Source organism: Aptenodytes patagonicus, chromosome Z (genome assembly GCF_965638725.1).
Source record: "Aptenodytes patagonicus chromosome Z, bAptPat1.pri.cur, whole genome shotgun sequence".
Lineage (NCBI taxonomy): Eukaryota > Metazoa > Chordata > Aves > Sphenisciformes > Spheniscidae > Aptenodytes > Aptenodytes patagonicus.
Window position 1 is genome coordinate 58,501,421 of NC_134982.1, and position 144,179 is coordinate 58,645,599.

Consider the following 144,179-nt stretch of genomic DNA (forward strand, 5'->3'; position numbering starts at 1 on the left):
GCCAAACTTACCTACTCACATAAGACAAGCAAGTGGAATTATCAATACATCTACAGAAAAATCAATTGGTTGTGCACTGACAGCTCCATTAGTGCCTTGTAGAATGAATCTTTCAAGGGGAGAAATGGAAATCTCCCCCCCCCCCCCCCCCGGAAAGCATAATCAATTTCATGGCTTTGCAAACATGAGTAGCTGAAGCTATTTTAGAATCATTATATCTGACCATATTTCTTGCTCCATTTAAAATAAGTGAGTGCAAAATCCAAACGCCATTGGCATCCAATCTACATCTCACAGTAAAAGGAAATTTTAACCATTAGCTTTCCTGGTGCATTTGCCTTTGTTCTTATTTTTTAAGTATTCCTTCCCCAGCAGGAGCGTGGCTTACTCGCTCGGCAGCCTCACCCGCCCGTCGGGGGGCTGGCCCTCGTCCCCCCGAGCGCGGACCCGCCCCGAGGAAGGCCGGTTAGTTACCCCGCCGCAGCCGCCGGCAGCGCCCGCGACTTTCACCGCCTCCTTACCGCCGCACGGTGCCGCGCTGCGCGCGCCGTGTCCCCGCCCGCCCCCGCCCCGCGCGCCAGGGCAGCGGCAACCTGCAGGGAGGGTTTAGCTAGCGGCGGGGCGTGAGGCTGGTGTGACACGGATGGCGGTGGGCACTGGTGAGAACGCTTCTTCCCTGCCGCACAGTCGGCTTTGCTCTCTACCGCGGATCTCTGTTGTTTGGTCATTCGAACCACAAAGCTTTTCTAGCTTCCTCGTTTCCGATTTTTTTTTCTTTTTTTTTTTTCCCTATTGTGAGCTTTCTAAAATATTTTCCTCTTAAACATTAGCAATCAGGGCTCTAGCATTACCATATTTTCACAGTTCTTGCTCATTCTTACTTGCTATGCTGGTGCACAGCCACATCTAACTAGTACAACATTGAGTCCGTCTTTGCTTGATCCCCAGTACAATGATGGTGTCCCGTTCCAAAGTCATCAGAGATGTCCTCAACACACAAGCAGCTGCTGCTGTATTGCAGGCACAGTGCCAATGACACAAACAAAGCCAGTCTTTTTCTCAAAAACACTCCCAGATTTATCCTTTGTTCTCTGCACAAAGAAATGTGTTACATGGGAGCTAAAGAATGGAGTAAGGATCCACATACTGTAAACAAGATTGGATGCCTGATGGTCCCAGAAAGCAACTGCTGTAAGTCCAGGTACACTGCAGCCAAGATGAAGGTGAAAAAAGATGCTCAGTGCTGGAAGTGAGCTATCCAGGTAGAACACACAAGGGACTTTGTTAAATCTGCTTTGCAGGGATGCTGTTCAAGGACCATATGATTATAATTATTACATATCACAACACTTCATTGTTCATATTCCCAGAAAGCAGTGATGCCTGTGGACAGTGGCTCCCTGTTCGGCCTTTCTCTCTCTCTCTCTCCCATTCCTCTTCCTTCTTTCTGCAAGACAAAAAAATGTTGGATGATTTATCCATGCCTCTCCTGCACGTTAGGCCATCTTACTTCAATTTCTGGTGTTTGGAAGGCTTGTTTTGTGGTAATTGCAATTTCTCTTCAGTGCAATTTAACATGTGATTGGATGCATACTCTGTTTCATACTTACAGCTGGACATTTACCTGGAATTGAATTCCTTTCCCAAACATTTAAAACACCAAAGAGAATGATGCCATTTGTGATTGCTAATAAATACAGAGAAGTTCTCAAACCCCCCCCCCCTTTTTTTTTTTTCCCTTTCAGTAGTCAGATTCACTAATGTATTCCTTCTGCTTTACACCACTTCGCAGATGTAGAGAGCAGCTACAATATACGGGCTGGGTGAGGAGTATATAGGCCGACAGAGGATTTTAGACAAGTCCATCCTTCTGCTTTACACCACTTTGCAGATGTAGAGAGCAGCTACAATATACGGGCTGGGTGAGGAGTATACAGGCTGACAGAGGATTTTAGACAAGTCTGCGCAAAGGACTATAAACACATTTCCCTCTCTTCTGTTTTGCCTCTATCTCTGCATGCTGGAAATCCCCAGCATGGGACTTCTTAATCCCTCTGCAGGAGAACACAGAGGACACACAGTATGTTCACACACCCGTACCCTGCAACACATGGAGGCATGCATGTTTACTTTACTCCTTGCCTTCTGCTGTCAGTTTGTGTAATTGCAAAAGAGCAATTCAATATTTTTATTACATAGTGGCTGCAGGAAGAGGCATGTGAAAACTTCAGAGAAGCCCAGAAGTAACTATCCTGTTTAAGAGTAGTCTCAGTTCTTTTGTTTCCGAAATAGCTGTCAACCAGAAATGACCAGTAAACGTAAAAGGAACCAACTAGGCCCTAAACCAGACCAGAAGGATGAGAAATGGTGCAGTGACTATATTTGTCATGCATATATTCAACGCTACTGAAAATGAGAGCTAGCAACTATTTGGGAAAGACGCACAGTTTCCCTAGTGCTGCACTAGAAGACCCTACCCTTTGCCAAGGGAAAAATCTGTGATCTATATGAGTAACTCGAGTGGCCATTTACTGATACTGTACCAGAGTGCACCACTGGGACCAGTGTTGTGCAGAGAGGGGGCCAAACAGGACACTTGGGACACAAATCTACTACTTAAGGCACTATGTTTCAGAATGAAATTGAACTCGGTTTGTATTATTTCCCTACGGCTTATAAAAAATTCTTTACAGAGGAAATATAGGAAGGTTTTTGGGGAAAAGCTGCACTTCATTTTGCAAATTTTGTACACTCTTTTTGTGTTAAAATTTCCTATTCTGGATTTAGTATTTCCTTAATATAATAGAAGGTTATTCAGAAGAAAGAATCATTCAAGGTTCTCCTCTTGTTGTTCCCCACCCCTCCCACACCTTATTTCCTAGTGTTTTTTTTTTATACTACAACAACTTCCTTCTCCCCTCCCCTCCTTTTTTCCCCATCAGGCACATGTATTTTTCAGTGCTGACTGTAAGGCACGAGGAGCTACAGTTCTGTTTAGCTGGAAACTGCATGCTTTGTCTTTCTAAGTATGGGCTGTCCCTTTGTCATGTGTTTTAGTTTTTTGGGGTTTTTTTTATCATGTGAGGTTTTACTGCGGCTTACACTGCTTAATTTTTTTCTTTTCATTGCTAAAGGAGTGGTCGCTTCAGCATTTTAATATTCTTGCATGAGAGCCTGTCCTGAGCCTTTTTAGAACAGATTGCTTTGGAAGAGGGGGTTATACATTCATGCTATCTGCATGTATTCATTTTCTTAGTCCCTCTCTGACAACTTTCATATCTGCTGGCCAGCTTCAGTCATGGTAGATGGAAGGGTGGAAATCCCAATGACTGATGTCTTACAAATTTTGTAAAACTTCGCATCTAGGAAGACAGACCACCGGTACTGTGTGTAAGGGAAGGCAGAGGGAGGTCAGTTATTCTCTCTTCTGGCCAGCTCCCCAAAAGCTCAGAAGCAGGGGTAAGCTGGGCAGTTGGCACCCTGACTCCTGTTCCAAGCCAGCCACAGCACACAGTGCCTCTTGACCCCCTGTCCACTTAACCAAAAAGAGCTCAGGGTCATGAGAGGCACTCTAGGTCTTAGAGGGAGAGCAAAAGAAGAGATAATGTGGTGGAGTGGATCTGGACAGAAACCCATGGAAAATACAGCTTCTGCAGAAAGAGCAATTTGTTTGGATTTTTATTACACCAGACCAGGAAGTAAAAACCAGCTGGTTAAAAAACATGCCTATTTTCTTGGTGGTCTTTTCAGTCTTAATGATTCTTGGTTCACAGGATCACAGAGTTGCTAAGAAAATGTGTGGGATATAGTTTAGGTCTTACTTTAAATCTATTGGACTAGCATCATATTTCACGAAGTACCTTTTTTGTATTCTCATGCTGAGCTTCTCAGTTGCTTCTCACCTTGAGCAAACACCCAGTTCTTGTTTCAATGCATAATTATCAGATCTGAAAGCAGAATTATTTTATAGAGAACCCAATTGTTATAATTTGAAATTCCCTTTATGGCCCTGCAGAATCACTGAAGTTTCTTCTGATGCTGCGGAGCTAAACTCAAATCAGAAATTAACCACCCAGAGGCTGATTCGTTTTCTATTCCATGCTGTCACACATGCTAACGTAGCTGAAAATGCGATTACACCATTCAAACGTTCTTAATAGCACAACTTTTTAAAATCAGAATTGTTACAGATAATTTTTAATACTTTCAGGGAGTAATTAGCATCTGTATAAATGATGGGGTTTTTACATCCTATGGCTTCAGACCAGGAAGCTGGAATAATCATTTGACTTCGAAAACCTGATAGACTGCATAGACTGCAAAACTTCTACATGATAGACCTGAACACAGTTTTTACTCCAGCAGAAATCTCATTCAGATTTAACTGTCATTATGGCCTTTGCATGTGCTCAGGAGATACATTATGGTGTTACACAGAGACAGCATAAGGAGTTGTTCATGCAAAGAGCATGGGATAAACTTCATAGTACAGAGGTCAGTAAAGATAATCCACGTAGTACTGATTGCTTGTAAAACAAATGCAAACTGTGATAGCAAAGCCAATGCAGTCAGCCGTTCAGGCTGACGTTGCAATATGTTATGCTGACTCATTACTAATGCAAAGAAAAAACTACATGAAAGTCATTTACTAAAATTTTACTACATTAATGCTCTAAAATCCAGCTGTGCATTTCCACATGGAGCACACCACCAATTGCATTTTTAGATGGGCTCCCTTGCTGACTGAAAGGTTTCCATTAACATCCTATATTTTTAATGTAAATGGGGAAGTGTGCACACTCATTTCATAAAGGTGAGGTTGCTTACTTTTCACCTACACACTTAGAAAATGAATAACACTGTTGGGAAAAAAGCATGCCCTTATCTTTCTTATGTCAGAAGTACTGTGAATTACAGCAGAAGCTCCTGTTGCCTCCTGAGACACCAGATTCCCACAGTGGAAGAAGCGGCTTCCTGCTGACAATAAATCAAGCTGCTCTCCTCTGCTTTGTCTCCACGTACAGTCAGTATGAGCTCCACAGGAAAACTGTTTAGTCTGCCTAGTTACTGAACAGTCAACAGGGCACAACGAATTTTATTTGTCAAGGTAAGCTTTCAATTTGGCACTGAAATCTAGACAGAAGCCCAACAAATAAATTGAGTGGAGAAGGCTGCATCTTAAAAGTCACTTTCTCCTCCGTGACTTCCTTTATTTCTTGCCCCCCAATTAGGGCAGAGGTGATGTCTGCAATGGGCTGTAAACTATTGTTTTCTGCAAGAGGCTTAGAGACTCCCTGGGACTTGTGCTTTGCCACAGCGTGCTCATATGCTTTCCTTGCAGTCATCTGCTGTACACTCATCCCTTCTGACACTGGTGCAATTTATTTAGATCCCAGGGTGGGGTTAAGACCCTAGCTTCTGATATCTGTTTTTTAAAACATATAGGCCAGGTTTTCTCCCGTGAGCCCTGCTATATCTGTAGCAATCTGCATGTGTTAGTGTAAAAGCAAAGACTGTCCAATAATAAGGCTTCCCTCTATATTGGAATAAATATTTCAAATACCTCTGAGAAGGCAAAAAGCCATCTCTCTGCAACTTAGCTACGCAGCTTTTCTCCCATATTTTCATCTTCCTAAGGGGAGGTATCTTTCATGACTTGTTGATATCGTTCTTAAAACCAAAGGCATTCATATATTCAAACTCAGTTAATTTTCTTGTTTGGCCTCTGACTATTCTATAGCAGAGTTGGCAGCTTGAAAGGTAGATCCATTATGCTAATTCTGTAGTAAAAAGTCCAATTAACTTTCCTACCTTTATTTAGGTTCAACATCAAGGTTCACTTAGATAAAAGACTTCATAGTAAAACAATCACTGAAGATCTCAGGGAGCTTTTCAGGCATGTATTTAGGTCCTGTATTAATAGTTCATGTTCTTTTCTTTAATCTGGTTCTAATTTGGCAGACTAGCACCATTTCAAGTGACAGCATATTAACTAATTAGGGAAATAAAAGACTAGGTAGAATAGTATCACTGAACAGAAAGTGTGCTAGATAATGTACAATTTTTAAACTAGAGTAACTATTTTGAAGTTAATAGTGAACAAACCATGAATGGAGATACCTATTATGATGAAGCCCACTGACAGGGGAAGGTAGATAAAACGTAACAGCATGGACTGCCCCTTGCGGAGAGCGTGCATGTGGCATGAACAACAAGCACCACTCAAACCAAAGCTTCTCATGCTCTGTGATGCTGGCTATGTTTTGCCTTTCTTCTGGACGCTTCCTCCTGCTATGGATTGTTCTGGATCCCAGGCTCAAATGCACTAATGGCTTGCCTTGGAAATATGGTTGAACGGTTGTGGAATAAGAGTCATATTGGCAGTCAATCCCCCTTTGACTTGTAGCTCTAAGGCACATCAGAAATACCACAATTTAATTAATCTCACTAATGACACAGGGAAATATATACCACACACACTGGAGGGCAACTGCTAGGCTAAAACTAATTTTCATGAAATTGTAGGAGTTTTTCCACAGCACCAGTGTTAAAAGAAACACTGTTTTAGCTTGTTTGTCATGTGTTCCTGATGTTAAATGTCTGGAAAAAAATATTTGGTGGAATCTACCCAATTACCAAGATGAAAACATCTGATACAGGTACATTGGTTTTAATTAAGCCATAGAGGGTTCTGATGCAAAATTGCCTCCCTCTTTGCTGAAGTATTTTCCATCTATCCGTGCAGACATTGGGAACTAAGGTCTCCAGCCTGCTGCAGGGTTACTGCTTCAGAAATGGGGAGAAAAACTTCCCAAATCTGCCACTGGATCCCCTCTGCAGAGCATGCTGAAAGGTTTGGCTTGTATTCAAAACCAGAAGCAAAAGCACATTTCAAAATAATGAATCCTTTTGTACAGCAAAGTACCTATCTCCACCAAATCCTCCTTAAAAAAGCTTCTAACAAGACAATTTACAGGCCTGGCAGCCGAGTGAGCAAGAACCATAAGTGGAAAAATGCCTATTATAAAACTTTGCTCTGTCCTGAGCAAATTGGGAAAAGACCAACTTTCAGACAATAGCACATCTGGTATGACAACATGGTTCATAAAATCCTTTTTCAGACAATGCAGCAATAGCAAAACATGAACAGGCTTTTGGCCTAGTGGTCAGCCCTACATTGGCCTGACCTAAACATTCCCTAATCAAGAAAAGCTAATCCCTGCTCTGCCCCATTTTCCCCAGTGCTACCCAGATGGTCAATCACTCATTTAAGAGAAATAAAATATGAACTTTATCATTGCCTCCTGGTCTCCAAACTTTTAGGATTCCCTCATTTGATTTCCACATTCTTTCCAGAAGACTGGAATTTTACTTCTGCATTTTCGAGGGGTCTTTTTAGTGAAAATTTTACATTCGCATACAGTCATTCATTGCCATGAGAACTAGATCACGTTGCAGAGAGACCTGGACTGCAACAGGGTATGGAAACCCCAATTCCCACTCGCAGCAGTCTCCACATTGTCCAATATGTTTTCCCTTGTGGGTCTTTTTACCCAGACTCATGCTTAGCATAAAACTTGACAATGTATTGTTGCCCAACCCACATCTCCAAATCACTCTGTGTTCAGGAATTTTGTCTCTTGCTTCTATTTAATCTGAGTCAGCAGCTGAATTATGTTTGTTCAATTTATGTCCAGCAAGAATGACTTGTTAGGCTAATATTTTTTTAAGCATCCTTTTGAACAGGATTTGCATAGAGGACAGAATGACAAGAACTTTTTGTTGCAAGAACATTGAAGAACATAATAAATTGTATCAGCCATGTTCAGGTCATTTCTGCATATAATCTGTAAAATTGCTCTTTAAAATAACTTCAGAGCAGGAATGTATTTGTTCACATTAACAATGTGAACCTTTAGGTACCCATGAGACTCACGTCAGCTCCTTCTACGCCAAACTGAATGTTCTGCCTCTGATGTGCAGCCTGTTTTTCCTTCTGGTAGTTTGCTGTGGCTGGGTTTGGGAGAATGTTTGGAGCATGGAAATGTTATTACAAAGGCAAGTCAGGGCTCCCAAAGCCAGGGCTCCCAATGCCTGTGGTGTTAGGGAGGGTTTCTCATGTGTATTACACAGGCTGCACTTGTGCCTCCTGTCAATGGTCCTGCCAGGACAGTGCAGCTCTGGGCCTTGCATCATGCTGCCTGTGAGCCTGTGCACTTTTATTTTCCCTGCCTCGCCAACATGTCCCATGTACTGACCATAGATATTTCATTGAGACCAGCTGAAGGCTTAATCTGTACAAAGGGCTTCCTCCCATATGCACTGACAGCAAGCAACGAGTTCCTCAAGCACTGCTTCTTCAGCACCAAGCATAGCTTCTCTTCTTCCATAACAATGTAAAGCTACCCTCATTGCCAGCACAGGCCTCCAGAGAAGCAGCCTGTGTCACCTGAAAGACACTTCTATCCCATCTCAGGTGGGAGCCTGTGTTTTCTGGGCTTCTAAGTTTTGGGGTCTTGTTGATCCCCCAGGTGAGGCCAGGGAACGCATGTGGCTTCAGCTTTGGTGGCACGGTTCTACTCTGCAGCACTGCACCCGGTGCTGAGGTGAGCACCTCAACATTTTTACCCTCTTCAGTTTTCTTCTCAGTGCAAGCTCCTACCAAGTGACTTCAGCCTGGCAGGAAATGCTTCGTCTTCTTCCCCTCAGCCTGCCATTGCAGCTGATAGGGGTCTTGCTGGGCCCTGGTGTAGAGCAGAGGCCCGAGTAAAAAGCTGAGACCTCCTGACCTGAGATTTGGCTGGGGCCCTGCCCTGCCTGGGGAGGAGGGCTGTCTCAGGGTGGCTGTTGACAGCATCTCCTTATCACCATGGTGGGGATCACAGAATCACAGAGCCACAGAAGGGCTGAGATTGGCAGGGACCTCTGGAGGTCATCTGGCCCAACCTCCCTGCTCCAGCAGGGCCATCGAGAGCCAGTTGCCCAGGTGAGATGTGAGAGTGAGCTGGAATTAATTGCTGTGTGTTTATATTAGACAGGGTCTGCAAACTCTCTGCAATTAAAGGCAGCTAGTGGCTCCCAGACCAGCGTTAAACATCTTGCAGACAGTAATTATACACGGTTTCTCACTTTCGCATTTTATGGGAACTGACACTGTAGGTTTGTGAACAATAAGCTCTCGCCACTCAAAGGAAAGGACTGGTCTTGTTTTCTCCTCCTCTAGGATTGTTTGCAAGTACCCCATATCTAATATGATTACAGTACGGCTGAGTTTGAACCATGGGGTTTACTCTGCTAAAATGGTTGATTTTAGTTTTTCAAATTTAGATCTTACTTAAGCTACTTAGAATGCAATTGTAACTGATCATCTTTGAAGTCAAGCTCCAAATCCAATAGCTTATTTAAAGAATCTAAAAAAATTTCTAGACATTTTTATGTCTAAAATTTAATCTCTGGTTTTGAGAGAGAAGTTTTAAAGACAGTTTTAGATAAATTCTTTAGTCCTGAAAATAATTTGTTTGAATGGAAATGGATAGCTTTTAGATCATTGTACAGAGACAAGTCTCTGTGTAGTTTCTGAAAGGTACTTATAAAAATTTGAACTAAAAAACTTTTAGCAACGGTTTAAGAATTAATATGGTGTGTGTAGATGTCCCAAGGTGGCAGTGTTAGGCAGCCTTTCAGTTGTTTTCTGTTGGACAAGAAAACCCTCTGCCCTGAGCAGCCAGGCAGTGGAACAGCATTCATTTTATTATGCAAGGCTCTGGATCACTGTTTCACACAGCAGGATCTGCCAGTAATGAAAAACAAAATTAATAAGTGCAATTATTTAGAGGATCTCATGGCACAAAATAGATGACAAGCTTAATCCTGTCACTTTTTTCCTTTTATGAAGCCAAAGAAAATCAGACTGAACTTTAGATACGATACAGTAGAAAGGAACACATCCACTCCAGCATCCCTTGAGGACAGTTTTAAACGGCATTCCCCTCCAGGGCTGGTGCAGCATTAAGGAACTATTCTATACACCTTATTCTGTGTCATTCACACTTTGATGTCTCCTCCTGGAAAAATCAGTATCTTGTGCACACCAACTTCTGACCCAAGAATTCCCCGTTCAAACCCAGGGGAGAACCAAGGCCACTGCTTTGGATTGCCCCAGTAGAATAGACTCAGCTGCCTAAACTTGCTTCTGTGCCACCTCATCCCGATCCTAGGGATCCTTCCCCTTGCATCAGCACCACTGAGCCTGACTGCATCTGGGGACCTCTGCCCAGTTTGGGCTCCCCAGAGCAGGGCAGCCATTGACTCCATGGAAAAAGTTCAGCAGATGCCACAGAGATGAGGATGGTGATGGAGCACAGCACATCTGGAAAGAGGTGGAAAGAAAGGCCTTTGGAGACAAAACCTGGAGACAAAAAGGGAAAGGAGGACTGTTTTGGCTGTCTTCAAATTCCTTGGGGTGGGGGAACAGAAAGAAAAGAGCCAGACTCTTCTCAGAGGTGCAGAGGGACAGCACCAAAGACACTCGCCAGAGGCCAAAGGAGCCCCTTCTTCCCCAGGAGGATGTGTGACCCAGGAAGAGAGAGCCCGAGAAGCCATGGAATCTCCACTCCTGTGGATCTTCCCAGCTCTACTGGACAAGGCCTGGAGCAGCCTGATTCAGCTGGCACTCCTTTAAGCTCCATGGGTGGTGATGGGGCAAGTGGTGGATCACAGACCTCCAGAGGTCCCTTGTGAAGGAAATTATTCTACAATACTATCTCACAGCTTCCTGAACATTGCTTCAGCTCTGCTCATTTTCCTGAAATATCCTCTGCAACATGTTAGCGTTCCAGTGCTAACAGGGGTAGTACTCAGTGTGGTGGCTGAATCCTCCCCTTGGAGGACAAACATAGGCAAGAGGAGATAATTTTTTGTGAGGCTTTTTTGCCCTGAAGCTGTAGTATTGGTGACAAGTGCCCTGGCCTCAGGTCACAAAATATATTTCTACTGCCTGTTCTTCATCAAACTATGATCCCCAAATTTATCCTGATTTCAGAAGTTAGTTGTGTTTTAAAAAAGATACTTTTAATCTGTCGTGTTACAGCCAGGCAAATAAGGTGGGATTCATCCAGGTATAAAGCTTTAAGAAAGCCTTACAGGAGGAAAGGGAGTCTGGGGCCTCTATGAGTAAATCTAGATAATGCCTTAGCTACTGGAGAGGGGTAAGAAACTGTAGCAGCAGCACCAGGTACAAGCAGGTAGAAAGGGCTAATGGTCTACTCCAGGGAGAAAAGCAGCACAAGAAGATGTTTATGAAGATGTTATTTGAGGAAAAAAAACAGCTTAGCAAGGAAAGGGACAGAGCTGAAATCTAACATGGGTATATGCTTTCAGTTTGTCAAAGAAGGGGAATACTATTAGCTTGGCTTGCTCAGAACATGAAGGTTCTTCAGAGGAAATCAGCACAGAGATAAGGGATAATGTGTTTCCCTTTACAGATAGCTATTCTAAGAAATACTGTGTGGTTTATATCTAGATATGGACTGTGGAATTATTTTCTATTTCCTGGGTCTGAGCCTTAATTGTCTGTCCCATAATTTTCCTTGGCTTCCTTAGTAACAAAACCTCAATGTGCACACTGAAAAAAACAATCTGTGATGTTTTTCCTAATGAGAAGCTGAAAACACAGCCTTTGTATTCCTCTGGTATCCAGCTTCACAAATGTGCCCATTGTTTCTGCTTGTTTTCTGCCTGTTGCACTACAAATACTGAAAAAACAGTGTTGTAGTCACAGAGGTGTACTTGGGAATTCAAGAACGCTCATACCTCAGCTCCAAATTTCTACACGGCTGAGACAGTCTTTCTGTCTGTATTTTTGTTTTGTTATCCATTTGAAACATCTTCTTGCTCCTTTTAAAGTGTACTCATCTTCCCTAAAGATCTGGCTGCTTCAGGAGCCAGGACTCCGCCATTAACATCCCTTATCACTATAGTCTAAATATGATGCTGCACTGGTCACCATAGAAATACCCTGCCACTGTGAGTGTTTCATGCATTTCTCATCATGCAAAAACATTTCTCAATTTTCTTTTTTAAATCTGGACTGCAGTAAGCTAACCCACAAATGTCTTGGCATGATCACGCTATTAATCACTGTCATTGCTTTGTAGGAGCCTGGCATCTCACTTTATCCTGTGTTTGCAGTTTGCTCCTTGATACTGAGGCTAACCTGGGAGGAGGGAAAAGAGAAAGGTGGGACAGCACCTCCCCTGCCCTCAAACTCTTGCCCACTCAGGGCTGCAAAAGCCTGTGGAAGTCTTATACCACTGAAATAATTCTGCAGCCTCCAGATCCTCCCCCATGTGCTTGGAAAAAAGGCACAGATGGAGCTGTGCTATCAGTGGGGATTACATACTGGGGGAGAGTGACTACGTACAAGAACCCTGTCAGTGTTTAAACGCACTCGCTGGAGGCTCATGGGTGAGTGGGAGGAAGAGAACATGGGGAAGAGCTGTGACATTCCAGCTCTGGGCTGGGTCCTGTCCCAGACAGGGAAGCACAGCTTGAGAGGCTGTCTTCTGACCACAGACAGAGTACCACCTCTGGAAACCCACAGTAGAAATTGATTTCTTAGCACTTCTAGGAAGGCCGTAAGAGGGGCTGAAAAGCAGATTTTTAATGAGGGAAAGACAGTCAGGAAAAGAAGTTAAACCATATATGTTTTCTGCCTGCACAGAGTGCGAGTCACAACCCAGGGACCCAAAAGGATCAGATCAGATCAAATGGAAGTAACTTCTGTCTTTCCCTACTGTTCCCTGCAGAGCTGTTTCTTCACAGCTCCTGTTTTCAGGGCACAGTAACTCCTGCATGCTGCACCACTTGAAGGCTACACATGCTACCAAATCAGGATGTGCTGAAAATCTTAGCAAGAGAATTTCTCCTCCTCAAAGGAGAATCATGCACTGTTTTGTATTCAGGAGAGTTTCAGGGTTTTCAGTGTCTGTCTAGTGTTAGATATGGGGCTAATGAGGAGGAATTACTTTTGAGGCCACTTACTCAAGTGTAGGTCTCTTAGCTCTTGCAAAATTTTTTTATTGCTATGCTTTTTTAACTACAGTTCAGCATTATATGTATTCCAGATAATATCATAATTGGTATTATTGGCCAAAACAGGCCAAACAGGCTATTTTAACGAAGTGCTGGATGGCTGCTCAGTATGCAAATGCTATAATGACACTGAACTCTGGAAAGAGAAAAGCACCCATACGGGAACTGTATATTGTAGCATACAACAAATCTTTGAATTACCCAGCGTTATATGAGCCAAGCTGAATCTTTAAATAAATGGGTATAGATTAACCATTAGAGATTTATCTTCAGTAATTGACTCAATTCTAACTTGCAGCACTCAACAGAATTCTCTTTGCCAGAGATTTGGGCTCCACAGTGGGACCTGTTCCCACCCTCACCCATGCCCCAACAAAGTGAAAGGTCCTCCTGTAGGAGTCTGCTGGGGGGCCCATCTCTAAATGAGGAAGCTAGAACAGCTGTAGTCCTGTGCTTGGATGGTCCCAACACTGCCCTCAGTCCATGCAACAGCCCATTGAGCAGACTGCCACTTCAGTAGACTGGAGGTTAATGTGAAAATTTGACTCTCTCTTTACATATAATGGAAATTTCATTTAAAAGTCTTAAGCATAGATTTAAGTACAAAACTTTGTATTCGCAAACCTGTTTAGCTTGACATTGGTGGCTGAACCTGATTTCACAGAGTGCTGGCTAAAGGAGCCATATAATTGCTGTTAGCTCTGTTAACTGCTCACCTTCTCCAAAGTCCTTTACTGACAGCCTGTTTTTCCCCCAGGTTAACAGTGAGGACTAACTCTCCAAAAAGATCAAAATTATGCTAATAAGCTAGCATTTGAGGTACAAAGAAGGCAGAAAAATGTTAGGAAAAAATCCAGGGTTTCAAAGCAGGCTAGTACAACAGTTGGTACTTCAGAACTGCTTGCAGTTTTATTCAAGTGGCCTAAGCAATCTTCTTTGTTCTCAGAAAAACATGGCGCTATTTCATTTGAGCCAAAAACTTTAGGGAACATTAAATGGGATTTAAGAATGGAAGTAGGTTGCTAACTTAATTTTGCTTCTCATAAAAAAATACTAAAGACCAAAATATTTCAAAAGGGACTAAAGGTATCGATTTAAGAAACCAAAACCAGATGCCTGACTTCCAGAGTGAGCATGCAATACTTCCTGTACTGCATCTCTTCAAAACACCCCAAATCATTAGTCACTGGTGAATAACATCATTGTCAGAGTTCACAGAAGGGATAAATATGTTCCTGTTCATGACTGTGGACCTCAGCAGACAAAGATTCATTAATCAGCACTGCCTTTTCCTCAAGGAAAATGACAGCACTTCTAAATTATATCTGTAGTTTTCATAATGTGTGGGTGATTCGGCTGACTCATTAACCCTGGGGGGTGATTGCTAGTCAGTGGATAACTGCTATGTGTGCCACAAAGCCACGATTCACATTTGCTCCTCTATGGGAATGCCTGATTGAAATAAATTGCATGTCTTACATTAAGCTGTAGTCTTCTCATTTTGATCCTTGTTTTCCTAAGAAACGTGGCTTATGTAAACAGTTTTCTCTGCTTTCCCAAAATCTTTGCTTTCCTTTGCCAATCTCAAAAAAATTCATCAATAAAGTAGTGACCTCAGTCTCTAGTTGTCACAAGATTTGTGATAGCAGGTGGCTGGGTCAAGAGACACCACATTACCATAGCCTTCTTAAGAGAAAGAGTTGCAGTCCTTAGTAAACCTGGGTGGAAGAAAGGGTATGGGAGCCAGAGCCTCACTTCCCCTGTTACACCCAGTGAGTGCAGGACAGCAGAAGGCAGGTTCTTCTCCTGCACATCTTCATGGCCACTACAGAAGAGTTTTTAGATATGCAATTACAGATCTCCAGAGGAATTACTTGCATTTTTTCCACTGAGTTGATTTATTGGTTGATTTAGTTGATTTTTGGTCTTGATGTAAATAGTTCTTCTACATCCCAGTGTTCAGTTACAGAACAGGATAAATATTGCATGTGCAAAGGGGACTAAGAGGAGGCAGTTAGTAGACTTCATCCAAGTCTTAGGATTCTCCAGTAAAAACTACTGTTAAAAAGTTGTCTTAGTCATAAGCCTGGAAGTATTGCAGGGCTTTGTACACAGAGCTGGACAAAGGGTAGCTGAGCGTCCCAACTTGGCAATTCCTTAACTAAAGCTGTTTAAAGGAAATCTGGAAAAGCTCAACACAGGAATCCCTGGGCTTTATAGTGGCTGGCTTTTAGAAGAAGGCCCACATGCTGAAATGTCCTTTCAAAATTGGATGTAAATTCACAGCTTCAGCTGTACCTTAATGCAGTGTACCTTGGTTGGAAAGTAAAAGAGAAAGCAATGCTCTAGTGTCAATTTGGAAACACAATCCAAATCCAACAAGCCAGGTGGCTTTAGGTCATGGCACATAACCTTGTGCCACTGCCACATAACCTCCCGGGCTCAGTCACAGGTCACACACCAAACAGAAGGGGGACCACCCATTTCATTTTGCCTTCCAATGCTTTCAATCTGCATGCAAGAAAGGAGGGTGTTTGCGGTATGGATACCTGAAAGTGATAAATGGGGAATTGGCTTTTATGTATAAGTACATTTTCTGTAAAACTTAAGAAAAAACAAATCCAAACGTCATATGCTGTCTCCTCCACTTTCTCTCTTCCTCCCCCTTCCTCCCCTCCTACAGACTTTCACAACAGTTCATATTAACTCTTCCCCTCTTCTCTGCAATATTCTTCTCTCCCTTAGTATTAACTTGTGCTTAATTTTTCCCTGCTTAGCTTGCCTAGTAGATCTCAGGGTGCGTGTCTCCCAGCCTCCCTTCGCTCCTCTTGCGCAGCCCATTGCTTTGCTCACGGCTGTTCCTCCTCACTCCCTGCAGCCATGGGCCCATTAATTTGCCATTCCTCCATGTCTCTGCCTCCTTGCAGTCCTTATCGTTTGCTCCTTCCCCCCTTCCTCCTTAGTCTTCTGTGGTTTTGCCCACTTCTTTCCTTTTGTCTTGTTCCCCATCACTGGCTGAGGCTCCCATGCACTCTTGACCTCTCTCCAGCTTTCCTCCCTTCTTTCTAGTTAGCAAGTGCTCCTTATCTCCCCATCTGGAGAAACCCAGACCCAATCTATAGAGTTTTTCACTTGTATTGGGTTTATGTGACAAGGTTTCAGTAGCGGAGGGGCTGTAGGGGGGCGTTTGTGAGGAGAGCCCAGGGCTGCTCTGTGCCAGACCCACCACAGGGCACAGCTGAGCCCCTCAGCCAAGACGGTGGCACCTCAGGGAGGAAGTACTTAAGAAAGGGCAAAAATGCCACAAAGGCAAAGAAGGAAAGGAAAAAAAAAGTGTGAGAAACAGCCCTGCAGACACCAAGGTCAATGAAGGAGTGAGAGGAGGTGGTCCAGATGCTGGAGCAGAGATTCCCCTGCAGCCTGTGGAGAAGACCATGGTGGAGCAGGTTGTCCCCCAGCAGCCCAAGGAGGACTATGGTGGAGCAGATATCCATCCTGCAGCCTATGGAGGACCCCACATTGCAGCAGGTGGAGAAGCCCTGAAGGAAGCTGCTGCAGCCTGTAGAGAGCCCACGCTGGAGAAGGCTCCTGGCAGGCACTGTGGCCTGTGGAGAGGACCGCACGCAGGAGCAGGTTTTCTGACAGAAGCTGTGGCCCATGGGGGACCCACACTGGAGCAGTCTGTTCCTGAAGGACTGCACCCTGTGGAGAGGACCCACGTTGGAGCAGTTCGTGAAAGACTTTATCCCATGGGAGGAACCCCATGCTGGAGCAAGGGAACAGTGTGCAGAGGAAAGAGCAGCAGAGAGGAACCTTTATGGACCGACCACAACCCCCATTCTCCATTCCCCCGCGTGTCTGGGGTAAGAGGAGGTAGAGGAGTTGGCAGTGAAGGAGTGAAGTTGAGCCCGAGAAAAAGAGGTAGGGTGAGGGGAAAGTGTCTTGTCTTTGTTTCTCACCAACCTACTCTATTTCTAATTGGCAATAAATTTATATAATTTTATTTATATAAATAAATATTTATATAATTTTCACCAAGTTGAGTCTGTTTTGCCTGTGATAGTAACTGGTAAGCAAATTCCCTGCCCTTATCTTGACCCACGAGCTTTTCCATCTTATTTTCTCACCCTGTCCTGTTGCTTAGGGAGAGTAAAAGAGCAGCTGGGTGGAAGCCTGGCAGCCAGCTGAGGTTAAACCCACACATCAGTCTTCATTGGGCATCTTCCCTTGCCCAGTTACTTTAACTGGACTTTCAGCCCTCTGCAATCCTGTTTTTTTCTGTCCTCAGCACAGCACAGCTGTCCTCCACACTTTCCTCAGCACTCTTCTCTCCTTTGTCCCTAGCACTTTCTGGTACTTCACTGTTGACTGCTGATTTGCCTGTTGGCTGTGGGACCCCATCACTGTCCCATTGTGACATGGCACTGCAACACTAACCACGTGGGTATGTCTGTACTCAGCCTCTCTCTCACCGTTAGTTCTCTGCCCTAGCACATCCAGGAAACAGTTGTCTTCTGAAATCTGGTTTGAACTTCACCTTGGCATCCACTCTCCCCTCTTTGATGTAACAAACTTCCCCTACACTATCCCCACTCACTATAATCCCATGCTTACACCTATTACTTAGCTTCCTCCTGCTCCACTGGGTAGTGGCTGCCTTATTGTGCCCTTAGACACTAACAGCCAAGCACAGAGGAAAAGGCATCACAGCAGCTTCTCCTGGCCACAATAGGAGGTGACATCTATGGGCAATCCTGCTTGATACTGACTGCTCTGTCTGCAGAAAGCAATTATGGGCAAGCTGACACTACTCTGTGAAGACAATCTCATTCTGGTCATGACTGGGCTGGATTACCTCATGGAAATGGATGAAAGTGTTAACCACGTTCTGCCTTTCCCATACCACATATATATTCAGGAGTCCTTTAGCATCAGTGAGGCAAAAGACCTAACTTTACCTCAGCCTCCTGGGCAAAGAGTGATCAGAGCACATCCACATTAGAAATAAGGGCAGTAATTCTCCTAGGGAAAGATAAACTTGGTTTGCTCATCCCTGAAAATGAGCTTGCTTGTTTGAACTCCTGTCTAGTGAGTACTACAAACATGTTAGCTTGGCTAGTCCTTTCAGGCCAATGCAGGACATAAATAAGGCAATGCATCAAGACTGATCTACACTGGAATGAAACAGTGCATAAAATAACTTGCCCTGCTGGGAGGAGGGAGGACTCCTCATAGCATCTTTCCAGGCAAAATGGTGTTGACACCAGAAAAAGTGGCAACTGAGACTCTGTTTTGGAGGAGGGAGGGAAGGTTGATGCAGTGGAGGAGAATTGGGAAATTGTGTCTTGTTTGGAAAAGACATCACTTGGAGATCTCTCCTAGCCCATAGGTGATGAAAAGTTTCTGCTACAATCCTCTGTATTTTATTTGGCAGTTGCCAAGCCCTTGATATGTTGTAATAACCTGTGAGCCTTTTCCATATCTCTTGGCCGTATGACTATCTTCCACCTTATTAAGCAGATTGAATGTCTGTTCTTAGGCTGCAGTTTCCACGTAAGCTTCCAGAACTCCAGTTTTCAGATCTGTCATTGGAGACATGGGCTTGTCACGGAGCCTGCCAGTGGCTCAGAACTCATTTTAGGATATGGTTTCTATTCCCTCCCAACCTTCTGCTTGGTTTGGCAGCTGGTTCTGTTGGACTTCAACCTTCCCCCATGGCTTCTAGCTAACTCTGTCCCTTTGTGGTCTTACTGATTTGTTACTTTCCCAGAGAAGTCCTTGCAGCTGTCAATGGAAACACTGATGCTTTTCTCCATAGTCAGTAATAAATTGTCAGGAAGTCTTGTCGTTGTGGCAGCTTGTCCAAGTTGCCTATGGTGTGCAGTGGATGGTTCTGACTAAATTTCTTCAGTAGCTTGAAGGTTTGGGGAGACATGTGTTAGCAGGTACATGTCTTGCTGATCAGCCCTAGGTCTCTGTACCATTTGGGGAAGCACTTTTTGTTTTCCTACATTATCTAAAAACACAGAGTTGAGGCCTTACAAATTATTTTGTCTCCTTGTCCTAAGGGTAATAAACCCTAAGAAACTGAGGAAAACCCACCTACAGCCTCCAAAGATAGACAATCTTTTTCTCCTCAAACCCTTTTCTGTTTGCAGAACTACGAAGCCTGATCTGGGGTCTTGGAGCACATAAACTTACAGAAGCAGACCTGTTCTTTCAACCTGAAATGTATTCATTGAAACAGAGCTGTCCTTAAAAGACAATGAGGCTGAAAAACTCCAGCTTGTATTCTGGCCAAGAATATTTCAAAAGCATTTTATGTTGAAGCAGATAACTTATCTAGCATCTGACCTGTGACCCAACATGTCCACTGACAATTGTGCTCCCATTCAAAAAGACCAGCAAGTGCCTACTCTGCACAACTGCTTTTGAGGCTGAAGCTGAAGCATCCTTGAGGAACTGTTGGATATACTACATGTTGGTGCAGTGGCAAGCAGAACTTAGCAAAGCTCTGGCTGCAACCAAAGTATTAAATAAACCTAAAATTCCCTTGTGTTGTGGTTTAACCTCAATCAGCAACTGAGCACCACGCAGCCGCTCGCTCACTCCCCCCTCCCCTGGTGGGATGGGGGAGAGAATTGGAAGAGCACAAGTGAGAAAAACTCGTGGGTTGAGATAAAAACAGTTTAATAATTGAAATAAAATAATAATAATATTAATGTAATAATAATAATAATAATAACAATAATGATAATACACAAAGCAAGTGATGCACAGTGCAATTCTCACCACCTGCCAACTGATGCCCAGCCAGTCCCCGAGCAGCGGCCCCCCCCAGGCCAGCTTTCCCCAGTTTATGTACTGAGCATCATGTCACATGGTATGGAATGTCCCTTTGGTCAGTTTGGCTGTGCCCCCTTCCCAGCTTCTTGTGCACCTGCAGCCTTCTCAGTCGGTAGAGCATGGGAAACTAAAAAGTCCTTGGCTAGTGTAAGCATTACCTAGCAACAACTAAAACATCCGTGTGTTATCAACTTTGTTCTCATCCTAAATCCAAAACACAGCACTGTACCAGCTACTAGGAAGGAAATTAACTCTATCCCTGCCGAAACCAGGACACCTTGGTTTCAAGTCATTGTACATGTCCTGATGAAAACAGTGGTGTGCAAATCTCCTCCAAAGCAGAATTCAAGCATGAGGAAAATAGGGAAGAGCCAGGAAGAAAGGAGAAGAGAAATGTTTGAAATAAGCTTCTTGAGGAAGACTAAGTGTGGCGTTGGTTTGGAGGTGTGCATTACTTAACAAGGTGCTTGGCCTGGTTTATAATATTGTCTATCTGAGTTCAGGGAGTGGATTGTAGGAAATCTGACCTTGACTTGCGTGTGGGACCTTATTTTTCCAGTGGTGCAGACAGAAAATGTACAACTACTTAATAATGTAAATATAAAACCCACAATGATTTTTGTTACCTTGAGTAATATATCTCCCTGCAGGGCTGATATGAGCAAGCAGACAGCATAGACGGTTCTGTGCAGGGCAAGATTCTGCAAGGGGTGGCAAATATTGAGACATCTTGCTGTGGGTATATGCAGATGAAATGGTAGCCACCCCTGCCTTCCAGCTGTCGACACGGCTTCTGCACCAGAGGTGATTTCTTCCTTACCAGGGATGGCCGATTGACATTTGCTTTTGGTCTCCAGTTACTAACTGTACTGACCTAAACTAGGAAGCTGTTCAGAAAGTGGGCAGTGTACTGTTCCCAGATGTTGTGAGTAGGTACCAAGGTTTACTACAATTAAAGCCCTTTTTTAGGAGAACAACAATTTCTTAAAACTTTTGTATGGTTATGCATAACCTTGTCTCCTAGATACAGACAGAACTGTTACTTTTTGTTAAGTATTTAAATGTCTGAAGTAATACTGTTAAACAAAGAGTTGGGGAGATATAAAAAGGAGGTAAAATGGTACCAGCTTGAAAATCAGACTACTGTAACTAAACTGTGTTTAATGCTTTCAAAAGCAACTTTTATTCTCTTTTCATCCTTCACTTTTGTTTAGTTTTCTTGGTGGATTAGGTGGTAGATGGGATGGTCAATATACAGTATTCCTTGTGGTAGTCAGCTGTTTTCTGTTTTCCCCTCATTCTTCATAGAATGAAGCATTTTCTGACTTACAAGAAAACTGGGAGACACTTTCTTGTCTGTGAAGTTTTAAGCTGGTGTGATTTCTACCTCTTCCCTGAGCTCAGAAAAAAAATAATTTCTGATGCTCTGACCAACCATTCTTCCTCTTAGAAGGGGCAATTATTCATTGCAATGTTTTGAAGGCATCGCTGGAATCCCAACTCCTGCTTACCTGCCCACCAACCCTGCAAAATTCCAAGGATGGTCTGGCTCTGTGGCCCATATTTTTTCAAACTTGATGAGTCCTAAAAATTGAAGTACTTCCAAAATGTCGCCTAGGACAAAAACAGCATGCTAGAGAGTGACGCTGATTTGACTGGTAGGGTTCAAGGTGGAGGCAACATATTTGTCCATTTAATTGTTAGATGTAAGAATCCAGAATCCCCCTATCTCCCACTTTCTGTAGTTCAGGGGTTCCCACATTATGTTGTATGTCCTAGTATTGGTATGCAAACCATTTCACAGTAGTATTCTACCCCAACAGACTGCAGCCTTCTCCCTCAGGCTGACTCAGTAGTACCTCAGAAAAGCTTGGAAACCTTTGATCAGACCATTGTAGTCTCTTCAGACAGGCTGAATGAAAGGTCAATCACTCTTCCTCATCTAGCTGAGAGGTGGAGGCACAGAAGTAGAGGAGATAGAGGAGATCTGTGGAAACACTGAGATTTCGATTTGGGTGTGCCTCAATTGCTGATCTACTGTTTCTTTCCTTGGGAGAAATTGTCCTTTCCCTGTTGGGTATATGGCAGCAGGGCTCTACTTGATGCGGCAACCAGAGAATCTTAAATGCAAGCTCCCAAGCATGACAGCTGTGTCGTCTCTGCAAAAAAACAGTGCAGATTTCTCCCTGCTTGTGCTGGGGGCAAAGATTTCCTCTTGCTCCCTGCCTTCCCTGCCAAGTTGCTGGAGCCCACAAGGATTCAGGGAAGGCTCAAACTCTGGAGGACCTTATGTTGCAAATATGTCCATGGGATGACTGGACCTTGTCCTTAATTACCTCTCACTTGTCCCTGTGTTTTCAGATAATATTTTTCTTAAAGAAAAAGGAGAAATACTACACAGTAGCAGATGATGGGGAGGTGGAGGGACCAGGTAAATATTTATGGCTAGGTTCTGTGGTAATAAAGAGTAGTACAGTCCAAATACTTCCAGTGTTAATATCTACATGAGATTTGCATGACCTGAGATCTCTAAGACTGCCTTTGGACAATTATCCCACAAAAGTATTGGCTTCCAGACATCAATATCCCATCCTAAAGAAATAGTTCCTTTGGGGACTTATACTCACCATTAAACATTTCTCTTTGACTCCAGGCTACATCTCTTCCTCCTTCCCGGGTAAAGTAGTAAGTATGAACTATTCCAAGTAAACACCATAAAAGCAGCGCACTTTGGTTCTGCTGTGAGAGAGGATCACGAAGATCAGCCAGAGAGAAATTGACTTAAAATAAACTGAAGTGCCTTGTCTACACTGGGGGAAGGTGGAGTTGTTTTTCACTGGGCTACATTACTTAACTGGATGTTAAATTATAAAAAGTGCTTTCTAGGTGTGGGTACAGCTCTTGATAAGTCCAGGTCACTATCCAACTGGTTTAAGACATCCTGTTTCCCCTTCACATATAAACATTTGAACCCTTTCCAATGCTGAGAGCCCCTGCCTAAAGTTGAGTGTCTCACATGCTCCTGGGGAGCTTTGCAATAATTAGGTGATGGTATACATAGTTCCTACTTTGAGAAAGGCTGTAAGAATCTCCTATGTGATGCAGACCCAGTTATTGCATGGGATGGCTCAGACTGTATCCTGTGTGTCACTTAGCATGGAAGGTCTCACGTGGAATCCCTGTGCCCCTTTGGACGCAGTCACAGTGGGAAGTCACAGTCCACCCCATCTAGAGCTGCTCCACTTCAGGACACGGTTCCCCATGCCTGCAGGTGCAGCCTATTCTTGCCACGCTCAAGTCCAGCCATCTGATGCAGCTTGTCATAATGTAGCTCTTTTCATAATGGACTATGAGTATTTCTTCAGAGTGAGGTGGCTGTTTGTTCTGCCTGGTGCAGTAGGAATATGCCAGTCTCACAAATAGGTATGATTAGAGTTTGAACATGTGAATTCTTGAGGTCTTGATGGTAGTAAATTAGTCTTCTTGAGCTTTCTTTTCTCCCTCTGTCTCTCTCCTGATTCTTAGATCAACAGCATGCTTTATAAATCTTGTGGTGGTCTTTCCTGACTACATGTCCAACTCCATGTGGATGAGTTACCAAGTGAGTATACTTACCAGGGAGAATGCTTTCCGATAGTATACTGGACATCATCCAGATACTTGCAAGACAATTTATAAATCTCTTTTAATACCATTGTGCAAAATGCTATAGGGGAACCTTGCAGAGAAATGGAAAGCTTAGGGGGAAAAGTCCAAGGAGGCTCAAGAAAAGCCTAAAAAGGAGTTTATCAAAGGCCACAGGAATCCCCAGACATGCTGGAGATCACAGCATGGGCTATATGTGTCTTCCCATGGAAGAAAGGATGTGCCACTTCAGCCCACAAGACAATAGGTGATATAGATCTTTAGTTATTGTACAGAATATTAATTGAAACTTGGGGATAAAGCTCCTGTATTAGTGAGACTATTATAGTAAGTAGCAAAAATGGTTTGTGCTGTAATGTAACAAAAGAAAATTGGTGGGTTTGATTTTAAAGTTGTGTTTTAAAAGACACTATTAAGAAACCTGAAGCAAGTTTGTCTTTAGAAATGGAGAACCACCTAGCAGATCAAAAATGTAGTGAGAAGATATAACTGGAATTATATAATCAGGGGAATTCAGAAAGGGAGAAACAAAAAATGTAGAAGGAAAGTAGAGGGGCACTGTACACGTTAATCCCTCTACAGTGCAGTGATTCACCCTACAGCAAGGGAAATTTCAGTGAGACCTGATCACAGTAAATGTGAAGCTAAAATCAGATGTGTGCAAAAGAAAATCAGGATGCAAGAATCAAACATAGCTGCTGTATATGCGGGAAGAGATGGAAAACTTGACTGGGAGCTGTCAGAGATGATCTCTGTGGGCTAGCAGGTTTGAATTGTTCACTGAAATTACTTTAATCCCAGAAGTGAGGGCTATAGTCACACTACAAAATATAGTTCCACATGATTGCTAAACCGTTCCTGTCTTGGAAATCTGCATAGAAGCAACTGGTGATTATACTAAGTTCACTTAAGGTGAAGTCCTGATGAAGGTCCTTTTGAAACAGGACAGTTTCCTGGAGGATGTGCTGGAAGCTAGGTGCCCAGAAGTAAAAACTAGGCCCCCCATCCCAAGGTAAGATCAACTGGATTTACAGACATGTTTGTTGTCAGCCTGGCAGATGCTTGTTTAGCCTCCTAGGATAGAGACTACACACCTTCCCTGTATCTTCACAGTTGGATGCTGGAAAAATATCCACCTAAATACCTCAAAACTTTCAGCTATCTTTGATGTGTCTCCCTCAAATGCATTTAGACTAAACCCATGCTCCACTAGTCTTTTTTCTTAGGTCATATTTTCTACGCCTGTTTATCCTCATGCACTTTCTCTCATTTCTTTCTTCGAGTATAATACTTGACAAGTAGTACCAACAATATGGAAAAACTGTATCACTTACAGGTCATACCCTTTTTACACACTGTGAAGTTAGTGTTGGGGTTTTTTTGCATCAGCATAACATGGTATCTCCACCCCCAAGATAAAACACTTATCTGTAGCTGTAGTCCTTTGAGTGTCCCTTTCCCGGGCCCCATAAGACCCTGCCGTTGACCCCACTGCATCAGTTCCACTTTCAGGACTATGGCCTGTTCTCACTGACTGAGGTACTTGACTGGTACTTGCTTCCTTCACTGCATGCAGCCAAGACACTCATTCGCTTTACAGACAGCTCCAGAGGCTCATCAAGGCTCCCAAGGGGAGGCCCAGCCTGAAATGTAAACAGGCGTGATCAACACTCCCATATTAGTCATTTGTGTGGACCTGTTCTCCCTCCCTTCTTTCCTCCCTCCCTCTCTTGTTGTCTGATGCAATTGAAAGAACTCTGTGACCAAAAAAAGATACATATTCAGACACTCAGGAGATTCCCAGGTGGCATTACAGCTGATGTTCTGCCTGCTCCTTCATTTATAACTGTTCATTCCAGCTCAAGAGTGCTGTCTGAGGTGTCCTCTCATCTACATGACCCTTGTGAAACATATTACACACTGCATGACTGTTTGCACTCCACACGCTCTCTCAAGGGAGACCTGATCAGGACTCCTGGTGTTCTGTTCCATGAAACAAGTGTTTTAAAGGGGAGAACTAGAATATGCCTTTTATCTCTTAACTCATACCCTTCTTAGATAATGCAACTCTTAAGAACCAACACCTGAAATTTCAGTCAGGATCTCTCTCTCAAGGGAGACCTGATCAGGACTCCTGGTGTTCTGTTCCATGAAACAAGTGTTTTAAAGGGGAGAACTAGAATATGCCTTTTATCTCTTAACTCATACCCTTCTTAGATAATGCAACTCTTAAGAACCAACACCTGAAATTTCAGTCAGGATCCATAGAAATGTTAGTGATCAGTGAACAAGAAGTGTAACTGTACCTGACTGTATAAATATATAGTGTATGTGGCACAGTTTCTGTAGAAGAATATTTGTCTATCACAATATGTATATGGTGGAAAAAAATCCAAATCTTAAATATATATGAAGGTGATATGCTTGAGTTGGAAGACAAACAAACTTCATTCTTTTCCTGGATAATCTTACCAAATAAAATCTGTCTGCTGAAAAACAGATGTTACCCCAGGAAAAAAAAACCAAACAAATACTAGAAATCAGCAAAGCTCTATCGTAGGTTGGTTTTGGCCAGCAGTGGATGGCCAATATCCAAGTCAGAGTGGCTACTTTCTCCCTGTTTGGAGGAAGCAGAGCCAGAACTGATTATATACAGAAAACTACTTGGAGTAGCAGGTGGACCATGAATTATCACTGTCCTATAACCAGTATTGTGACTTGCAAAGCATGTGGAGGGTTGAAGGTATGTATGGGACAACAGAGCAGCAGATAAATGTGAGCAGGGTGAATACATACAGCTGCATCCACTTGGTTAACATGGTTTCTAAGCCTGTCAGGTTTATGCACTGTCTCGCAGCAACCTTGTTGGAAAAAGAAGTCAGGAACCTGAAGAGATGTGAGCCAAGCATGCCTTGTGCAAAGTGTGCCTTGGCTCATCACAATGAATAGGTAGCATTCTGCCAAGTTTCATTGTGGCATCACTGCATCTTGCACCTCGGTTTCATATCAAAGCTGCAACTCAGATTAAAAGAAAAGAATCCTCAAGGGAAAGGACATCATGTACTGCATTCTAATAGCCTGGAGCCTATCTGCTTAAAAAACCCTTACCCCTGCAATTTGGTAGCAGCACATTCAAGAAGAAATTTTCTGAGCCCTTTTTCCAAATGTCTGTCATTTCCCCCTGTAGCCTGCTCCTCTTCCTAGTATTTACTTCTGATTTTCCATCTCTGCTTTTGATTTTGTACAGGTTGTCTGGGAGTGTATCTAAACTGAATTGCTGGAATTTAAGTGGAGATGTTAATGGTTTCTACATGTGTAGGCAATCAAAAATCTCACCAGTGTTCTGTACATACCTAGTCTGGTAAGTTAGCAGCCAAATGATAACTGATGGTCATAAAGAACTGCACCAGTCAGGAAGGTAACTTGCTCCTCAGCTTTAATGCAGTAACTACAGCTGACAGTTGAAGGGACAACACATTGACTTGCACAATGCAGTAGGTTGCTGACAGCTTTCTTCTTACTGGAGCAAGCTACAAGTTCTGAGGATGGAACAACGCAGATGCAGAACTTCCGGGAACTGAGCATGGGTTTTCGTTTTGCTTCTCCCTGCCGCCCCTGCCCCCAGTGTAATTATCATCATTTAACAGTAAGGATATGGCTGAGGCCCTTTATGTTTAAGAAACAAACCCTTGAAGGGATCTGAGCTGTGTTTATAAGTAGTTAGTGGTAACAAAAAGATACTTATTTCGTGAGTCACTAAATCCCTCTCTATTTCCACTTTTCTATCTAATGTTCATCTTTGAAGTACTAAGAGGTCTTCTGGTGAGGAAGAATACATAACCAGAAGTTTCTAATTGCTAATTAACAGTTGCTGACATGCTCTGCCAAAAGTCTTAATCTTTCACTTACTAGTGGGAATATTTGTAAGCCTAGCGTTACATTAAGTGGCTGGTATTTGCTAAAATAGTGTGTTTCATCTTTTCCAAATGATTGCTGAATCAGTTTGTCTTGTACAGTTGAGTGGATTTGGCTAGAGGGCTTAATGAACCTGATTTATTTGAGTTTGACACTAGAGAGGAAACCAGGGATTATTTTGCCATGGGAAATGGAGGCATTTGAAAGCCAAAACAGTGAGGATTGAAGAGCTCAAGTGGTTTGGAATGACTGAGGGTATAGTTAAACACCTGTCTCTTAGGTTTAAATCTCTCTGGGTTTTATGGTATCCTTCAATCATAAAAAAATGCTGCAGATCAGAATAAGGATAAAACTGTTCAGCTGGAGGCTGAGACAGCATGCCTTGTCAATTCTATAGCAGGGACAACAGGGAGAAAGAGATCAACTCCCCAAAACCCAAGGATTAAAGACTATTGAAAGAAACAGAAGTATCTTACTGCTTTACAGATGAAGGAGGTTGCATAACAGTTAGGGAGTTAAAAACTGTTACGGATTACGCTTAAACTAAAGTAAATCTGTAACAAAACGTCAATTAATACTTCAGAATGTGTCTGAGTTTGTGGGGCAGTGAACCTCCAAGTTGCCTCTGATTTACAGCTCCCCAGCATAAGATTTGTATGACAGACTATACTTTCCTGTTTGTCATAGTGTTTCTGGGAGAGTGTGGGTCCCAAGTCAGATTTGTGTCAACAAACTGCATCTCTGGGTTTGTACATATTAGAGCAAAGCATCTGGATGGTGAAAGCAGATCTTGTTAAAGGCGCTTTCCTGAGGGAAGGCAAGGTGTCTGTCTGTCTTGGAAAGAAATGGCTGGTCTTCTGAAGAGGAAGAAAGGTGTGCTGGGGCAGATAACTGGGAAAGTTGTGGCAAAAAAACATAAAAGTCTGCAAGCCCAAAACCTAGGATGCAAAATGAGGAAAAAAGTGGTTACTTAGTCAACAGAAGACTGACTGGAGGTTATGTCAGATATGTCACAAGCATTTGCAAAGACAAAGAGTATGAACTGCTTTGTCTACTAAAATTGTAGCAGGAAGAGCAAGGTTAGAAACTGGGAAATACTTTCTAACAATCAGACCAACAAAGCAAAGCTAGTTGTCAAACCTATTTGAAAGCCTCAGAGGACGGACACTGTATGTCTTCATGACTCACCTGTCAGAAGCTTACAAAGTACAGATACCACTGATCGTATCCCTTGGTAGATCAAATGACCTGTCATGGTCCTATCTCATCCTCCTAGCAAATGGTTGGGGAAAGGGGGAGGAAGTGAGCTTCTAAGGCTAGCGTTACTGGCAAAGCACATGAAGGGGACCTAATGGTGGTACCAAACAGGCAACTTAGCAAACAGTTCTTCATACTGAGCCATCTGGAGCTGCATGACACGGCATGCCCTGGCTACACAAAACATACCTTTCATCTGCTTCAGCTGTTTCATTGCTGAAGCAACAGATGTTCTTTAGTCAGTTTCTCCGGTGGATTGGCCTGTCGCCTATGCAGCTGTGTCCATAGGGGATGCTAAATCGTATCTCCTCCTGTGAAGAACCTCTAGGTCTTTGTTTTTAAATGAGAGGATTAATAGACTACATCTCTGAAGCCAGAATTTACTTGTGACGAAAGTGACATTCAGAAGATTGGTTCCCAGTGGTTCCTGAGCAAGAATGAAGTTGTCATTCAATCATTAGGATGTTCATGCAGAACTTACAATGTAAGAATGGCAGTGTTTGATCTTGTGATAAATAGAGGAAGCAAGACAGCCTGCTCTACATGACCCTCATTTGAGCAGGGAGGCTGTCCTGGGCAATCTCCAACGGTCCCTTCCAACTTCATCCATTCTGCAATACTATCATAAAATGCTGTGCACCATCTTTTTGCTGTTAAGAGAATTCTCCAGTCATTAGCAGGAGAATGGAGGCTTACGCGGCTGGAAACACCACAAAGAAATGCCAGTGGTGTCTCCTCAAGATTGTAAAAATCATTATTCCATTCCCAAAATATCATGATTGACTTAATGCTAGAACAGCACTTGTATGTAATTCTATTGTTATTAAAACACTTGAAGCATAGTCACATTGTCTAAGCATTTCTCTAAACCTACATGATCTACAAGTTTGTAAAATAGATCTGGATGTTCTTGCATGAACAGGAACTTGCATCTTGTATCTCCAGGAACTGAAACTTTAAATTAAATGCATGCTAACTTTGCAAAAGTTGGTGATGAGGAATGTTTTATGCTCTTGATGCAAAGGTTCAGTGCAGGGTATACAATATTATGTATATTATGTAGTATATGTGTATATATTATGTATATGTATATGTATATGTGTATATATATGTATACATATATATGTGTATATATTATGTATATATGTATGTATATTATGGCCCTGTATGTTAGGGAGTGTTTCGATTGTATAGAGCTCAATGATTGTGATGATGGTACGGTTGAGTATTTATGGGTAAGGATGAGGGGGAAGGCCAACGAGGCAGATATCCTGCTGGGAGTCTGTTATAGACCACCCAACCAGGATGAAGGGACGGATGAAGTGTTCTATAAGCGGCTGGCAGAAGTCTCTCAATCGCTAGCCCTTGTTCTCGTGGGGGACTTCAACTTCCCAGATGTCTGCTGGAAATACAACACGGCAAAGAGGAAGCAGTCTAAGAGGTTCCTGGAGTGTGTGGAAGACAACTTCCTGACACAGCTGGTAAGTGAGCCTACCAGGGGAGGTGCCTCGCTTGACCTGCTGTTTACTAACGGAGAAGGACTGGTGGGAGATGTGGTGGTTGGAGGCCGTCTTGGGCTTAGTGACCATGAAATGATAGAATTCTTGATTTTCGGTGAAGGAAGGAGGGGGGGCAGCAAAACCGCAACCATGGACTTCCAGAGGGCGGACTTTGGCCTGTTCAGGACGCTGGCTGAGAGAGTCCCTTGGGAGATGGTCCTGAAGGGCAAAGGGGTCCAGGAAGGCTGGACGATCTTCAAGAAGGAGGTCTCAAAGGCGCAGGAGCAGGCTGTCCCTGTACGCCGTAAGAAGAACGGGTGGGGAAGACGACCGGCCTGGCTGAACGGGGAGCTCTTGCTGGGACTCAGGAAAAAAAGGAGAGTTTACCGCTTGTGGAAGAAGGGGCAGGCGACTCAAGAAGAGTACAGGGATCTCGTTAGGTCGTGCAGAGAAGAAATGAGAAAGGCAAAAGCCCAGCTAGAACGCAATCTGGCTGCTGTCGTTAAAGACAACAAAAAAAGTTTTTACAAATGTATTAATGACAAGAAGAGAGCCAAGGAGAATCTCCATCCTTTATTGGATGCGAGGGGGAACATTGTCACTGAGGATGAGGAAAAGGCTGAGGTACTCAATGCCTTCTTTGCCTCAGTCTTTAACAGGCAGACCAGTTATCCTCAGGGTACTCGGCCCCCCGAGCTGGAAGACAGGGACGGCGAGCAGGATGAACCCCCCGTAATCCAAGAGGAAGCAGTCAATGACCTGCTACACCACCTGGACGCTCACAAGTCTATGGGGCCGGATGGGATCCACCCGAGAGTGCTGAGGGAGCTGGCGGAGGTGCTCGCCAAGCCACTCTCCATCATTTATCAGCAGTCCTGGTTAACGGGGGAGGTCCCGGATGACTGGAGGCTTGCCAATGTGACGCCCATCTACAAGAAGGGCCGGAAGGAGGATCCGGGGAACTACAGGCTTGTCAGCCTGACCTCGGTGCCGGGGAAGATTATGGAGCGGTTCATCTTGAGGGCGCTCACAAGGCATGAGAGGGACAACCAGGGGATCCGGCCCAGCCAGCACGGATTCATGAAAGGCAGGTCCTGCTTGACCAACCTGATCTCCTTCTATGACCAGGTGACCTGCCTAGTGGAGGAGGGAAAGGCTGTGGATGTGGTCTACCTGGACTTCAGCAAGGCCTTTGACACTGTCTCCCACAGCATTCTCCTAGAGAAGCTGGCAGCTCACGGCTTAGACAGGTGTACTCTGCGCTGGGTAAAAAACTGGCTGGATGGCCGGGCCCAGAGAGTTGTGGTGAATGGAGTTACATCCAGTTGGCGGCCAGTCACAAGTGGTGTTCCCCAGGGCTCAGTACTGGGGCCAGTCTTGTTTAATATCTTTATCGATGATCTGGGTGAGGGGATTGAGTGCACCCTCAGTAAGTTTGCAGACGACACCAAGTTGGGCGGGAGTGTTGATCTGCTCGAGGGTAGGAAGGCTCTGCAGAGGGACCTGGACAGGCTGGATCGATGGGCCAAGGCCAACTGTATGAGGTTCAACAAGGCCAAGTGCCGGGTCCTGCACTTCGGCCACAACAAGCCCATGCAGCGCTACAGGCTTGGGGAAGAGTGGCTGGAAAGCTGCCTGTCAGAAAAGGACCTGGGGGTGCTGGTTGACAGCCAGCTGAACATGAGCCGGCAGTGTGCTCAGGCGGCCAAGAAGGCCAGTGGCATCCTGGCCTGTATCAGAAACAGTGTGGCCAGCAGGAGTAGGGAAGTGATCGTCCCCCTGTACTTGGCAGTGATGAGGCCACACCTCAAATACTGTGTTCAGTTTTGGGCCCCTCACTACAAGAAGGATGTTGAGGTGTTAAAGCGCGTCCAGAGAAGGGCAACGAGGCTGGTGAGGGGTCTGGAGAACAAGTCTTATGAGGAGCGGCTGAGGAAACTGGGACTGTTTAGCCTGGAGAAAAGGAGGCTGGGGGGAGACCTCATCGCTCTCTACAACTACCTGGAAGGAGGTTGTAGCGAGGTGGGTGTCGGTCTCTTCTCCCAAGTAACTAGCGATAGGACGAGAGGAAATGGCCTCAAGTTGCACCAGGGGAGGTTTAGATTGGACGTGAGGAAAAATTTCTTTGCTGAAAGAGTGGTTAAACATTGGAACAGGCTGCCCAGGGAAATGGTTGAGTCCCCATCCCTGGAGGTATTTAAAAGACGAGTAGATGAGGCACTTAGGGACATGGTTTAGTGGACATGGTGGTGTTGGGTTGACGGTTGGACTCGATGATCTTAGAGGTCTTTTCCAACTCAATGATTCTATGATTCTATGATTCTAATACAATACAGGCCTGTAACATACATGCATTTGAGGGGAATGTGGTATGTATGTGTGTGCAAATATCGACAAAAGAAACCTGATAGTGTAGAAGGAAAAGGTATAAAAAAGGAGATGTCAAAATATAGGATTTTACATATATATCTATGTATATGTATACGTATATAAATGTGTATATAGTGTCTGTGTTCTGAAGTGATCATTTTGTGCTGCTAATGCCTAAATCTTGTAGATACTTCCCGTAAGAATAGGTTACTCAGATAATTAGTGCATGGTACATTCATCTAGAAGACAAAAGCTGGTGAATGAGTTCTTTGTTTTTAGGCTGCAAGATGTTTGGAGCCCAGCTCTGAGATCTTTGGTTACTACTACAGTGTTTTGCTTGCTGCCTGCCATTTGAACCTGAATGAAGAGATCTAAGTTAATCCAGTGCTGACTGAAGATTTATGACTGGGAAAGACTGAGTGTGAAAGGTCATGATTAGCAATGCTCCGAGTTTTCAGTTGCAACTAACAGGTAAGTATCTGTACTCAGAGTTGCAGTAATTGGTGAGGGCCTGTTGGTAGCTAATAGCAGCCAAGGTGAAAGGTGAAGCATGGAAAAAGCAGCCAACAGTTCACTGACAAAGTTTAGTCACCTAGATCAGTCTATTCACACATCATCTAAAAGACAATGTTGTTCTTGAGCAGTTTGAGAAAGTTGCTGTCTTCCCAGGATGATTTAGCCATTTTAGATACCCTTTCTTCTGTTAATCTAAGTTTTCCTGGACAATTTTCATTTCTCTGCTTGACAATCAATCCCAGAATTACAGAAACATTTGGATGGGAAAGGACATCCAGAGGTCTCTAGTACAACCTCTTCCTTAAAGCAGGGCTTTGTCCAGCCTGGTCTTGAAAACCTCCAAAGACACACAATGCACAGCCTCTCTGGGCAACTTCTTCCAAAGTTTAACTATCCTCACAGTGATCTTTTTTTTTTTCCTTTCTGTCCCATCAGAATCTCCCCTGATTCACTTTATGACCACTGTCTTTCATTCTCCTGCCATTTGCCTCACTAAAGTCTGGCTCCGCTTTTTGTAGGTGACCCCCTTGTAAGTGTTGAAGGCTGCTACAAGGTCCCCCTGAATCCATCTCTTCTCCAGGCTGAACTATTCCTGTTCCCTCAGCTTCTCCTTGCAGGACATGTTCTCCAGACCCTCTACAATCCTCGTGGCCTCTGCTGGACTTGATCAAGTTTATCAGTATTTTTCTCATATTGGTGCACTATGCCAGACTCATTCTAACAAGTACCATGTAAAGAGGAACAATCACATCCTCATATGTACTGGCCTGACATCCCAAGATGCTGTTAATTCTCATCAGTGCCAGGGCATACTGGTGGGTCATGTTTAGCTTATTGTCCCCAAGAATTCACAAAGCATTTTCAACAGACTTGCTTTCCAGCAAGTCACACCCCAGCCTGTACACTGCAGGAAGTTAAGTCTGCTGCAGGTGCAGGACTTTGTATTTGTTGGATTTTATTCCTACAGCCTGTTTAGGTCCCTCCTAATGACAGCCCTATCCTCAGGCATATAGACTGCACTCCCAGTTTGGTGTTGTCCACAGACTTGTTTCTGCGTGTCCAAGTCATTGACAAAGATATTAAACAGGTCCCAGGGAAAACCACTTAAGAACTTCATGCTCTCACCAGCCTTCAGACAGAATACGACCCATTAACCAGTACCTTTTCAGACCGACAATCCAGCCAATATTTCACTCATCCGGTAGTTCACCTATCCAGGCCATAATGTCCTAATGTGGGGCAAGAATATTGTGGGACACTGTATCAAAAGCCTTGCTAAAGTCTAAGTACACAAACATCCACCACATTCCTCACATCCACAAAACCAGTAATTTCATCATAGAAGACAATCAGGTTGGTCCACCCTGATTTACCTTCGGTAAGACATACTCTTCTCCTTCATGTGTTCAGAAATGGCATGGGTGGACTTTCTCCATTATTCTCTCAGGGACAAAGTGAGGCTGTAGTTCCCTCAATTATCTTTCTTGCTGTTTTCAAAGATGGGTGAAATATTTACCATTCTCCAGTACTGGGGGACTCCCCATGTCACTGTGATCTTGTAAAGGTAATAGAGAGGGAGTAGTCTTGCAATGGTATCAACAGGCTCTCTCAGCACCCTAGGATGCAACCAGTCTAGTCCACAGACCTACAGGATGGATATAGCTCTATTGCTCTGGAAACGAACTGAGCAACTACTGGAAATTTTAGTTCCCAACTTTGCTTTTGTAAACACTGTATTCTGGCCAGTCTTAAACTAGAATCATTTTGTCATGTATTTGTCTACTTTGTGCTTTACTACTGTTTATGAAAATATCCTGTTTTGTTGGATTTCTAGCCATTTCCCTGTTTATACCATTACCATTAACGTGCTCTTGCTGACCAATACCTTTTCACTGTTAGAAGTCCTAAAGGAGACAATGAACTTCTTATACCTGAAATGTTTGGGGTTTTTCTCCTGTCAAGAAGTCTCACATAGATTCTCTTCCATGAATTGTTTTAGCTAGGAAATACATGCTTCCAGAAGCTAAAGCTTCAATTTACCTGTGTTCACGTTATGGTTTTGTTTGTGTGAAAACTCTGAGGACTAACACATGTAAAGCTAACAGAAAGAATCCTTTAAATGCTATTTCTAGTTCCCCCCCGAGTCATTCTCTGAACTCCTGTAGTTTGATCACAGCTCACTGACTGCAATGCTAACAAAAAGTTTCACTTCTCTCCTAATACCAAGTGCTGCAGTTCAGACAAGGCACTCCTATCTACTCAGTTATGATCTTAGATACTCTAGTCACTGGCTAAGCTTATACTTCAGAAATATCACTTATAAGCTAACACACTCTTTAATGGCTTTGCCAAAGGCATTAGAACTGATGTTAGGGTAACGAGGTTGAAAAGAGAGCAAACTATTGCCTTGGCTCTCTGTGGGTCACAACAGTCTTGTCACAAGGGGTATATTAAAGTAGATTAATTGTTTGAGTAGGCATGGCCATATCATCTTGCTTCAGGTACCATCTTCTAAAAAATATCTATAGTAAGAGAAAACCAAGCCCATAGACTCTGGCCTTAATGGTTTTCCCAATCTGCAGTGTTTGGCTGTAGGAACACTAGGAACAAAAAAAAAAAAAAAAAAAAAAGCAGGCATCCAGTTTATAATTTCATGCACATTCTTACAGTTTGTTACTTTTACTTTTGGCTACTTGAACCCCAATTCCAGAAGTCAGGCAGGAGGCCCCATTACTTTCTAGAATATATCTCTGTAAGCAAAGGCCTATGCAACGTCATTTGTCGTTAAACTGAAAACAGAATTCAAATTTCTGACAGACAAGATGCATCCATTTAACCACACAACCCTTGAAGTTAAACAGAGCAAATCTACAGTGCTGGCATATTTTCTATTAACACAGGCTTAGCTTCTGGATGACATAGCTCCTAGAGCCAAGCACAGACCCTGAAGTCTTGGTACATAATGAAGGCTCAGTAGTTTGTTGGACAAGAAGAAAAACATCTTCTATAGGGCTGTGCCATGTCAGACAGCCCATTTCCAGTTGCTTTCTTAGACAAGGTGGCAGACTGTCTTGTGGCTCATTCTTGGTTGGCAGGGAGGAAACAAAGAGGGAACTCTGCAGGTATTTTAAAGCATTACATTAAAAATATATGTATAATTGGGAATGTAAATCTTGCTTTGGTGTCTTAGAATTTGGACAGGTGAATTTTTAAGTACTTGTCTTTGCAACCTTGGCATTCAGCCACTTCGCGTGAAGTTGAACTTGGCATGGGCTTCCCAAGCTTTATGCATGCTCCTTGACGTAAGACCTCACACCTTTCAACTTCCAGGATGCCAAAATCTTAATTTCATCAGTTGGAGTGTTTGAGTCACCTGCAGTTTGTCACGAAGTTGTATGCATTGCCACCAGCGCTCCCAGCTCCTATTCAAGTTTCTGCATTTATCGATTAAAAAACACCTGTGCTTTTGAGGAAAACCTTGAGACAGGAGACAGCTTGGAGCAATGAAGGGCCATACCCTGTCGAAAAGTGAATCACCTTCATTAACCTCACCCTGCTCACAAGTTCAACTGATTTGTCAAGGCTGGGCACCCCGGGGACCCGGACATCCCCTCTCTGCCCCTCGGTCCAGGCTCCCGTGACGGCCGGAGGCCGCTGGCGGGCGGCACAGGCAACCCTGCGGCCGCTGCCCCCACCGCAGGACTCCACCCGCCCTCGGCACGCGCGCGCGGCGGGGGGCGGGGCAGCGCGCGTGGGCCAGCCCCGCTCCTCGGGGGAGGGGGAGGCCCGAGCCGTGCCCGGGTGAGAGACCCGCGCGCATGCGCCCTGAGCGCGGCGCCCCCGCTCGGCTCCGCTCGGGCCGCGCTCGGCTATTTCCGCCTCTTTGTTTTAAACTCTGGGCCGAGCCTTTTAATTTTATTCCCCCCTCCCCCCCCCCCTTTTTTTTTTGGCGGGGGAGGGGAAGAGGGGCTGGTGTTTCCCTCTGTGTCGCGTAACCTCGCTCGCGTCCTCTGCTTTCTTTCTGTGGTGGTGCCCGGGGAAGGACGGGCCAGGGAGCGGAGGATCGGTGGCGGGGAGGAAAACTCCCCGCCAGCCCCGAGAGGCGACCGTGCCCCTCCCCCGTCAGGTCAGTCCGTGGCGTGGCGTGGCGTGGCGTGGCGGGGGGGGGGGTCCGCCGGTGGCGGGTTCCGAGGTCCCGGCCTTCCCCCGCCCCGCTGTGCGGGCTGCAGGCCGTGTGAGGCCAGGCGAGGGTCTTGGGGGCGGGGCGGGCCTGCTCGCCTCCCCCCCCCCCCCCCGGAGGTGTTGGCGGTGGGGGGCTGTGGGGAGCCTCCCGGCATGGGTGTGCGTGGGGCGGGGGAGGGTGCGGAGCGAGGGTCTTCTCCGCCCCAAGGGGGTGGGGGTTCTGCGGAGGAGCGGGCCTTCTGTCCCCCAGGTGTCCGGGGTTTGGGGGAACGACGACTGTGCTTGAACTTTCCGTGCTGCAGCAAGCATGCTGTATTCTGGGGGGGAGGGGGGGGGATGTTAATAGGAGAGGTTGGGTTTTGCGTGGGGTTCCCCAAACACCCCTCCTGGAGCAGGGAGTCTTCTGTGGGCCAGGGCAGCGTCTGTCCCTGTCTTTCTGTCTGTCTGGACAGCTCACCGCCCCCCGCCCCAGGGGAAGGTGGCTCTTGTCTTCTGGGGGAAAGGAAGCCCTGACGCCCCCCGACTCCAGCCCTTCCTACCGCCGAGCAGAGTTGCCTGTTGTGTGGAGGGGCCCGCGGGAGCTCAGTTGCGGGCAAGGCGGTGCTGCCTGTGGGGAGCCGGGGTGGATGGAGCTGTCCCGAGTTGTCCCTGAATGCTTCCTCCCCTTCAGGGGTGGGTTTGCAGGGCTCCACAACCCCACGGCTTATGGCAGAAAGGGTCGCTTTGGGGGGTGAGGTGGCGGTTGGTAGTGGTGGAGATACCGTTTCCGGTAAGCTAGAGAATAGAGGGGACATGTCCCTTGGGTGTACGACCTCAGCTGTGCAGGTATGTGGTTTCAGTGCTGTGTATCTAAGTGGCATATGGGATTTTAAGTCCTGTGAGAAATAGGAAATGAAGTGGTGCTCGTAGGTAAAATACAGAATGCTTGTGGTTTGAGTTGTTTTAAGGTCTAAGGATATGTATATATACACACACATATATATTTGATATTACAAAATTCTGATTGTTTTCTCAACAGTTTAGTGAGTTGTGGTGCTGTCAGATTTGGTCTCTTAGGTTGGTCTCTTTTAGTCTGCAAGTGTTGGGTATTACTTCAGAGTGTCCTGTGTGAAAAGTTTAGCATGTCCTGAAGTTAACAAAGCTCACGGGAGGTTTGATTATTATGGTTTATGAAGTACTTGGATGTTCTTTTGTTACTTCACATGTTTTTTTTTTTTAATTGTTACAAAGCTATCACTCTATGCATGCTTTGTGTCAAATCAGTTTAGCTGTTTGCTGCCTTCTGTATGAAATGCATGCGTCTGAGAAACCAGTTCAAGAAATTCTGGTTTATTATCTGTATATGCTCTGGAACATTCTTCTGGAAATATTTTGTTTGGTATTTTTAAAAATAATCCTACATAATTGTCTTTCAGAGTTTCACAGAAGAATTAAGTTTGTGGATGAAAAGGTTTGAATTTAAAAAAAAAAAAGTTGAGATGAACCTTATGTTTAAGGAGCATCCCATGTATGTATCTTCCATTGTAAATTGGTTTCCTTTATACAGTATGAACAATTAGGCATGTGCTAAATACATTGTTACGAGTCTTTTTAGTACTAGGTAGTGTGCTTTTTAAAAATTATAATTGATTATTGTTGGGTAGGATACTTGTGAATTTTGTATTTGTTCTTTTAGTGGCAGGTCAGATGAGAATCTGAACTGTGATACTTATCATGTGTCTCATAAAGGTGCTCTGCAATTCATAAACTTCTTTGGTTGGTGACAAGGTGAATAGAAATAAAAACCTTGTACCCTTCCAGTAGCTTTACTGTTTCAATTTAAGTTATATTTGTAGATATTTTATAATGTGTTTAAGAGAATACAGAACCTGTGCAGAACTGAAGGTACTTGGTGAGATCATGTAGGATGCATTAGAAAAGGGTCAGGCAGTTTTCTAAAGAGATGCATAAGGGTACTGCAACAGAAAGCTTGGAAATAAATAAAGTTTAAAGCATTCTGTAAACCAGTTTTTGAGGAAAATCTGTTTCATTTCTTTATGTGGGCTGATCTAGCCAGCTTGATCTTGTTATTCTGCTGTCACCGTAGAAGATCAATACAACATTTACAAGTGTTCAGTCTTGAAGTTGACTTACAGTTTGTAACTATGCTAGCCTAATGCTAATGTCTAGAATGGCAGAAATTAATTACCATGCTATGAAAGACTTCTGCTACTAAGAGACTATAAAGTACAGCTTCTAGCTGCTGCAGCTGCCCAACCTACTCTTACTTCTCCTGACTACCTACATGCTTTAATCATGACTACCTTACATGATTAAAGAAGGTAATCTCTAAGCTTTATATTTCAGATATAGATAAGCTTTCTTGCCAAGAACTGTTCTACATTTGCTTTAATAGCTTCCATTTCCTTTTTCCCATATGACTGTTTAATCTAGGTGGCCTTTTTAGCTTTTGTAAGGTAATGATCTCCCAGGACTGAAATTATTCCAGATTAAATTCCTGAACTCTCTGGGAAACTGTAAGAAGAAGTAGAAGCATTTCCATTGAAGCTCTAGGCTATATACAACCTGCGAAGTGGTTGTGGACATGATGTTTTGAAAAGTATGCATGTTGATAGCATTTCACTCTTCAGCTACTGTCTTAAGAGATGATATCAGCTTACAAGAAACTGTAATGAGATCTTGTATGTTACAAAATAAACATTTTCTCTATTTCTTGTTTTGGAACTACTGTCCAGTTGGGACGCATGTGGAAGTAGTTACTAAATGGAAGCTTGTATTGATAATGGTGTTTGGAGATGCAATGGATTTCAGACTGCCGGCATTCCTGAGAGTTTAGTAGTTTAAACTGTTCTCCTTTTGTCATTGCTAGTAAAGATGTTTAATGATGGTTGAAACTACTCCGATTTGCTAGGTTAGGTATGCCGTCACGTTTAAAGGAAATGAAGAGAAAACCTGCTCAGGGCACTTTGATTGGAGTAGGTCAAAAGCCAGGAAGAAGCTGTCCATGTCTTTTAGCTTATACAAGACTTATTTTGAAGCTCTGTCTTGAAGTAAACTTAATAGTTTTGTATTCCTTGCACCTCCCTTTTTAAAATGCAAGCTTGCTGTATTAGACTGTAAGTTTAGCTAATATGTGGAAGTGCATAAATGCAATAAATGCAATAAAGTTGCATAAATGCAATAAAAGGGAAGAGGGAAAGGGGTTATTCTGCATTAAAAGCAATCTTTGCTGTTATGATATGTAACACAGTTTCGTTGCTAACTGAAGACACACTGTAAACAGTGGTTTGTGCTGTAATTGCTCTAAAGAGCCGAGAAAGAACTTGCTGCTTTTATTTGGATTAGATTTTCTCAAGTTAATTTTACTGAATAAGTACATCTATATTCAAATCCACACACTATTAAAATGAAATACTCAGTGTGATGAGAACTAGTGAGATTGAAAGCCTTATTTGCTATTGAAAGTTTGATTGAAGTTTGCTACTGCAGAGACCTGAAGTCTTGCAATCATATTGCAGAGCCAGCATTGTAGGAAGCAATAAAACAGCAGTGAGTTGATCAATGATACTATTTTCGCTTTTTTCCTTTCTTTTTTTCTTAATCAGAAACAGTACTTTATACTAGGAACTTCATACTACACATAGGAATTTAGGGTCTTTTTATTCCTTTGTCAAACACAGCATGTATTATTCAAAAGTAGGGGGTAGTACAGATCATTCAAAAGTAGAGGGAATGACAAAGTATGGTGAGCTCAAGTTACTTGTTCTTTGTGCCAAAAGGTGACTGCTCTCACAGTTATGACTGCCTCTTTTTCAGATCACAATTATAAGTTGACATTGCCAGGGGGGGAAACTGTTGAAGTGGTGAGGGGAGAACTGGAGATAATTGAGGTGTGTGTGTGTTGGCATTACTACAATGCAGGGTAAGATTGTAAGGAAGAAATATGCAGGTGTGAAGAAAACCATGTGTTTTTGTAGTTTTGCTGCCAGTGGAAGAACTTACTTAAACTAGCTCTACCATTATTTTCCATCTCTCTGCAAAGTGGCAAGAAGGAGGTTTATTATTATCCTTACCTACGTATACTTAGGTTGACATTAACAGATAACTATTTCTTATTCTGACCTTGTGACTGACAATAATTTAGAACTTTGCCTACATTTAAAGGGCTCGTGTTTTGGCGGCAATAAGGATCCTTCTTGTTTGTAACTGAGGCTATCCTTATAATTGGAAACTGAGGATATCTTTGCTTTGCAAATAGCATAAATTCATTTTGGTTTAAGGTAGGAAGCATTCTATGTCTGTTGTGTGTGGGCAAGAATGTGCTGTGCTGTATTTGCTTAACTAAGAAAGTTATTTTTTTTCAGGCTGCCAGAATGAGTATCATGTTGTTTGCTGACTTGCAAATGACCGTCTTGTCAAGTTTTTCAGTTTTAGTTAAGAACTTCCTTTTCACTCTCTGCATAACCAGACAGTCAGTGTATGTTACTATCTTTAGTTGATTGTTATATGATCATTGTGATGTTACTGGATATAATACAAATCTTGTGTGATGTGAATTATGTGTGATGTTATGCCAGAACAGGTCATCTCTGCTATCTTCTCTTTCAATGTGCATGCAAACATTAATATAATGTTTGTAACCATAAGTGTCATTTATTCATGAAAATATGTAAGCATTGCCAGTGCAGTGTTTGCTGATTTTTCAGGTAATGTGTTGTGCTGTACAGCTTTTTCTAGTTTGTCACCTGAAAGAACAAGCTGAAAGGTACAATACAGCTGGCTAACTTGTATATTCTTTATTTATGAATAATTGTCTCCAACATTTCTTGTTGTATCTGAACTATTAGTTTGAGTACACAGACTGGCACAATGAAAGCCATGGGTCAATTGATTACTTAGTTGAAGGACATTGCCAAATTTATTTTAACTTACTAAACAAAATGTTTATTTTTATTATAACAAATTTATTTGTTGTATTGAGCAGTGACAATCAGTAGAATTTATTTGAGGAGTGGGATTTTTTTTTTTAACATAGTGGAATGCTTTGTTCATTCAGAGTGACTTTTCCCAAAAATCATTTGGACAGAGAGACATTTGGAAGTTAAAAGTTGTGTCTTGGGGCTAAGGTCGAAATGGACTGGGATCTTATCTTAACTCCTGTGTTTCAGATGATTGTACTTCATATGTATTACATTGTGATAATAACTGGGGTTTGTTTTGTTTATTTTTTTCCCTAAAATATAAAGTATATTCTAGACACAAGGACTCCGATCTTGATTTGAGGATTCAAAATAGGCAATTGGTAAGGGAATATTTTATGTGCTTGTTTAAGTACCTAATCACTCAAACTGCTGAAAATATATATGTCCCTGTTTCTAAATCAAATTATTTCTATTTCAAATTTTAACTTCTGTTAAACCTGTATCTGTTAAAGATACTTCTAATACTATTTCCTCATTTTAAGAGAGTGCTAACACTCTGTAACCAAATCAGTCCTCTTAATGCTTGAAATGCTTTTCTTCCTATCTTTGAATTATTCCTTTCTTCCAAGGTGTGGACACCAAACCCGTGTACAGTGTTTGCCTGATCAGTTCTGTCTGCACTTATGTTGTACTGCAACAGCAAGTGATTCCCTTAGTCTTTCTTGCTTTCACATTATGCTAGTTGGTTGTTTACTGACTGTTTTTCAAGCTTTACTGAATCTTTTTCAGGGAAAGGTAAGCATAACGCCACCACTTGTTAAATGCTCACTTAGAACTTCTTATCCACAAGTGCAAGTTGCTCTTGCCCTAGGCGAAAGTCTGCACTTGCAGAAAAGTTCTTTTGTGTTGGTGTGGAAAGAGTGTAGTAAAAAATTATACTCCGTGAGTGAAATCCATCAGATTTAGAGATAAACATTTACCTTTTTTAGGAATAGTTGCATGGATTTATTTAATTTGTTGAGTGAAATAAGTAAATATATTGTCTTTTCCTGTAGCAGTTTCCTAAGACTGATTGCAAAGTAGCCTTGTATCTTAAATCAATTTATGCTTTAAAATCATGCTTTTTGTATTGGGTTGCTGTAAGATGATAACTAATTCACAGGTGTTTAGTTAAAATCTTGGTAAAAGAAACTTCTTTGATCTATGCTTATACTGTTCTCAAACAAATTGCAAAGAGATGCCCAATATTTTTGTATTTTTTTCCTGGAAAATCCATATATGTGTTTTCCTTCCCATCCCTCTTTTCCCAATGTGTTTGGATTTGATAAATTGGCATTACCTTATCTTGAATCTGTACTTTTAAATTCTAAAGTTCATTGCTACAATCTATGTCTGTTTCTGCAGTAAAATATAAAATCTAGTATATTTGAAACACTGTGGTAATACCTTATTTTACCAAAAGTTTCAATCTAACTATTATTGAGCAGAGGCAGTTTAATTGAAACGTGCTTTTCAATAACATTTATCCTTGTTAATAGTAGCATTATGCTTGGTGGCACCAGAGTAAGAAGTTTATTTGCATACCAATTTATTAATCTTGTGTTTCTAATCCTGTACTTCTATTTCTTGACTGGCTAGAATGAGGTACAAATCCCTCCCAAGATCAGGTCATTCTGTAACAATTTCAGAAAAGACTTGTGTTTATATTCATAAAATGCTTCATTCAGACTCCTTATTTCAACCATTGTCCACAAGAAAACTAGGCTAGATTTGTATAGGCTTATATCTGAGGTAGCATAAATAGCACTGGACCAGATAAAGACGCTTCTGGGTAGCTAGTGGAGCTAATTTTCTTCAGTTCACCTTCTTGCATGTCAGATTCTTTCAATATTTGACAGAAGTCACCAGAAGCAGTCTGCATATATTGATCCACATGGTATTAAGTGAATCTTGGCATTTGAAGGTTTCATTTTATGAATATCTTCCAAATATGTAGGTGTAAAAAGTACTGTATTATTTGCAGTCATTTGTAATGCAACTTTGTAGGCATAATCTTAGATGCTACAATCAGAAATTGTTTATCAGGAATATATTTGCTCTAATCTGTAACAGTTATTCAAATTATGTAAGGTTATCATGCTCAGATGATAATAGCTCATGGGTTGTGTGATCATGATTTTATGACTAAAAATGGCTTGAATTTGGACAAAGTGTTACAGATACAGAGAGGATAATGCTTTGTTTTGTTTTCTTTTTTTTTTTTTGACAAAAAGGTATTTTACCCTGGCCTTTTTTCTTTTTTTACTGAAATAAACAATACAGTGGGACACAAATAACTGTAGGACTAACTGTATATAAGCCATTCTGTGATCAAGTATGTAAATGGTTTATCATCTTCAAATAAAGTATTTTTGCTACTTCCCTTTGGGAAGGGAAGGTACATTCTGTCCCCATGTATCAGTTCCTCCCTCCATCACTCCACCAAATGGGTCAAATGACTTGCCTAGTGGAACTTGAGGTAGACTTTCAAAGCCCCTGCTCTGTCAGGGCATTTATTCTCCATTCACAAGCATGAGTCAACATTGAATTGAATTTCTGGAGGTGATTGGAAAGTGTCATGGAGATTTGCTTTATCTTTAGAATGTGGAAATACAGAGTATAAGGATAAGTGAAAAGATTCCAGATTCCTCTTCTGTAGCCTTACATTACTGTAAGATATTCACTGGAAGAGTGGAGACAAGGGAAGAATGAGCTGCTTTTGCTTCTCCCCCAGATTCCTTAGCCACTTACTGCTTCCCATGATAAGGAACCTTTTTTCGAGTTAGTCATCCATTATCACCATCTGCAGACACTGACAATTTCAGCATGCAAATGGAAAAAAAAAAAAAACAACAAACCCCAACAACTTTCAGCTCTCTCTTCTCCCAGCTTTAATCCAAAACCAAAGGAAGGAAATTTTTTTTTTTTCCCTGAAATTACTTTTTCAAATGCTCATAATATATGAAGAGATCTACACATGGTACATTCTGAGACAAAAAGTCTTTCAGATGCCCAGGAACTGCTGTGTGAAGATTACCGTGAGACAGGGTCCTTTCTGTCCTTGTCAGCCAGTCTTTTAATGATACATGCTTCTTGTGAGGTATTTTATTAAGTTGTGTTCTAAAGAATGAAGGGAGAGAGTGTCAGTGAAGATGTCATCTATTCAAACAACTATTACATTTTTATTAATGTTTCTAAGTTGTTTTGATTGTCTCTTATGGCATAGTTCAATCTCCAAAAGCAATTCTTGGTGAATTGCAGAGAGGAACTAAATTCAAGCCTATAGATGAAGCAGGCTGCAGTAGCTAACATCTTGCACCGAAGGACTGTTTCTTCCCTTTTTACTGTATGTGTCACACATCCATTTAGTGTTTGAAATTTGTTGTAGGGAGCAGTAAGGGTCTATGAAAGTGATTTTGCTTTTAAAAATTCCTGGAGGGAGACTTGAGGTATACCTGGAATGCAATTATTATGATACATAGCAAAAGTAGTGTTTATTTATTTACTTATTTATTCCTTGCATGGACTGGCAGACCCTGTTTCGGCTGAACCTTTTCAGAGAATATTTTCTTCCTACAGTATCTGAATAATTTGTTCAATGTGTGGCTGAAGAGTTTTGTTGGTAACGGACATCTCTTTGAATGCTAATTATCAATTCTGTGATAATTCTGTAAGTTCAGTGATGTTTTTAATGATGGAAACCTTTTCATATAGAATGAATAAAAGATTGATATAAAAAGCTTTAGCTCATAGATGACTTGTCACTGCTTTCTTTGTAACTTGCTGCTTTATGATCTGCTGCTATGGATTAGAAAGGTTCTACAGTATACATTACGTCTATGTGAAATGCTGTTGTGAATGCCTGACTCCTGACAGCATAAAAGCTGTTTAGTGGTTACTTGTCTGCTTTCATACTAGTTTTCCACATAGATGTCTCTTTTACCAAAAAAAAAAAAAATTGTTCTAATGATCCATTCTTCTACTGATTTTATTTTTTATTAGGTCTGTTACTTTGTTTCACCTGGCTGTTAGTGCTGTCTTTGTATACTTGAAGTTGGAAAGACCTAGCTGCTTAGCTATTGCTCTTCGTGTCAACTTCTTTATTTTCACCGACAATCTTCCCTTGCCTGTAACAGCTGAGATCTGTGCCTTGTTTTAAGGGATTCTGAGGAGTTTTGTGCAAAGATCTAAATGCAGAGTGTGTCTTCAACTCATTTATGGACTAAAACTAAACTATCCCAGAGGCTGTAGAGTACCATTACCGTGACTGGGTAAGGAAGAGCGGTTTAACTTTTCTACTGTTCAAAGTTGTGTTTTCTATACTTCTGACTCCTCTAGAGAGACAGACTTGAGCATGTGACAAAATGACTATATGCAGGGCTGGAAAGGGAAGCTTCTGTTCAGGAGGTAGTTAACTTCTCTTGCTAACTGGAATATGTGAAGCTTGTGTCAGTGCTGCAGCAGGTGCCGAGTAAGTTGTAGTAAGGGAAACTGGTAATTGCTTACTTTCTCTGAGATTCGGTTAAGCTGTTGGTATTTGGCAATTTAGAGAACATTTTCATGGCTACTCCTTATTAAAGTGTGAATCTTGCTGAACATAAGGGAAATACAGACTGTTATTTTGGGAGATCTTACTAATGTATGCTGTAAGAACAGCACTTGAGAATTATGGCTGATGGGCAAGTAGGTGGATCTAGCTCTCATTCCACCTGCCTTTTTTCCCTGAAGGGTTTCCCCTTGCTCTTCTGCTACAGCGAGCCTATACAAGCATAAAGCTGCCTTCATCAGTGGTTTGTGCTAATATCCTATATTGTTAAAATAAGCACCTGGTATGTAAGGAATTTTTGGTGCAAGGTGGCCTTTGCCAGCAAGGAGGATGGACAGTTGCAGCCACTAATTTCTGAAACCACAGAAATGAGGCTCTCGAAGCCCTTACACAAGTGAAACTAGTCTCATGGTGAGATTATTTTGTTACCTTAATAATTTAGACCTTTCAGCTCCTGCCTAATGCTGAGCAAATTTTCTCTGTTTTAAATAAAACAGCAAAAGTCAGTCACAGGTCACATTGAAGAATTCAGTTTTATTAGTGCTGAATCCTGTCATGCTATAGTTCTCCACGGGATTTTTCTGTCAGAAGTCCTTGTCCGTGTGTCATGCTGCAGCATTAGGACTGACAGACAAGATAGTGATGTTGTAATGGTGTTGCTCTGCTTTTTGGTCAGAGTTTGCAGAACTACCAGTTAATAATGGCTTTGATGCAGAGTTTAGAATGATTGAACGATATTCCATGTGTTTTATGAGGTTTTCTTGAACTGTGAGACATTATTAGATTATGAAGTGATAAAATGTCTTAACAGCTAAATTTTGGAAATCTTTCCTTCCTGCAACATGGCCAGTGAAGTGAAACAACAAAAAAACCAAAACAGCCCAAAACAAACAAAAAAACCCCAACAAAACAAAAAAAGGTTTGATAATTGCAGATATCTTTTCTGTGAAGTGTTATGTCTTTGTGGAAGATAATGCATGTTTTCATATTGCTAGACATTTAACTTCCTCCCTCCCTTCCTACACACATGCAGAACACTAGACCTAATGATGATGAGGAAATGAAAATAAATGGAATATGAGGGCTTTAAAGGTGTAAGTCTTTCTACAAGTGTAAGTTTTCACACACTGTTATCCTGTTGAGAATATTCTGAATCTTTTTGAACTGGGAAGTTAGAGCATTCTTCAATCATTTGCAATGGGGTTGGGTTGGAAAAGGATGGTTGTTTCAGTTCTTAAAAGACAACCCCCTCCACCCCCCCTCCACCCCCCCCCCCCAGAAAAAAACCTCTAAAAAAAAGTATGTGTGGTCAGTTAGACAGGTACTTGAGAATGCTGGCTTCTGCACTCTTGACTTGAAAATGTAGTACTTGTTTTACATAAGCTCACATAGCAATTTAAGGAAATTTCAGAGATACCAGGCTCATGTCACTGTAATGATTTGATTAAGCCTGCCAAAACTGTGAGGTGGAATCTTTCCTTTATGCAATGTGACTGATCCCCAATAAAAACATCTTAAGACGAGTTCAGAACAAACGGCCTACAAGAAGCATGGCTGATGAAATGTAGCTATGAATGTCTCGTGTGTTTTGGTAAAAGATACTTTCAGACCTCTATGCTGTCTGCTGCTTCTAATGGATAAAGTTATTGCACTTAATTGCTGAAAAGTGGTAAAGGTAAAAAACTGTTAAGATGGCTGGGTAAGAATATCAGTAGTTTACGGCTGCTCTTTATGTTCTTGTTCTGTTTTGGTATGGTAAAGGTGGTATGGTCAGCATGTCAAAATAAGCCAAGAGCTGAAAATGCTGGAATTACTGTTTTTTGTGCTTATTGAATGAGTGCAGGTTTTTTCCCTGTCTTGGTAGTCTATTTCATTATAAATGGGAAAGAATTAAAAAAAATACACAATAAACTAGATTACATGTTGGTGTTTAATTTTCCTCCAGGAGAATAACTTTTCTTTTCCTTCCTCCTTTGTTCAAACTACTATTTTTCACTTTCCTTTCTATTACCTGTTGAACATTGCCATTTCTTTCCTAATTCCTCTCAACTATTCATTCTTCTACTGCAAGCATATGTGCTTTTGTCACTCTAATGCCAGTCTTCATTTTAAGTGCTGTTTATATTGAAGACTATTTCTCAGTTGGTTTGAGTGCAGTTTACATGGGTACAAGAGGAGAAAAGGAGAGTTCTGAGCACACTTGCTATGTCTAGGTTGCTGTTTTTTTCCTGACTTTGTAGGGTTGACAAGTGTTTATTCATTGCCCTTGATTCTGCAGAGGGCAAATGGCCCTGAGGGGTTTTTTTGCCCAACTGTGGAATAGAGGGCCTCACAGTGTCTTGACAGTTCAGCTGCTGTGTTGGGTGATGGAAATCCCTTTTTGGGCCTTCAGCATTGTGACTGGCTGTCCACCGTCTTTCAAGGGAAGTTTGTCATGTGTAATGGATGATACTTCAATGAAAGACTTACTTTCTCGTGCCACACGAGGCCTATAGGGCTGACACTAAAGAAGGGTCTAGAATAGGAGACGATGCTGCCTCATGGCAAGTGCACCCTCTCTAACAAGTGATGATTTTCTCCTGGTATTTTAGTATGGCTATCACCGGTGGAAGGGGAGGGAGAGAGGAAGATAGCAAACAAGCAGCAGTGTAGCTTGGCTTAAAGTTAGGTGACATGATTCAGGCTAGGAGCTTCACGGTAGGATTTGAAAAGTTTCATGCTACTGCTGCGATCAAAATAGGTTTTCACAATATGTTTATCTTGTAAGGCATTAAAACAGAAATTGATATATGAAGTACTGTAGATTTCTCCTTAAAAGCACTCTGAAAAGACAGAATTGGCTACTTCAGAGACTACTCTCTACTGTCATAAACATACTGAACTAAAGATTAATTTTGTTTTAAAAATACTTACGTTCCTAATATTTCATTTATGCTAAAGATTCTACTCGGCAAAGAAGTGGAAATGAGAATTCTTGTCTCACTGAAAACTTGAAACTTTTGGCTTTAGTCTGTTCAGCCTAGGACTAATACGTTTTAGTGGTTTACTTGACACAGTCCAAGGTATTCAGTGAAGAAAATAGCAAGTCCTCATAACAGAAGAGTCAGATGTTACTGTGTTGTCTCCAAATAATAGGACTGTTGTGTTCCTGCTTATTAAAAACAATCAAGCCTTTTGCAGGTAAAATGGTGTTGAATTTGATTAGGTTGTCTTGACTTGTACAGTCAGTTTTATCAATCAGAAGTAAAAGTGTACTGATGTGGGTTTTTATCACCTGATGAGGTTTTCTGTACTTTGGAGAGTTTGGGCGAATATGTAATTGTATCTTAGCTTAGTTTTGGACTGAGTCAGCTCTTTGAAGGGGCTGAGCGTGTGCTCAGATTGGTGTGTTTGTTCAAGGAAAGGGGCAGATGTGCATAGCAGAGAGAATTGCGGAACAAACACAGCAGGCCAGAACTGGATTAGCACACCCTGTTGTCTGAGTCCTTGATTAAGCTAGTGGAACTCAAGATGCAGGTATACCAGACTTCACAACTTGTTTTGGCACCCTCAGATTCTTCACATTACGCTGAGCTGGGCAGTGTTGGAAATCCAAAAATTAATAAGGACTTGTCAAGAAAACTGGCTCTGCTCTGCAGTGCTATTTGGTATTACTCAGACTGTCATAAATGGTGTCAGTGCAGGTGATCTGAGTGTCTCCCTCTCTCCTTTGCTGTTGTACTTGAGGTCTTAAAGCAATGACAAGCAGTTGCAACAGGTGTTTCACATAAAACTTTGAAAATGGTCACTGTGAAAACAGATTCTATTTCATTTGTGTTAACATCTATTTAAAAGAAAGTTGTTGTATGCCTTGCATAATAAAACCAGAGTTCTCTACTATTTATACTCACTGTACTTTGTATCCTCTAAACATAAAGTACTTGCAGAATACTTTCTGCTGTAAAATTAGCAGTGGTGTCTAAATTTGATTCAATGCTTAAAACCTGTACAGTTTTCATCTTTAAAATCGGTTGGATAGTGAAGACTCAAAGCTATTTCTCTTAAGTTCATAATGTCTAGCAGTGCAAACTCCTTTATATTGAACAAAGTGAAATGTTCTTAAAGATAATAAGGGGAGATTGCTTGGATACTTGAAAAATATGCCACAGTAGTGAAATAAAGTAGTAAATTTTTAGATGATGAATCCCGCCCTTTGCAGGTATATTGACAAAGAATTACAAGCTATTGGAGTAAACTTCAGAGGTTATGAATATATTTCCTTCTGGCAATCATTGAGAAGTGTAGCTTTATTCCAACTGTTAATGGGTTGATGTATTATTGAAATGATTTGTATGTCTCCTTGTTAAGAAAAAGGAAGCTTTTAATAGTGCATTCTACTGTATTTTTAACAAGGAGAAATCTTGCAGTCTTTGGAAGTAACACATACAAGCCTCTGGTGCTTTTGCTCTATTTTAACACCTGCAAATCCCAACTCAGATGGTCCCGATTTTGTCTTGCATTCTTGTGTCCCTTCCTCAATGTTTTCACTTTAACAATTGTATTTGTTTTGAGAGAGAAAAAAGAAAAAAAGTTTTCAAAACTGAAGTTTCAAGACTTCAAGGTAATAATTGAGGCAGTCAAATACTGGAAGATATGGAGGACTGAACAGTTTTTGGTGGAAAGAAGAAAAGCTTTTCTGCTCTATTGATTAAAATCCTGCTATGTAATTTAATAATAAATAATGCTAATGATCAGGTTTGTTTTCACATTTGCAGTCAATTGAAAGGCTAGGATTGTGTCTGGAGTAAGAAAGCTGCAGCAGCAAGAGTTCAAAGGAGACTAAACTGTTATATCGTTGCTTCAATTTATATCTGAAAGAGCTGAATGTTAGCACAATAGGAGAAGTGTGAACAGTGTGTATCTTAAAGCCCTCCTGAGATTTCAAGAACAAAAGAAGAAAGATTTTGCAAGGCTCCTTTTCACTTGAGTTGTATGGTTCATGGGCAGCTAAATTTATGTAAATTACTGCGTGTACATTTGAATCCAGAAGGAATACAGAATACCTACTAACCATTTGCAAGGTATGGTGCAGTTCTAGCAACATTTGCTCATCTTCTGTCATAGCAACACAGCGGCAATTGTTGGACAGATCAGTGAAGTTGAAAGCTTTGGTCACTGAAATTTTTTAACCAAAGGCATGGATATATAATTTTTCAGATCTTTTCAAATCTTTTATTAATCTTTTTGTTTGGATTAATTAACCATCAAGTGCTGTAATCTGGGTTTAAACTATGTGAGGATGTTAAAAAGAATAGTGATTTCTGGTAAAGTGTGCATTCAGTTGAGTTGTAGCACCTTCCTACTTCTTACCTGCTGGTAGCTTTTGGCTTCTCACTACAGATTTCCATTTTGACAGCTACTGTTTTACTGGGCTGCCACTGTGTCTGGACCAATAAGTGGAGTCAGGTGACTGAAAACCTGAATTTTTAAAGGCCTTTTGCTAAATACCAAAAGGAATTGTCTTTGATTCCTATATGAAGATTCTTTATCCTCCCTTTTTCAAAAATAGGCAATATTTGCATGAGAATGGGAAAATTGTTTCCGATAGAGATCTGTAACCACTTCAGATAAAAGGTATAAAAATCCTACTACTCAGGTGACCATACAATTACTAGGGATACACCTTTTCCTTGTCTTTGTTAACAAGTGGTTGGTTTCTGGGGTTGTAGAATCACATGACACTTTATGTAACTAGATGTTTTCATTGTACCTAGGATTAGGATTTTTCAACAATGGAAGTTAAAACATATGTATGTGAAGGGAAAGATCAGCAAAACTGAAAGTTTTTTAGGAGTTGATAGCATGGGTCCATAAAGGCTTCTTGCTTCCCATAGAATCATAGTATCGTTTAGGTTGGAAAAGACCTTTAAGATCATCAAGTCCAACTGCTAACCTAGCACTGCCAAGTCCACCACTAAACCATGTCCCTAAGTGCCACATCTACACGTCTCTTAAATACTTCTAGGGATGGTGACTCAACCACTTCCCTGGGCAGCCTGTTCCAATGATTGACAACCCTTTTGGTGAAGTTTTTCCTAATATCCAATCTAAACCTCCCCTGGTGCAACTTGAGGCCATTTCCTCTTGTCCTATCGCTTGTTACTTGGGAGAAGAGACTGACACCCACCTCGCTACAACCTCCTTTCAGGTTGTGGAGAGCGATAAGGTCTCCCCTGAGCCTCCTTTTCTCCAGGCTAATAACCCCAGTTCCCTCAGCCACTCCTCATAAGACTCGTGCTCTAGACCCTTCACGAGCTTCTTTGGACACACTCCAGCACCTCAATGTCTCTCTCCATGGTGAACTTTTCAAGGCCTTGTTATCTTGCATGGAGTCATAGAGCAATCAGTGCAAATGTTCACCATCAGTTCAAATGACAACTAAAAGTCACTTGGTTTTTTGAGCTGCTCATCTGTTCTGCAGAGGACATAGTAATGAAGATTACAATCTGTTTCAGCTGTCGTTAAGTTCTAAATTACTTTCTCTGAAGTGTGTGGATATTAAACATTCAAAAAAGTGATGTGGATTCAGATAGTAGAATCTCACTGAAAAGGTGAGATTTGGTTTTAAAGGACTTTGTTCTTCATGAGATTCAAGGCTGGTTTTGACTGACTTTTAATTACTGGAAGTCAAGGATCTCTTTGTCTCCATGTGTACTGAATGGAAACAAAGTGCCTTTTTAATGGCTCGTAGTTTCTGTCTCTAAATCCAAAACGAGGAGGATGTTGGAACATATTCTTCCAGTGTATGACAAATGTGTCTGTAAGATTTTGTCAAGACTTAATCTGAAATAGTACTCAGGTTAAGAGCAGTCTTTTCTTCAAAAGCCTCCTGCCTCTAGCAGTGATTTTGATTTCTGACAATGAGCCAGAGTTTGTTTAGAGAAGGTTGTAATGGTATTTATTAATGAAATGAAGGTCACTCCTGAGGTAGTGCTGTGTTTTTATAGTATTTTTAAAGACTTCAAGAACTTTGACACTTTAAGACCTCTTCCCAGTTTTATCAGTGGTTGTAATCTATGTTGATCGGAAATGATCTTGTACCCTCAGCACTAAACAAAGGAAACAGCAGAATGTAAAGAGTAATTTGAATGTAATTAAACTAGCGATTCTTTGTCAGAAATGGAAAATTGGTTTAGTAGGATCAAATCTGGCCAGTCAGACGTTGGTTTTTATCCAGGCTGTCTTGCAGAAAATTTTAACTTTTGTCACATAGATATTCTGCATCCCAGAATGTCTGGGATGTTAGTCTGCTCTTAGGATTGCGTCAAGACCCTACCATGAACAACTCGTGATCTGACCAACTAAGCCTGTTTTAATTGGGAGGGGTGTCTGGAACGCACTTTACTTAAGAGTTTTGAAAGATGCGGTTTCACAGGCTGTGGAGCCAAGCTAATGGCTTGCTGCTGCCAAAGTTCAGTTTTCACTGTGCAGTGCATCCTCTTCCCTTGAGTGTTCTCAAGCTCTCCTTTAACCTTCCTGGGAATAAGTGAGTTTATCAGTCCAGCAGAAGACTATCCACAGATTTATGAGTCATTCCCAAAGCATCCCTAAGCCTTGAAACAGCACTACCTGTATGGAAGATGCTGTTTTAATGAGACTCTATTAAGAGCTGCTTTGAACAACATAGTGATGAAATAAAGCTCTGCTAATCAAGACAGCTAGATGTCAGATAAGGAAAAATTGTTTTCTACTTCACAATGGCAACAGGATTTTTTTTCTTGCAAGAAAGTTTACTGACTATGTAATCTATAAAAGCTTTTCTAAACAAAAGTTTCATTAACTATTTTAATCGTATGCCTTACTAGTCTCTATGAAAGAAGTTTGTGCATGTACAGGTATTATATAATAAACCACAAATATAGTAGTAAGTCCATCTGATTAAAAAAGATGCATCAAAATAAAAATTAGAAAGAATTGTGTTGATGTTTTAGAGCTTTGGGACCATTAAACCACCTTTTCTGATTGGATAGTATTACAAATGGGAAGATTTCTTTGGGTTATCTAATATTAAATGAAACATCTGCTTTGAGATTGTATTTCCTCATTTTTCTGTCTTAGTTCTTCTCCACTTATGCTGCAGCTGCCTAAGCTCTACCAGAATGAAAAGGAAATGGCTTACATCACCATAACACAATTTTGGAGTATTGATAGATAGTTGAATGTTTGCTGTTACTGTTTGCATACTTCTGCAACTCTCAAAACCAGAGAAAGCAACTGTGTGAAAATGGTTTCTGTGGAGGGTAAGGTACTGGCTGAGCTTAAATACAAACCTGTAGAGGTTTGCACATGACAGTCAAGTGAGTTTTAAAAATTCTGCCATCCCCATTAACAGATGAGTGCAAAAGTTATGAAAGATACTTAACTTGTCCTATGACTCTTTCTATTAAATACCTTTTTTTTTTTCCTTCCCCTGAGATGGTACTCAGTCTATTGGGGTGTGTAAAAGGAGGTCATAAAATTATTGGTAATAAAATTTCATCCTAACTTTCTCTTAATGGGCTTAGTATTATTGTAATAACTGACATTGTAGTTAAGTACCACATCTCTAATTTCAGTGATGTTGAGTACAAGCAGAGCAACTAAAACCAGTGCAAGATACCAAATTTTGAAAGAGTTTTGATGTTTCCAACACCTTTTTGTCTTGCCGTTTTCCTTCCCTCTGCTTTTCTGCTGCTGACTCCTACTCTGGCCACTACATTACTTGTGTCAGAGGTTAAAAGGAGTGAGCAACTGGGGAAGGCTGGGGTTGAAGATGAGAGGATCCTGTTTCTCTTAGCTGCGGGTACAATGAAACTTAAAATTTTCATGCTGTTGCAGTTGGGCCATCTCATATGCTCTCAGTCTGCAAGTCTCCAGAGGCGCTGCTGCTCATTGCAGATCTTTTGCCAAAGACACCTTTCCTCCAAAGATGAAGAACTTCAGTACTAATTCTAAACCATGTCACTTAGGGACATGGTTTAGTGGGCATGGTGGTGGTGGGTTGATGGCTGGACTCGATGATCTTAGAGGTCTTTTCCAACCTTAATGATTCTATGATTCTATAAAGTTTGGAGTTCTGATCCCGGTGGTTGGAGCCTGGTGCTAATGGCTTACCTCTGAAATTTGACTGGCTAGCTAAGTGCCTCCTAGAGACCGATGTAGGAAAATTCGATTAACTCTGTCCTGTCTTGAATGATAGAAATTCACAATACTAAATGTCCCTGTATTTTTGTGGTAGTATGTTTACTGCCATTTTAAATGTCCATTCAAGAAACCTAGCAAAGTTTTTAATGAATTTTTTTTTTCTTTCTGAGGTTTACAGGCTAGCTTTATGATATTAATACACATGAGACTGATACAATTTAGGAACCCTGACTGTAGTATGGTGCTTTTGAGATGGCTACTTTATTTAAGGAAAAAAACAAAACCACCATATAAACAAAAAAAACCCCTAATATCTTAATACACTTCAAGAAAAGAAAATAAAATTATTTTTAGACACTCTTAAGTACTCTGAGAATTGGATCAATCTTGTGGTTTGTACATTTTTGGCTAGTTACATGAATGCATGATTTTTGTAATTAATGTTTCTTTCTCTAGGATGAGTGCTTTTGCCAATGGTCAGCTCTTTTTTTTTACATTTTTATATTTTACTTTTTTCCCCCCTTTTTCTTTTGTAACATAGCAGCAGTCTTTTGGATTAGTTCCAATGACTTGTGAGTATTGATTTTAAGATAATGCATCATTATACAATGAAATTTGTGTTGAAATCTATAAGCTTAAGGTAGGTCACTGTAACTGCACTTAAGGTAGTTTAAGTTAATACTCTGATTGAAAGAAAACTGAAAGTATCTATTAAAAAAAATTCTCATATCATATATTCTTTTATGTTCCTGATCATGTTTTATTTTTGATAGCAGATGGCAGGCATGTCTTGCCGCTTGAAAAGCCTCCTATTGCTGAATTATGAGAATGTGATCTCTTCCATAAATACACTTGCCAATGTGTCTTGGGTGGATGTAATACATATTTATCCCTTGTCTGACTCTGTAAGAAGAGTTGAGGCAGTGGAAAGAGTGGAGGAGGAAGGATATGGGGAATAATGCACTGGGGCTGACAGTTGTGGTGGTAGGTGGGAAGCAATCAAGTAAGTAGGTCAGGTTGCATTTAGTATGTATATACATTTTCCTTACTTTAAAAATCTGCCATTCTCTTACTTCTTACTCTTAGTGCTCCTCTTCCTAAACAGAACCTTTTAAAATGCCAGCTCCGATTTAGTATTGATGCTTTATGCATATTCATATAAGGCAATTTTCAATTATCATTGCTTGAAGTCAGGAAAACCTTAGTCTTGCATTTCTTTGCACTTTTCACCTTCAGAGCTGATGGGATCTAATGCCAAAATCTGTCTCCAGCTTGATGGAAGCAGGGTGCTTAATTTCTGTGCTCTTTTGAATTGCCATTTGTACATTTTAAATGCGCTTTCATTTTCTTTCCTTATACATACTCCGGCAACAAAACTCTGTAGTGGGCATCTACAAGAAGGATTTAAAGAGGTTACAGGTGGTCTTTACAAGAGGGGATTTATAATGGATGCGCTGCAAATCAAAGAGTTGGTGACATAGTTTGCATTTGTTTATCTGCGGTTGGCATACTGAGAAGGAGAAACACATTTATTGTAATCTTCCTGAGTTTGCTGTGACCCTTGCTGTATCAGGGGCTCCATCTTAGAGAAACAATAAGCCTGAAATATTGTCTGGATCATTTAGTTAACTTTGCTAATGTCTCCACCATCTCCCACTGTCTCTAGGTAAGTAAACAAGGTTCCTGATTACCTACATGAACTGAAGTGTAAGACTATTACAGGTATTTGGGAACGTTTTTCTAAAGTGCTCCTAAACTTAACTCTTAGATAGTTTATGCATGTGTTTTCTTTCCATCGTACATTTTTAGCTTAAATAAATCTTTCTGCTTTCTCCTTATCTTACAAGTAGCAGTCATACTGCCCTCTCAGACCAGGAAGTGATAGGTGAATATAGGAAAGACAGAGGGTTTTTTCATTCACAGTTTGTGTTCTCTTAACTGTGATAACCCTTCCTGGTACATGGTCCAGTTTCATGCCATTTTTCCTTAATGTGTTCAACTAGAATTTAACATTCTTTCAAAGATGTTTCACGAGTAGCTTACAAAATTGCACTGACAGTGGACTGTGGCTATTGAAATTGACCCATGACACATTCTGGGTTAATACATATCTGATTACGGCTGCAGTAAATATTGCTAATGTTTGAAACTTGTGCTTTCACATGTTTGGGTGGAAGGCACGGTACATGGGCGATTTTATATTACTAAGTCATGGTGAGTATGAATTCAAATCTGCTATGAATCTAATAAAACTCAACATTTGCCGAAAATGAAATATGAATCTTAGTGTAGCAATGATGTCCATCTTCTTTGCAGTGTTCTGTTACACTAACTGGTAGACAAAGGTGTAGATGAGTTTTTAAAGTAGAGTAAAATACTGCGTACAACTCTCTAGTCTTTTGGCTTTTTACTGACAAACTGGTATTTATCATATTTAGTTGGTTTTATTAAATGAATAACATTTAATTATTTACTTGATTTTCAAAGTGTCTTCCTTAATTTAGTGCTTTATAAGCATCTGTTGCTAGGTGAAAAGTTAAAGAAAAGAACTAACTTCCATAATTTGGGTATTTGTATATCTCTCTGGCTGCAGACACTTTGAGAGACTGGTTGTGTGTTTTAGTTAAAATTTAGCAAGCAGGTAGTAGTTGCTTGACTGTTCAGGACTCTAATACAGTCAGTTTTAATACAGACTCCAAATCTAAGCAATATATAAGAGAGAATATTTAAATAAAACCTTACATTAAAATGTCGTAGTATCCAGCCCTGGTATTAAACATGTGTCTAGTAACTTTGGGCTTTTTATGATTAGATGCCAAACTGAGATTGAATGGCTCTGGGGTTTTTTTAAATATATTTAACAGTTTGATAGTACTTATATTTTGTGAATTTTCTAAGAAAGTTAATTCCTGTAACAGCTGGGAGGCGGTGGTGTTTGATGTTCCTCATTCCCCTTGCAAAGTGAAATGATGGAAAATAAGTTACCAAAATTTGTGTGAAGGGGCGTCAGACCCAGTTTTGAGTCACTCAGTTGTCTTCAACTGCATTGCTATTTCTCCTGCCTTATTGAAGTCCTTTTTTTCCTCATTATGTCTTTTACTGATAACACGCAAGACAGAAATTTTGAACAGTCATCTTTGCTGTTTTGACAACTTACTGCAGGGCATAATTCATTTTGTGTAGACAGAAACAGGTGTTTTATGGAAAAGTATCAGATAGATCAGTTTCTTATTGTACCATAAAAGGTAAGTATGTGGGGTGAATAAAGATTAAATCAGTAGATTTAATGCTACTATGTCCTGATTATTAACTTCTGCTTTATCTCAAACATTTGTGTCACTTTTTACATGTCATTTATTAACAGTAGTGTCTTTTACTTTGCATTGAAATGAATGAGACCTGTGTAAAAGTGAATGTGTTTTGCTTCGGGGTGGACATTTCTTAAGCCACCCTAGTACAACTATTAGTAATGGTGTGACTACACTGCAAATAGTTTCTCTTTAACCTGTTAGTCAAGTTTCCTCAAAAAAGACCAAAGTACTCTTGAGCATAATAGATCAAAGAAATGACTAGTACATGGTCATTTTCAGAGGATGTTTTCATGAAAGTGATGTGATATTAGAGTCTCTTCTTTGTTTTTTATTACCTGATGGTTGATGTTACCATTAATCATGATCTAAATTCTCTAAAATAACATGACAGACTTTATTTGAAATAAAGTTGGCTAAAGATCACGTTATTCATATTTTGCTTGACTTGCCTAGTCACCTACTACTCTTTGACTTTCGATCATGAATAAATTGTTAAAAACTTGAGTAATGTGTAATGACTGGTGAATAGTAAGAATTTCTGACTTAAAAAATCTGACTAGCATAAAACCCATCACTGAAGCAGTCTCTTGGGGAGTAATATTGAAGCTTGAGTTATACTTACTATGTACAGGCAATTTTACTACAGAAGTATTCAGGCAGAGCTTATTTTGGTTGCTAGGTGATTGCAGGGAGGGAGAGAAAAAACATCTCACTCATTTGTCTAGTTATGGAACCAAGACTAGGCATTAAAAAAAAAAAACAACCCAAAACAACCCTTTCAGTTTCCAACTCACATAGTCCATTTAAAACTGGCATCATGAGCTTTGGTTGTGGGGTTTTTTTTATTTTCTCCTGTATTCTTGTGGGGATAGTAATACTCTTGCATTAATTAAAAATTTTTAGATGTCTGTCTTGAAGGGGCTTTTACTTGTCGTCCACAAAATAAGGTGGGGGTTTTTTTGTTGTTGTTCTGTTTTGCTAGTTCTTCAAAACAGTGCTTAAAACAAATGGACTTGGAGAATATTTCAGAGAGAAAAATGTGATAGCAGTCTAGAGCTTTAGGTACTGTTCCAGTTGTCCTCTTTTCATCTTCCCTTTCGCTTAGTGTGACTCTGGCTTTGTGAATGTCTTTTGTAGGCAAAGTGTTCTTGATGCCAGGAGGCAGTACCTCTGACACAAACCTCCGATATTTCGAGATACTGGGAAGAAATCAGTAACTTGCCTCCAGCTTATAAAGTTATATCTTCTAAAGAAAGCTCCTGATTCATTAGGGAACAGTGAAATGTCTCAGGACTCCCCCCTTCTCTCCCTCCCCCCTTCTCCTCCTCCCCACAAAAAAACCTTAAGTATTGGAATATGTAAAACCGAAACAGGTATTAATGTTTGCTTGCTCTAGGAAGGCATAGTGACTTTCTAATCCCTTCATGAAAGGTAAGTACATTCTGATAAGACTAACAGTCCATCCGTCAATCCCATCTCTCTCCAATTTAGTTGGAACGTGCTTCTGTGAACATGTTTAGAGATATCTATTAGGTTACATGGTAAAGCTCATCTGCACACCCACAAAGGAGCGCAAAGACACAATGGTAGGAAAGATGGGTAATCGTACCCTGCCTAACTACTTCGAGGCCCATCACAGGAGCCATCAGCTTGTCAAAGGCTCATCTCCACCAGCCCAGAGGAGCACGGGGGCACAATGGCAAGCAGGGAACTCAAATTAAGGACTCAGAGGAGGGCACACCCCGTCAGGTGTGTTAACCTAACCAGGGCTGTCCCTGGAGAGCCATCAGCCCCATTGTCCAGACCTGACACCCAGGACCATGAGTCAATGCTGGAGCACCTTTTGGACTGGAGGCTGGAGGTGTTACTGGCAGGGGTATGGGGCATGTAGGGTGCAGGGGAAGAGCATTTTGGGATTGCAAAGGACTTATGGGATGTTTTTGGGGAGGAGCCAAAGGCAGGGGAAGGGAGGCATTTAGGTGATTTGGGGAGGAGCAAACATAGCAAAAACAGAGGGCCAAGGGGATTTAGAAGGCCAGACGTGTAAATAGTTGGCTGGTCAGTACATGTGCCTGGCCATGCCCTGTGTAATGGTCATGATCAGTGCAATTTGTCTTACTTTCTTCTTAAATTCCTTTCTAACTCCTTCCTGGGTGAGGGGTGCTCTGTTGTTTGTGCAGGTGTGTCTGTGGGGGCCTGAGTTCCAGCAGCTGCAAGTCAGACCATGAGTTGGAGGGCCCAGGGTGCCAGCAACTGGAGAGACTGGCATGAGTGGACTTAAGTGCCAGCCACAGGAGTGGGACCTCGGGTCACTGGGGCCCATGCGTCCACGGTGCCAGGAACTGGAGCAAGTGAGGGTCTGGGCACCGCAGCTGGAGTGGGACTGCAGGCCAGAGGAACCATGTGCTTGAGTGCCAGCGGCTGGAGAGACCTGAGTGAATGAAACCAAGTACCAGATATGGGGGTGGGACCAGGGGTCAGAAGCCCATGTGTCTGTAGTGCCAGCAATTACAGTAAGTGAGTGAGCGTTAGTGAAGAGCAAGCTAGGTTAGCCTGCATGTAGGTGAAGTGGCTAGGCTTGTGTGCCTCTCTATGGGGGAGACCAGAGGAGGAGCTGGCTGTTGGGGTGACCAAGTGAGTTCGGCTAGCTGCCGGGGACACCGTAGGATCTGGGGATCTCTTGAAGGTGAGACTGCTGGTGAATGTGTGGCTCTAAGGGCAAGACCACAGGGGATTTGCTACTCGGAGGCCAGTGGATTCTCAGCCATCTGGTGTATGTGTGCCTGTGTGCCTCTGAGGGTGTGAGACCATGGTGGGGGGTAGAGGGGGAAACTACTGGGGGAGCAGGACAGTCCCAGTGAGCTCTATGTGTGCATATGTGTGTGTGCGTGCGTACCAGCAACCAGACCCCAGACAGTCTGTACCAGCAACTAGAGTGGGGCAGTGGCCTCAAAAGGCATGTATGTCCAGGTGACAGCAATTGTGGAGACTGGGATCCAGGGGACAGCTACTGGGCAGACTGGGGGTCTGAGTCCAGCTGCTGGGGGGATCCACCTTGCATGTATGTGTATATATCCTCACTAGTGGACCTCCATTCTGCTCAGCCAGAGAGGAGAGCAGGGTGAGGCTGTTGGTGCTGTTTGTGTTCGTATTCATGTGTGTGCTGTGTGTCTGTCTGTCCTTGTTGATCTGTTGTCACTGGCTGTGGTGTATGTGTTGTATATATGTGTGTGTGCATGCCTGGTGGGATTATGTGCTCAGCCTCACTCTCAAGTTGTATCTGGGGGCTTGCAGCTGCTGCAGCATCGCCTGTTTTGGGCTGCCAGATGCAGCCTGATTTTTTTCCGTTAAGTCTCCTTTGGTGCTCTGCCTTTCACCTCCACAGTGTTCACCAGTGGCGAAATCGATCATCACTCAAATCTTTTCAGAGGAAAAGAACAATTACTAAGTAGGCTGGAAGGCAAGTGGCTTTCCTTGCAAGAGTATTGTAATACAGTATGACACTCATTTCTATAAGTAATATTAGATGATTTGAAATCCTTCTTTGGGACCAATTGCATATCAGTTTTCAGTAGTGTTTTAGTTATATAACACTGAGGCAAATACTCAGAAAAGTGAAAAAAGTAGTGTACTATTCTTGCAGGCCATCTCTATTTTTTCTGAGACGATGAAAAATTAATACCTTAATTTCCACTGGAACTGGAGAAACCTGATGCGTCAGTTAGTTTGTATGTGATGTGATCTCTGCAAATTGCTCAGCACACCCATGGAATGGGCACAGAACTGGAATGCAGTATTTCACTCAACAGAAGGTAAATTCAAAATAACAACAAAACCCGCTGAACAAATGGATCAGGAAGCATGCTGCTTTCTGTATTCTGGGGGTAGTGCTGTTTTCACAATAATGTCAAAATACTATGTACTGATTCAGATAAACTGCATGCTGTGTTTGTGCTCAGTAGATCTTTGTTTTAAGAAGACAGAGACAACAAATGTGTAAAGGTTGTTTTTCATTTGTTTTTTTGGGGGGCGTCTTCCTTTTTCTGTGTTGCGTTATTAAGATGTAGACTCGGTTTATTGCAGTTAGGGCACTGGTGCCATCTGGTGGTGGTAATACATTCCCAGAAACGGGAAAAACGACTTGTGAGGAGTTCCACTGAGATGTGAGAAATTGCTGGCGTGATGCTAAAAAGAGTACATGGATACATTTGCTGCCTTAACATATAATTATGAGGATGAAGTAAGTCATAAAAGGCTGCACATGGGCTGTTAATCATAACTTGGCTTGCTAAAGCAAGTTTAAATCTTTAACTGTATTTCTTTCTGCTCAACGAAAAGGTTTGTTTCTAGTAGTTTCTTTTATTAAATAGTGCTTTGCAAACACAACATAAAGAATTTTGTTGAAGTTTACAATATCTTAAAATTCAATTTGGAAGAAAAATTTTCTTCTGTTACTGCATTTTGCTAAACCCAGCACAGCCTTCTTACTGCTAGTATGTTTGAAGTTACGGTTCTTTTTTTTAAGTGGCTGATACACTAAGTTTGAAAGTAAAAATTCAACAACATAAACCTGACAACAGTTGAAATAAACAGCTTTGATATCTGAAGCCAAAGCAACCACAAATATTCTGTTTTCTTTATCCTTTCATCTCTTAAAAAAGATGTCCTGCATCTTAAGTTGTTTACCTGAGGTAATATCCTCATCATTCTCTAGAGTACTGTATAGGCTGTATTGACCTTGTTAGCAATGAAAGTAGGACTATGACTACTTATCCAGTTCTCTTGAAATAAATTTCTGACTCATAAATATCTTTCCCTGTGATGGAAAGATTTGCAGAAGTGCATGGTACTTTATATTAAGCTGGTGGGTTTTTTAAATTTGTTTCACTTAGCCATAATTCTTTTGATTTGCTGCAGGTCAGCGTGACATTATTTTAGTAAGTTACCGCTAAATAAATTTCCTTGTGGAACGGAGGTCTGTTCAGCCATTAACAAGTTACATCTTTCTATTGCAATTGATTACAATAACAGGCTGTTTTTATGTTTTAATCCAGCTAGTTGAAGAGGCACAAATTCTGTGTTTGTATTTCTTCGTAATCTCTGGCCTCATGACCATGCAATACTGCCTTCAGTTGCATCGTGCTGAAAGTGTGAATTAGACTTCCCTTTTAACCAGGCTTTAGTTCTCTAGTTACATGGTTATGTTCACAATGTCAGGAGCCTTTTTTGGATCCTATCTTGATGGAATGAGGTGTTTGCCTGCCTGTTCAGCTAATGTAGATTGTGGAATTAGATGGAAACAGCTTTTAAAATTGAAAATATTTAATAGTATTTAAGAATTTAATATTAATATTTAAATAGTTAATTTATCAATATTTATTGGATGTCTTTGAGAATAATTAAACTGGCTGCAATAGCAAGGACTGTCTTTTTTTCTACAGTTTAATTCAGCTCACTGTAGACCTAGGTTTGGCTACTGGGTTTCATCTGCATGCAGCTACTAACAAAAGTATGCAAGGCTTATGCCTGGCATAAGCCAGGCGATCATAAGCATCAGATTTGAAAATTTTCTTTCCCATACTAAGGTTTGGGTCTGAGCAAAGTTCCGTTGTTGTAATGTTTTGTTCTTAGAGCTGTGACTTTCACTTTAATGACACTGTCCTTGTGAATTGAGGTATACCTGCTGCTTCTATTCCTGTTGTCATTCAGCTTTCAGTGCTGTATGTACCTTAGTACCTTTCAGGCATTATTCAGCAAACTTAGTAGCATCTGCCACATACAGCTTTTTTTTCTCAGGCTCTCTCCACTGTGGGCACTATACTTCTGCTTTTTAATGAAGGAACATTATTACGCTATATTTCAGCAGAAGAAAAATATATGTGCTTATCCTTTTAAAATAGAGCAAGGTTGTAATGGGTTGTAAATCCTTCAGGCATTCACTTCAGTTCTGGATTTGTACCTGGTAGGAGTAACTTCCTGTTTTGCTTTACAAAGCTAGGTGGTACAAATGACAATTACCGTTTGATAATCTGTCAAGTTACCAAGAGCAGTCATAGTAGTTGAACAGTCCTTTAAAGAAAATCTGTTTTGGAATATTAGTACTCGCTTCTGACTTGTTAGTGTGCAGGATCAGTAGAGCAATCCACTTGCCTGGTCTCCAACAACTGTCTAGATATAAAAATGAACTGAATTTCCCTGTCTTTAGCTTTTATAGTGCATCACTATCTTCCTGTAACCAGAACATGAAGAATATGGTGGTGATTTAGGACTGACTTGGTTGTCGGGTTTTTTTTCTCACAAGTTGAGTGCCACTTTCTTCTTCCAGCTGAATCAAAGTGTTACCCTGTCCTCTTCCAGGAGCAGTGAGGGAAGATGCATGACAAATCCTTTTGAAAGACTTACTCAGGAGTTTATGTTGTGATGTGCTCTTGGAATGGTGATAAGCCTCTGACTCGGTTTCTTCAGAAGCAGTGTCATTGACTGCTCTGTTCTCCCCATTTTGCTGCAGAAATATATTTTGGGGGGGGGGGAAATGCCTTCCGGAGTTTCTTCTCCTGTCCATATGAGGGGCTTTCCGTCCTTGGTGAGGACTTTTTTTGTGGGTTCCAACAGAAGAGCATCTCATGCAACTCTGCATTGCTTTCAGTTAATAGTAATTTTTTCTCTGAATGCAGTCAAAGAAGTTCACAGTGAAATTGCCAAGAGATTTTTATTTCTGTGGTACTGGAGTTCTCGCCTACTGCTATCATTAATATCTTGTTACATCATTGTATTTATAATTCCCTTAGCAATATAACAGTAAAATCAGTAACTGCTGGCTATGCCTTTGATTTTTCGGAGCAGGAAGACGGAAGTAGTAGTACTCTTTACCTGTCTCTGTAACATCTGAGTATTTCCTGTGTGAATCAACTTAAGAAAAATTGCCGCCTTCTGTCAAGCTAATCTATTCATGTGAGATTATCGTCTGACTAAAGGTGATGCAAAGGTGTCTTTTTTTTATTATTTTATTTTGTAAAATAGCTAGAGATTCTGGAAATATGAATTATTTCCTTGAAAAAATATTTGGAAACTTAAGATACAAAGAGCAGATTACTTGCAAATATGGCCTGAAAACTGAGAATAATACTCATCTGGCTGTGGATCTTCAATCCAAAATATTTTCTTTTCTTACAGACTGATCACTATCTAGTCCATAGGTTGTAGTTCAAGATTTCTGCTTATTTATTTGGTTATTTTCCCTGTCATTTCTGAAGATAATTTCTTTTCATTTTGCCATCACATGGTGACAGGTCTACTGGATTTTTGAGTAATTTTCCTTGCTCATGTGTGTCCTTCACAGGAGACTGTATTACATCTTTTTTTTTTCTTCCTGAGGATCTAATTCTGACAGTCTCTTCCCCCTTTCTTTTTCTTACTCAGAAATGCCCCTGCCCCACTGTTATCTTAAATTAATATAGATACTTAGAGACTTTTAGGCGAGTTTAGTGAGCTAAGTATTTCTTCATGGCAGCTGGATTTTGAGTAATTTTGGATGTTAACTTTCAGACTATTTTTCTGTCTTTTCAGGTCTCTGGATGGCAGACTCTGAAAAGAAATGCTGTTTTAAGAGGTATGCCTCATGTAGGCCAAATATTCCTGACTAGTGTATATATAAATGATAAGGCCATACTAAGGAGTCCCTCTGCTGATCCTCTATGTAAGCCTGCATGAATAATAGTTTTCAGTGCTGAAATCTCTCTGAAAGGTAAAAACTTGTACGGAGACATTCAGGCTTGTCTTATTGGTGACACAGTTTTAGTAGAGAGTGCTGCAATACACTGCTTACCTTTTTGCTTGATCATCTTAATAGAACACTGCCTTAGTGGATGAAGTATAGCATGAACAAAACCAGTTGACTATCTGACACGTGCATATCCCCTGCCAACCTCTCCTCACTGTGTGTGTGTGTGTTTGCTTGGTTTTTAATTGGGAATATATTCCAGATGCTTTTGTAATTGTCTTCACTCCCTTCCTCTTGGTGTGATGTAAGACTTAGCAGACAGTAAGAGGCTGACACCATGCCAAAAGTGTGGTATAAAATAATGTCAGTTGGAACCCAAGATGAAGAAATACTAATCTTTGTGCAAGTGATCATTTTTGCTTATTAGCTGGATGTTTGGAACATTTTGTGTGTCTGTTTGGGATTTCATGTTCCAGCACTTAAGGAGACTGCCTCTTCTCTCTCCATTGTTGGTATGTTGTTTCTGAATAATTCATTGCTTTACGGCTGTTAGGAAAGCAATCTCTTCAAAATTGAATTGGATAGCTCTTCTATTATGTCTCCCATCTATTTCAGGATTCATAAGTGGCAGATTTTAGGAAAGTAGGCTTTGTTTTGTCTTCCTAAGGGAAAGATTGGTCTAACCCAGTCTTTTCAGGGCTCTTGTTTTGTTTTTTTTTTAAACAGGATCTCTTAATTCTTTTTTAGGCATGATTCAGGTCTCTCAAACTTCAGAAGGTTTCCTATTTCTCTAAAGCAGTACAGTGCTGATTTGTTTTGTTCTGACTCAAAAATAATTCCTAGTGTAAAGTCCTAAACTTGGATTGAAAGTGGCTCTTCAGTTATTGACTGAGATTCTGGTGTTGCTGGTTTTCATGCTGTGCTTACAAAGGTCATAAAGAAAATGATGCTAAGAATAAGGGAATATCTTATTGCTATTTTCAACACACCTGTGGACAGAAATCAAGATTGTGCTGCACTATTCTTGGAGGTGCACATTTGTAGGATGAGAGGCATTGCACACAAGTTGCAACACAGGACATTCCTGTGAGACAGTCGGAGCACTTTTTGCCAGTGAGGGTGGTCAGACCCTGGCACAGGTTGCCTAGAGAGGCTGTGGAATCTCCATTCTTGAAAGTTTTCTGAATGCAGCAGGAATAGGCCCACAGCAACTCAATTTAAGTGGGCCTATTTCGAGTGCAAGGTTGGATTAGAGCAGTTTGGAGGTTACTTCCAATCTACGTTATCCTATGAATCTATGTAACCTGCGGAGGGGCCACTTTTTTTTGCATTTTACATTTCCTGTAAAAACAGGTGAGGCTCAGGTTGGTGTGTTTTGTTGTTCTTCAGTTTTGGGGTTTTTTTAAAAAAGAAGCAACGCAGTTGAGAAGTGTTTTGTGATTACAGAACCAAGGAGTTAGAGTAACTTCTTCCTATTCCAGCAACATAGTTTTGAGGGAGAAGAATCATGCTTTGTCTGTAGTGTTCACTTGTAAAGTGTGAGAAACTTTAAGTTTTTATCAAATGTCACTTTTCAGTCAATGGATTGAGGGTCTCAAAGTTATATGCAGTTTTCACAGTTTATTTGAGATTGCTTGCTGTAGTAGGTTACTATTTAAGTAGGTAACTGTGTAGAAGAACTAATGAACTTCTGTGTCCTACAGATTTGCCTTGCTTGGCTTTGGCTTTTTAAAAACAAATTTAAGGTATGATATTTCTGTTGTCTGCTAACTTCCATAGAGGTTTGATGGGAGTCTAAGGTTTGCAGTGTTGAAAAAGGGTGCTATTAGGTTCTGAAAATGACATTGTAAATGTTCAGATTCTGGTGTGTCCTCTCAAGTTGCCTGCTTTTATGTAGGATGATAACTTTCTTTGAGACTTGTGCTTCTTAACTTGGCTGCGATCCTGTGAAAGATTCAGAAGCTCTTGAGCATGCATCTTCTGTGCAGTGACTGATTGATCACATTACAAAATAAGGCAAATTCAAATAGTCTCAGTTTAGTGTAGAGGTTTGCTTTTCATACTAACTCCTGCACAGTCTAGTGAGTTTATAAAGTTTCTGTAACAAAGAAGTCTCAATTTGGAGATACATTTTTGTTTTGTTTTGATTTTTAAACTTTTATGCAAGAAGACATCAGCCTAGGTGGTGCTTTGGAAAAGTAAACTTATCGTCCCCTCTTCTTATTACTTCGAGCTGGTGTGTGTGACTTAACCTCAACCTGATGCCAGTTTTCTTTTTAAAGCAAGCAATTTTAGATGTTGAGCTTCACTGAGTTGATGTCTATGTGATTATGACCAGATATGTTATAGTTGCTTGAAGTACTCAATGAGCAGCTTGAGCAGTGAAACCAGTAAGAAATCCAGCTTGCATGGATAGGCAAAGGTAGTGTAATAGTGTAGTAAGTTCATAGGATCATAGGATAATTCATGTTGGAAAAGACATCAGGAGATCATGTAGTCCAACTGCTCAAAGCAGAGTAAGCTATGAGGTCAGACCAGGTTGCTCAGTGCTTTATCCAGTTGTCTGAACAATTCCATGCTCTTAAGCTGCAGGCTCGCTTGGGAATGTGTATTCAGAGATGGTTTTGGACTCTTGTTGTTTTTAAGGTTTGATTACTTGTTTTGGAAGTTTCTGAATTCACTTCTAACTTTCTTTTCAACATATCACTGTTTGAGAGATGGGAAGATGAGTTTTGTGGAAGATACCACCTGGAGTTCAGATTTGGAAAAATCTCATTCCCTTTTTCAAAGGGAAGGTATTGAAGGGAAACCTGCATTTGCGTAGAAAATTGAAAAATAGGTTGGTTAAAGCAAGCTGGCTAATCTTGGTGGTTCTTAGTCAAACTTCATGTTTTGGACGTTGTGTATTCTTGCTGTTTAGTTCCAGTTTGTATGAGATTACTAACATGGATTAATTGTATGTTCAGAAAGTGTCAGTAGTCTAAGCAGAAGGATGTCACTTCATTCAGAATTGCTCAGAGAAAACCAGCAACAGTAAACATGCTTTTCCTCCTTTCTTTATGTTACTACATGTTAATATGGTAAAAGTAGCTCTTTAAGAGTGCTAAATAAATAGCAAAAACAGATGCTGAGACTTCTAAAGGATACTGAGATTTTCTCAAGATGGATGTTGTCTTGCTTTCATGGGAGCCCAGCAGTTAAAAAAAATTAAATAGGTATTCAGTTGCTTGGTTGATAAACTCAAATAATATTTCAGCTGACATTTGCAAGCTGATTAGAGTGATGTAAAATCTTAAATTTTTAATAAATAGATTTTTAATTCATTACTGTACTTGTAATGTTGAAATAATGGGTAGTCTTTATAATAATTAAGGTGGAGTTAAGATGACATAGAAATAGGGCTTGGGATTTATTTATGATATGCTTGTCAGCATTAATGTCTTGAAAATTTTTTGTACCTTCTGTTTGCTTCTAATCTTCAGGTCTAATCCACGTTTTTCCCCCTACAGCAGTGTACTTCAGTGTATATATGGTTACTTGAGAAATATGTTTGGTGTGGTTTTTTGGTGGGGTGATAAGAACTTGGCTGTCTTATATGATGAAAGTGATTTTTAACTTTTGTTTGGCAGTAGGCTGTAGGAACATGGGAATGTTGGGACTCCTTCCCAAGAGCAGATGTGTGGTTCAAATAGACTAGTACCCCTTCTGAGTTGATAGTTGTTAACATATTTGTCCTGGTTTTGGCTGGGATAGAGTTAATTTTCTTCCTAGTAGCTGGCATAGTGTTGTGTTTTGGATTTAGCATGAGAATAATGTGATAACACACCAATGCTTTAGTTGTTGCTAAGCAGTGTTTATACTAAGTCAAGGACTTTTCAGCTTCCCATGCTCTACCGACTGAGAAGGCTGGAGGTGCACAAGAAGCTGGGAGGGGGCACAGCCAGGACAGGTGACCCAAACTGGCCAAAGGGATATTCCATACCATACGACATCATGCTTAGCATATAAGCTGGGGGGAGTTGGCTGCGGGGGCGGTGACTGCTGCTCGGGAACTGGCTGGGCATCAGTTGGCAGATGGTGAGCAATTGTATCGTGCATAACTTGCTTTGTATATTCTACTATTATTATTATTACTGTTCTACTATATTTCATTTATTAAACTGTTCTTAACCCACGAGTTTTCTGACTTCTACTCTTCTGATTCTCTCCCCCATCCCACCAGCGCAGGGGGAGTGAGCAAGCAACTGTGTGGTGCTCAGTTGCTGGCTGAGGGTTAAACCATGATAGTCCTTTTTGGCGCCCAATGCGGTGCTCGAAAGGTTTGAGATAGTAACAGATTAACCAGAGCGTATTAAGGGATTTATATCTGTTAACAGTTGTGTGTCACAATACTGATTCATCTGTTCTCGATATTAATTTACCTGATCTGCATCATGTTCTTTTTTTTTTGCTGTACATATTAAAGATTAGTGTTGGTTTTTGCAGTTTGCTGTGCTCTGCAGTGTTCAGTGATGTTTTGCCTGGGAGATTTTTTACTAAAACACTGGCATTGAGCTTAATCTGGTATTTGAGCTTTGTACTGAAGCCATTACTGTACTTCGGGTACTGTCTCGTGGAGACAATCAGCAATTATAGTTCTTTCTCTGAGAGGTTTTTTTATGGAGGAAATACAGAATGGCGGCTTCGCTACCTTCTTCTATGATGTTTCCTCCATTACAGTAACTTCTCAGTATCTTGAACATCCTTGGGCAGTTAAGATACTTCTATTGGTATTTCTTGGGACTATTGTTTTGGTTTTGTTTAAGGTTAATAAGAAATTTAAGAATACCACCCAGAGATCTGCCCCAAGGCTGGATAGTTATGAGTGGCAGGGTGTGTGGGATAGCATGGGCAGGTACCTAGGACAGTGGGCACCCCCAGAGTTTCAGAACTTCACCCCTGAACAAGTGCAGAATCCTGAAAAACTAGTAAAGTATTTGGAAAAATTATGCTGTCACCCTGGCAACTCCAGAGAGATACAAATCACTGCAACGTGCTGGGGCCCGGCCCATGCCTACTGAGTCCTGTTCAACACTATTCAGTACGCTCAAGGGGAAGAGAAGGTCTCTGGATCTGACGACAAAACAACGGGCACTGCGGCCACTCCAACCCCGGTGACAGGCACTGCGGCTGAACCAAAGAACCAACCTGTGCTGGTATCAGATGCCCCTATACACAAGAATATATACTGGAAGCAGAAGTCAGCTCGTTTAGTAAGGGATGAAGAAGCCTCTTCTAAGAGGGAGCAGGAGGAAGAAGTGGATGAGGCAGACTACCCCAGAGAAGGGCTATCGCGAGAACAGGAGGAGGAGAGCCGGCTGCTGCCCAGGGAGGAAGAAGAGGAAGAACTTGTAAATGAGGCAGTAACCACCTGACCCCTATCCCTGAGTGAGCTGCGAGATATATGAAAAGATTTCAGTTGTTGTCCAGGCGAGCATATTGTCACCTGGCTGCTCTGATGCTGGGATAATGGGGCCAGTAGCCTGGAATTAGAGGGTAAAGCAGCCAAGCAGCTGGGATCCCTTTCTAGGGAAGGGGGCATTGGCAAAGCAATTGGAAAAGGGACACAAGTCCTCAGCCTCTGGACACGAGTCCTGTCAAGCGTGAAGGAAAGGTATCCTTTCAAGGAAGATGATCTATGTCATCCAGGCAAGTAGACCACCATGGAGAGAGGTATCCAGTACCTGAGGGAATTAGCCATGCTGGAGGTGATTTATGATGACCTAGACGACAAGCAGCTATCCAAAGATCCAGATGAAGTCAAGTTCATGCAACCCATGTGGCTGAAGTTTGTATGGAGTGCACTGTCGTCGTATGCCAACTCATTGGCAGTAATGACCTGGAAAGACAGAGAGGGACAAACGGTGTATGAATTGGCCGGCCAACTCCAGCAATACGAAGAAAGTTTCTCTTCTTCCCTCATCTCAGCTGTGGAGAAATTGTCCTGGAAGGTCCAGCAACTCGAAGAGGATAGGTCCTACTCCCCACCTGTACGGACCAGTATCTCAGCTGTTAGGAGTCAGCGTTCTTTTGCTCAAGAGAGAGGATATAAAGGGTATACACCACGGGGCACCCTATGGTTTTATCTGTGTGACCACAAAGAGGACATGAGGAAGCGGGATGGAAAATCTACCTCAGCCCTAGAGGCACAGGTACGTGAGTTGCAAGGAAAAACAATCACAAAAGGGGGTTCTTCCAGGAAAACTGCTGTTCTGGTTTCCAGTGGGCAGTTCCCCAGAGTAGAAGGGCTGATCTTACTTCTGATCTTCATGAAAAGACTTCGGACTCGTATTTACAAGATGTGAGTAACGAATACTATGACCAGGACTAGAGGGGCCCTGCCTCCAACCAGGTGGAGGAAAGGGACAACCGGGTTTACTGGACTGTGTGGATTCAATGGTCTGGCACATTGGACCCACAGGAGTATAAGGCTCTAGTGGACACCAGTGCACAGTGTACCCTAATGCCGTCAAGCTATACAGGGGCAGAACCCATCTGTATTTCTGGAGTGACGGGGGGATCCCAACAGCTGACTATATTGGAGGCTGAAGTGAGCCTAACTGGGAATGAGTGGCAAAAGCATCCCATTGTGACTGGCCCAGAGGCTCTGTGCATCCTTGGCTACCTCAGGAGAGGGTATTTCAAGGACCCAAAAGGCACTGGTGGGCTTTTGGTATAGCTGTCTTGGAGACAGAGGAAACTTAAACAGCTGTCTACCTTGCCCAGTCTCTCGGAGGACCCTTCTATTTGTGGGGTTGCTGAAGGTCGAAGACCAACAGATGCCAATCGCCACCACAACGGTGCACCAGCAGCAATATCGCACCGAGACTCCCTGATTCCCATCCATAAGCTGATTTGTTGACTGGAGAGCCAAGGAGTGATCAGCAAGACTCGCTCACCCTTCAGCAGTCCCATATGGCCAGTGTGAAAATCTAATGGAGAGTGGAAACTAACAGTAGATTATCATGGCCTGAACAAAGTCACGCCACCACTGAGTGCTGCCATGCCGGGCATGCTAGAACTTCAATACGAACTGGAGTCAAAGGCAGCCAAGTGGTATGCCACAATTGATATCACTAATGCATTTTTCTCAATCCCTTTGGCGGCAGAGTGCAGGCCACAGTTTGCTTTCACTTGGAGGGGCATCCAGTACACCTGGAACTGACTGCCCCACGGGTGGAAACACAGCCCCGCCATTTGCCATGGACTGATCCAGACTGCACTGGAACAGGGTGAAGCTCCAGAACACCTGCAATACATTGATGATATAATTGTGTGGGGCAACACAGCAGGAGAAGTTTTTGAGAAAGGGAATAAAACAATCCAAATCCTTCTGAAAGCTTGTCTTGCCATAAAACAAAGTAAAGTCAAGGGACCTGCACAGGAGATCCAGTTTTTAGGGCTAAAATGGCAAGATGGATGCTGTCAAATCCCAATGGATGTGAGCAACAAAACAACAGCCATGTCTGCACCAATTAGTAAAAAGGAAACACAAGCTTTCTTTGGTGTTATGGGTTTTTGGAGAATGCATATTCCAAATTACAGTGTGATTGTAAACGCTCTCTGTCAAGTGACCCAGAAGAAGAACGATTTCAAATGGGGCCCTGAACAACGACAAGCGTTTGAACAAATGAAACAAGAGATTGTTCATGCAGTAGCCCTTGGGCCAGTCTGGGCAGGACAAGATGTAAAAAATGTGCTCTACACCACAGCCAGGGAGAATGGCCCTACCTGGAGCCTCTGGCAGAAAGCACCAGGGGAGACTCGAGGTCAACCCCTAGGATTTTGGAGTGGGGGATACAAAGGATCCGAGGCCCGCTATACTCCAACTGAAAAAGAGAGATTGGTAGCATATGAAGGGGTTTGAGCTGCTTCGGAAGTGGTTGCTACTGAAGCACAGCTCCTCCGGGCACCCTGACTGCCGGTGCTGGGCTGGATGTTCAAAGGGAGGATTCCCTGTACACATCACACAACTGATGCTACATGGAGTAAGTGGCTCACACTGATCACACAACGGGTTCAAATAGGAAATCTTGGAAGTGACTGTGGACTGGCCAGAAGGCAAAGATTTTGGAAAATCACCAGAGGAGGAGGTGACACATGCTGAAGAGGCCCCACTGTGTAACAAGAAAATGAGAAGCAATATGCCCTGTTCACTGATGGATCCTGTCATATTATAGGAAAGCATTGGAGATAGAAGACTGCTGTGTGGAGTCCTATACAACAAGTTGTAGAAACTGCTGAAGGAGAAGGTGAACTGAGCCAATTTGCTGAAGTAAAGGCCATCCAGCTAGGTTTAGACATTGCTAACCGAGAAAAGTGGCCAGTGCATAGTCTCTATACTGACTCATGGATGGTGGCAAGTGCCCTGTGGGGGTGCTTTCAGCAATGGAAGCAGAGCAACTGGCAGCGCAGAGGCAAACCCATCTGGGCTGCCGCATTGTGGCAAGATATTGCTGCCTGGGTAGAGAACCTGGTTGTAAAAGTCTGTCGTGTAGATGCTCACGTATCCAAGAGTCAGGCCACTGAGGAACACCAAAACAACCAGCAGGTGGATCAGGCTGCTAAGATTGAAGTGGCTCAGGTGGATCTGGACTGGCAACATAAGGGTGAATTATTTCTAGCTTGGTGGGCCCATGACACCTCAGATCACCAAGGAAGAGATGCAACGTATAGATGGGCTCGTGATCGAGGGGTGGACTTGACCATGGGCGCTATTGCACAGGTTATCTATGAATGTGAAACATGCGCTGCAGTCAAGCAAGCCAAGCGGTTAAAGCCCCTCTGGTATGGAGGACGATGGTTGAAATACAGATATATGGGTAGGCCTGGCAGATTGATTATGTCACACTCCCACAAACCTGCCAAGGCAAGCGCCACGTGCTTACAATGGTGGAGGCAACCACCGGCTGGCTGGAAACATATCCCATGCTCCATGCCACCACCTGGAACACTATCCTGGCCCTGCCCAGTGAAAACTTACATACTGTCGATGCACATAAAAATATGCCAGGGAAGACAGTCTGGGTTATTCCTGCCTCGGGCAAAGGCAAACCCATCTGTGGGATTGCTTTTGCTCAAGTACCTGGGTGCACTTGGTGGATAATGCGGAAGGATGGGGAAGTCTGATGTGTACCTCAAGGGGATTTGATTTTCGGTGAGAACAGCCAATGAATTAAATTGTATGATGTTAATTGCTACGTAATATTATATGCTATATCAATGGTAAGAATCACCCACCTTAATGCAGAATGAACTTTGAAACCGAGCAACGAGCAGTGATGATGGAACCAGAACTGACTTCAACATGCAACAATCCAACACCGCATACCATCTTTCCTGCCCTGAAAGACTATTATTACAGATGGAATTCAAAATCATGTACTAAATGAACACAATGAACATTTTATAGGGACAGCCCATAGACTAAGGGAATGATATCTGTGTGTATATATCAAAAGACAAGAAAAGTAGTGGTGATTAAGTAAAACGTATTGGAAAGTATGGAACCTGGGCATGACGTAGATGGTATAGAATAAGGGGTGGATACTGTCCTTGTTTTGGCCGGAGTAGGGTTAATTTTCTTCCTAGTAGCTGGCATAGTGTTGTGTTTTGGATTTAGCATGAGAATAATGTGATAACACACCAATGCTTTAGTTGTTGCTAAGCAGTGTTTATACTAAGTCAAGGACTTTTCAGCTTCCCATGCTCTACCGACTGAGAAGGCTGGAGGTGCACAAGAAGCTGGGAGGGGGCACAGCCAGGACAGGTGACCCAAACTGGCCAAAGGGATATTCCATACCATACGACATCATGCTTAGCATATAAGCTGGGGAGGCAGTGACTGCTGCTCGGGAACTGGCTGGGCATCAGTCGGCGGATGGTGAGCAATTGTATTGTGCATCACTTGCTTTGTATATTCTTCTATTATTATTATTATTATTATTATTATTATTATTATTATTATTATTATTATTATTTTACTTTATTTCAGTTATTAAACTGTTCTTATCTCAACCCACGAGTTTTCTGATTTTTACTGTTCTGATTCTCTCCCCCATCCCACCAGGGCAGGGGGAGTGAGCAAGCGGCTGTGCGCTGCTCAGTTGCCAGCTGAGGTTAAACCACGACAATATTCCAGATAGGAACATGGAAGACATCCTATATTAGCCATCTACCCACATGGAGAGTTTCTTCCTAAGTATTGTGAATGGTAGCTTAGCTTCGTATTTTGTAGTATGACTATGTATCCTTTTCAAATACATTAATAATGATAGAAAAGTGGTGGTGAAATTTGCAATTAGTTATTTACTTTCCTCTGAAGTGATACAGACAGGTAATTACTATGGAATTACTTCATGTTTTTAATTTTTTTGCTGTTATTAATGAATTTGATTTCTTATATGAGGCTGTAATATTAGTCCTTCTATTTCTTCTTTATATAGGTCAGTAGTTTTGCTAATTTTTTTTTCTCTTTCCATCAGGGAAAGTTGTCTTCAAGTTGTCTTCAAAGTCTGAGTCTTTAAATACGTTGTTGAACTGAACTGACATCTTGGTCATATGCCATTGTCTTGCTAGCTCCTCCCTTCCTTTCTAAATAGATGTGAACTGGTCTGCCCCCCCCCCCCCCTTTGTTTTTTCTTTTTTATTTTTAATAAGGCCTCCTATTGTTACAGGTTAACCGTTTTGAAAAATGAGAGGCATTCCAATTTTCTTCTTTTTCCTGAGACTAGAGGACATAGGTTTCAGTTGCACAAGATGCAGGCTAAAGTGGAGTCTGACACTGTCAGCTTGCTTACAGACCTTACAAATTGCATTGCTTATTGGAGATTCAAGCCATGTTGAAGCCACCAGGTCTGGGCCTCTGCATATGCAGAGAAGAGATCATTCTCTTGTTTTAGCAGCTGCAACATAACAGTGTGGGCCAGGCCTTCTGGAGAAATCTACTGTAGGTTTTGTCTTGCTTTGAAACTGAAGTGTCTAATGCCCTGGAAAAACCTGTTCCTGTTCTGCTGCTGCTTCCAATAGTTCCCAATTTCTGTTCTTTAAACATCTAACGAGAGGGTCTTTGTGTCATTCTTGAAAGGTCATTTTGGCAGGCTTGCTCTGGATATTCCAGAAGACATGTATTTTTCCATTTCCAAAAAGTGTATGATTTTGTTTCCCATTCAGTTAGTGAAGTGTGTATTATCTTTGCTATCCTCTTTTTCTGGCACAATGGGCTTTATTACCATTTTGTAGTATTTTTACTTTCTAAATTGTGTGGTTCATTCATTGTTCTCATATTATCATACCCTATCTGAACTGGTTTTTGTTTGTTGCAGGTTTTTTTCTAGTGGCAGTGCTTGTCTCTACTGTAGTAGGGAAAAATTGTCATGCTTTTTCTAGAAAATAAATAATTTCTTTGCTTCAGTTTTCACCATAATACCTTTGGCTCTTCTGCTTCATTAGTGCTTGGATTCAGTGTGTGGTGATCCTGAACACCTTTTTCTGAATTCCTGCCTAGGCAAGTAACTAGAGTTGTATTGATATTGCCTTTTTAAATATCCTTGTAGCATAATTTCTCTTTTGCCTGTCATGAATCATGTTTTCCAGTGTGCTGACTTTCTATTTAACTGGTGGTTTTAAGCCATCTCCTGAACTCTCCTTAAGGAGTGATGTTGAATAGCTCTTCCCCTGTGCCATAGAAATGTACTTACTTCATGCAGTAGCTTCTTTAACTGGAGACCTCGTGCACTAACTTCCAAGGGTTTAATATGTGGCTGGCTTTCAGCTGGTTAGAAATAAATCTATAAAATACAATTTGGAAAAGTAATTCGGTTTCCTAGCATAGATTCTGACCTATCTTGTGTACTGCAAAACCAAGTTGTGCTTTCATTCTTCTGTAATAGCTAGTCATTAGCTTAATTAAGAAATCTCAAATACCACAAAATAAGTTTGATTTTTTTGTGTCATTTACTTCTTAGCCATGAGAACTGGAAGCCTTCCTAGTCATTTTTGTATAGGACAATGCAGGCTTTAATGGATGGGTGTTGGATGTGCTTTTCCATTGGTTATAATGGAATATAAAGTACTTTTTCAGTGCTGGTATAGTTCAGATTAGTGTGAAAGTTTGCCTTTTGATAGTTCTTTTTGCTTAGTACCGCTTCATTGAACATAGAAAAAGAATATGACAAATGAAATTAAAGATCAGACAACCTTGTTACAATATTTCTATGTGAAATTTGGGGAACATGTGTCACCATTCAAATTCTGAAATGTATTCCAAAGTAAGCTAGATGAAAACTAGTATTTGTGAGCCAGTGACAGTAAAGTCACTTTAATGGAAAACAGTGTAATTCGGTGGCTTCTGCAGTTTGGGAACCAAATGTAATAGGTTGTAAGCCAGTTTAGGCTGCTTTAGTTAATTAACTCTAATGCTGTCAACTTATGCTACAGTACAATTTTTTCTTTTCAATGTATTTTGAAACATGAAATATAGCTATATTTAAAAGATAACTGTTTGTTAAGGCATGGGCTTTGTGTGGTGTTTTCTCTAAAAGCAATTGGGGTTGCTGCAAAAAAAGTTAAATGAGCTGTTCCATTTTTAATTTCTGATTTTTATTCCTTTTAATGGTGGTTATGCCATCCCTTAGTCTGAAGAGAGAAAAACTTTCTTGTTCACTTCTTAGTACAATAAACTGCAGCCCTGCCAATGAGACTATTTTAGTTTGTAATGTGTTCTTTAATTAACTTGAGTTTAAATAAAATGGGATTTCAGAAGGTTTACTTTTCAGCTCAATTACTGAGACACAGCTTCAAAATTATGCTTTAACCATGCTGGCACAAGGTGAACACTTAAAAGTGTGGTTAAACCTATCAGCCAAATCGGACCCAGTTATTTTGACTTTTCAATTATCAAAATGCTTTCAATTCTCCAATCGCTTTGAGGATTTTCTCTCTCCAAATTTTTGTGAATTTTTCCCCGTTACTAGGCTGAACGTGGTGACTTAGATCAGTAGAGTAGTAGGGTTTCACCTTAAATAAAGTCCCTCGTTTGGTAAAGGAACTTATAAATAGCACGCTAGAAAGACTGTTTTCTGTGCTATTGAAATTTTGACTTGCGAAATAGTGTGGGTTTTACATTTTCACTTCTGTGAAGTTCTTTAAAAGTTAGTGCTATCATTGTGCGTGTGTGCGCATATACAGTATATGAGAGCCTAAAGCTGTATAAACATATCTGTAGGGTTAATTCTAGTTAATCATTTATTCCCAAATGACTTTTACCTCATCACTACAGCTGTGTTACTTTATGATATGTCTTTTCTGCAGACACCAAAGATGCTAACGAGAAAGATTAAGCTTTGGGACATTAATGCCCATATAACCTGTCGTCTGTGCAATGGATACCTGATTGATGCTACTACTGTAACAGAATGCTTACATACTTGTAAGTAGAAGTATAATTAAGTTAATGAAATTGTTTTTTTTTTAACTTGATGTGCAACATGTTTTAATGGTTTTTAGTTGAAATAAAAAAATCTATTGTGCATCAGCCAAAATAATGTGTGCTTCACTAGACACTGCTTTTTTTTAACAGATGATTTGCTTTTTTTTAACAAAGCAAATGAAGAGAACATTAAAGCTGTACTGCACAAACTTGAAGCCATATGCAATTAGTGGTAACGTATGCATTCAAGAATGCATCTGTCTTCCTGCTAAAGGAGTGTGGAATGCCTAGTTCTCTCTTCTGTGACAGTTGACATAGCATATGTTCTCCACCTGGAGCCTTCCAAATGTCTCTTGCTCTCCTGTTCCTCTACAGAAAGCAGCCATAGTTTATCAATAAAGAATAAGTATATTGTATTGTTCCCTAGAAATAAGCTTTTGTTCCAAAATACTGTGATGAGGTAGTTGTTTGTTGTTATGTTACTTTGTGAATTTCTAGTTTCACACCAGTGAAGTTTGCCGTAGTACCTTGCAAAGCCTTAGGCTTCAAGAAAACTGAAGGTGTAAGTCCATCCCAGCATCTTTGTTGTTGACATCGTGGGATATAGGAGTGCTTGGGTTTGCAATATTCTGATGGAAACCTTGCATATTAGCACAGTTCCAGCTAAAGATCCAGAAAGATTCCTTCTGAGGAGAAGGACCCTTATAGTCCAAAGTGGTAACTCCAAAACTATTATCTGTCTTGAATCTGTTCTAATCCTTGGTTTCCTTTGCCAAGGTAGGTTTAAAAGCATGTTTTAAAATGCTTCTGTCACAGTATTTTACCCTTATTCTGATAAAGCTAGTATGTTGTTTGAATAGCTTGACCCATAGTCCTAAACTTTCTTGGAAGGGAATTATTTGGTGGCAGTGGCTTCATCTCCAAAAATGAAAGTTTCAGTGGACTTACTCTTCACCTAAAATGTCTTACAAAGAGGAAATACAATGCACATGATTTGTCAGAGATTGTTTTCCATTGTATTTCATTTAGAAGTGCTGTTCATCAGCTTTAATGAGTTTGTTGTTCTTGTCATGCTTCCATGTCACTTTGGTTATTCTCATGTCCCTTCTGCATCTGTTTCACATCTTAATTTCCATAGTGTTCTTTCTGGAGTATAGAGATCCTTAAGCTAGACTTTACTTAGTTTTGCCCCAAATTCTTTACTGCTGCTATTAACAAGATTATATACAAAACCAGTATTATAACAAGTTAACATGGCTTACATAAAGCTAGAGGGTCATTTCTCATTGTTCTTTAAAAAAAAAAAAACCCAAACAAAAAACAACAAACCACCAGACCCACAAAAACCCCTTAGCTGACATCATCTACACCATTTGTTACATTTGCTTATGGAGGAAACTTAATAATCCACAGTGCTTCAGTGCTTGCTTCAAAAGCCAGGGAATGCTCCTTGCTAGTGTCTGCTGCGTTGTTTTTTTTTTTTTTTTTTTGTGTCTCCTTGTGACTTGTCTCTCCCTTATTTTGGCTGTTTATATTTTCAGAATACTACTTCAGCGTGTGTCCTGTAGAATTACAGGCACACAGCCTCTGTCCTTTTAGAAAACTTCATACATGTTGGCATTGTTTGTATTCTATATGTTAATGCTAATTAATATATATTCCTGGAAAAGCATCCTTGCAAAATCTATCTTGAAAGTGCCCTGTCTGTTGAGATAGTGAATTCTCTGCTGAATTATACCACCTTGAAATTTTCTTTCTGTTTCTACTCAAAACTGCACAGTTTTCTTATCTTTTTAATTTTTCTCTTAATTTCCTGTCCTTCAGACATTCAGAGACTCTTCACTTCAGTAGTAAATGTAGTTCTTGAGTCCTTTGGTGAGAGTCATTTGGAGGACCAAGGCCAGTCCTTTGGAGGGACAGGGCTGACTTTTTTTGTAAAATAGAATTCAGGGGAAAACAAGCGTGTTTTGCTCCCTTTCCTACTTATTTCTCTGCTACATCTTTAGTTGGTTGGTGATAGGCAGGCCTATAAGTCAGTAGATAAAGACTTCATTAGTAGTAACTCAGTGTTAAGTCTTTCCTAGTTTACATCTGTTTCTTGATTAGAAGTCTAGGTTAGCAGATACATGCAGGTCTTGTTAAACTTTTACGTTTGTAATTTGAGTTTCATTAGTTTTTATGTGTGAATGCTGTCCTTGTATGTTATGAAAGGGAAAGTCTCATATGTTATGAAAGGTATTATTTTGAATGGAGGTTGGAGACTTTAGAAATCCCAGGTAATGGAAAAACTCTAGTAATACTATTGTTTCAGACACTAGCATTATAGGCTTCCCATATTGATGGTCCCATACTCCTAGGACTTCCAGTTTCAGGAGAGTTTATTAATCCCAACTTGACCCTGTGAAAAAAGAACCAATCTAGAAGACTGCAGCACCCTCCATAAGCTACCTAGTTGCATTTATTTGGATGCTGTGCTTAGACTAATAAACCTGCCAGAACCTGAGCCAACTTGTGATGAGTTCAATTTAGGAGAAGTCCATGTATACCTAGTCCAAACTAGAAGATGTACTGAAATGGGAGGTTGTTTTAGAAGGTATTGTAGAATGGTTTGGGATGGAAGGGACCTTTAAAGGTCATGTCCAAAACCCCTGCAATGAGCAGGGACATCTTCAGCTAGATCAGGTTGCTCAGAACCCTGTCCAACCTGACCTTGAATGTTTCCAGGGATGGGGCATCTTCAACCTCTCTGGGCAACCTGTGCCAGTGTTTTACCACCCTCATAGTAAAAAATGTCTTCCTTATATCTAGTCTGACTCTGCCCTCTTTTAGTTTAAAACCATTACCCCTTGTCCTATTGTAACAGGCCCTACTGAAAAGTCTGTCCCCACCTTTCTCATAAGCCCTCTTTAAGTATTGAAAGGCCACAATAGCATCTCCCCAGAGTCTTCTCTTCTCCACGCTGAACAATGCCAACTCTCTCAGCCTTTCTTCATAGGAGAGGTATTCCATCCCCCTGATCATTTTCATGGCCCTCCTCTGGACCCGCTCCAACAGGTCCATGTCTTTCTTATGCTGAGAGCTCCAGAGCTGGACTCAGTACTCCAGGTGGGGTCTCGCCAGAGCAGAGTAGAGGGGCAGAATCACCTCCCTCAACCTGCTGGCTATGCTTCTTTTGAAAGCACCCAGGATACGATTGGCCTTCTGGGCTGCGAGCACACATTGCTGGCTCATGTCCAGCTTTTCATCCACCAGTACCCCCAAGTCCTTCTTCGCAGGGCTGCTTTCAATCCCTTCATCCCCCAGCCTGTATTGATACTGGGGATTGCCCTGACCCAGGTGCAGGACCTGCACTTGGCCTTGTTAAACCTCATGAGGTTCACATGGGCCCACTTCTTGAGCTTGTCTAGGTCCCTCTGGATGGCATGCTATCCCTCTGGCATGTCAACCGCACCACTCAGCTTGGTGTCATGTACAAACTTGCTGAGGGTGCACTCAATCCCACTGTCTACGTCGTTGATGAAGATATTAAACAGTACTGATCCCAATACAGACCCCTGCGGGACACCACTCATGCTTGATCTCCATCCGGACATTGAGCTGTTGACCACTACTCTCTGGATGCCACCATCCAACCAATTCCTTATCCACCGAACAGTCCATCTATCAAATCCATACCTCTCCAGTTTAGAGAGGAGGATGTTGTGGGGGACCTTGTCAAAGGTCTCACAGAGGTCCAGGTAGATGACATCAGTAGCTCTTCCCTTGTCCACTGAGGTAGTCACTCCATTGTAGAAGGCCACTAGGTTAGTCAGGCAGGACTTGCCCTTGGTGAAGCCATGCTGGCTGTCTCGAATCACCTCCCTGTCCTCCATGTGCTTAGCATAGCTTCTAGGAGGATCTGTTCTATAATATTCCCAGGCACAGAGATGAGGCTGGCAGGTCTGTAGTCCCCAGGATCCTCCCTTTCTACCCTTTATAAAAATGGGTGCAATGTTTCCCTTTTCCAGTCACCGGGGACTTCATCTGACTGCCATGACAATCATGGAGAGTGGCTTGGCAACTACATCAGCGAATTCCTTCAGGACTCTCGGATGCATCTCGTCAGGTGCCATAGACTTAGTATGTTCAGGTTCCTCAGGTGGTCTCAAACCTGATCTTCTTTTACAGTGGGATGGACTTTGCTCCCCCAGTCCCTGCCTTGAGGTCCATCCACTCAATAAGTGTGGGAAGAGAGACTGCCAGTGAAGACTGAGGCAAAAAAGTTGTCGAGTAACTCAGCCTTCTTCTCGTCTGTTGTTACCAGTTTGCCAGCCTTGTTCATAGGGGCGGTACACTTTATTTGACCTTTCTTCTCTGGCTGACATACCCATAGAAGCCCTTCTTATTATTCTTTGTGTCCCTTGCCAAGTTCAGCTCCAGCTGCGCCTTGGCCTTCCTGACCCCACCCCTACACAATCAGGCAATGTCCCTATACTCTTCCCAGGATACCTGTCCCTGCTTCCACTGTCAGGTTCTGCTTTCATTGACTTGGTAAGACTGGGGCTTGTCTTCACTTTTGCAAATGGATTTACTGCCCTGGCGTTCCACTGGCACAGACTGCTGTGCAAGATCTGTGCTTAGTGTGCAAAGCTATGAGGCTTGGTCTAACCATAACCTCTACCAGCAGCAGTACTGTCATCCTAAGTGTGTAGATACAATGCAGAATGCAAACTTACTACGCTTCATTTGCTGCTGCATAATTTTTTTGGTATTAACAGGTGTTTGTTTAATTGTACTATCATCTTGTCTGAGAGGTAGATGGCACTATAGTTACAGAAATTCTTTCACTTATGTGGTAAGAACAAGTGCATTAATAGCAAGATTAAATGAACTGCTGCTGTTTAAGAAAAAGTTATTCCCCCCCTCTTTTTTTTTTTCCCCTACATTTTGAGTTGTAACTTCATGTGAGTCAGGATATCATGTAGTAGTGTATACTATGAATACTGTTTCTGGGGGCTGGGGGGGGAAGCATAAATAGTTTACTTTGAATGAGATACAGATGATTGTGTGTATGCATATGGAAAAAGCTCCAAAAGCATGCAGCTTTATAACGGATGACTGCTTTAGCAACTTCTACCAGGACATTTTACAAATACTGAAGGTCTGTGACTATGTAATTTTTTTCTGGTGGAAGTTTAACTGTAGTGTACTCTGTGAAAGTTAGAATTAAAATAGCACCTGGATATACTTTTGAAAGTTTTCTGTTCTTTTAAAAAGTATCCAACTTTGGAATAATTTTTTGTGTTAGGTTCATCACCGCTGTACACTTTACTTCTGTATGTGGCCATGGTTAAAGCAAATAAGTTTAGTATCTTAATGGCATACAGTTCCTGTAATATCATCGGTGAAAGCTGAATGATGCAAGCAATATGATGTTGACCTGCTAGAAATTGCTTTTCTAGTAAATTCCAGAGTGGGATTGTGTGTTGTACGCTTGTTAGGAAGACTCTGGCTAGGTACAGATGCCTTAATTCTATTGCATCACTTCCCTGTGTCAAGTACATTAATGAAAGATACTGGAAACTGTATTCTGCATGATTAGACGTCATGCTTACATGATGTAAAAAACAAACTTTGTGTAAATTTCAGTAAGGTGCATTTCTGTGACTGTATAAAAACAAACTTTTTTTCATTATGCTTCTTTTAATTCTTTTTAATTATTAATGTCCTTGTTATCAGTCTGCAGAAGCTGCCTAGTGAAATACTTGGAGGAAAACAACACCTGTCCGACCTGTAGAATTGTTATACATCAGAGCCACCCGTTACAGTATATTGGGTAAGTATGAAAGCAAAAGTGCAACTAGCTTCACTCTTAGACTGTTTCAGCCTTTTTAATACAGCACAGCTTTTTCCTAAATTTTCTTACTTGCTTATCAGCATGTTAAACATTTAAAAGGAAGGTTGAAGGTGATTGAGGAGATATGGGATCAAACTTTGCTATGAATTTGCAACTCCTTGACATCAGCTCGCTTCTTCCAGACTTAAAAGCAAGCAAAGTGTGCCCTTTACTGTTTAATTTTTGTGTGTTTTAATGGGATTTAGTCATTCCTCATTTTGTATGCTTGGGTTGTAAAAGTGAAACAAATGAAACATTTATAGAAATTATACGTTTACAAAATCCTCAAAATAATTAGTCTCAGTTGAACAGTGCTTTTCAGTATCTGACAGAGCAATAAGAGAAATAATTGTCAGCTTTATCATTCAGTTAATCTTTCAAAGGTCTCTTTAGTTCATAGGAACAGGTAAGAATATGGCAACAAAAATATTAGACCAGTGGCTTTAATCTCTAGAATGGAACCATCTTGTCCTTTGTTCTATTTTGATCCCTACACAAAGTGCTCTCACTTTCTGACCTAACATGAATGTGGTGGTGTTCACAGGTTTCCTTTTTTTTACTAAGTATTTGGGGTTTTTTTCTTTTGTTTTCAGAAAAGACATTCCCTTTCTTTTCCTTCAGTGCTTTCCTTTCATTTTACTAAACTGTAGTAATTTTTGCTGATGCAAATCCATGTGACAGTGTGTTTGCGCTAGGTGTTGCATATTAAGTAGTGTTTCGCCTACCTTTATGAAGAGTTTCCTTTTGTTTGTGGCAGTTTTCAATGTGCCTTTCTCAGTTCTATAACACCTTCTGAAGCAATGCTTATAGAAAATGAGTCTGATTTCTCTTCATTTTTACAGAAAACTGTCAGATATTCTATATACATTTATATTGCTCAAGCTGATCCTGATTCAGGAGCCTGAAACTAGTTACGCCATCTCTGCATTTGAAGAATAATAGTGTACACTGATAATACGTTATGGGATACACTGATAATACACTATATGAGTGTATGCTTTGAAGGGACAAGTAGATGCTAATAGGCAAGAACAAATAAATGACACTTAAGACAGCACATTTGTCTTCTGTAAAGCTACAGGAATACACCAGTGCCTTGGTTCAGAAGCTTGTTTTCTGTGCCAAAAAGGGCCAGGAAACAGCATCAAGTTGAGAACAGCTAGAAAGGAATTTGCTACTTGGTTTTGGTCATTAAATACACTTCAAAAGAAGTATTTTGCCTGAACTAGTTATAAAATACTGCCCCTTCAAGACTGAAACAGCCTTTGCCCAGCCTAGTTTTGTGTATATATATATTTTAACAAAGAATTGACAGTCAGGAGTTTCACAGTATGTATTAGAATGTAGATTTGCACTCCTATTAATCTCCCTCTATCTGGAAAATAGGTAAACCAAATGTGTTTCCTGTTTCACATTTCTGAATGCTGTTAAATTCTCACCTCTGATCTAATAGTGATGGCTGATTTACTCATTTATGCTGAAATATTTTTGGAGATGTTCTTGCAATCTACACGTGATACTTGAAAATCCCAGCCGGTGCAAATGGGGCTACTACTGGTTGAAATGTCATGCATTTTAGACCTAATAATATTTTGATTCTTCTTGTAGTGCTACTTAAAAGATTCTAATGGTTGATTGTAAATCTCTTGATTTGTCACCATTTCTGTACTTGTTCACTGGTCTCTACTGCTGTGAAGTGCTCATGTCAGGTGATGAGAAGCCTCAGACTACTCTTGTAAGCCTCTTCTCCTATTTAAGTCAGATTCAGGATTTGGTATTGCAAGCTCTATTGGGGTAATGACCTTGCAGCAGCCAAGACAGACATTTGAAATGTTTCTGATTTTATTTATCAATTGGAATTTAGGGTGATATTTTGTTTCTTTCAGACAGCGACTTATTTTAGACTAAAATAGAATTTTGTCTAGGTGAGCTGGGAATTAAAGTTTAGAATCTTAACCAGTCCTGCTGCCTTTCCAGTTCCAGTGGGATTATTACCTTTCTTTTATTTAAGCCACACTACCTATCCGGGCTTCTGAGCTACGTAATGTTGCTCACAGTTAAAATGTTAGCTTTTTGGAGCAAAGTAAAATTTTATTGTTGCGGCCTTTTTCTGTGAGCTGTTTTCTTGCATTTTTGGTAAAGCCTAGTGAAGATAACTAAATAATCTTAGAAATGCAAGAGATGAGTCTGTAAGGGTAAGAAACAGACTATCCTTGATGCTTTTGTAATAAAAATTACTTTACCTCAAAGTTGTCAAAGAATTTTGAGATTATTAGTGACATACTTGCCTTGATGCAGGAGGCCATGTACCATGGGCTGTCATTCTCCACATGTCCAAGACTATTCTTCCTCAAACTTACATTGGGTTTCTGTCTTAGCCTGTACTTTTTCATAATTTGTTTCATGTTACTGTCCTCTCGTTTGATGTAAATACTGATTTGAGAATTGAAATTCTTAGGTGAATTTAGAGATTTTTACATCAAATTAGTACTGGAACTTTTTTAAGATAAATGTTTTGAATCAAGATGGTTGACTTCAACTTTTTATTTTGTTTTTTTCTTGCTAGTCATGACAGAACAATGCAAGATATTGTTTACAAACTTGTGCCAGGCCTCCAAGAAGGTAAGTTGTGGTATGACCTTTTTAGGAGGTGGTTTTGCATGTACTTCTTTAATGCTTAAAAAAAAAAAGTTTCAGATGATGAAAATGCAGGGGGGGAACTGAGTGAAAATACAATGGAAAACCGTATTCCTTCATTTGTGTCATTTCTAGTGATTAATTTCATACGTGTACTAGCAGCAATTGGGGGAGGTGGTGGTGGGAGGAAAGATGGGATATTTCTTCAAGAAGTAGTATTATGTAAAGCAGAATAGTAGTTCAGCTTTTGAATGTTGGCACACTGTAACTCTCATTTGTTCTTGTTAAACTGTGTACTTAAACTTGTGCCATCTTTTGGGAATTCTCAGATGTAGAATGTAATGCAGAACAGCTTTTAGTTTCAGTGAAGTTTCTGCTACTGTCAGTCCTTTCTTAGCAGGTAACTTTCAATTTGTGTTTTCATAATCCTCTTTGAGACTGAATCTGTTCAACTAAAGGAGTACTTTATAGTAACTGCTCAGTAATTTTTTGTCTTAATGTATGTTACAACTTTCATTTAAATAGAGTATTTTAATTCATTTAAGCTGCAAAACCAGAGCATTCTCAAACATCAATAAGGTTAAATAAACAATTTAAAAATTAGCATATTGAAAATCAGAACTATAAATAAACAATGGTTTGACTGAAATATTGTGGGAGGGATTAAAAATAACCTTATTTTTAATACTATGTCATTCTAATAGGAATGCTGTAATAGTAGCTATACAGGTGACTTTGTAGTAGTCTAACTCTGAAAAATACAGGCATGACTTGATACAATACCAAAGATAGAAGAGTAGTAAATACTGACAATACCGCTACTTGTTGGTAAGCCTGTTTCACTTAAGAGGGAAGGGATTTGGAATAACTTCGTAAATATTGCATTAGAACTTTATTACAGGGATTAATATTTACAATTTTAAACAGCGGAAATGAAAAAGCAAAGGGAGTTTTATCACAAACTGGGCATGGAAGTTCCAGGGGACATCAAAGGGGAGACATGTTCTACAAAACAGCACCTAGATTCCCATCGAAATGGTAAATGGTCCTTTATTTATTCTGTCTTGGGTGGGTGATGGCTAGTAAATTGATAAACAGACCTGTTGGAAGTATGTGCCTAGTTGCTTTATTGCAGTCACAATTGTTTTATAACACTGCACAATACAGTGAGTGTAGGATTGTTGCTTTGTCCCTTATTTGTGCACAGAATCTTTTTTTTTTTTTTTTTTTGACTGGTCATAGCATATTACTCCTCGTGAAGGAGATCTCCACAGTAGTGCCTACATGGGGACTCTCTGAAATTATCCAGCTTTTGGGCTGCTAGCAGTTGAACTGAAGGTTGTGCTCTGTATGTATTCTTCCCTTTCATGCGTGGGCTGTTGGCAGCTAGTGTTGCCGAAGCAGATAAGCACAACGTGGGAAAAGCAAAGTTTATTCTATACTGCAGTCCTGAGCTGTGCTGTTTTAATCATATTAGCATTACAAGCTGCTGCTGAGTGTTATCCCATATATCTGGTTTCTTATCTAAGGTGAAACTAAAACAGATGAAAGTTCAAACAAAGAAACTTCTGAGGAAAAACAGGAAGAAGATAACGACTACCACCGAAGTGACGAACAGGTGAGCTCATAGGGCATGTTTTAGTTTTATCTTGTATTTTAGCTTTAGTGCTTTGGTAAGCTAACAGCTTGAAACAGTTATTTTTCTTCTCTACTTTTTCTGTCCTCCGATACAAACAAGATGCAGTGTTCCCCAATGCTTTTGTGTAAGCACGAGTTTCATCTTTGGGTTTTGGCAGGAATGGAGAATATTTAATGTAAAGACATTTGCAGTAAGATTTGATAATTCTGACTGTTTGTTTATGAGTTTCCAAAGTATTTATTTGCTTTCAAAACAAATTCAGGTTATTTGGGCCCCCTTCTGAAGGAGCGTATCCCAGTGTTATTGTGATACATTAAGCTGAATGTGTATCAATAATTATGAATAAAACCTTTTGCACTTTTACTAACTTACTATTTATTTTGTTTTAAACCTCTAGTACTAAGACGGTGTTAGCCCTATACTGTAAAAATAGTATAAAAGCCGGGAAGTTTACCATTAAGTTTTAAACACAAAGCATGTTTGAAAGTGAAATCTCCTTTTGGGATAAACAAGCCATCCCTTTTATGTTTTCCTGTCACATGTATCCAGAGTAAATTAAACTTGGATTAATTTTTTTTTTTTCCAATTATAGTGTAAGGGAACTTTCAGAGGAATTGTACCTAGTAGTAGATGCTCTTAGTGCATAAAGTAAATCTTCACAGAGAACTTAGTCTAAGTAATGAATAGCTGGATGAGAAAAGTGAGAATTGAAGCATAGAAATTAGAGACACCTTTTGGAGGGATAATCTTTAGAATTTTAAAAATTTGTTATGTCATTTGTATCCATTCTTTTTAAACTTTAAATTCGCTTTTAAACATGTGTTTAAAATTATCTTTTAAACTGGATTTAGCAGTTGCATTGAAAGCAAGAAGTTACGTTAGAAGCAATCATTAAAAATTGGTAATGGTATTCTTACTGTTTATCTTACTCTAGCTTTTGACGTAGGGTCCTCTTGAGTTATTGAATTTGAACTGGAGCAGCCTTGTTCCAACATCAAAAATTCTTTCTTGAACTTTTTTGTCCAGATCTGTTTTGGTTGCAGTAGTGCTTATCACTAAACTGACAAGATGTTAGAAAATGTTTTCGTTAATAGGACTACAGGCATTTCAGTTTAAGGAATACTAGTACTGTTTTTTCACTTTGTATTAATAAAAACTGCATATGGAATACATAATGAGGGCTGTAGAAAATTGTTCCGGCCAATCCTGACTGTTTTTTCCTGAAGGTAAGCATCTGCTTGGAATGCAATAGCAGCAAATTGCGTGGATTGAAACGAAAATGGATTCGCTGCTCAGCACAAGCAACAGTCTTGCATCTGAAGAAGTTCATTGCCAAAAAACTTAATCTTTCTTCTTTTAATGAGGTAATATTTTAATTTTTTTAACAATTTTGCAGATATAAAAATCTTACAAAAAAGTGTGGGGTTGTTCCTTTGCAAAGGAGTGTCTTTTAGTCTGATCTGATTTTCAGAAAACAGAAGCATACACAGTTTCTTGAATTACCTGTTACGTAGCCGTTTTCTTGTCCTTTCTTGGGTCTATACAGGACTTGCCACTTAGTTTGCAGTGCGTCTTTTCATGTCCATATATAAATAGTTGAGCTAAAAGGCTTGTTTATGTGCTTCCACATGCATTGAAATGGACTCTGGCAAGGTGCTTTGTTTGACAGCTTGTAGTTAGGTATACCTCACCCTTTCAGAGATTTCACACTCAGTGCAGGGGACAGGCAGTAACAGACACTTTAACGCTACTGAAGCCCAGCTTAAGAGAAAGCAGCACAAATATTTTGTTCCTTTCTGTGCTCTCAGTGAAGCTCAACCCGAAGTTGCTGCCTACCGTGAGCAGAGTGTTATCAGAAACCTACTTTTCCCTCCCTTTGCACGGAATACTTGGAATCATGGGAAGAATTTATGGTAAAAGGTACAGAAAGAAAGGCAATTCTTTGCACTTCTCCTAGTTCAGGTTCAAAATTAACAGTGGTGAACATATGAATGCAGCTTCTGTTTACCACTTTGCTGGGTCTTGGTCACAGTCTCTAGACATCTCAGTTGACTCTCAGCTTGACATCTCCCAACCCCACATTATGTGACTGATTCACTGAATTTCACTAAGACTTTTCATTCAAATCAAATCATCTGCTTTCCAGTCCAATGTGTCAATACCTTTCTGCTCAAACTTTTCAACAGCTAATTTGCATCTGTATCACTCTTCCTTCCTAGTTTCTGTACACTTCAAACCAACACTGTCTTATGGCTGGAGTATGTCCCCAAGCTCTGCTAGTCTTCTGAAACAAAACTGTATCTCCTATCTTGTTCTCAGCTGGCTTGGAAGTGGTTGACTCCTGGCTGTAGCCCAGCAGTGACATAGCTACCATCACTGTTCAAAAGGGGATTTTTTTGTGTGTGTGTGTGTGTGTTTAAGCCCTCCATTCCACTGTGCCAGTCTGTGATTTAACAACCTGCTTGGCTTTTACTGAAGGAATGAACTTTCAGGAGTACTGTTTATTCCTTTGCCATCCCTCCCTACCTTCTTAAAGAGTACGTAAATTGTGGTGTAATCACTGTACCAGTACCAAGTCGTGGGTACATAGTAGAAGGATTTAAGCTTGTGGGCCCTTGGTTGATTGCTGTGACTATTGCAGGTTTGAGTTATTGCCAGTTAGATAAGCGATGTAAGTGGACTGCGTGCACGTTCAGGCCTTTCTGGGTTGTGTGGTAAAGTGTTGTTAGTGTAAGCCACCTTGGTGGATCTTACTGTTTTCATGCATGTTCTGTTTTAGTTCACATTCAGCTATTGTAGTTCAGCTGATAAGCAGTCATATGATCCGAAGATGCGAAGATCGGATGCGAAGCCACCGAGGCGAAGGGCTCCAGAGCGGAGGATCGCGCTGGGAGACCCTTCCTGAAGCGGCAAAACCGCGGCAAAAGCCGCGAAAAGCAAAAGCGCAGGGAGCGAGAGGGTCCCCCAGCCCCCCCATTCCCTGAGCCGGAGGAGGGAGTTCCTGACCAGCAGCAGCTCTGACTCAGCGTGGGCGGGGACAAGAGGGACAGCGGCCAAACCCCCTCACTTACAAGAGCAGCTCCCAGGGAGCGCGAGCGACCCGGAGCGCGGCGAACAGGGCGGGCAAACAAGGCGTGGCACGTCAGAAGGGCATGGCGCGGCAGTTTGCACAGCAGTTCACGAGGGAGGGCATGCAGGCAAGGCAAGCGGGCAAGGCGCAGTCCCCCTCCTGGCTCTAGAGGCCAACTCAATTAGTAATCGTCAGCTTCCGAGAAGAGGACCAGCTATGGTTTCCACTCAGCCGAAAGCTGTCGCCAGAAGGAATGTGGCGACCCAGACGGAGCTCACGCGCAAGCATACAGCTGTCCAGGTCTCTGGCTGCAGGGAGTGCCTGAGCCTGTCAGTTGTACCGGAGGGCAGCAGAGACACCACCTGTGTGCGGTGTGACCAGGTGGATGATCTGCTTGGCCTGGTGGCAGAGCTGAAGGAGGAGGTGGAAAGGTTGAGGAGTATCCGGGAGTGTGAGAGGGAGATAGATTGGTGGAGCCACACCCTGCCGTCCCTGAGGCAAAGGCAGCAGATGGAGGCTTCATGAGAAGCAGAGGATCCCTGCCTTCTTGCCACCAGGTAGAAAGAGGGGACCTAAGCAACAGGAGGGAATGGAAGCAGGTCCCTGCTCGGGGTGCCAGGCGAACCCCCGCCCGACCTCCCTCACCTTCCCGGTTGCCTTTACACAACAGATATGGGGCCCTGGAACTTGAGGGCCAGGCAAACGAGGATGTAGACGAAGGTCCATCCAGGGGGTCGCCTAGGGTGAGGCAGTCAGCCCCACGCATTATGACTGCCTCTGCTAAGAAAAAAAGGAGGGTAATTGTCATAGGCGATTCCCTTCTGAGGGGAACAGAGGGCTCGATATGCCGACCGGACCCGTCCCACAGGGAAGTCTGCTGCCTCCCTGGGGCCCAGGTCAGAGACATCACTAGGAAGCTCCCTGGTCTGGTGCGGTCTTCCAATTACTACCCACTGTTGGTTATGCAGGCTGGCAGTGATGAGGTTGCAGAGAGAAGTCCTGCGGTGATCAAAAGGGACTTCAGGGCACTGGGGCGACTGGTTGAAGGGTCAGGAGCACAGGTAGTGTTTTCCTCTATCCCTACAGTGGCAGGGAAGAATACTGAAAGGAATAGGAAAACACACCTGATCAACACATGGCTCAGGGGCTGGTGCCATCGGAGGAGTTTTGGCTTTTCTGATCATGAGGAGGTTTACACGGCACCGGGCCTGCTGGTGGCAGATGGAGTCCAGCTGTCTCACAGGGGGAAAAGGATCATGGCTCATGAATTGGCAGGGCTCATTGAGAGGGCTTTAAACTAGGTTTGAAGGGGGAAGGGGATAAAACCAGGCTCACTAGAGATGAGCCTAGGGGTGGCGTGCCGATGCCGGGGGTGAAATCGATAGCCCAGCTCAAGTGCATCTACACCAATGCACGCAGCATGGGCGGCAAACAGGAGGAGCTGGAAGCTATTGTGCAGCTGGATAGATATGACTTAGTTGCCATCACAGAAACATGGTGGGGTGACTCTCATGATTGGAGTGCTGCAATGGATGGCTATAGACTCTTCAGAAGGGACAGGTGAGGAAGGAGAGGCGGTGGGGTGGCCCTGTATGTTAGGGAGTGTTTTGATTGTATAGAGCTCAACGATTGTGATGATGATATGGTTGAGTATTTATGGTTAAGGATGAGGGGGAAGGCCAACGAGGCAGATATCCTGCTGGGAGTCTGTTATAGACCACCCAACCAGGATGAAGGGGCGGATGAAGCATTCTACAAGCTGCTGGCAGAAGTCTCTCAATCGCTAGCCCTTGTTCTCGTGGGGGACTTCAAATTCCCAGATGTCTGCTGGAAATACAACACGGCAAAGAGGAAGCAGTCTAAGAGGTTCCTGGAGTGTGTGGAAGACAACTTCCTGACACAGCTGGTAAGTGAGCCTACCAGGGGAGGTGCCTCGCTCGACCTGCTGCTTACAAACAGAGAAGGACTGGTGGGAGATGTGGTGGTTGGAAGCCATCTTGGGCTTAGCGACCATGAAATGATAGAATTCTTGATTCTCGGTGAAGGAAGGAGGGGGGGCAGCAAAACCGCAACCATGGACTTCCGGAGGGCGGACTTTGGCCTGTTCAGGACGCTGGCTGAGAGAGTCCCTTGGGAGACGGTCCTGAAGGGCAAAGGGGTCCAGGAAGGCTGGACGATCTTCAAGAAGGAGGTCTCAAAGGCGCAGGAGCAGGCTGTCCCTGTACGCCGTAAGAAGAACGGGTGGGGAAGACAACCGGCCTGGCTGAACGGGGAGCTCTTGCTGGGACTCAGGAAAAAAAGGAGAGTTTACCGCTTGTGGAAGAAGGGGCAGGCGACTCAAGAAGAGTACAGGGATCTCATTAGGTCATGCAGAGAAGAAATGAGAAAGGCAAAAGCCCAGCTAGAACGCAATCTGGCTGCTGTCGTTAAAGACAACAAAAAAAGTTTTTACAAATATATTAATGACAAGAAGAGAGCCAAGGAGAATCTCCATCCCTTATTGGATGTGGGGGGGGAACATTGTCACTGAGGATGAGGAAAAGGCTGAGGTACTCAATGCCTTCTTTGCCTCAGTCTTTAACAGGCAGGTCCTGCTTGACCAACCTGATCTCCTTCTATGACCAGGTGACCCGCCTAGTGGATGAGGGAAAGGCTGTGGATGTGGTCTACCTGGACTTCAGCAAGGCCTTTGACACTGTCTCCCACAGCATTCTCCTAGAGAAGCTGGCAGCTCACGGCTTAGACAGGTGTATTCTGCGCTGGGTAAAAAACTGGCTGGATGGCCGGGCCCAGAGAGTTGTGGTGAATGGAGTTACATCCAGTTGGCGGCCGATCACGAGCGGTGTTCCCCAGGGCTCGGTTTTGGGGCCGGTCTTGTTCAATATCTTTATCGATGATCTGGATGAGGGGATCGAGTGCACCCTCAGTAAGTTTGCAGACGACACCAAGTTGGGCGGGAGCGTTGATCTGCTCGAGGGTAGGAAGGCTCTGCAGAGGGACCTGGACAGGCTGGATCGATGGGCCAAGGCCAACTGTATGAGGTTCAACAAGGCCAAGTGCCGGGTCCTGCACTTCGGCCACAACAAGCCTATGCAGCGCTACAGGCCTGGGGAAGAGTGGCTGGAAAGCTGCCCCGCAGAAAAGGACCTGGGGGTGCTGGTTGACAGCCGGCTGAACATGAGCCGGCAGTGTGCCCAGGCGGCCAAGAAGGCCAATGGCATCCTGGCCTGTATCAGAAACAGTGTGGCCAGCAGAAGTAGGGAAGTGATCGTCCCCCTGTACTCGGCAGTGGTGAGGCCGCACCTCGAATACTGTGTTCAGTTTTGGGCCCCTCACTACAAGAAGGACGTTGAGGTGCTGGAACGTGTCCAGAGAAGGGCAACGAGGCTGGTGAGGGGTCTGGAGAACAAGTCTTAATGAGGAGCGGCTGAGGGAACTGGGGTTGTTTAGCCTGGAGAAAAGGAGGCTGAGGGGAGACCTCATCGCTCTCTACAACTACCTGAAAGGAGGTTGTAGTGAGGCAGGTGTCGGTCTCTTCTCCCAAGTAACTAGCAATAGGATGAGAGGAAATGGCCTCAAGTTGCGGCAGGGGAGGTTTAGATTGGACGTGAGGAAAAATTTCTTTGCTGAAAGAGTGGTGAAACATTGGAACAGGCTGCCTAGGGAAGTGGTTGAGTCCCCATCCCTGGAGGTATTTAAAAGACGAGTAGATGAGGCACTTAGGGACATGGTTTAGTGGGCGTGGTGGTGTTGGGTTGACGGTTGGACTCAATGATCTTAGAGGTCTTTTCCAACCTTAATGATTCTATGATTCTATGATCCTCATGTTTTTATGTTTATATCCTGTTTCTAATATCAAGATCTTTCAACACTGAGATAGAAAAGTAAAAATAGCTATTGAGTATCTGCAAAACACCATAAATACAGTATATGAGGGAGGTGGCAGACAGTTTTTTTTAAAAAATGTATCCTTGTAGCAGAAAGCCACCTGGCTGGTGTTAGGTAAAAAATTTTCATAGTATGTTAAATAGCAGAGCTGTCTTTGAGATTTGTGAATTCTGTCTCCTTGATCATTTTATTGGGCCTTTTTAAAAGCATGTAAAGCTTTCAGAAAAGGGCATTAGTACTGCTTGGGAAGCTAAATCAAACAGTTAAGTCCCCTTCACACAGTATTTCCTAGGTGGGCACAGACACGGTCTTTCAGCACTTTACGTTGAGAAAAGACACTATCTTTTCTTTCCTGGTACTATTTTTGTCTGCAGAGCAACTGCAAGATGAAAGGTTCCAGTGTCTTCAGAGAAAAAAAATCTTGTCAAAGATTTGTAGTATGATCTGAAATATGTTGTTTCATGTACTGTGTCTCAATGAATTAACTGTCGTCTTTGTTTTGTCAGCTGGACATATTATGCAATGAAGAGATTCTTGGCAAGGACCACACGCTCAAGTTTGTAGTTGTTACTAGATGGAGATTTAAGGTATGACACAGTGGTTCCAAGTAAATCATGAAGCGGCCAAATAAAATGTTTGTAAAATAGGCATCACTGCAGAACTACACTGCAGTAACTGTAAACTTGATAAAAAGATACTTTAATAAATGTCTAATACAGCATCCTTAAACACCAAGTATTAATTTTGTTTCAAAAAAATGAAAGAAAGGGGAATTAAGTATTAATTGCAAGGGAAAAGGGAACACTGCATCAACTGTCAAATTGTTATCAAGTCTGGCAAAGGAAGTAGAAGCTGCAAGAAAGTAGTATTTTTAGCTATTTCAGGTAAAACTGTTTTTAATCCACATAGGTAGGGAAATGGATTGTGATGCAGAAAAGGCAGAAATTTTCAACATAGTTCTCTTCTGTAGCTCAAGAAGGCTGTTTTACTTCTAAAGGAGAGGCAGTAATGCAACGCTTCTCTGCCTTAGTTCTAAGGAAACTTCTAGCAGCATTTAGTAGGCATAAACAAGGCTGGTTAAAAATGTTTGAGTACATCTTTGACTTGCTTATTGTGGTTTCTTTAAACAACTTTGAAACTCAATAATAAACAGTGGGGCATTCATTCTGAGTATTGTCACATTAATAATGGCAACTCAAGTGAAATGGGTGTAAGAATGAATTGCGAAGTTGAACACTTAAGAGGCAAGTCACACCTACAGAGTCAGTGTATGTGTATTTGGGGATATTTGAACTAGGAGTTAGTATTCATAGTGGACAAGCAACACAGTCTGAGCTTACAGTGTACACTGAGGTAGAACCGCTTGATGGCTTTGGATGCCTATCTAGAAGAGGTGCGGGTGGGAGTAGGGAAGTGTTTTTCTGTCTTTGTGTAGAAAAACAATTGATTTGCGTAAGAGTCACGGGATAGAAGTCAATGCTTAGTCTTTGAAATGCGGAGAGGTCACTAGTGGAATCCTATTGGAATCTGTTTTGTGTTATATTCCTGAATGACCTGGAAAGGGATTTGAGTAGTGCAGTAACAGTGCACTGACAACATTGTGATTATTTAGAATAGTGAAGACAGATTGATGACAAAGGTTTGAAGCAAGCCTTTACAGTTCTGAGTGACAGGTGATTAATGAGCACCTTAAGTTCAATGTAGGTAAATATAAAAGGATACAAAACAAATGTTAGGGATTTGGCGGGGGGGAGGGTGTGTGTGTGTGGAAGAGAACCAAACGAGCATCAAATTGATGTGCCTTTGTACAAGTCTGCTATTCATTTTTATCATGGAAATCTGTGCGTCACTTTCCATGTGAGTCATATGGAAAAGGGAACATAAACTGCCTTCTCAAGTGAAAGAGGTGGGGGATGCAAAATGAAACTAGGGGGTGGGAGGTCCAGAACAAACAAGAGGAAGCAATTCTTTACATGAGACACAGAACTCCTTGGTGCAGGATGTTGTGGATGTTAGAAATTTACCTATTCATAAAAAAGCAATGGATACATTCACATGGATGCTGTTAAATATGAAGTACCACATGCTCTTATGCTGCTTTCTAGATATCTGCATTTCTTCCTTACTGGGAATGGGTTTTCCAAGTTAAACAGACCTGGTAGAACTACTCTTAAGGTGATCAGCTCCTGAAACAAAAGGGAAAGGATTCTTCATCTCTTGTTTGAGCCTCACAGATAAAATTGCATCTTGTCTTTGTGAAATTGCATCTTGTCTGTGAAATTTTGACAGGTCAGATAGCTACTCTGATAGTTCATTTAAGCTTTAGTTTATGAAACAGAAGTTTTGCCTACTGAACAGATTAGTTCTGGTTTTGTTTCTTAACTTATCTGATATTTCTGTCTTGCAGAAAGCACCTCTACTGCTACATTACAGACCCAAAATGGACTTGTTGTAAGAGAACTTTATTGTCCTTCTGGACAGAGTTTTTTGCAGAGACTATCATCTGGCACCTTCTTAGTGCATCACTAATCACATGACACAAACCAGCCGAATAAGTTTGGAAGACTGTAGTGCTTTCATAGCAGACTGTCCTTCTGAATATTTCTTCTAGGGATGTGTTACCTAGATTTCTGGACAGAAAATATTTATACTTTTTTTTGTACGGAAGAAAGAAGTCACAACTCAACAAGACACTACCAGCACTAAGTTTACAGATACTGAAAACACTTCACAGTTCCATGTAGCTCAGCCTGATTTATCTCTTACAGTTACACAGAAATAAGTTAGAATGTTGTGGGATGATTTTAAAATGTTGCTTTTGACACCAAGTTGCATTTAGTTACTTTTCACATTCTGAATCTTTAAAAACTATATTTTTGCACAGTGTTACTGTCTTATATAGTATGCCTGATTGCATTGGCTTTATTCAAGTTGTTCTGTAGAGCATTGAACATACCTAATGACATAGTGACTGGTGATAATTTATTATGCTGCATTGAAAACTTCTAGAAATCTGGGAAACCAATAAGTTTGTCATTTTTTCCCAGTTACTGCTGTCCCTCACTTTGTGTTTTAGTAAAGTTTTGATACTCCCCTATGCATGTTGATTTGGTAAGATTAATAGAAATAATTTCAGTTGATTTCAGTGTGCCCTGATATTTTGCTGTGGCATAAATTGTGCCACATAATGACAAATACTCAAAAGTGCTAGATTTGTGAACTTTTTTAAAAATAAACTTTTCTTACGTAGTCGTGGCTTGCAGAAATCAGTTTTTAATTTAGAGAGAATTTGCTCTCACTAGCTATTGAAATGCTGGCTCTTGGGCAACTTTGGGTGATATTGCACAGTTTTCACTTCACTGATTAAAAATTCCTCAGATCATTATGAGCAGTTCTATATTTCCTTTACCTGTCCATAGCATTTTCTTTAGCGCAATTCCTAGCTATCTTCGGGGGGGGGGGGGGGCGCGTGTGTCAGAAAAGATTATTTTAGCACCTTCTGGCCTTAACTGATAATTTTGCTTGCATCAGCGCTAACGGATGCAAGGTAATACACATGCATGTATATATGTGTGCATACATCTATACACACATATAACTGTATATTTTATAGAATGCACCCTCAGTAGCACTTAGGGTTCACTGCACTGTTTGTAAGGCTTTTTGAAATAGTTGGCTTTTTAAAAACAGTAGTTGAAAGTGATTTCTGCAAGCTGTATACAGTATAGCATATACAGTATGATTGTGAGAGTATTTGTCTGGCACAGGTGTCAAGTCACTGAAAACATGTTATGCCATATTATTGGCAGCTGGAAATAGTTAACCTTCTAATTTTTGGAAGAGTTTTCCAGTCAGCTGAAAATGCTATTTGTTATTCCTGTTATTTTTTGATAAATTGTCTTTGGATAAGAAAACAAATTTGCCTGTAACGGCACTGCTTTCTCTAGCTGTGCTCCTTTCCCTCTTCTGCTAGAAAGTATTACTTGTTACTGGATAACAGGAAGCTGATACTGCAAGAGGTTTATCCAAGCATTTTAAATCCTCTTCTTGAGTTTTCAAAGCACCACATTCCTCAGCATGTGTCCCATAATTTCCTTCTTTGGAGTCTTCAGTCCTCCTTTTTCAGCTCTGCTGCTGCAGAGCTCCAACTTGTGTCAATTTGTGTTTACCTTTGAAAACAGGGTTCCTCATTTTTAATTACAGTCACAGAAGTGAATGGGAAGGAAATCAAAAAGTATGCGAGCAGAGAATGAAAGGGAGCCTACTGAACTGTGGAGATGGAGAGCCACACAAAGGCCAAAAGTGCTGCTGTCCTTGCAGATGAGGGTATAGGATAGCTGCATTTGAATGTTTGGGTTAGGCAGAACTCCGCATCTGGGCTGGGTGGCTGGGTTTGGGGGTGGGTGGGGGGTGTGCATGCATACGAGCAATGGAATTGAACTTGGCTCTGGTTTTGTCTTACTGTTTGTGGACTCAGATATATGTATTTTAGGTTTTTTTCTGTCTTTAACATTACTTGAACTGGCAGAAGAGAACAAATGGGATCATGGGTCTACCATTTTTATAATCTTTTCATGAAACAGTGGATGCAGGTGGTATGGATGTGTACACAAACTGACATACTGGGCCTTTCTGGAGCTGTTAATGTGGTTGTTACTGTCCTAGTGTAAATAAGGGACTGGCTCTAGCCAGTGAGAGTATGAATAGGGCTGTAAGTGTCCACCCTCTGTGCACCCTGAGTATACAGACACTGGCTGTACCTGATGTAGACGTAATATTAAAGCCACCAAACAGCATTCTGATTAACCACCTTAATGGGGATATATATATACATAAATATATATATATATGTGAGATCAGTCTACCTCAGAATGTGTGTACTGAAGAAACTTTTTGTATGACTAGATATTGATGCAGTGCTGTTAAAGTACATTGGGATTTTAGTACTTTCCTGCGTACTTGTGCAACTGAGAAATTAGTTATAAACATGCAAATTCAGAAGCCTTTCAAATCTATCTCTTGCTGTAACACTCAACAGTACAGAACATATATTTATAAGTTTATAACCATCTTTAGAATCACTTGAATTTGTTATGGTGCTATCAATATATTGAAAACTCTGTTTATACCTATATTGATACATGAACTCAAGCCAGTATAAATACCTACAGCTGGTTTTTTGCTCATAATTGTGTGTAACTGCTTTTGCAATATGTTTAATCTGATAAAAACTCACCAGTAAAAAGAAAAAAAAATACAAAACCACCCAGTTATTTTTCTAAATCATATGTCACAACATCTTCACTACAGAAACTCTTTCCCTCAGGAGGGAACTGTGTGACTGTGTCTGGACTGTACGTTTATTTCCTTTAGCCTTACTGAAAGACTACAATGCAATTGAATTGAGGTCAGAGGGAGGTCTCCTTTTGGTCAGAGCCTTGTTTCACTTCTGTGAAGCTTAAGAGACAGTTAATTTATATCAAGATTATGTTGGGTAAAATAACCCTGATACTGTTCAAAGTTGGACTAAAAGTTGGATTCAGCGTAGATATCTCTTAGTCCTAGTGAGATCATGTGAGTTTATTTGGCTTTCGTGAAGATGCCATTACTGTGAAGTAGTTTTCACAATTGCTTACGCTGGTAAATAATTGCAGTAAAGAAGTATCTTGTTGCATTATCCTCAGCAGCAATGAGACTGATGAATCACCCAGGCTCAGAGTCTCATTAAATATAGTTTCATTAAAAATAGATAATTCAGATAGAATATATAATATTGAATTTAAATAAGATTCGGGGTTTTAAATTTTAACTTTATAAAATTATTTATTCTATTTTAAGCCTTCTGTCTTATTTTACCATCCAAGTATTTTTGGTTTCAGTGGTCCAGCTTTATTTACGGGCATATAAAATGAAATTGTAAGATGTTTTTACAAGCTTCTTCCTTTTACCTTGAGTTTGAGTAGCTTTTATTTGTATGTTTTTGTTTTGTATGGATAAAGAGCATTACTTATGCTTTTGTGCAATAGGTTTGAAACGTGCATTTATTAGGCATATGTTTAAATTGTAAATGTAGCATCTACTTACCGTTAAATTTAAAAGGAATGTAGATGGCTTTTCTCACTTGTTCAAATGGGGTTTTATTTGGGGCTATTATTTGGGGGGGGTGTTTTTTGATTTGTTCCTTTTTTTATTTTAAGAGTGAAGTGTGGGATTTCAATTTGTGTAAGTACAAGAGCTATCTGTCAGCAATATTTCAAAATAAATGACCTTGCAAGAAACCTTAATGTGAATTGTGGAAGCAATCAGCAAGACTTGCAGCCTATCTGAAAATGTTTTGTGCCATTGTTATGTCTGGTATATTTGTGTACCATCAAACCTGGGAATATTTATTTTTATTAGTTGTGCAATACTATACACAACACTATCACCTCTGGGGATATGGGACCATAAAAAATATCAGACTACAACTATGATGGTGCTATTTTTTTTCCAATAGGCTATGAGCCTTTGAAAGCTTATCTGGCTCTTAATGTCTTTATAACAACATAGTCCTAGGAGATTCATTGAGGTTTTTTTCTACCGGATGGTAAATATAACCATACAACTAGCCTATTTTACAGCATTATGCATCTTACCATTGAGCTAAATATAATAGGAAAAAGCCAACCAGTCTGTACATCACATCAGTGAGATGAATCTTAATAAGTACCTAAAATGCATTTTGTACAGAAGGCTTGACTGTACAGAAAAATCAAGTTTCTGTATTTCCTCAGGTAATCACTTCAGATTGGAAATGTTAATGCAACCTATACTTCAGTTAGTCTGCGTAAAGTTGATAACAGGGCAAAAAATTGTCCCATACACTAGAATCTCTCCGTAAGATATATTTAACTGTAACTAAGGTCTTGAGATCTGTTGTTGAAGTAAAAAGTTGCAGAGAGAACAACATTAAGGAACCTGGAACAATGCTTCAATCTCCGCTTTAATCAAAACTTGCGATCAGTTACAAACACTTTCTAGAAACTTGAGTCCTGTGGCAAGTCAACAGGAATGTTTTACTGTGGAGTAATGGTTTATTTATATACAAATTACAGCTCTGGTCCTGCTATTTGATCCATGTTTGATCATCCTTAGGGCTTCTTGGAAATCTGTCAAAGCCACAATGACTTGTCCAGATCCTAGTGGTAGGGTAGGAACTAAATGTCCAATTCTATGAACACTTGTATTGGTAACTTTACTAATAACCTTGATGGTTCCACAGAAACCAGTGGGATCATTCACACAAATGGTTAGGTGTTGCTGAAGGAAGGAGCCCTGATTTTTGAATACTTATGTTCCAGTATTTTTTTATTTTTATTTGAAACTCAAAGCATTGGTTTAATGGAATATTGAATTCAAGTGACTTACCTGGACAAAAGGAGAGTTTGTTCTTTCATTCTGCAACAAGATTATTTTACGGTTAAGGGACAATAAGCCAGTGCAACCACTAAGCCTTTATCCTCATATGTGGCATAATAAAGATTCTGGAACTGTCACAGTGTAAAACCATATTTTTGGCTTAGCTTCATTTGAAAGTTTACAATTTTTTTATGCTTTGTGTTGCTGTGTAATTTTTGTACAATTGGTGGCTGGTTTTGTCTGAATAAGCCTTTTGGGATTATTGCTTAATGTTTTGATTTTATGATAGTGAAGCTTGTATCCAGTGTTTTGCCAATTAATATTATATGCTTGTTAATAAAAGCAGAGAAACTAACTGAAATACTGTCAGGCTGGAAGTTATTGTCCCATTTTTCCCTCAGAACATAAGGAACTAGCTGTCATAATATAGCACTGAACAAACAGCGTGACTGAAACAATGGTTTGTGGCATTGCTTTGTCATAATCAGCCTTTTAATCAAAACACAAGCATGACCCAAAGTATTACCCCACTGCACAAAATGGCAATATGTCTGTGACAAGTGTGTGGCACGTAACTGCCAGTTAGGAAATGAAATGGCTTCAGCTACAAAGAGGAAAAACACAGCTGCCCTGATGTCTTTATATATCTATGGATAGAAAGGTACTTACCCGACCTGTATGTGTTACTTTCCATCTTACCCTTACCTGGTGATGTTGATGCGCAGGGACCGACTGCAACGTTCTGGAACACAGACATTTACTTAGACATATGCCAAATTGAAAAGCATATCTACACACATTTTATTTTATTTTACTTTGGTGAGCTGCTAGGGGAAAAAAGTTATCTTACTTATAGGAAGTTTTGATTAATGAACTGAATATGTTTTGCCTTTGAAAGAATTGGTCTATTGTGGTATATGGCAAACATTGGTGCTTGCCCGCTTCGTAACTTCAAGAGCTTTTTTTCCTTCGAGATCCTTGAGATTTATTTTAATACCTGAACAGATCAAAGGTATAGGGGAATTTTTAGGTAAAATTAATTGAAATGCCTAGTCGAGGTAATACAGTAAAGCTGCAAAGCAGATGCTACAGTAGTTGAATTTCTTGCAGTATCTACATGCAGTAATGCAAATTTATAGCTTGTGAACTGCTCTGTACATACTGAGAGGGCAGGAAGGGCTTTTATTCCTGCTATTGGCTTGTTAGGAACTGCCAACAACTATGGGCTAGTTTGAAGACGGGTTTATTCATACACGTATTTCTTATTTGCACTGATAGTACCAATGTATAAGTGTCCTGAGGAAATGAGGCATTTGCCGCTTACTAGCTTCGTTTAAATACCAGCATGAGAGACTTAGCGCAGAAAGATCCCTTTGCCTGTGTATAGTCACTTAAAAGTGAATAAATGTTAGCACTAATTGAGCAAGCATTACATTTTGTAAATCTTCCAAGCTCTCATTATTAGTGGTTCTAACACTTCCCTGAACTTTGTACTAGTGGTTCTTTCCATCTATCTGTGAACTAACCAGCGATGGGCCTGGCTCAGCCTGCTTCTTTCCTTCTTGCATTTTCAGCAACTAATACAGGAGTCTAGAGGAGATGGGCTCGAACGGAGGGGTTCTGTTTCATGGGAGTGTGATTACAGATTTTTCTGACCTCTGTAAATGCTGGAGTAGTTAAGAGATGACAGAAGCTTTCTTCTATGCAAGCAGAAGTACATAGTCACTTAGTGCAGTACACAAGTTGTGGTCTCTTTTTAATTGGCCCATATATCATGAAGAAATTGCTTAGGTTTTCAGGAAGAATGACTTGCATGTATACCTCACTTCAGGAGTGATTAAAGTACCACCATCAACATCTGTTGTGAATGTGACCTTTGAAATGGTTGTGGCAAAAATCCTTTTGTAAGAATGTTTTGTATTGTCCCATGTGAAGTATACTTGTAGAAATTCAGACTGTTCTCTGGCTTTGATTTGGACAGAAAAAATAACTTCTTTGACATTTTATCTTTTATTGCCATTACTTTGTGTTAGTTTGAAATGAGTCATTTAAAACTAGACTGCAAATCATTGTGGAAAACCTAAACAACAGAAATACATGATGGAACTGAACTAACTCCCCTCATCACCTGAACATGGTGCTAATCTAGTAAATAAGAGTAAAAACAATTCCAGTTTGACTGAAATTCCCAAGCCTCACAACAAGGAATTACGCTAACAGTCATGTTAGCTAGCCCTGAAAGCATAAACCTGCCCTGCAGCTAATAGCAGCCAACTGCATTTTTTTCCCCAGAGGTAATTCAACATGAGAAAGCTCTAACTGGTATTTCTTATTTTATATGTAACTGATATTTTCTTATTCCACTGATTGAATATTCTGCTATAAAAATCAGTACTTACAAGTGGAATATCTCTTTTTGTGCAATAACTTCCTTGGGGTTTCCTTGATTATTTTTTCTGACTGCTCCAATCTCCATTTTAATTTAATGTGTGAACTTAAGATAGATTAACTCAGCTGTTTAAACACTGGTGTAGACATAGTCACTCAGGATTAAATTGATCTCAACTCAGTTAAGCTTAATCCAGTACCACATCTGAATAACTGTCTGAATAGAGGTATAATGCAATGTAACTCTCTATGCACCTTTATGTAAAAAGTCCCCGCGTGTCTTCAACTTCTAACATGGACATCATTTAGCCTTTTCTTTTCTTGAATCTTTTTTTTCCCAAGCTTGCTTTTGGTTAGCTTTTCTGTGAGAAATTCAAGCAGTGGCCTGGCCTTAGTGGACAAAAATGGGTACAAGAGTACTCTGAGAGATTCCCCTACCAAGAGTAAGATGTGGGCCACCATCTATGTAAAGATGTCTAGTCTTTCACAGGACAATGTTCTTGGACGTGTACTGTCACTGTGTAGAGACGTATTGATGGGGTTGAATTAGACATGTCTGTGTTTCATATGTTGTGTGTAATGATTGTATGTTTATGTATCCAAACGTATCCGTGAAAATAAGAACAGAACAAAAATCCGAGCAACTGGCTTCAATAGGAAGACTGACTGGGTGGTTTCCATGAAAGGATGCTGCCCTTACAGCCTTGCCTCTTGTTTTCTGCCTCTGCCTATAGCATGTGATTAGTCTTTTGCACACCTGAGGGAAGGGAAGCTTCATTTTCCTGAAAGTCTTTAAGGCTATTTACTTATTTATTTATTTCCTCCTTTGATGCAAAGCTCACCATCCCTTGCCTGAATTTTGACTCCTTCATTCAAGAGAACACAAAGCCTTTGATTCTGGATGCCCTAAGGCTGCACCATGTGAAGGTCTCCATTGCTGTTGTGAAAAATGCTGACTGTTGATGTGGCAAATAATGTCTCTGCTTCTGGGCTGTTCTGCTAGTGCTCAGCAGGCTGCAGAGCAAAGTTTCTGCTTTGGTACATTTCATAATACAATATATTCTCTAAATGCTTTTGTTTTCCCACTTAAGCAATGTCTTTGTAACCAGCTGCAATGGATTGTGACAGCATTACTTGGATTATTGTTTTAAATGTGTTTTGCTGATTTCTGAGAGTGCCTGGAAAGAGGCTGATAGTATAGTGGTGAACATGGATGTCAAGTAGAATGTATCCTCTGGTCCTGTTTCACATCCTCTGGAAAAGATTGCTTTCTCTGCTTCATTTCAGTCTTACAATCTACAGCTGCAACATCTGAGACCTGATGACTTCAACTGTTGCCCCTGCTCAGCTTTGAGGCTGTCTCTGGTTTTTATTGCAGCAGTGGGCATTGCTTGAAAATGCTGATAATGCTGGTTTGAAACAAAGTTACTGAGTAGTTGTTTCTGGACCCTCTACCATTGGCATCTCAACAGATCTTGTGTGTCCTGACTGGAGAGGCAACTGCTTCTCATTCTGGAGAAACAGTCTCCTCTTTCCTCTCCCTAGAAAACAAGGAGTCCCAAGTCTGCGTGCATTTTGATATGACGGGACTGCTTCACCATTGCTCTCTTCAAGAGCTTTCGGGATTAGAGGATCCTCGTGTTCAGACAAGGCTTACATAGTTCTACTCTGGTTCACAAAGCGTAACAGAAACTTTGCTAGTTTTAGTCAGAATGACTGGAGGCTAAACACATGAAAAGAGTTGCTAGCAGGGAGTTTTGGTTCTGTGATGGGCAACTGTGATATCTCACATTGCCTTGCAGAAAGTTTACAGTTCTGTGACACTACATGGCTCTCTTCAGCATTTTCCATAGCTGACTGGCATCTCAGTATCATGGGTCTGATCTCTGGGGGTCCTCCTTAGCAAAGTGTGCTTTCAACTTGCCTTGGGCCTCGTCCTCTTGCTTCCTTGGCTTTGATGGGTTGACTGGCTTTGTCTCTGTGGTGGGGGAGCTCCTCTTGCTGGATATGAGGAGACCTCATCAACTTTCTTCATCTTTCCCTGGTCACTTACCCTGATCCATGGTCTGTTTTGTTATTGCAGTCTCAGCACATGCATGTTTATTACAGGTGACATTCTTGTGGTGCAGCTATTCTGGCTCCAGTGACAGAGTGACCAGCATTTCTGCTGTGTACTGCCAAGTGAATTCATCTATCTGTCTTTTTCAGGCTTCTTGAATGTCACAGCACATGAGAAACTCTTATAAGCAGCCAGTTTGGGTTGGGGGTCTTGGGACTGGAGTCTCTCTCCCTCGTTGTGGGGTATGACAGCAATGTGCCTTTCTGCTCTTTTCCTCAGACAGCTGCTTGTTCAGGCTCCGAGTGTGAAAAATTCACTACAACTGTAGGGGAACCTCTTTCTGTGCTGGTTCCACCTGCCCCTTCACCTTCTGGTGCCAGCTGAGGCACCTGCTGAGCTTCAGCTCATCGCCTTGGCAGTACCCTGGACCCAAGCTGCAGCCAGGGAGACAGAAGAGCATGACCCGCTTCCTGCTTCTGCAGGGTCTTCCCTGTCACTGGGCTCTCGCCTTCAAGGCCTTCTTGTGCAGGAAGCCCTAGTGAGCTGTAACTGGTCCTATGTCTGACTTTCCTGCTGCTTTGCTCACTTCACCTAGAGGAGGGGAAAAGGAAACTGTTCTTATGCTATCTGCTCCATAAAGCAGCTTCCTGCTCCTGGGAGAAGATAAGTCCAGCTCTAGGTGGACACACAAGCATATCACAAGCTGCTTGTGTGAGCATCTGACCTGTGCATCCTGGTGAGGCTTGGAAGGAGGCAAGATGCCAACCATTCCTGAATTTGTCCTCCTTTTTGTTGTCAAAAGAGTGGTAGGGTGAGAAGTTGAGACCAGCTAGCTCCTCTGCCAGACCAAACCAAATGTGTGCCAGAGCTCTTGATGCTGCTTTGGGGTGAAGAAAGCTGTACAAGTTGCTAGTCCAGTGCTCCCCCGCACTGGGCATGGTGATGTAGTTTTGCAAATGCACATCTGCCCCCTTGGTGGTTATGATTCACAGAATGGCATTGGGAAGAGAGCGTGTGAGAGGTGGCTGCAAAGCAGGCCTGGCTGGATTATACAACCTGTCATGAATATACAACCATGAAATAAGAAGAGGGGAAGGGAGGAGACAGGGTGAGAGGAAAAGGAGCTAGTTACCTGGTTGAATGAATGAAGCTGAAATTACTAATGAGGCTAACAGACTAGCTGAACATGGGTCCTGCAGCATGTTTTGCACATATGCTTGATCTTTCTTACAGTTGGTAACTCTGCCTCGAAATGTCTGGCTGGTATGCTCTCTATATTGTCTTTGGAGTGGTAAGAGCTGTGCTTTGCCCTGGAACTGGCATGGTCTGAAGGCAGGGTACAGCTGTAAACAAAGTCTGTGTTCAGGAAAACAGGTTGCAACTGTTAGCAAAGCTGCTGTGTGTTCCTGGCTTACCATTGAACTTGAGCACATACGGGAGTATTAACTGGGAGCAGGGCAGGCTCTTTTAAACTTTGTTGCGCTAGTCAAAACAGCAAAGCCAAGGAAGCAACGGCAGCTACTGGAAAAGCTGAGTTTGACTGCTTGGTGTTTAACAGTGCCTTGGTTAAGTTAAACCAGAGTTGCATAAGCCAGACATTCACATGGACATGCTTAGAAAAATAGGGAAATGAGAGAACTTCTGTGTGAAGCATAGGAAGTGGTGCAGATGACAGTTCAGCTTTCTGCTTCGTGCTAGGAGCTGGAGGTGCTTGGCACAGTGGCTCTCGGCACAGGAAGTGCTAGTGCCCTGCTGTGACAGGGAAGCCCAACCCTGCAGAGGGGATGTGAGATGCAGAGGCACCTTAAGCACAGCACTGTGTTTCTGGCACAGCACGGGAATCACCCAGTGCATGGCTGGTCTCTGAGGTGCATCTGTCCTTGCTGGCCAGAGCACCAGCATGTTCCTGTAGATTTTAATTGCCAGGGTACAGTTTAATCTGCTGCTATGCCTGTTGCAGGGAAACGAGAGACCTTCCTAGCACAGGTGCTAGCTGTCATGCAGCGCCTGGTGAGAGCAGGGTCAGGCATCCAAGTGTGTGTCTTCGCTTCAACCACTGCCTGGCTTCAAGGCAAAGAGCTCCTTGATCACACTGTAGTGCAACCTGCAGGCTTTTGCAGCCAAGCAGCAGCCACACTCAATTTCCCCAAGGGCAGTGGGGAATAAACATCTTGCTGCTAAACAAATGCTGAATGAAAATGTCCTGTGGGATTCTGAGTAGCTGTGGGACAGAGCATGGCCCATGCAACTGCCTGTTATAAGCAGTGGGGTATTTGGGAAGAAGAGGCTGTGCTTGGACAACATAAAAAGCACAGGGTTCACAGGGGGTACTTGGGATGACTGAGAAGTCTATGCATTGTATGTGTGTAAAATAATTGGCTCATTGGAAAAGGGCACAATGGACAAGAGAGACTAGTAGGGAAATGCCTGTTGCAGTACATGAGGAGTTCATTGGATGCTTTGGATTGTGTTGAATACCTCTTAATTTCTCCTTGCATGTTGCTGGGTGCTGAGCATGCGTCACTGCAAATGTCCTGGTGACCCAACTGCCCTAATGAAGAAGCTCGTGCAAGAAGTCCAGTATTGAGTCATGTGGCTGTGAGGGAATCAGATCTTTGGTTAGAAACTCTGAGGTGGCAAATCACAGCTGGTGAGGAAGAAGCTGTGTCCTGGGGTGTTCCAGGATCGTTGGAGCACCTCTGCAGTGATGAAACAACCAGTGGGAGAGGCAAGCCCTGGAAGTAACAAGAAGGGCATCCAAAGATGGGGACAACACATAGCTTGATGGGTAGCCACTGGCCAGACAGCATCAGGGCAGAGAAGCTGTATCTTTCAGAGAATGGGCATGCCACACTATCGAAGTGGCAGCTAGGGTGCAGACAGTAACTGAGAAGTCAATGGTCCATCCATCCATCTGCCCTCTGACAGATCAGTTTTATCAGAGATGCATGCAACTATTCTAAACTTAGCACTGATCGGGAGCCATTGTCAGCTAGATCCCACCCATCTGCTGTCAGGGACTCATAGGAGTCTTGGGAGCACAGGGCTGCCAGATTTCAACATGAAAGCAGGCTCAGCTCCTGCATTCTAAGTGCTCATAAGTTTATACTATGTTCAGGCTCCTTGCTCCTTCCACCTTTTTTAAGTCTTCTTGGTCCTGGACTCCAGAAATGGCTCTGCTTATTTTAGAACTGGATCTTCCTGCCTTACCTGCAATTTTTCTTTAGTTATCTAGCAAAGAACACTTCAGTTGGCTTTCCCTTATCTCCTTCTGTTTCGCTTTAGGGAATCTTGTATCACACAATGGCAGCTTCTTTCCAAGTTTTTTTTGTCTGGTTCATTCAGGGACTATTAATGCTAACATGACAGTGTTGGACTGCTCAGCTGACAAAAAAAAACCACCCTGGGAGCAAGCAGTTGGGCCAAGGCATGGTGGATCCATACTCTGAACTGCAGCACAGAAGCAGTTAGAAATTCCCTTATAACTACAGGGCCTAGACATCTGCAGAGAAGTGGATGGGGTTGGCAGTAGCTGCAGATAATCTGATATACATTAGTGACAGTTAATTTTGTCACATGTACACTGGGTTGTATGCTAATACATCTTTTTCACCGTAAGAATTGTAATTCAGGAAGCCTCTTGGTTTTGTCCTCCACCTTGCTTAAGCCCAGCTTCTTGCTTAATGGGCATGAAAGCTGAGCTATATGAGCTATTGGCTTTCCTTGAGGCTCATGCATCTGCTTTTTGTCTTACTGTGCAAAGTGTTTCTATTCCAAAACTGTGTTCCCTCGCCAGCTGGTGACCCATTTGCAGCTTGCTTTAGAACAGCAAAAGATATCCATGCTGTGTAGCAAAAGAACCAGATGCTGAACAGCACTCTGCTCACAAAAGTGTGTTTGTTTTCAGTGTTGCTTCCATGTAGCATAGCCAGATTTAAGGCTCACTGAAGCTTGTTGAATACTGTCAGCTTCCCTGTCTGTCAATACTGGAGAGTGCTTTCTTTAGCTGCAGTTCTTTAACATCTTCATGCAGTCCTGCTGTTGGGGTTAGTCACTGTTTATCCTCATCTTTCTTAATCTGCCCCTAAATTGATCGGTGCAGTCCAGCGTACAAAGCTGTGCTCAATTCCCAGAGCTCAGTTCCAAGTGGAAGAGGCTGTGCTCTGACAGCACCAAGTGAGATGTATATGCTTGACAGAGCAAAAAGTGGATGAACTTACAGATTTTAGTTTATTTTGTTAATCAAAGAACAAATTGATGGTGTTGATCTTTAGGGATCTAGGGAAGATCAAAGTTCTGAGAAACACAGGCTCTTCTATCTAGAAGCCAAAGATGAAACAAAAGCTCAGAACTGGCACCAGTAACAAAACATGCAGATTGCATGTGCTTGTGTATATCTGTGTGTGCTGGGGCCTCTAAACTTCACATGTAGTCATTCACAGGAAAAATTTAATTGGTACAAGGTGGATCCCTCCAGCAGCTGGACTCAGACTCCCAGTCTGCCCAGCAGCTGGCCCCTGGATCCCAGTCTCCCCAGTTGCTGTCACTTAGACATACGTGCCTTCAAGGCCACAGCTCTACTCCAGTTGCTGATACAGACCATCACACACACAGCTGCCCAGGACTCCCCTGGTCCCATAGATGACCCCCCTGTGCTCTCGCTCCTAGAGACACACAGGCAGTCTTACACTCGGAGCTGGCCCTTGCAGACCCACTCAACACCTTGTTCCCAGGCCACTTCACCTATTCACCATCTTGTCTGGCTTGATCTTTGCTAGTGCTCACACACTCACTCACGCAGCCACACTCGCTACAGCTGCTGGCACCCTGGGCCCTCCAACTCATGGTCTGACTTGCAGCTGCTGGCACTCAGGCCCCCACAGACACACCTGCACACAGAACAGAGCACCCCTCACCCAGGAAGGAGTTAGAAAGGAATTCACTATGAAGATAAGACAGGTGCTGGTCAGGCACAGCGCATGGTTAGACGTGTACTGACCAGCCAGCTGTTTACAGAAAACTGGCCCTTTTAATCCCCTTACCCCTCTTTTTTCCCCATGTTTTTTCCTCCCCAAATCACCTAAGTCCCTCCCTTTTCCTGCCTTTGGTTCCTCCCATAAATATCCCATAACAAGTGCTGTGCAATCCAGAACTGCTTTTCCCCTGCATCCCATAATATGTCCCATACCCTTAGGCAGCAACCTAAGCTACCTGATCTGGACAGCTGCTCCTGATGACTCATCGTGGTGGGTATCACACCTGGACATTGGTCTGATGGTTCTCCTCGCACAGCCCTGGGAGGGGCCGGGCAAGGTTCCTCAGGAGTCCTTAACTTGCTTGCCATTGTGCTCCTGTGCTCCTCTGGGCTTGAGGACATGGGCCTTTTGAGGGCTGGTGGCTCCTATGGTGGGCCTGGGAGCAGCACAGCAGGGTACTGTTTGCCCTCCACCAAAGTCTTTCTGTGCTCCTTTGTGGGTGTGCAGATGAGCTAAAGCTATGAGCACATAATCCAGCAACCACGTGTTAGGTGAAGTGACACAGAAAAACTGAGGCATGAAGTCCAACTCATGTGGCAGTGTCAGGGTCATGCCAGTCTTGGGCTATATGCATCTGGCATCAGAGGCATCTTCCTGACACAGCAGAATGCTGGTGGACTGTAACAGCAGGTCTCACAGGGGATGTGCAAGCATGGCAAAGTTGCATGGGATCTCCTGGCCCCACAGGCTGCTTGTTTGTCCCACTAGACCTAGCTTAGAGAATGCCATCTTGCTCAAGGCTTCCTGGGACAGCTGTGATATGACAGAAATGCTCAAATGATGGTGTCAAATGCCAGATCATAATGTTTAACTACAGCATAAAACAAATTCTGCATTCCTACTCCTTTGCCCCTGCTGCCATCCCCCAACCTATTTATTTTTAAGGAGCAGTAATGCAAATAACTTGGCTACTAGTGAGTTCCTTTGCCTTCAAGCATCCCTAGGACTGCACATGAAGAGTAAATAAATATCCTCCAAGGGTATACTTGCTTCTGCTCAGAATTAAATAGAGATTAAAAAAACCACTCCTCATGCAAAAGTGATTCAGTTTTGCTCCTGTGGATGTGCAGAATAGCAGGAGAGGTAGTAGAGGAGAGCTGGTTGCAGGCCTTACCCACTTCTCATGTTGGAAAGGCTGGACAGGATGCTCACTGCTGCAAGTCATCCTTGCATGGATGATGATGAAGCACGTTCTCAGCTCCGCTGCATGTGTGGCAGTCAGAATTTATGGTTACTCTGCAGAGGTGATGGCTGCTAACATGGGATTAACCACCTGTCACACAGCTTTTGTGTTCTGTGTTTTGTGAACAAAACACTTGCCTGGCTTTTATCTGGGGAGAATCAACTACGTAACCACAGAGAGGAAGTGCCAGAGCCAGGGATGGAGCCTATTTCCTTCATTAGTTGGCCCAATTACCTCACTGTGACCATTCGTCAGGGTGCTGAGAACACACCACCACCTGTTTTTCCTGCTGCCTGATGCCATTTTAAATAAACTATTGTCTTGTTTTGCACCTGTGATCCTGAAGCTTATAAAGCATGCAGAGAAATGAGGGCTGGGTAGGCAGGTGCTGCATCACAAATACGCTGCTGGCCCTATGGGGATGTGTATTTTGTCTCGTGGCTCAAGCGCTGACCAGCCAGCTCAACCACCACCACGTTCCCTCAGCCTTAAGTATTGTTTTTATCACAAATCCCTAAATCAGGTAGCTTTTTTTTTCTTTTTTTTTTTCTTTTGAAACTAGATTATGAAGTTTCCAAAGCATTTGAATTAACTCTGTTTAAAGCCCCCACCTACTTTGTAGGGAAGGGGAAGCAAATTACTTTTACAACTCTCCTGGGCATGCCTATGTTAAATATTTCCTGTGAAATACTTCGGCAGTGCACCTGCCTGCTTTTGAGGTCCTGGAGCACTTTAAAGAAATCTATTTGCTGTCACCTAAATGCAATCCTTCATGCAAGAAAAGCCTTGGAGAGAAATCCATGAATAATGCTTGATAATCACAAGGCCGTGTACGGGACATTGGGAACTGGAACACAACTGCTTAAAGGAGCTCACAGCTGATGTAAACTGTCGGATGTGGGCATGAGGTGTTGTTTCTCAGTTTACCTGGCATTTCCTTCTGTGGTGCACTTCTGTGACATTCAAGTTTAGGGTATTAATGGCTTATCTGGTTCCTGTATAAACTAAATTCAAACTGTTTGTGAGCTAAAGGACCATTGCTTCTGTATGCCCAAATACATATTTGGAGATATATTCAGAAAGCACTCACTTCACATTTCTCCTGTTCTCACCCTCACCTGGGGTCTTTGCTCCCATGCTTGGCCATCTGCCCATGCTGGATGTAGAAAGGACTGCTCTGATCAACTACAGAACTCCATTTTACTCCAGTCTTAAGGAAAATTTCATAAAGTGAATAGACTTCAAAAGCCATGTTTCTTTCAAAGGTTTAAGAGGCTCCATGGTGCCTGCCATACAGTGGCCCATTGCCTGGCCAGCTGCGGAGTTCTGGGCTGTCCCTTGGCTCAGCTGTGGCAATTTTCAGGGACTTCGACATTTCACTGTGCAAAGAAACTGTCCTTGGAGTGGCATTTCATACGTGTTGTAACCAGAGTCATCCCGAGCACACACTGGAAGACATAAACACAGGCCCTGTCGTGCTCTTTTACACAGGTGTTGGACACTGGGGCAAAGCTCCGAGGTCCAGCATAGTAGGACAGCGCTGATACAGCTGGGTGAGGAGGACAGGGGCCCAGGCTGCCACTGCAGATTTGTATGGGTAATACCATCTCCACCGTTACGTGAGAAGGTGTCTTGTGAGGGACATGAGGTCTTGTTCTTTAGAACAGGTGCCCAGACCAACTGTCTGGAGCAATACTTTCGTATGCTTGACTGAAGGACTTCCAGACAATGTTTTCAAGTAGATGTATTGGTGTCACACAGGAGTTTAGCTTGCCTATCATGCAGAGGACACGGCCACTGTTAACCAGTTGAGTTTGAGGGCCAAATGGCTATTGACTTCATATTCTAAATCTCTATTTCAGATCCTTCGCCTATTTCAACTTTTGTGTTTCATGTGTAATAAATCAGAGATTTAAAAACATAGGAAGGTTTTGAGGGTTTTTGGTGTGCTGTTGCATACAAAGTAGTATTTGAAGGGCTCAAGGCAACAGCTCTAGGAGAGCAAGGGAATATGGGTGGTCAACACCTAGGATTTATGGATTTAGAGTTCACAGGTCTCTCCAGAGCAGTATTTTATTGAACAATTTCCAGTATGCTATTACATCAACACAAAAGACAACATAGGATAGAGAGAGAGAGAGATGAGGAAAATATCCTTTTACTGGGCTGCACCACATGAAAAGACAGCAGTGGTTTGGCCAAGGTGCCTGGATCTGAGCTGTGTTTTAGCAGGTTTAATCCAGAGTTACATACATGTGAACTTTCTTGATGCTTTTTACAACCTTTAATGTTGTTTCTGCTGTAATATCTTTCCCAGTTCACTGGAGCTGTGTTAAACCCTCATGAATAAAAGCATACATGTTGTTCATCCTGGCGGTTTGTCCACTTATTCCTCTGCTGAAGAGATATTCCCACGATGAGTAAAGCGAAGCTCGCCTCAGACACCCAGACTGACTGGAGGAGTGTTTTCCAGACTGGCTTCCCTATCAGGTCTTCATTCAGATCATAAAAACTTTACATTCACTACCCACCCTGCCCCCAGCCCCTGCCAGTAAAATGTCACCTACATTCTTCTCGCTCTGTCATCAGTGTTTCATCTTTGCAGACAGTCATACCTAAGATCCTGTAGGGATGCAGATGGCACTAGTACTGGTGGAGTTCACAGTGCTGGCAGCGAAAGTGGTATTTACTGCATGTATTTGTTTTCCTAGTAAAGCTCAGCTGCAACATGTCCCCTCAGTAAGACCGAGGGAAACACTGATGGAGACACATTGTAAGAGCTTTCTGATTCATCCCATGACTCTCTTTCCAAAGGGAAAAAAAAAAAAAGAAAAAAAGAAAGTTTTTCAATGTCTTTGGGCAAATTAGCATTGTTTGCCTCATTACACAGCTATTTGGAAAACTTTTAACTACAACAATCAATTATTTGGGGGAAAGAATCTTTAATGCTGACTAGTATGTCATAGGTGGAAATAAATTTAATCTACAGATTCCTGAGGAGCCAAAAACAAATCATAGAATCCTAGAATCATTAAGGTTGGAAAAGACCTCTAAGATCATCAAGTCCAACCGTCAACCCAACACCACCACGCCCACTAAACCATGTCCCTAAGTGCCTCATCTACTCGTCTTTTAAATACCTCCAGGGATGGGGATGGGGACTCAACATGGGCAGCCTGTTCCAATGTTTAACCACTCTTTCAGCAAAGAAATTTTTCCTCACGTCCAATCTAAACCTCCCCTGGCGCAACTTGAGGCCATTTCCTCTCGTCCTATCGCTAGTTACTTGGGAGAAGAGACCGACACCCACCTCGCTACAACCTCCTTCCAGGTAGTTGTAGAGAGCGATGAGGTCTCCCCCCAGCCTCCTTTTCTCTAGGCTAAACAAGCCCAGTTCCCTCAGCCGCTCCTCATAAGACTTGTTCTCCAGACCCTTCACCAGCTTCGTTGCCCTTCTCTGGACGCGCTTTAACACCTCAACGTCCTTCTTGTAGTGAGGGGCCCAAAACTGAACACAGTATTCGAGGTGCGGCCTCACCACTGCCGAGTACAGGGGGACGATCACTTCCCTACTTCTGCTGGCCACACTATTTCTGATACAGGCCAGGATGCCATTGGCCTTCTTGGCTACCCAGGCACACTGCCAGCTCATGTTCAGATGTTGCATACCAATAAAGATGGACTGAAGCTTATTGGCTTGCTGCCAGAGGTGTCTTTCCTATGGCTAAAGTCATACACTCCAATGGAGAGATCCCAAATTGGTCCTCACCAGAGGACCATGACTGGCACAATCCAAGCTGAATGGCTCAAGCAGAGCTGAGGGCTTGGGTGGACCGAGTGGACATTTGTCTTTGTTTGTCCCACATGGCTTTTCTATCAAATTACTTTGGATATCTGTTCATATCACTGAACCCCAATGATGCTGTCTGAGACTCCCTTAGCTTTCTGACACCTTCCTCCTCACTTGTAAGTATCTGAGGTCAGGGTTTCTGTGCTCCTCAGCTCTGTACCTTGCAGGTCGCCAGCAAGAGGAGTGTTCCTCAAAATAGAAACAAAAGACTGTGCCTTAATTCTTCGGAAAAAGAAAAAACTTGAATGCTCCTGGGGTGGTGGCAAGTCCCTTGCCAGGACATATGGTGAAGTAGGGCGATACAAGTGCACCAGCATCATATATTGTGCTGGCTTAATTCTCTATAATGTGGCGGTGGTGCTCACCTCTGCAGGAAGAGCAATACTTTCTGGAAAGCTTCTGTGGATGATCATCCTGAGGTTTGATATATGCTTTGCACAGATTCCTCTCCTCAAATGTTCGCCTTTGCTGGGGATAGAATCTATTTCTCTAGGGCAAGAATAATGGACTATAGCTGGCAAAGTAAGTACATGCTGAGCTGCCACAGGCTTTGAGTGCACTTACAGCAGTGCGGCAGCTACCTGATGGCTTTTCAAAGCGACAGGCTTTTTAGACAGCCTGGAAGTGGGGTCACAGTCAGGGGTAGACTGTTCGTATTGTGTGGCAGGAGGGAGGGTTGTCATTTATAGAGCACTCAAACTAATGGCTTTTTTTATGCTATACCTCCTCCTGGTTTCCATTCTGGGGCTGTCCCTACTATTGTCTCAAAAGCCAATTTTCTTGAGCTAATTGTGGGTTCAGTGGAACACATTCTAGTCCAGGGAGTGCAACAAAAGCTGAGATCAGTTTAATGTGACATTTGATGCCTTCCCTTCAGCCTGGTCTGCCTTGCATTATTCTTACCATTTTGTAAAACTTCCCTCATGCAGCCATGCTCTTTTTGTGCAGCCTGTGGGAATGAAGGTACTTCAGTGGGCTTGGCTCACTGATTACAGTATTGGTGAGAATGAATGGGGCTGAGGACAGAACAAGCAGAGCTCTCATGATCTGTGGCTTGGCAGTAAGCTTGGACGTAGTTAAGTGAAGCTGAGCTTTTCTAACTCCACAACAGAAACTGATTGTGGGTCTAAGTGAGGTTAGTCCTGGAGCTCTGGATCATTTTTGGAACTCCTTCCAGGCTTTCATGGGCTTTCTGGAACATAACCTAAAGCTGAAAAATACACACTCTTTGCAGGATGACGTCTTTTAACTGCTTTGTGCCTGAGGAAACCAGCAGAGTATGCAGAATGCTGCATGCTTCAGGGAAGTGATCGTGCCCCTGTACTCAGCAGTGGTGAGGCCGCACCTCAAATACTGTGTTCAGTTTTGGGCCCCTCACTACAAGAAGGACGTTGAGGTGTTAAAGCGCGTCCAGAGAAGGGCAACGAAGCTGGTGAAGGGTCTGGAGAACAAGTCTTATGAGGAGCGGCTGAGGGAACTGGGCTTGTTTAGCCTAGAGAAAAGGAGGCTGGGGGGAGACCTCATCGCTCTCTACAACTACCTGGAAGGAGGTTGTAGCGAGGTGGGTGTCGGTCTCTTCTCCCAAGTAACTAGCGATAGGACGAGAGGAAATGGCCTCAAGTTGCGCCAGGGGAGGTTTAGATTGGACATGGGGAAAAATTTCTTTGCTGAAAGAGTGGTGAAACATTGGAACAGGCTGCCCAGGGAAGTGGTTGAGTCCCCATCCCTGGAGGTATTTAAAAGATGAGTAGATGAGGCACTTAGGGATGTGGTTTAGTGGGCGTGGTGGTGTTGGGTTGATGGTTGGACTCGATGATCTTAGAGGTCTTTTCCAACCTTAATGATTCTATGATTCTATGCTGACATAATGAAATACTTCAAGGGCACCTCAGATGGCTGGGCTAGTTATAAACAGTACCAGAGGAAGCTGCATGAAAGTCACATAAACCACTTCTAAAAATCTCTGCAGGGAGGTATTTTTAATACCCACCCACTGCAGTTTCATTGCCACCATCTATCTTACATTTGGAGAAAGACAGAGATGATGTTGTCCAAATACCTGTAGTACCTTAAGAAGCAATGCATGCAAGTGATTACATAATCACAGTGTCCCTTCACATTCAAATATCTCTTTTTTAAGCCTGCAGCTGACTATTGTGTGCCTTAGAGAGACATTGGAGGACTGCAGGATTCTGTGAGATTTCACAGCTAATATCTGAAGTAAATTAACTCTTGGCCCTAGGAAACATTCAATTTAGATGTCTGCAATGCACTCAGCTATGGGAAGCCAGCAGCAATTCCTGGGTATTTCAGAGTTATGAATTTTATTTAACTTTCCGAAGCCATGAGACGATAGTAGAAGGGTGTAAAATTCAGGAGGCAAATCTAGTAATACATTAGCTTTGTAATGCGTAGAGGTTCTCCCATCTGTCCCGGGGAGCTAGCTGGGGACATTTGAAGCATGCTGTAGCTTGGTGGCTGTTAAGCAGATTTAGTCAGGAAGAGTAAATGGAGGATTTAGGACTGGTTGGGGTGCTCCCAAAACAGTTACTGAGACTTTCCCCAGGATATGAACAAACTTTGAAATGAGAATATCAGACTTTCTCCTGGTTCAAGCACCCTCACTTTCAGACCTAGGACTTCAGCCCATTACAGTAGTGCAAGCTGGGTTCCTGGACTGATTCCTGCCTAGGACAACATGTCTAGTCCACATCCCAGCTTTTCTTCAGTGGTTGAAGTGCAGTGGTTCAATTTAACCAGGAAGTGGCACTGTTTGAAAGCAATGAGAAGTCAAGTCTGCTGTGCAACCCCCGTAAAGGCAAATTCACAAACAGACGCATAATCTGATGGGACAGTGGGATGGAGCATATGTCCTAATCGCCAAGGCTGTGAGTTACCTTTATGTGTCACTACATGAACTCTGAACCAGAATACTCTGGGGGTGTCACTTCTGTTCAAGCTTTAGCAAGAGGCATGTAATGGCAAAAAGAAAGAATCACTGGTTTCTTCTACTTCTTGCCCTTCAGAACCTCTCCTGGAGCACAGATAATTCAGAAGGTGTGGGGATTAATGGCACGGACTCTGGCAAACAGCAACCAAAGACCTTTATTGCTCTTTGTTAGCGATCTTTATAGCAAGCAGAAGTGTTCACGCACTACCTGCAGCTTGCAGATAGGTTATAGCCTTGTGTTCACACGCATCTATGCTCTAGTGGATTGGCCCGTTGTTCCTGATCATGCAACATGCCTTCATGGCCCTTATCTTGTTTTCTCCTTTTCAGCAGCACGTTCCTTTCTTCGTTATCTTCTGCCTACATGCCTTCTCGTGCCTGGCTTGGGAAAAAAGCTTGCTCATCAAAATCAAATTCAGTAATGTCCGTTGTTGAAATTCCCATCCCCACAAGAAGGCTCCTTCCTGCAGTGCCTTTGAAAAGCTTTTCCTGTTTCAGAATCTACAACACAGAGATGGCATATGAACATCCCAGGTTTTTCTCTTAAGGCCTCAGATCTTCTGGAAAGCCTTTTCACCTTTGCAAAAAATTCAGAACTGTCAGGAATGCTCATGAGGGACTGACACCTGCAAAATTAAAGATGTGTGTCATGTTTTGCATGGTGATCTGGTAGTGCTGTCCAGTACTATTACATGTGAGATGCAATACAGCACTGAAAAATCTGCAAGGCATCAGACACTGACTTAGATTCTCTCTGAGACAGAGAGAGGAGATTCTGCTTCAGCCCCAGGGCACGTTTATTTCTCAGCTTCTCCTTTGTGGGCTGCAAGGATGAGATGAGCCTTAGCATTCCCCAAACTGATCAAACACCAAACTGTCACCTCCATGGTCATCTCTGTCCACTGCCTGTTTGATTTCTCCCTGTAGCTTGATGGTAAACAGCCAATACATGCCTGCTAGAGGGAAGGCACCGGTATGTTGGCCATAGCACAGCTTTTGAACTGTGGCGTCACCTGCTGTATTTCTTAGGGACTCTGAGGCCACTTACAGCAGCACTTTTTTGAAGTAACCAAAGTTTGCTGAATTGCAGAAGGAATTTTTTCCTTTCCTCCCTTTGCTTTGTCTTTTAGACAACTATGCTCTAGGCAATGCTGTGCTTTGATAAGCTGACTGACGTGGCTACTTTAGATTTTCAGAAGAAAACAGGCCTTTGACTTGAGTGTCTGTGCAGTTGCCCAGCAGCTTGGTGCCATCAGCAGCCAATGTCACCATGCAGAGAGCTCCAGGGCCTGGCCAGCAGGCAGGTGCAGGCTGATGGAAGGCTGAGTAAAACTCCTCCTCTGTCATTACAGATTTGCATCTTCTTCATTCCACGCAGACTGTCTGTGTTTTTCAGACTGTGACTGCAGAGACTTAAGGTGCCTCAGTCAGAGTCTCTAACAGAAGTAACCCGGGAGGTTTGTATGTGCACTGGCATTGCTGATAGATTTCTCCCACGTCCCTGTGCATGCTGGTTAGCGTTGTTCTCCAAGTATGTAGAGGTAGGCAGATAAAACAGTCCTAATGACTGATGTATCATTGGCAGGAGCATCTTTTCTGATCTTGGTTTCTAGGCCATTTCATTCATTCCAATCTGCTGTAGTATTGTCATGGGTTATTTGAACAAAAAATTGTGTTAGATTTCTTTTAGAAAGGCAGCTGAAACTGATAGCTCACCACCCAAACAGTTTCAGTGTTACTATTTATTCTGCATTCCCTGACCTGCCAATATTAACTGCTACTGAGAATTTCCTAGCTGAGCTGCACCAGTAAACATGTATTTCTTTTGGCAGCTTATAGCTGTTTTTTTAAATTAAGACAAAGCAAATGATGTAAGCATTTCTGAGTAATATATTGAGTCCTCAAAAAAATTATCCTTCTCTTTTGGATTACCTTTTTATTAAATAAAACACCTTTTGTTAAGCAAAAATGTGATCCAAAAGAGAAAGTTAATAACTTAGCTTTTAGTTATTAGCTTAGCTTTTAGTTATTTCAAAATCTTCAGTCTTTCTTGCTACATATCCATCCCTTACAGTTCTCATAAGAATGCTCATACCTCCTCTTGGGAGAGCAGTATATTTAATTAAATACATGTATAATGGTAGTGCAGTGACTCACACTTAACTTTTCACTCCCATACAACCTACTTTGGATGATGCCTTTTCAGTGCACAAGGCATTTAAGACTTCTGATCCTGGCAATGTTGTTATACAGGAGTTACCTTATCCAGTTCTGGGGAAATCCTGCAGTCTCGGACTTTCCCCACAGAGCTGGAACAACACTACTTGCCCACAAGTCTCCTCCCTCTCCGCCTGCATGATGCCCCCGGCCCCAAGCAACCACACTGGGTCACTGTAAAACTCACTTTTGACAGAATCGCGGTGCTTGCTTTGAATTTCAACACCCCAAACCAGCTCCTTCCGACCGAGAAAGTGGAAGCGAACCCCTTTTGGAAGGGAAAATCAAGCCGCCCTCCTCCGGGAGGTTGCCGCCGCGGGTGAGCCACCTGCGCCCGCCACGCCCGCGGGAAGCGGCGGGGCGGGGCGGCCGCGGGGTGGGCGGTGCCGCCGGCCTCTCGCGCCGCCCGGCGGCGCTCGCGCGCTGTCCGCCGCCGCGCCGCCGGGCGTGACGGCATAAGGCGCCGCCGGCGGCGACAGCGTGTCACCGTCCAGACTCAGCAAGCGCCGCCCGCGGGTACTCTGCTTACGCTGTAAGCCTTGACTTCTGTCGGAGGGCTTTATCCGCCTGACTTCTGTGAGGACAGCAAGCTGCCTTCGGTTGCCTTTGGTTTGTACTAAGAACCAGTCCAGCTGGCAAAATTACCCAAAATACGTTAGCGAAACTACTTCAGCATCGATCAATGATTTTGTCCCTGACTTAAATTCAATTACTTAATTTCGCAGACCACAGCCTTAAAGTCAAACTGCAGTAATGCAATTTGGGTGGATAATAAAAAAAAAAAATCCACCTTTACGAATATTCAGAAAATGTCTATTCTGTGTAATGCTAGGGAATATACTAAAATGTCTGTTAATTTAATGCAGAATAAAGTTTATTAATCTAGATTTATTTTCCTGCAAACTTCTTGTGTATTTACCTTGACAGTGCAGGTCTTTCTCTCATTGCTTTACTAATGCAGAGAATGCCACTGCACATTTCCCAGCTATCGATCATCTTTAGTGTAACTCCTTTATACCTTTGCTTTGCTTAGTCTGCTTCCAGAAGTCAGGGCAAAAAAGTGACTTACAGTTGCCTCAGGACAGCCAGATTCTACCTTGAAATTCATGCTAAAATGAGTTTTCTGCAAGTGGTCTGATAAGTGTGGGTTTTTTTAATTAAACTTTTTAGCCCATCAAGACCAAGGAAGTCATGCAGATGACTTTGTACAGGAGGAAGTACCACTACATATTTTAATTTTTTTTTTCTTATTTCTCTATGATTTATTACTGTTACATGCTTTGGAAAAATTGAGTATCAGAATAGATAATTGTTAATGTACTGCCAAGCTCTAGAAAATGAGTGGAAAGATCTGGGTTTTTACAAAAAAGGCTTAGAAACTTCTAGTGGAAATGGGGTGCATAGCAAGGGGGAAGACAGTTTGATTTGTGGTCAGACTACAGCCAGAAACTACTCATAAGACATGGAACCTGTGCACTTTGAGGTTAAATGGAATTGAGTACTTTTTTCTTTAGAGGAAAGAGTAAATAAGAGGAAAATAGCATTACTTGATTGCAGTAATTACAAACCTTAAAAAATGGGTGTATGTTAGTTAGGATGTTGATGAACCCACTGGAACACCTCTGTTCCGAGTTGTTTTGTACAGTGTGCCAGAGCCAATTCTTGGCAGGATTACAATTATATTGTTTTTAATTATGTCCACCTTTTGACATTATTGATTTTTGGCAGGTGCTAGTATTCCAGTGTGCTAGGCTTTATAATTATAATCTATAATTAGATAGGTTTTCACATGGCCTAGAAAACATGCTGCAAAGAATGACATCACTGTTACTGAAGTTATTTAACCGTGTAAACTCCTCCTTTCTCCAGCTATTAGCTCTACTTCTTTCATGTTTTGTACACCCTTCTCTAAGATACTGTGCTATGCTGTTGCATAAGGAATAAATGCAATGACAACATTTAACAGGTCAGGGAAGCAAGTTATAGTCTATAGTTAGATTATAGTTATATAGTTATATACTTATCTAACTATAGGTCTATAGTGAGTTATCATTGCAACTTGTGCTTATCCACCAGTTAAAACAATTTTAACTTCAGCTTCAGATGGGACATAAGAACAGAGAGAAACGTTTGGAACTTGCTAACGGGCTCTGGCAGATAGGAAACCCTTGTCCTGTTGCTTAGGATGGTAGTGCTTTGCTCCTCATAGAAGTTTTACAGTTTTGTCAGTGTAAGAGCCTAAGAAGGTAAGTTCAACTGACCTAAATTAGACCAAAGATCTGGCCCTGGCCCAGTATCCTGGTCAGCAGCTGATGCCAAGAGACGTGTGAGAATGCATCAAGCATGATTCTTTTCTACCACTCTCTCCTGGACTCTGGCAGATGGCAGATCTGAGTTAGCTGCCCTGGACTGACTTTTACTGGTGAATTTCTCCAGGTTTCTTTTTGAACTTGTGTAAACCTCTAGCATCCTGTAGCAGGGAGTCACACAGATGAACTACATGTTGTTTCAAAAGTCACTCCTTTTCATTTGTTTTGAACTTATGACAGAGATTCATCTATGTCCCTAACTTTTACCAGAGGGGACAGTTGAATGAGTATTTCCTGGTCACCCTCTCTGAGCTTCTTGTCATTTCATGTAGCTCTCCCTTTCTTGGTTCTGTATCATAACACTCTGCAGCCAATGTCATAAGCCCCTCCCTCTGTTCCAGCCATTTTTTGGGGATATTCATTAGGCAGAAACTGTTGTCTCAGACATCTGATCATCCCTCTTGCCATCTTGACACCTTTTGTAAATCCATTGGATATGTATTTTCTTGAGTGCCAGAAAAAAATTTGTACAGAGCATTCAAGTTTTATTCACTTATACAGGAAGATAATGATGATTTTCTCTCCAGTGTCTTCTACCCCTTTTGTAATAATTCTGAATATGTGATGTTTTTGACTACTGCTGAGCACAGAGCTGGTGTTTTTGATGTATCATCACCCAAGATCTCATTCCTGTGTGGTTATGATTAGCTCAGACACCATCATTTTATACATGAAATCAATGGCGTTTTTTTTCCCACCTGTGTGCATTACTTTATGCTTACCTACATGGAATTTCATCTGCTGTTTTATTACCTAGTCACTCAGTATTACCAGATACTTATGCAAAGTTGGCTCTTGTCTGGATGACTCTGATTAGGCTAGTGAAGTCTCTGGCCTCCCTACTTCTGTCCGGACCTTTTACAGCTTATGTGAGATTTTGTTGAACAGCCAAGGTCACTAATGCACATTTCTCTGGAGATTTTCCTCTGTTGGAAAAAAATACTGCTTTCTCCTACTCTTTATCTCTTCTCTTTTAACCATTTGTTTAAGTCTGTATGAGGGCTTTAACCTGTTATCCCATGGTAGATTCATGTCTCTTGAGGGCTGTGTTGAAAGCCATCAAAACTGGTTCAAGCTGGCACGTTTGCCAAACCACCCCAAGAACACCAATAGTTTTGTAAGACAGAGCTTTCCTTCACAAACACCACCATGACCCATCCTCAATATCTCTGATTTACCCATGTGCCTACCAGCTCTGTTCACTAGAAGACTTTCTGCTAATTTGCCTGATATGGACAGCCCACTTGCAGGTCTGTGGCTCCCCAGATCTCATGGCTCTGGCTGTTGGTGACCTGGTGGTCTCTAGAGAGGTTCCCAGTCAGCAGCAGAGTCTGGACATGTTAACCAGGTCAGATAAATATACATTTATTTGGGCACATGCTAGAAAGAAAAAACAGAGGGAGAAGCAGCCACGCAGGCTCTTTATTGTCCTTTAGAGCTTTGGGGAAAAAGGAACAGAGGAGCTTCCAGCTCTCTGCTATGAGTGGCAGAAGACTGAAGGTCTGAGAAAGGTTGCATGAAGGGACTTAGGTGAGAAACAAAAAGATGTTTAGGGATAATGGGAGAGCTAGTGACAGAATGCTGCTTTTTGGGAAGGGCACACAGGTATCCATAGTCTGACATTTGGCTAAACTAATGCAGAAAGTGGAGAAATGAGGAGAATTTCCACCTCCTTGTTAATGATTCATAAATAACAGAAGCAGCAGCATAAAAGCAAGCAGCCAGATTATGTTTATTAAGTCTCAAATCAAAGTCAATTGCTTCGGCAGAGGAGAATTATTGATAGACTCATAGTGGTAAGGATATTTATCCCCAGTTGTAGTGGTGTTTGATAGGTGCAGAACTACTCTAGCAGATAGATAGAAAAAATGGTCCATGGCAGTGCAAGATTGTGTTTGTGTAGCTAATTCACTCCCTGTGCACAAGCAAACACATGCTTGGGAGATGTGACTTGGCTATTAATTGCAGAATTGCATCAAGAGTAGTTTTTACATTCACCTTTGCACATCATGACTGCTTATCCCATCTGCCCTAAGACTGCCTCAATTGTTCTTGCCCTCCTGGGCTGCTTCCATCAGCTGCTGTTCAGGAAACAGTACATCTTGTGTGAAACCTTCTGGTACCGTTCTTGCCCCAAGACTATGACATTAAACTTTTCTCATAGTACAGAACTTGCCCAAAAGCCTAGTGCAATCATCAGTAGTAATAGCAGAAAGTTATCATTTTAGGTGTGACTAATAGAGTGAAGGCTTCATTATACTAGAGGCTATACAGACAGGAAAAAGTAATGATTGCTACCTTGAAAAGCTTATGGCCTAGAGATGCATTTGGTGTTCAAGACCTTGTGATCATTTCTATGTTGATATAACAGAAAAATGGTAACCTTGTCTCCAGATCATAAAGGTTTCCAAAGTTCTAAAATGTAATGCTGTGAATTCCCCCCTCTCCAAAGCTGTTATCACTGATTCCATAATTTTCTGCTGAGTTTTCAGCAGCGTTGGTCTCATAGTAACAAAGGCATTTTCCTTTAGGTGACTGAAAAAGAGCTGTAACAGCACCATAAATCTTTCCTCTGTATATTCATTAAATGACCAGTGTACATGTACAGGTATATTAAGATTTCCCCCCTCCCTCCCCCCAAAGTCATACTTAGGGCTCAACATATGAATTTTTAGGTACCAGGTTGTTCTTTCTCTGTAGAGTAGAGTTGGCTTTCTCTAAAGGTGTTGGATGGGTAGTGGTGCTGCTATGATGAATTCACAGTCACAGCCTTTTCATGACAGCTTCTGCTCTTTTGCAATTCCCAAGCCTCTGAGAATTAGTAATTATAGGCACTTCTGTGATGGTAGTCAGGTTCACAGTTTCCATTACTCCCCCCATGACAAGGCCCTGTGACATCCTGGAAATAGATGCAGAAATGCACTTGATTCGGCACGCCTCTTCATCTCCCCTGCTTTAAGAACTGCATTGTGCTGTGTTCTAGGGTTGGTTTGAATTAGCAGGCATGTCAATGGCCTTATTGCTCTTCTTCTTGTAGTGCTCACATGAGCAGTATAGAGCAGCCTCTGTGCATTGTTGTGACACAAAGAAAAGGGCAAATGCAGCAGAGGTGAAAAGAAATTATAAAGAAAAACTGCTGTGGTGCATGCACCAGCAAGTGGAGTCTGTAAATTGGGAGAAGAGGATTATGAAGTCCTTTCAAAGGTGCACCATCGAATACTCAGAAAAAAAATGCTTCTAGCCTCTTCCATGCTTTAATCAAATGGAAACTGGGCACCTTTGAAACCATGGGAGGAAAGCTAACCAAAGTGTAAAACCTGTATCTGCACAAGAGTGTTATAGAGTAGGAGTTCACCAATGGAGAAAGATTGTGCTCTTTTGGGCCATCCCATGTATTATCCAACTTGGAAAAATCAGTTGGAGAGTTATTTGGGAAAAAAAATATCTTTTCAGCCGTATATGTTTCAATGGGAAAAATGTATGTGCTTCCCAAGCTTTCTGAAATTCATATAAACCATCTGAAAGAATTGGTAAAAGGGGCTTTGAGCCTATTTCTGTTGTAGATGAAAAAACAGATGCTGATGGATGATATCCAGCAAGTTTCAGCAAAGCACTAGGAAATCCTTCTTCAGAAGCTTCATTGTGTCTAGATGCCAGGAGCTGGAGTCTCTCCTAATGTGTCTGAAAAATGAACCAGGAGTTGTCAGGTTGTGCCATGGGAGAAACAATCACAGGCATGGAGCTTTCTAGTAACAAAATCTTCTGGCTCTCTGTTGACAGAACTTTGCACAGACAGAAACAAATGCCGTCTCCCGGCCCTGACTGCAACACTCTTGAAGTTCCTTGTCCATATGCTCAGCTTGCTTGATTATATGTGAGGAGAAAAAAGTATTTGCATAATTCAGCAAGGTTTTTATTGCCTTAAAACAGTGCTTTTCCAGCAGATGGGCAGTGAGAGCTCCACTTTACCGTGCCAAGAGTTTCAGTGTGCAGCTGATAGAGGAAACTGGACAACCTTAAGAGGGCAAGGGAAAAAGGGACAGAGAGACTTTTCTGGGGACCCTGTGGGACTCTCTCAGCTCGGGAAGCCACTGAAAGTGCTTGGGAACATGGCTGGAGAAATAAATGTCCCTCTGCTAGAAAAACAGTGTTCGCAAACACTTTTCTCCAGTCCATCTTCACTGGCAGAATTTTCTTTAGTTAGACTATTACTTAGTTGACTGTTTTTCTGTTCTGGTAGCACAGCAATGGAACTTGGCATCTTAGGGTGCTCACTAGCAAGAAACGGGATGCTGCTTCTCTTCAGGTTTTTGCTCTTTTGGGATTGCATTGTGGCCTGCAATACTGCATTCCCTGGGAGCTGCGCTTGAGAGGGTAGCTTCCCATGCTGGTTGCCTGTGAGGACTGTGTGGGATCTTTTGGAGAGGAGGGAGAGCAATGGGTTGCTCCACTCATGCACCTGTTTCCCAGTTAGTGTGTTAGAGGAAACGTGCAGCTTAGCAACCAGCATTTGCTGCACTGCCAAACCCCTGTGCTTATAAAGGCTTTAAGTCAGCGTGTACAAAGCAGCAAATGAGTTGACTGACTTTATCATCTGGGCAGTATCTTTGTGAAAGGGCTAAGACTGTGAAAGTTGCTCTTCTTCCAAGTGAAAGGACTTGGGTAGTCACAATCCACGTGTGGTGCATGCTTTTGTCCATCCCTAGCCAATGTTGCTTCTTTCAAACAATGCTGGGTAAGTGCTTCAGAGCCAATTGAGTTTCTTAACCGTGTGGCAATAAGTGGCTCTTAATGCAGTTTCTGGGTTTGAAGAGAACCTGGAAGGCCAAAGCAGATTGTGATTTAGAGCAGTTATGCATATTCAACTTTTGATACAACCCAAAGTCTAGCTTCCTAATACCAGCATCTGTTGCCCTGCAAAATTTATAAGTGCCTGTTGCACTGTAAACTAAGAGGGATCCATCTCCTTGTGAAAAATGTTTTTTGAAATTAGAGACTAAGGAAGCAAAAATGAGAAACTTCTTGTGTCCATGATATTATCCTGGAATCAAGCTAAACTCCAGTTGCAAGTGAAAACCTGCTCTCTTTTTTTTCCCTTGTAATATAAACAGCTTATCTTGTCAGCAGTGACATCAGTTGTGCATGGAAGTGCTTGACTGGGTTTTGTGTAAAGCAGATTTCTTTATTTGGTGTTCTTTCTGTGAAATACTTCCCCCTTTCCCTATGTCACTAAGGGATGTTTCGAGATTACAGTGTTTTCTAAACAATTAAATTTTCTAACATACTGTGCCAGTCTCCACTGATCTATGCAATGATGGTGGTTTTAGGCAAAGTTCGAGCTGGCCTGCCTGCTATGGGGCTTTTGCACATTGCAGCAACCTGCAATGATCTTGGGAACAGATAGAAATAGTGTGCGATGTGGTCAGGGAGAAAGGGTTCTGAAGGGCAGGGCTATAGCAGTCTGTGGGGAAGGAGAGGGGGCTAAAATAATGCCACAGGCAAAGTTAGAGGGATCATCTCATGGGGGCTTGAGGAAGGGCTGAGGTCACTTTGGGTCTTCCTCAAGAACTGGTGTTCTGCAACACCTTTTTTTTTTTTTTTTTGTGCCTTGTGGGAATTTTCACTGCTTTATTTTTTTCCCTCCCAGCTCAGAACAAAAGGTTAGGTCTAAAAATAAACTGTGGACTGAAAATAGAAAAAAAGAAACCATCAGCCTCTGCACACACACATGTCAAAAGGAGAAGTGAATTTGGTACCAAAATTGAGTTACATACATTTTTAAAACAAAGAAAATTGTAAATCTTCTGTTTTCTTAAAAAGTCTTTATGGGGACCATTGGCAGAAATGGAACTTTACTATAGGCTGCAGGCTGATGACTTTTTTTGGGTGTATTTATCCCTCTCTGGGATCCATTGTTCATTCCAACCCTTGTGTTTGGCTGACTGATCCCATGGGACTAGTTCTTTAGTACTTACTGTTCGGCTAGTTGATGCAATTGTCCATTAATCTGCCATTGGTCTTCCCTGAGACTTGCACCGATTCTCTCATCAGGATCCGAGGAGCTTGCCCCTCACCGTCATCGCTGGCAATGATTTGTTTTTTACTTTTTCCCTGAATTTTATGTTTTGGATGGGTCTGCCTTGTGCCATGTGCCATGTGTGTGTGATGTACTACCTCCTTTCCCAGCCACCTCTTCCATGCTGTCTTCCTGGGGACACACAACCTGTTCTATTTTCATTTGTCTGCTTTTCTTATCCAAGTTCCTTTTCCTAGAGAGTTTCCAGCCTCACCAGGACTCACTCATTTCTCATCGCACTGGCCCAGTGGTGATTCCCAAAGGAGAATTTCAAAGGTGTTGAGACTGCCGTGAGAGAGTTGTGGTAAGTTGCACAGGTGACGTGCATGCCCCTTTGTGTTGAGTTTTCCAGCTGACTGCCTCTTGCTGTGTGGAGTCAAGCCTCCGCATCCACTGTTCACACCGCAGTGAGGCAACATTTTCAGGAAGCTCTGTGAAAGCTTTCCACTTCCGTTAGCAGAGGATCAGGGACAAAGATCTCTGCTCACAAGTGATCCTTCCTAATGCCAAATCGTAGGCTATTCTCTCACCTTATTTTTTAAAACATTTTATTTTACCTGTTAGATGTATGCTGACAGAAGACAGCACCTGTGAACACCTGGTCTGTCTTTCATCATGTACTACATACAAAAAAGGCATTAAAGGCCTGTAAGGGGTTGTACAGAGATCTCCCCAGGGAATTTGTATATCATTCTGGTAATGTTTTCTTCAGAGCCTCCAGGATTTTAAGGGGTTAGAGGAAGGTTAGAGCATGTGTAAAGTTGTCCCATTGCCATTCAGCTGAAGTTCTGGAGTTTGGAATTTGGCAGAGAATAGATACAGACATACACTTATGACTGAGGACTTTTCTGGCACCCCAGCAGATCAAATTTTATACAGGAGCAGTGTGAACAACATGTGATTTTCTAAATCCATTTGTAATCTACTTGGTAAGGAATGTTTCTTTTGTCTTGCAATTTCTCTGTTAAGGAACATTTGAAAAAATACTGTATTTCCCCAAATAGTCATCTTTGATTCCTAGAAATAAGGGAATGGAAGAATGGTGTTCTGCCTGCTTTCCCACAGGTGATTTATGAAACTGAATAGTCTCAGTTGGTTCCTTCTAGATGACATTTGCTATAACCTAAAGCAAAAGCTGCAACATTTTATGGACAGACAGGGAAGATTTCAGCAATTTAGAGTACCTTGGTAAACATAATTATACTGTCTATTGCTTATTACAGTGTTCACCAATGCAGCTGGTGTGTTTTAACACTGATGTGAGTCTCTCAGTACTATCTGGTATTTAAACTACTGTTCACTTCTTATGCAATCTATTTTATATTGCAGCAAAATTTATGTCAGTGCTTGTGCTCATAACTTTACAGTCTGTGAGATGCAGCCCATAAATTTCCAAATAAAATGTAACAAAGCATGTCAGAATCAACACTACTGTCGCAGCTAAAGTGGTCATGGAGAGAACATCTTCAGGATGTGCACCATTTCTTCAGGGAGAGAACTCTGGAAACAGAAGGGAGAAAAAAGTAACATGTATTAATGGCTCTGTGTACTCTGTTTAAAGCCCTGCCCAGGTGTTTGTGTTTCACAGTCTCTGTCATGAGTGATTCCATCGTAAAAATGGAAGTATTTCCTTTTCTGAAAGAAAATCCAGGCAGTCTGGAGGATGGGAAGATCTCTCGGTCTTCCTCCAGTTCAGTCTCCTGGTTTTGTGTGCCAAGTATCTTAGACAGCATTTGGTATCTGTGGATCAGAGATGGAGTTGAGCTTGGATTCATAATAAGTTTGAATCTGAAAATAGATTTTTGAAGTGAATTGGCATTTTTTCTAATGCAGAAATAGGACAAGGAAGAGCTGCTGTCAATTGTCAATGCTTGCACCAGTAAAGTGAGTGAAGATGAGAGGCTGGCTCTATAATGTAAGATGTTCTTCTAAGTAGTCAATTCTTTGAGAAATGATGGTCCTAGTTTGTTATGTGTTATATGACTAGTATTTGTGTCTCTAGCTCTCATGCACAGTTGAGCAAGGTGTGTCCCAGTTCCTTACCTCTGCAATTTAGTGCAGTCTTGTGAAAGACAGGGTACCTTCTCAAAGTTGGCAGCTCATGTCCTTTCCTGGTTCCCAGGCTCAGCCTGCTGGTGAGTTTCTCTGTGGGCTTGCTGTGGGTGCTGTGGTAGCAGGCCAACAGTGAGATCCACATGTCAGCAGGTGCTTGAAGAACAATGCTAAAGCTGCCTGTGTTTGCTGCAAAGGTCTGGCCTCTGCTTTGGGACTTCAGTGCAGAACAGAAAGCCAAATATGTGTCATTCAACAACTTAGAGTACCTTGGTAAACGTAATTATACTGTCTATTGCTTGGTGTATATAAATATACCAACTGAGACATTGCTCCTAAAGAAGATATCCCCATTATGCTGTGAGGAGGAAAAACCTCTCAAGCAGAAAAATGAATTTTGCAGAACAAAGAAAGCTAGAAAAAAAGGAAATCTTCTCTGAGTTTTGCTGCACAGAAAGGAATTTAAAAATAGTTCCTCAACTATAGCGAATAACAAAACTATCTGCATCCCTTTCCCCTGCTTCCACCAAGTCTTAAATTTATCAGAGATGAAAGGCTTGTGTCACTGCTGAGTACTCTGTGGTGGGCTTTTCTTGCCCTCAGACCAGGCTGAACTGCTCCTAGGGACGGCACAGACATCCTCAGGGTATCAGGGAGCTGTGCTCATACCTAAATAAGCTGATCTTTCTGATGTGAATCTCACAGCTACTATTGATTTCCTTTTATCTGAAAGTACACTGGAGTGGAAGAAAGCAGCTTTGGCTTGTGGCTTTGTTCTTCATTGGTCTTTTATTATGCATGAAGGCACAGTTTCTGTTTCAAAGACACTAGAAGAGAATTTTTGTTTAACCCAGCAGCCTCAGGGTTGTGAAACCTTCTCTGTGCCTTTTTGCTGAAGACTCTTGTCAAATTTTGAGGCAGTGAATAAAGAAAGTTGTAGATGTGTTGATTTAATCCAAATCTTTCTCATCTGATGATGCATCTCCTGATTTTTAACTCTGGATTTAACAAAGTAATTCAGAGAAGAGTTTTGGATAGAAGTTCCTTAAAAGGAATAGAAATAGGAGCCTATTTCTAGAAGTAAAGTGTCTGCTTCCTCAGCTGGTGAAGCATAAGTGTTCATAGCCGAGGCCTTTCATAGCCATGGAGCCCTAAGTCCCCAGCTTTTCCCCTGTGAGCTGTTACGAACTTTTCAGTGTATCCTAAGGACCACAGAATCTGCCATCGGAGAGAGCTGGAGGTTAAAGAGCAACACAGACGTCAGTGTTTTCATATGGAGGTGTTGTTATTGGAGTTAGACACTGTATGGATAGATGACACCAGGGCAGTTTAGCAAACTTTCTGTTCAGTGAATCACAAATAGTGAAAAGCATATTCATTATGTGAATTCCCTTTATATAACCTCCAACGTTTAGTGGAGTGGTCTCAGCTTGGTCCACGGCATATAGGAGAACTAAAAAGTAAACAGTATGTAACATTTTAGCTATTGAGTTACCAGTTTGCAGTTGAAACATGTGAAGAAATGGTATAGCTTATATGGAAGCAGAATTCAGAAACAACGTGAACAGACTTCTTTTCTCAGACCACCTTGCGAATGAAATGAATCACAGAAAATTTCAGCCCAAAATGAGATAGATAAATCTGAGAAGTTTAAAAAATCCAGTCAAACCAGCATGTGGTACTAGTAGTTGAAATACAACATTGCACAATCCCAAGTCTTGTGGTTAAATGCAAAGCAAAATTCCCATATAACTCAAATTAACCAGTACAGCAGGAGGCCTAGACTGTATGAACTCCTACATTCCTACTGTAACCATGCTTTTAAAGATTGTGAAAGGCTAAGTAGCCTCTTATATGATTTGTGCCCGAGAAAAGTTTCCATAAATAGGAAGCTTGCTAGCAAGAAGGTAACTACCTGAAAGTAGCGCAGTGCCAAGGAAGTCAGATTTGAAATTGTAGATACTCAGTTCTTTGAGGGCTATGAATCTTCTCAAGCCTAGAAAGTCTGGGTGAAAAACTTCTAATCCACACTGACAAGGGAAGGTCCATAGGCATCAAGTGTGAATGCAGCTGATCTGTTGATAGAAGGTGCTGTGGAGCATCTTTCGAGCTGCCACACTCAGCAAATACGTGAAATCTTGCAGGAGAGAGATATGGGCTCAGATACAACTGCCTCAGCAGAACTGCTTAAACATTGTAGTGGATACAAAAATTACTCAATCCATGCCAATGGCAAATCAAATCCTACAGCAATGTCCATCCACTGCTTAAGTTGGCAGGAATTCTACCTCTCGCAAGGAGCCAAACTGCTATCAGGGAGGAGGTCAGTTCTTTTGCCACTGGATTTGCACTGACTATGTAGTAAGGAGATACAGGCCCGCTCAGGAGATTTTCTTTTCTGACTGTTTTAATGCTTGTGAAGTGTTTTGAAGATAAAGGTCCCAAATATTTGTCTTCACTTGTTGCCATGGCCAGTACAACTGTGAGTTCCATAGCTGTGCTTCCTGCCAGAGATGTCAGCCCATGAGCAGAGGGGCTTTGTAGTCTAAGTCTGGTATTTACTTTTAAATTATTGTGACCTTTTCTAGCATTTCAGAGCATTAAATTTTTACAATAACTTCCATCCAGTGCACAGGGGGAAGAGAAGAAAAGAATTCAAAGGATTTATAAGATTTGTACTGGCACTCTGGTTTCAATTGAGGTGTGCTGGCGTGGTACTTCTACTCAGTAGATGGCAGTGCCAGGAACAGGATGGGAATTTGTGCTTGTTAATGTCAGCCAGGACCCAACTGCTTCTCTGAGAGGATGTATGCAGGTGTTGATGTGTGAAGAGCTGTGAGGGAGCCACCTGCAGCCAGACCCCAAATGGCTTCTAACTTTCTAAATGCTAGCTGTCTTCCAGAGAAGTGAGTTACCAGGCAAAATCTCCTTTGGGACCAGCTCTTGGGTGCTCCCAGTAGGATTTGGCAGTAAGGCCCCCATGTTGCTCCTCAGACTTAAGAGGAGTGTGGTGGCCACCTCCCAGGGAATGCAAAGGCCGCTGTGGGAGCCATGCAGTCAGGACAGTGATGGTTGGATATGCCCCTGGAAGGACAGGCACCACTCCAGCCCTTGTGGTGGGGGCACAGTTGCACCACCACTGACAACTCAGAGCACAGAGGCAACACCTATGCTGTCTCCCTTGACAGTGGTGATGGCTAATAAATACAGAGCAAACGGGAACATATTGAACATGCTGTGGTGATCCCAGGTAGGGCAAGTTTTGCCTGGGTGGAGATTTACTGACTGAGGTCTCCTTGGACAGTCCTCTGCCATGTTACAGGAGCAGAACTGCACAACTAGCTGTTACCTGAAGTGGGGAGAAAGTTGGTTTATCTTTGGTTTGGTTGAGGATGCAATGATGGCTCTGTAAAGGCAGTTTGTCCTGACCCACAGCAGATTAGCAACTGCACCAGCAAGGCAGGGTTGGAGGAACTTGGTTGCTCGTGGCTTTTATGATTTGGGGCAACAGATGTGCCTGCCACAAAGGCTGAGGCAGGGGAGTTGAGTTAAAAACAACAGAGTTCAAATGACCTGACAGACTCAGACTCAGCAAACCAGGTCTGTGTTTTGGCTGTTCATAGTTTCCTCCAGAAGAAGCTGTGAGTGACACATATAGGTGACTCCCTCCACTCACTTCTAGAAGACTGAATGAGTGTGTGTGTGTGCATTTGGGGACTTCTAGCTGTGCTGTAACAAGTGTTTCCTGTGGTCCAATCACCTCCAATCATACGGTGGGTGCAGTGTTCAACCCCTGGACAGACTCTCCCTGTGGGACCAGCACTGCAGTCAGTGGTGGTGGGAAGCCTAAAGCAATGGTCTTCAAGTTACAAAAGCCATGAAAGTGTAAAGAAGGTTTTCCTCTCACTTGCAACCTCAGGAAGACTCAACAAGGCACCCACATTTCTTTGCATCCATGAAAGCTAGAAAGGAACCTTTTCCCCAGCAAAAAGGTTTTTGGTAGAATTTAATGATCGCAGGAGGTGGGTATTAGCATGCATAAGTCATAGGTATTTCTGGCTCTGGATGCAAGCAGAAATACTAGACTCACTGCATGTATACATCCAACCTCTCTGAAGAGCACAGCAGCAGAATTAAGCACAGAGAAGACACTGAACTTAAAACATCTTGGCAAAATTGCTTGGTATTTTCTTGATGTTTCCTTAAAGACTATCTGTAACTTAAAGTAGAGCGCCTTTTCTATCCTAAACTGAAGCAGCAGGACTGATTTCTGGACGTGAAAAGTGACAGTGCTCCTCAGTACCACCATGCTTTGTCCTCTGCTCGGAAGGGCTGCTTTGCAGTGACGGAGGATTCTGGTATGAAACTCACGGCACCAGCAGAATAGGGAAGCTGATCAGGCACATCTTGTGTTGTTCCCCATTCACAATGCATGTTTTTGAAAACTGTTGAGAGATTATACAGGATTTAGGAATAATTAAACCATTTCCCTGGAATATTTTGACCCTTCTGGGGAAGCATGACATCTGCAAGTGTTTCAGGCCTTTGACTGCATAATATTACTTAAAGTGCAGGTTATTTACAGTTCTGTGAGGAAAACAGCTGGAAAACATTTTTGAAATTGCTGATGTGACATTTACAGAACTTTAGCAGAACTGAATATGTTCCAGTTTTTAAGCTGTGAAATTGTTGGGGAATTTAATTCTTCTAAAGGTCAATTACTATTCTTAAATGCCAATATTCACACTTTTTCAGTAAAAGCCTTTTTCTGTGATCTGCTAAAGCTTTAATGAGAGGAGGCTGAAGAGAAAGGAGATGGAATCACTTTGTAATTCCTCTATCCAGCCTTGGCTGTTGTGGTTTGCATGCACAGATGGGAAAGATGAGCTGCGCTTGTTTTGTCTGGGAGTGGCAGCAAGTGCACTAGAATGCTGACAAATTTCAGAGGTGGGCTGGTTAAAACTGGGATGTCTCTCCTGTGGGGATATTGTGATATTTCCACATATTTTTCACTCTTATGCAAAGGGGAAATGACACATTTCTCTTGCAGCCTATGAATATACCTTAGAGGCAAGTTTCTCCTAGTTTCCAGCAGCCTTCCTGAAGCTGGAGGCCCCAGAGCCCCTACCTGTCAGGCAGTTAGCTGAAAAAACAGTCTGGAGGACTGGCATGTTCCCTCTAGTTCCTGAAAGACCAGTTGTTCATAGGAAAACTTTGGCCATTGGGGCCAGGAGTGACTCATACACTCTCAAATTATACAGCATGGCCCAAAGGCTGTGAGGGAGCTTTGAGATTAACTGGTCCCATTGTCTTGAGCAGCCACAATACTAACTGGGCGGCTGACAGGATAGTCGATGAGGGTGCAGAGTAGCTTTTCCCAATGAAGTTAAGGGCTGTTATTCCTCAAAGGGGACTTCAGAGGGTGATTTATGCTTCCCTCTTCTTATGGGACCAAGACCTCTTACCATCATGGTGGGTGGGGGGAGGGCTGGCATTTGTAGGCCTCCTGTGAGCACCCTTTCATTGTAGTGATTTGCTGTCCAGCAAAGTGTGTAAATGCTGAGATTTTTAACATTCCTGCTGAAGTTTCAGGGGTGTAGTCACAGACTGTCACTTAAAATGTGGGGGTCATGTTCCCATTTTGCACCTTGTTTCTTTGGTGCTCTTTCTGGAGCCAGACACTGATGTGGAAGAGATTTTTCTTAGCTGTCCCATAGTTCTTGGCATATTTTAGCTGTTGTGCCTGGAGTGGGAACCTCTGATAGAAACAATCCATCCTTTTACAGCCTCTCTTTCTCAAATGCTATCCCATCTGGAAGAAAGCTGACTGTGCAGGCAGCAGCCAGAATCACTAAGCAATGTTATCCATGCTGTAGCTTGTTGTACAGTCTTGTATTAATTAGAGCTGTCTGTGACATTGATTTTGTTTCTGAAGCAAACATTTCTACCCTCACCCCTGTTTTTGTTTGTTTATGTAAATTACAGTACTTTGCAACTTAATTGCTATGTGCTTTATGAAACTGCATCAAGGACTGTGCTAATTGTGGGCTTGCCCCCTTCCTATTTCTGGAAGCATTTTGAAATTCTGTAATTGGATGTATTTATTTTTTTGAAACTTTGTATAATGAAATTATGAATTAAGATGAAAGAACCAGAGAAAATCTGGCTCTGCATCAATACAGAGCTGTTTGTAGCAACAAGCTTTGTCTTCAGAAGCCTTCTGGCAGTTTGGGCTGTTTTCATAGCAGTGATCCTGGGGAAATGCTCACAAGTAGAAGACAGTTGCCATGCTATGTATCTGTTACCCTCAAGTGAACTACCAACCTCTGTTGATGCGGAATTTTGGTTCTTGCCATAGGTACAAGATGTTCTTTGGGGATTGGGAGTTGATGAGTGTAGAGAAGGGTCCTACAGGAACATCTGAGCTAACCCACCTACAACTATGAACTGGGGCAACCTTCACAACCTACCCAACTTAACGTCAGAACCACCTTTGCAATGGGTCAGGAAAAGTTGCTTTGCCATAAAATACAGGAATTTGTGGGAAATAATCAATGATGGAAGCCATTTGGAAACATGAGCATTTGGATGGTAGGTTTGGCTCACTGCAGGACAGCATCCTAGGTATTGTTGGTATGGGCAGCAGAAAGCTGAATCCTTAGTTAGGAAATATGCTGTCAGAAAAAATATGCCTCTGCATTGACTTGATGGAGCACATCCATCAATCGTTATTTTTCCATGGCGCTCTGTGAGTCCAGATACTCATATTAAGAAGTTCAGCAGATTTGGTGAAGGCAGTCTTTCCACAGCCAGCTGACCAAAGCTCCGGGCTGTGGATTAGACATTTATATCTGCGTTACCCTACCAGCTTGCAGCACCTGTTTTGTCATTGGCTCTACACAACTGTGAAAACTGTATCTATCTTATTCAGCAGTTCTAGTGAATCAATTCTGCTTTTTCTTGATTTTCTATGTGGGATCCAGCCTTGCATTATGTAATTCAATCCATGAACATGAAGAGCAGCAGATGGGCCTGCCAATTTGCAAAACATTCTTTTCATCTGGTATAACGTCTTCGTTATTTTTAACCCCCTCATATATACCTTTCCTATTTTATCTTATTCTTCCTGTTTTATCTAATTCACTGTGGAAATGAAATGCTATTCTAAAACACATGGTCACATAAACAAGAAATCAAACCTACACAAGAAATCAAACTCACAATTTCCCCACCTCCTCCCAGCCAAAGAAGGTTGGGTGGTTGACTCAGAAAACAGGATTTGTTTGTATATAGATTAAGCTACATAAGCTGAAAACCAAAATGTTAGGTACAGGTTTGTCAGCCAGGATTTTACCTTAAAGTAAAAAGATTTCCACTTTCCAAACGTTTGCAGGATTATCTGCATGATTCACAGTGTTAGAACAGCTTTATCAGCTCACAGCACCCTAACTAACAAGTGTGGAACATAAGGATATCTGGTTTCTAGCGATATCTGTTTAAGGGCTATTCAGCATAAGAGACAAATTCAAGAAGTAGGAAAAGTAATAAACAGATGGATACACAAGCCTTAATAAGTTGGCCAGAGCTGTTCGATCCATGAAGGACAGGTCTTTGCAGGAACCAAGCGTAGCCTCAGAGACCTTCAACTAGAACTTTCCAATTAATGAAAAAGGGGGAAACAAGACTACCTTGGGTCTCCTGGGAATAAGTAAATTTATTATGAGATGTTTGGGTGGGCTTGTGGAACTTACTGTGGGATGTCTTACGGGGACTATGGAAATGTATGGGAATCTTTCTCAACTTTTTCTCCATGCATGTAGTCATGCTACCCTTTCCTGGATGCATCACAGTCAATGAGACAAAACCTCAGCATTTTCTGGGGTTTTCTTTTGGCTTCTTACACATTTGCAGATGTGTGAGGGACATATATGTGGTCATTATACTCACTATTCAAGCGTCCAGATCAGTAACAGACATTATTCCTGCCTGGCCAAATGGAGAAACCTGTTCAGAGTGGCCATCCAGTTGGTGTTATGTGAATCAGAGTGGTGAGCAGAGTAAGTTTTACTTTTCTTGTGGTCACAGATAACAGCAGCAGACTGGAGAAGTGGGCCCTTAAAGAATATTTCTTTGTAAGGTAGTCTCTATTTTGAGGTTCTTCTCTGGCATTAGGACAGAATATCCATTCTCCCAGAATGGATATTTGCCCAACAATGAGTATAAACATGGGGAATGTTTTGTATTTGCCTCCAAGAGGATTTCTCTTTGGCTAGTTTGGTTTCCTCTGCTTGTGAGACAAGTTTGGTTCTCCCTTGATGATCAAGAATTGAGAACCTTTGCTCATTTAGTCTGGTCTGGTGTTGGAATTCATTCTTTTCCTAGTTCAGAATGGAAAGTCACCTGGAAATGGTGATTCTGAGCCTCTTGTAGGCTGTGCATCACCATGTGGCAGAGGTGAGGACTTAGTGTGCCTCATCCTTCTTCTCCTGCACCTGATTCTTAGGTGAAGTGACTGTAAAGCAAGTGGCTTTTCTTTTGCTTGTGGAGTAGCAGCAGCACAGGTTTACCTGTCCCTGGTCTACAGGCACAGGCTGGGTAGGTCTTGTGGACTTCAGTGAGAATGAGCCTGGCAGGAAATCTTGATGAAATATAGATGCCATCAGACATTTGCTGTTGGTCCTCCCATACATGGGCTGCAAGTGCTTTTATAGTGTGATAGAGCACTTTCTCTGAGTGATTCACAAAATGTGTGTTTCTCAGGGTGGAAAAACTCCAGCCTGCTTTTAACCTAAGTCCCAGGTTTCCTGTTCACAAAAAATATATCTTCCTTTTGCTCAGCTGTGCAGGTCTTACCTGTGAGTCTTCTTTGGAGCTCCAGTCACTGACAATGCACAAGTCAGCAGTGTATCCTTACAGCAATGAAGGCCCATCCTGTGGTGGGCTGCATTAGTGAAGTATAAGCAGCTGATTGAGGTAGGTGACTATTTTCCTCTATTAAGCAG

General features: G+C 42.0%; 1 protein-coding gene and 1 long non-coding RNA gene across 7 annotated transcripts; one reads left to right on the forward strand and one right to left on the reverse strand.

Annotated features, from left to right (window-relative positions):
• Nucleotides 1-36,997: 36,997 nt before the first annotated feature.
• PCGF3 (polycomb group ring finger 3) lies at nucleotides 36,998-101,964 on the forward strand. 5 transcript variants are annotated; one of them, XM_076362804.1, is made up of 10 exons: nucleotides 36,998-37,266; nucleotides 42,569-42,624; nucleotides 80,373-80,490; nucleotides 86,209-86,305; nucleotides 88,932-88,987; nucleotides 89,930-90,040; nucleotides 90,532-90,620; nucleotides 91,868-92,005; nucleotides 98,106-98,186; nucleotides 100,007-101,964. In XM_076362804.1, the coding sequence occupies exons 3-10, from the start codon at nucleotides 80,382-80,384 to the stop codon at nucleotides 100,052-100,054; spliced, it is 729 nt and encodes a 242-aa protein (XP_076218919.1). In that variant the 5' UTR covers nucleotides 36,998-37,266; nucleotides 42,569-42,624; nucleotides 80,373-80,381; the 3' UTR covers nucleotides 100,055-101,964. The 5 variants fall into 5 exon arrangements, with proteins under 5 accessions (XP_076218919.1, XP_076218917.1, XP_076218918.1 ...); XM_076362802.1 differs by lacking the exon at nucleotides 42,569-42,624 and adding an exon at nucleotides 66,869-66,911 and having other exon boundaries at nucleotides 37,203-37,266; XM_076362803.1 differs by lacking the exon at nucleotides 42,569-42,624 and having other exon boundaries at nucleotides 37,204-37,266.
• A 20,635-nt stretch (nucleotides 101,965-122,599) lies between these two features.
• Nucleotides 122,600-125,010, reverse strand: LOC143172504 (uncharacterized). 2 transcript variants are annotated; one of them, XR_012997348.1, is made up of 2 exons: nucleotides 124,868-125,010; nucleotides 122,600-123,089 (listed from the first exon to the last, which is right to left on the reverse strand). It is a non-coding gene; the product is annotated as an uncharacterized LOC143172504 (long non-coding RNA). The 2 variants fall into 2 exon arrangements; XR_012997349.1 differs by having other exon boundaries at nucleotides 122,600-124,099.
• Nucleotides 125,011-144,179: the final 19,169 nt, after the last annotated feature.

What these genes read in the sequence shown, in the direction of transcription:
- PCGF3 (XM_076362801.1), top strand. Translation starts at nt 80,358, where the DNA reads ATGTCTTTTCTGCAGACACCAAAGATGCTAACGAGAAAGATTAAGCTT. An exon ending in CCTAGATTCCCATCGAAATG is followed by an intron (nt 90,041 to 90,531) that starts GTAAATGGTCCT and finishes TTCTTATCTAAG; the next exon opens with GTGAAACTAAAACAGATGAA. An exon ending in TTACTAGATGGAGATTTAAG is followed by an intron (nt 98,187 to 100,006) that starts GTATGACACAGT and finishes TCTGTCTTGCAG; the next exon opens with AAAGCACCTCTACTGCTACA.